We start from the raw sequence: 131,756 nt of genomic DNA, 5'->3' as shown, positions 1-131,756 counted from the left end.
GAAATCCACTATTAATAACTAGAAGACACAAGAAAATACCGGCGGCTGCCTAACTCTAAACTCCCCCTAGTGCCTAACCCTAGCCCCCTCTTACCGCTCCCTAAACCTAACCCTCCCGGGGGGGTGCCTAACCCTAATTTCTCCCTGGGGGTGCCGAACCCTAACCCTCCCCCATAGGGGTGCCTAACCCTAATCTCCCCCCCAAAACCTAAACCTAATCCTCCTGGGGGGGTGCCTAATCCTAATCTCTCCCTGGGGGTGCCGAACCCTAACCCTCCCCCGTAGGGGTGCCTAACCCTAATCTCCCCCCCCAAACCTAACCCCTAACCCTAATCATAACCCTTCCCCCCGTGGCTAACGATAGGGGCACCCTGGACTTACCTTCATTTGGGCTGGCGTCCTCGGCATTCCGTCGGTATTTGGGGGCCTATGTTAAATCCCTTGCTGGGATTCCGCTGTTGGGATTGAGACCGACACAAGTTTAAAAGCACATACTGTAGGATACTTGAAATCAGGATACAGTATATAAAATAATTGCAAAAAGCATTAAAATCAAACCAAAAGGGATTTTCAATGTACAGATCCAGAATATCTCTTCTTTCTGTCTGCAATGTTACTAGGTGATCACCACCTATATCTATTGGAATTAATTTTATAACTTAGAACTGTAATTGCAAGAGATCACCTGGATGTGAAACTCTAAAATACTTATATGCTATGTTTTCGTTTAATAAAGTGCTGGTACTCATAAATCTGTTATTTTAATGCTCTAATTGTTATAACAGCATGTTGTGTAGTTAACACATCCAGACAACCAAAGCCAAGAGATGTGATATTCTTTATTGGCACCATATACTAGATTTTTTACATGTATACCATTCATTTTGCATGCATTCATTTGGGCTTATTCTCTATCTGTGCAGTTAAACTAAGGTCCATATCTTCCAATTTTTGTAGCTATCTTTTGGTCTATTTTTCTATACTGTTTGCTGAAACTAGTAATATACTGCAATCCAGTTGTTTGCTTGTTTGTATTTCCTTGTTATCTATTTGGCATATCTCCATTTTTAGTAAAATTGAGAAAAATTAATTATACTTTTTTTTAATATAAAACAAATCTGACATCTAGTGCAATTCTGTCTATGGGGGATGAGTATGTAGTTTGCAAACTTAAAATCGCATCTAATATATGACTATAGGCAAAGCTCTATTCTGCATGACAATACCGCATGGTAAAACCGGATGAGAAACATTAAGCTTTTCCCCTCACATGCTGTAAGAGCCCAGCCTATGCAGCATTTGGCTCCACCCTATAGTAGGGAGACTGATAAAATGATCGGGCCCCTAGGCACTATATTATAGGGAGGGGGCTGATGAAGTGGTCACCCTCGGTCCCCCACACTGCTGCAAACAGTGCCCTCTGGCCGGCTCCTGACAGTGTCACAATGTATTACTTTGGCCCCTGGCAGCATTGCAATGTATTGCATCACGTTGCGAACATGATGTAATACACTGGCGTTAAGGGGCATAGCTGCAGCGGTGGGGAGCTGTCAATGTTATTCAAAGGGGGCCCCACAACTAAGTTCCCCTTCATGAATGCATGAATAAATGCATAACTACATTCCGATCACTCGTAGAAACTGTATTCATTATACTAAAGCCCAACAAAAGGGCAGTGGTGTGTCACGACTGCCACTTGAATGGTAGTTTCTATAGGAGTGAACCACCAGGTTCTGTAACTGACCCTCTGATAGAGTAACTATGTATAATTCAAGTGCACAGACTGGAACTTGACCCAAAGGGGGGTACTTGGCATATTCCCAGTGCTTTACAGAGAATATTTGGCCATTTACATCAATGCAGTTACAACCTATATTTCATATCACATAGACACATATACATATTAGAGCTCATTTTTGTTGTGTCACAATTCACATATCAGTATATTTTTGGATTGTGCGAGGAAACTGAGTACCCGGAGAAAGTGCACACAGACACGGGCAGAATATACAAACTCCACGCAGTTGGGGCAGTGGTGGGAATTGAATCCAAGACCTTAGTGCTATGAGGCAGTGATGCTAACCATTACACTATCCGTGCTGCCCCAATCTGAAGGAGAAATGTGAAAATGAAGACTACATAGCATTCCAAAGAAGTTTGAGATAAAGTAAAATGAATGCATACATGGTACATTTAATTAAAGGATACAAAACAATGATTGGTTGCTATTGTCAACTTCTCCACTTTATCTCTAGCTAAGGTTTGATACATATCAAAATGAATAGGATCAAGGAGAAACAAAAAATACAGACATGTAGTCCCCAGCAATGACAGTCTTATACACAATGGGGATACACATTTATTGTATTCAGAAGCAGAGACATCTTGACTATATATCATATCCTCTTAAAGAAATGAAAAACAGTCATTACAAGAAGGATGGATAAAATCTTGTTAAGTTCAAATTGAAGAAAACAATGCTCCATAAAGATGAATACTGGGTGATCAAAACCGCAGATGGCCATATGAAGAATAGCCAACAGTTGTATGGAAACTACCTTGTTTGTGTTCTCCACTTTGCATACCTAGAACATGAGTCTGGTCAATCATGTCTAGACTGAAATCTTTAACCATAATATGTGACCTTTTAATGACAAATCATTTATCTCCTGTGAGAGCTGGAATTGTTTTTGCCATATTTATAGCAGCTCATGTAATTGTGCAAACCACTGATTCCTTGTAGCAAGTGTTGCCAAAAGGCTGGGCAGCAGTTATTCTTTTGGTATCAAAATCAGGGCCTGACTAATGCTGGGTACAGTTTCAGAGGAGTAGCGTGGAACCATGGCGCCCGGAGAAATTGCATGCCATACCGCCCCCCTCCCTGTACTGAACTGTGCCAGTGGGGTATGGCCAGCCTGCGGGGAATTCTGAAGTGGAGAGAAAAAGAGCAAACAGTGGCAGTATAACACTTGGCATTGAGGTCCCATTGGGGGAATAGAATGCTTTCCCCAATGGGACCTGGATGGCGCCCTCTGTCCATTTTGGCTCCCGGAGCTCATGCTCCACCGGAACCACCCTCGCTACTCCCCTGTACAGATTGATATAATGGTTGCATGGTTGTTCAGAGCCATGCAGCTTGGCAGATGCGATATATCCTGCGCATCTGCTGGTGTGTACAGACGAACCACTGACTGACCCACTACATTGACCGCAGGAACCACTAACAATGATATCAGAACTGGGCATGCAATTTGAACCGCCTGCCAAGTTGTGATGTCTGACTGCACATATTGAGCAGCTGAATGGTAAGCGTGTATGTTTACCAAATCAGTTGCTTGGTCCATTGGTTGGTCAGTCGGCCGCAGGGTCACTTAAGTGTGGACCCTACATAAGGCTTCTGGGCGCCCTAGACTAATTCACTTGTAGCGCTCTCTGTAATGCTGCAAAACGCAGAGCATAGTTTTTTATGTGTGCCTAGGAAATAACCATTCATACTATGCAGGTAACAGAAGTTATACAACGGACTTGTTTGATCTTAACATCTAATGATCTAATGATATTTGTGGAGTGTTAAGGAGATTTTGGCTTCTGGGGAAAGCAAGGAAGACTCTAAAATAATCACATGCAGCTTGTCAGGTTAGCTAGATGGGGCTACAGTACCATGTACATAAAGTAAAGGTTTTAGCAGTAAGTTACATGGTCACATCACCACTGCCATCTGGTAGTCACTTTAAGAACTTCTCTGAACACTGCCTCTGGATGGCTGGAAAACTAACAAGCTTCCATGGAATTAATTAGGTCTTCATTTTATTCCCTGCCTGCTAACTTCTAACGGAATGCAGTCAATATCCCAACGGTCAGGATGCCGGCGCTCAGAATACCGGCGCAGGAATCCTGACCACTGGCATACCGACTGTAAATATTAGGGTTAGCGGAGGGTTAGGTTAGAATCCTGGCACCGGCATCCTGAAAGTAAGTAACGGGTTAGGAGGAGAGTTAGGGGTTAGGGTTAGGCACTATGGGGAGGGTTAGGGTTAGGCACAAAGGGGGAGGGCTAGGTTTAGGGTGCATGGAGGGGCAGGTTAGGTTTAGGGGAGAGGGGGATGGTTAGGATACCGACTGACAGATGGCGGTATCTTGACCCTGTCGGGATGTTGGTGTCTGGGATTTTGACCGCCAGGATCCAAAGTGCAGGACTGAATCCCGTACTTAACACCTTCTAACTGCACATCCTGCTTTCACTATTTTGGAAAGGTGGATTGTTGGCGAAACACAAAGTATTTGTTTGTGGTGTTTATAAGATTGGCAAAAAAATATTTGCTTTTGGTTCCCTTTCGTGAAATTGCAATAGAAAAAAAACAACAATTTTGGCCATTTGGGTTAAAAAAAATATTTTTTGCATGTTAAAATGAGCAAAACAATTAATGCTATTTTTTGAGAATACAAAGTAGTCTGAAAAAAAAAAAATTTATAATTTGTGTGGGTACCGCATAAAATAATCAATGATATTGGTGTTGGATCGCAAATGTGAAAAAATGCCCTCAGCAGTGAAGGGGTTAATAATACAGTGGTTTGAAAAGTTTTCTAAAAATACTTAAAAACTTCGCCCCCCAAACGCTGCAGCATGTGCAGAACCCTAAACATCTTTGAATCTGGCTCTCAGCTTTAAACACATCATCTACGTTACAACATTATGCCACAAATGTAATACAGTGCGAGATTTGCAAACTACTGAAATTTCGCCAAATTCTCAATAAGATATAAAGCGTACATATACAATCCAAATCCAACCTGGTTATGCACTGTAATAAATTGCAGCTTTAAATTTGAGTGTTAGAAAGAAATCTCTGCATTTTGCACATCTCACTCTATATTACATTCATGCCTATATTTTTATAGCCCAATGGTTCTAGAATCTGTGCCAACGTTTGATGAAAATAAATAGGTGAGCTATGAAACCCCTTAGGAAGCCCGGGGGAACAGTCATTGCTAGAAAGAAACCATTGGCAACATCTAGAAATTAATGGATATTTGCATCTTTTCTCATCTGGACCATTATCTTGGGGACTGTGGCAAAAAGGAGAACAGCTTGCAGGGTGCACTGGTTTACCAATCCAAGGGTCCAAAACTGGACTCTAGATACCATTGTGTTTCTTTACACTACAACTTCAGCTGTTGCAAGGTGAGTTACCTTTTATCATCACACTTTGGATTTAAAATTCAACAATCAATTCCCTCATGTAGAAGAAAGCTTATGGGCATTAATATTGACACAGATATAGAGGTAGATTACCACATACAGTTTACTATATAACTCATATTACCAAAATAATTTTTTCCACAACTGGAAAACTATTTTTCAGTTTATCTTGCCAATGTACACTATCTGAGAATGTAATCTGCTCCATGTCATGGTTTCCCTGTGACTAATAGCATACATTTGTGTCACTATTACTGAATAAACCTGGAAGCTTTTGTCATGCCAAAGAATAACATTCAAAATATTCACCATGAAAGCCATTAGTTATAAAATATCAGCCACTGTGATTGTCTTGTCAGTTTCAGAATTAACTCAGAAAGGGCAGCAAACACTCTTTCCAAACCTTTGAATCTGAAATTTACAGGAAGGCTCAATTTACCCTGTGCCTGAGATGCATCAAATCCCACAAGAGTGTTAGAAGGTTCTGTAGGTTTAGGTAGGTCCCTGGATGTAACTGACATACCTGCACCTGCATCAATGGTCATTATTCCTACTGATCACCCTCCAATCTCTCTGTGCTGTTCTGCCATCCTCACCTAGGGAAATAGTAGCATGGAGGGCTAGAGAACTCACAACATCAGTCCTCATATTCACCCTCATATGGGAGTTCCATCCTGTCGCCTTGACTGCATTGTGAAGTATTCCATAGCCTTATCATATGCCACTTTACAGGTCTCTATGGGTAATCTCCATTGCTGGGGCAGAAGGTGATAGATATTCTTGTATTACATAACACATACTCTGTGAGTTTCTTTAAACCATTAAATTGTTAATATTTTGTATTCATATCAGGCTATTTTACCATTACCCAAAATCCTTTCTTCCTCCTTTGAATTGTCTATGTGGCTAGACCTTTGGGCATTCTTTCTTTACATGCCCTACCTGGGTACTTAGACTTCCTGCATTTTGATAATGTCACATAATTTATTTTAAGAGTACAATGAGCCTGCTAGTGCATTGCATGGTCAGGCTCTCATTAATACTCATGAAAAGTCATAGCTATAGTCATACATTACATTCAGGCATGTAATAAAGGTACATACAGAAGTAACTATAATACCCAGTAAATATAAGATATGTCAGTTATATGTCTGTTTCACGGTTGTCTCATCAGAAATTTGTTAATGTATAATTTTATGCAGGTAATAGTTAGTCATAATAGTAATCAAGCATAATAGTAATCAAATGCCTTGCAAAATATATAGCAGATGTAGGAAATAACTGTGGCTATTATGCAGTGTCTGAACAACTTGTTTGCAAAAATTGTGGCTCACATAGCTTATGCCCTTGAGCTACAGTGTGCACTGCCATCAGTGGACATCCCCTCAGTGGCAAACGCAGGAATTCGAAAGGGGGGTTTCCAAATACTGTATATACCTCCAAAAAACAAACGACACTAGGACACTGGGGTAAAGCATAGGCAAACGCAGGGGGGGGTTCCGTCTACCTGGAAACCCCCCTCCACACACCATAACCACAATAGAAATAGTAATATAATAGATTATTAGCATGTTCTTCTCAGTATCACAAATGAAATGATTTGCACCATCTATGGATCTTTTAAAATGTGTCAGCCATTTTACCTGTGCACCAACTAGCACATGTGAAAAACATGCACTGTTAAGGGTGCACTGCTATAGACCATCAATAGGATTAATTATTAATACTGTATAATAATACACTATCCAGTACATAATGAGACCAATATGTACATATATATGTCCAGGGCTGTTCTAGGTTCTTTTGCCGCAACCCCAGACTTTCTCCAATGCTCTGGAATGGTGCCCACATCTGAAATAAAAACATTCTGCTCAGACAGGATGGACCTACTGCCGCATCTAATTATGCAACAAAATATACCTTGTATGTACCATATTATAGCTGGATAAGTGCTAATTCTGCCCTCTCCATGGACTGGCCACACTCACTCTAAAATCAAGCATTTGGAAACCTCCCTCTAGAAATCCTGCGTTTGCCACTGTAAAGAACAATAGCTTGTCGTCAGGACCATACAAACTGTTGATCTTTTTACAATAAAATCTATTTTTCTTTACACCAGTGTCTTAGTGCCGTTTGTTTTTTGGAGGTGTATGATATTGGATTCTGGCACAGGATCAAGTTTTAACAGCACTGTTCAGAGTGCCAGCAGAAGTGTGTGTGTGTATATATATATATATATATATATATAATTATATATATACATATATACATACATACACACACACACACTATATATATATATATACACACACACACACAGTATATATATATATATATATATATATATATATATACACACAGTATATATATATATACATATATATCTATATCTATATATACACACATATATATATATAAATATATACATATATACATACATACATACACAGTATATACATATATTTGGATGATGGACAGTCAGTTCGGCATCTCACACACAATGACACAGACACGCAAACAGACACACACACACTCTAACCTAGACAGACAATCATAAAGACTACACACAGACACACACACCAACGCAGACACTGACACACATACATACACACACACACATCTTTCACAAACGAACATAAGCGCAGGCAAAGAAGTGCAGCATCAGTTATTAAACACCCATACTGGCAACCTCCCCCCCCCCCCGTGCTGACAGTAAACCCCCGCCGGCGGCTCCTCTCCCACTGGGCACCCCCCACATAACTTCACCTTGGCTCCAGGTCCAGGAGAAAGCACCGGTAACGCAGTCACCCGGCGGCAGCTCACAGCCTGGCCCTCTTGCAGTCAATCCTTCCTAGGAGGAGCTGCGCGCTGCAGCAACAGCTCCCCCTACAGTCAGCCAGCCCAGCTCCAGCCGCAGGCACAGTTGCTCCTGCGGCTCCGGCAGCTCCTTTTAATAAAAAAAAATATATAAATGCTGTTTAGCTGCGCGGCGATGGAGCGGCGGCCACGGGGGGTTTCTAGGAACTCAGAAACCCCCCCTGCGTGCGCATATGCCCCTGGCTCTCATTACTTATGCTGGGCATACACTATACAATTATCTATCAGATATCTGTCCAATCTGGCTGGTTGGAAGGAAAACTTGGTAACGTGTGGGTGCAAATGACAGTCGATTATATGGTTTTAAACACTGGAAAATGGCCAAAAAAACAATTGTTCAAATTGGTTAAATTTGTGTGTTTTAATCAATTTGCCTGAACGATCTTTTTGTCTGTTTTCCAGTGTTTGTGAGCAAATGGTCGATTGTCATTTGTTCCTATACATTACAAGGTTTTCATTCCAACCAGCCAGGTTGGACAGATATCTGACAGAAAATTGTATAGTGTATGCCCAGCATTAGTGCACATGGGCTTTTTCTAAGATGCTCTTTGCATAATGCAGAGATAAGAGGGTCCCTATTCTAAAATACCACGGGAACACTGTATAGTGATACAATTGCTCAGAACTCTTATGATATTTAAGAATGTGTACTTCCACAATCTGGCGGCAGTTTTTCATCACATGCAGGAGCGGAGTGACAAATAACTGGAGGCTTAATAAGAATTAGCACCATTGCCCCAAAGTTATGCCCCTGATCCTGAGACTCTTTTATGCCTGCACCAGATTTACCATATGATTTATGAATGAAGCAGTATGGTAAAATGTGGTAAAAAATTTGGCATTTAGATAAATTATTTTGCAAACCAGTAGTTGCTCTTGAAAGCAGTGCATATGTTATTGTCTTATGTATTCTATCTGGACAGCAATGACCAAAATATATATTTTATAATATTTTAATATTTTGTTAAAAAAATGTATATTAGAATAAATTATAAAACCACCTTCAACATTTCTAGTTATGCTAAAATATTTGATTTAATAGATGGTACAAGGAGGGTGAGGTTACATAATGCTGCTAATGGTTATGGTAGAGATCATAGAAAGTGAAGAAAATGGATGCTCACTAAACAAGATTGTTATCAATATTTATATTTAAAATGCAAACTCCCCTGTGTAATAATTAGGGTTATTACTGTCTTCTGTGGCTTTTTCATATCATATGCAAACCATAAATGGGTCTTTTTTGTCTTTGAGTTCTATGTTTGTAAGGACCATCATTGATTATTCAAAGTCATTATATGTTATATTGGGTTCTATTTACTAAGCCTTGGATGGAGATAAAGTGAATGGAGATAAAGTCCTAACCAATCAGCTCCTGACTCATTTTTCAAACACAGCCTGTGACATGGCAGTTAGGAACTGATTGGTTGGGATTTTGTCTCCGATCACATTATCTCCATCCAAGGCTTAGTAAATAGACCCCTATGATACATTTTATTTTCGCTTGCTTATCTTTTGTATATTGTTCCCCATGTATTATGATTTGATAGTGTCGTTCAAATAACACTGTATGTGATTTGATGTAAACATATACATTTTAAGTATTTAACTATGTACACAAAGCAAAATACGAGAGTACAGCAGCCTTCCTTGTACCTGCAATACCATATGATTACTTACTGAGAATTTAAATGAAATAAAGACATTGCCAGCAACAAAATGTTGTACAAAATTACTATAATAACACAGATAGACTATAATTCATGTATTCCCTCTGTATGCTGCTAAAGAATCACATAATCATTAAAAAGTTATGCATGTGATGGTAATACACAAGCTCAAGCATAGCATATAAAGGGGCGTGATTTCCATAACCAATCACAGCTCCTCCAGGCTCCAATCAGACGTAGTGTTACTTCCCGGGCTCGTATGCAGTAGTATAGGTGGCAATGTCCCGCAGCCCAACATTGGTGGTGCCAGCAAGCAGCTCTCTACAAACATCTGACGAGCTCCCAGCCAGGTGACGCACACTGGGGCATCCATTCCTCATACACCTTCCTCCTGCTGCCAGCAGGAGCACAGAGAGAGATAGAGAGTGCATCCCATTCACACCCTGCTATATGCTGATGCACAATTGACGGGCGCTCCGCTTATTATCATCACTCATCAATCAGCAAAGCTCAGCAGGGCTTCAGCACCACAGCACTGGACAGCTCCAATTGTCTCCTTCGCTGGGCTCTGCCATCTGCCCATTGCGGGTAACACCGGTCTTAGTTCCATGCTCTGCTCCTTGGCACAGGAATAGCAGCTAGCCGCCGCATCCTCCTTGCTTAAGCAGCTGGCACATACAGCAGGGTTGGACAAGGACACTGGTCTTGCTGGCAAATGGCTCCTAAGTGTATGTTTTTCTTCTCAGCCCTCATTGGGTTTATGTGCTATGTGCAGGGGTTTCCCAAACCTAACACTACACCAGGTAAGATGACTATCTCCTACTCAATGTGTTCTGACTATTGTTAATTAACAGATACGTGAGCTGTGTTCTAAAAGCTTTTGTGTACCGGGGTGCACTGATGACAAATGTCATGTAACCACAGAACAGGTAAAGTGAAATGTTATATTAGGATACATTGTGCAATAATGTAGATGCAGTGGATAATGTTTTTGAATAGAGTGTAGCAAAGACGTTCCCTTTAATCCCCCGATTAAAGTAATCCGATTAAGCATGTATCAACTCTTATAGGAATAAACAATGTATAGAATTCTTAGAAACAGGTGTCCAATGGTTTACATAACACCAATATGTTGTCCACTGTTGTCTATTACAAGCACTGTATATTTAGGAAGTAGATATAAATCTATATTATTGAGTCTGTCTCTTTATCCTTTCTAGACAAGGCTCTGCATAATAGGGAACTAAGTGTAGAAAGACCATTGGAAGAGCAGGTAAGCTAAAACACTTCCTAACTTCATGGCACATAGCATTTGTTTGTCTTTTTAGTAGATTAATGGTGTAATTCATCTATACAATTTGCAGCAACAAATATTGAATGACATTATGTATAGCTAGTAATATATTGTATAGCTATTATATTAGTATATATATATTTTTTAATTTTTTTATTTAAAAAAAACATAATGCAAGTGTTTGCAAGTTTTGCTTGTAAGGCTGGCAAACATTTTTCTGTCACACACTACACATATTATTTAAAGGCTTGTGCAGATAGTTATGTTAAAGAAAGGTTTAAGCAACAATAGGATATATACATACGTGTGTGTGTGTGTGTGCGTGTAAAATAGAAATTGCTAGAATGTACTAATACTTTTTTCATTTGCTGGTTTCCTTTCCTCATTAGATTGCTGAGGCAGACACTGTGAGCAAGGCAACAAGCAAAGGTAAATGGCATTGGCCACAACATCATACATTGTTGCTCCTATGGATGAGGGAGAGCAGTAAATATCGTGTTTGTTACTTTGTCACCATGCAGAAAACAGAGATAAACTACAAAATGATTCCCTTGTGGATGACCTGAGCTTCTTGATGTCCGTAGCTGAGAAAGAGAACCATGTGAAGAGAAGTGGCCGAGCAAAGAACACAGTCACTGGCCACAGGACCACTCTGGATGATGCCGACTCGACAAAGAACACAAAGCCTGTGGAGTATTTTGACTCCACTAAAAGTGGAATGGATTATAAATTTGAAGGTATTTTAATAATGAACAGAGCTATTGGTACTGATGCAAAGTTGAATGCAAGTTAGTTTGGGTAGCGTATATTTTGGGTGTTGTGCTTTCGCACTGTGAATGCTGTGGAACCAAGTACATACAACTACAATTGATGCAGAGTCGTAAACAAACCAAATACATCTTTCACTTGCCACTAAAGGGTTGTAACAGGGCTTATAACTGGGTGATCATAATTACGCCTATCAGACCAAAACACAAACAATGCAGTCCAGCTGCAGAGATATGAGAGATATGTACACTTGTATGAGTGAATACACATTTAGTTCCATACAGACAATAAAGGAGCAATTAATACTGACTTGCATTCAACTCTGCATCATCCCAATTTTCTTTAGAACATTCTATAGTTTGTTTCAAACTTTTAGTTTTATATTCATCAACTGTATTTTTAATGCCTTATTTTTTTCTGTTTAGAGACTTTATCACCATTATGCTAAATAATATTTAATCACAATATTTAGGAAATTGATATCCCTATATAATTACAAATACTCCTGCCCGAAGATATAATTCAGCGGATCTTCCTTTGCTACAGTACATGCTATACTATTATCAGGGTATTTATTTCCGCATGGAAGTAAGTTAATGAGCAAATCCTGTCCACATCTATTGCTTTTCTCAAGAGCACAATTCAGACAAATCTCATAAAACATCTTGTAAAATAGAATTACATTTCTATTTAGATAACTTATTCTCCATTGCTGAAGAGCAACATACTGTATGATTCCTATTAAGCAACCGCACAACATGATAGTATAACTAATAGGAGCAGCGAGTTTATAGTATGCTCCTCTGCTTTTTCTTTTACAGCAAATTATCTTATATATTATGTACAAAGCTGAAGAAATGGGACATTTGTTTATTACCAGTTATTTATATAGCGCACACATATTCCGCAGTGCTTTAGAGAGAACTTTTGGCCATTCACATCAGTCCCTACCACAATGGAGCTTACAGTCTATATTCCCTACCACAAACTCACACACATGGGGTTCATTTTTTGTTGGAGCCAATTAACATACCAGTATATTTTTTGAAATGTGGGAGGAAACTGAAGTACCCAGAGGAAATTCACATAAGCACAGGTAGAATATACAAACTCCACACAGTTATGACTGTAGTGGGAATTGTACCCACAACCTCAGTGCTGTGAGGCAGTAATGCTAACCATTACATTAATCACCAAGCCAGTCTCCATCTGTGATACGGTTTATGGGAAGGTCAGAACAGCATTTACAGCTGATCAAAATATTTTTAGTGGCATATTTATAAAACTGTACTGACAATCACCAGTTTTTACTAGCCTATTATTGATGTAATATGAAATTATGAGCAAAAGGGATAAAGCTCAAGCTTGGCGTTTTGGATTGTGCAGAGGAACCAGTTCCCAGAGAAGTCCTTGGAGATGTCCAGGTTACAGACCGGGTGACTGCCTCTGCTTATTATTGTGCTGTTTACGCTAGCGGTGGCTCTGACCGCTTGTTCTGGTACGAGCATTGTCATTTTTAAAGATTGCAATAAAATATTGTTATACTTTTAAGCACGATGTGGCGCCCCCTTTCTATGTTTTCTTTCTAATAAATGGAATACTTAATACATTTTGGGTCCTCATATAGGATCCTTTCAACCCTAATCTATCCATGGCTATATACATATACAGGTTGAGTCTCCGATATCCAAAATGCTTGGGACCAAGGGTATTTTGGATAACGGAATATTCCGTATTTTGGCATATTTGCATATCATAATGAAATATCTTGGGAATGGACCAAAATATACACACAGAATGCATTTATGTGTTATATACACCTTATACACACAGCCTGCAGGTAATTTTATACAATATTTTCAATCATTTTGTGGCTCAAACAAAGTTTGTGTACATACATGAAATTCAGTTATGCTTCATATACACCTTATACACACGGCCTGAAGGTAATTTTATACAATATTTGTAATAATTTATGCCTTAGATAAAGTTTATGTACATTCAACCATCAAAAATCAAAGGTTTAATTTTCTCAGTCAAGCCAAAAAAATTCAGTATTTCGGAATATTCCGTATTTCGGAATATTTGGATATGGGAGACTCAACCTGCATAAAGTAACCAAAGTAGTCAGCATGGTTGTGTTTGCTTGAATTGTCCTGACCTTGCTCCATGTAAGGGACCAGTGCAACCAGCTAATCTATTCCAATACATATTGATTGGATTTCATTTGAAGTGCTGAAAAAGTTGTTTGGCTGTTCACCACACTTTGTAAGGTCAACATATTTGTCGCCATCTCTGAAATATAAACTCCAAATAATATGGTATATATGTTTACCATCTGTATAGATTCTGATTTTACGTGTATACTGTACCTTCCTAAATGTAAATCAGTACACAAGAGAATGATAGAGTTTTTCACAGAGCACTTATTTCAGATGTATTCCGTTTCTCTGTAATCTCTAATGACCAATTAAAGTGATCTCTCAGATTTTGCCGCTATGCGGACCTGTGTTTCAGGAATGGAAGTGAAAAACTAATTAAAGAATTGGGAGCTTTAAGTTTTAAAAATTCACCAGTAATGAGGATATTAGCATCACGTATGATACAAGTTCTATAAATAATTAGATGGTTGAAACTAGGACAAATTCAATTTAGATTTATTCTTTTAGATGATCCTGATGGTCTACACCAATTAGACGGAACACCTTTAACTGCAGAAGACATTGTTCAGAAGATTGCTATGAGAATTTACGAAGAGAATGACAGAGGAGTGTTTGACAAGATTGTTTCCAAGCTCCTAAACCTTGGTCTGGTAAGTGGAAAGTTATCATATCTGTAGTTTACTCTTCTCTACTGTCTAATTTTGTTTACTATCGTCTATCTGCAAACTCTGGAACTGCATTCTCAGACTTCTAGTGTTATAATTCAGCATATATGATTGCAGAAGTATTCTCTGTAAGCAGGCCACCATTAGCAGGGGACTGGAGGTACACTTGTGAGGAATTAGAGCAGTCAATGGGTGTCCTATCCGTACCACTTTGCACGAAAAGTAGCTCGGCACTACTGAGGCACTCCACAGCAGGCATGACTAGAAGGGACGTTTAACGCGCAATGGGGCTAGATATATGTCGAGACATCTGTATTTCTGGTACCCAGAAATTTGGCTGCCACTTGTGCTACCCACTCAGTAATAGAGACACACTGTAAGGTGGAAGTTAAATCACCTGACACTAATGTGCTCAACACTTTATTTAGACCTGCAGCAAAATGAACAAGCCTAAATTTCTACTTCTATGCCACTTACATGTACTTTACTGATAGAGCCAGGTTTCTGCATGCTGAATGCTGTTCTTAGTCTCCATTCTATATGTGTGTGTCTGTCTGTTTGTCTGTGTCAGTGTCTATGTCTGTTTGTTTATGGCATGAGAGGTTAATGGGGCCCTGCATGTTTCATTTATACTGGGCCCCATCACTTCCAATGGCAGCCATGGCTTTGGTTGTTGTTATCTGTTGCATTATTCTGGCAAAAATGGGTTTTGACATAGTGTGATGCATTAGGAAAGGGACTCTGACCCAAGCCTCTGACCCAAGATATTGCTGGGGCAACACGGGTCACAACCAGGGTTATTCCAAGGACCGACCAAGTAATACTGCTGTGTGAAAGGGGTGACCAGGGTTATTTTACCTGGGTTATGTTTACAATAGGGATGTGCAGGCTCGGATAGGTTCGAGTTTGCACGTTGAGTTCGGATTTTTCCCTCCAAAAAAACGGAACTCAGAAAGAGGCTAAACGTCATCTTACATGGACGAACATCATCATTCCTGGACAAAAGTTCAGGAATGATGATGTTCGTCCATGTAAGATGACGTTTAGCCTCTTTCTGAGTTCCGTTTTTTTGGAGGGAAAAATCCGAACTCAACGTGCAAACTCGAACCTATCCGAGCCTGCACATCCCTAGTTTACAAGCTGCTCATTGGCAGTTTGAAAGCACCCACTTGTCACGACTCATCTTTGTCAGCCTGTAACATACACTTTTAATGCCTCTATTAGTTTTGCACGGCAGAAACAGTTGCAGTGAGAAAGAGGACAACCCGGGTTCAACATGCTGTGTGAAAGGGGTTTGAGCAGCTGTGGCATGGCTTGAAACCGTGTTTTATTAACCCAGATCAGACACTGGATTTAGGTGGAAAGGAGTATTACTCATAGTTGCCTACTTTTGAAAAACACTTTCAGGGAGATTGCAGATGAGAGTAGAATGTGCCACGAGCAGCGCGGCGTGCCGTTGAGGGGGCGTGGCCCGCTCCACTAAAGGGGCGTGTCTAGCTCCACCTAGATGCCCTACACATACACACAGTCACATTTCCTAAGCCACAGAACACATCTCTGGTAGAAATAAACTAAATAGGAAGCAGAGAGATCCGACTGATAACACAGAGACATCTGGGGAGCCGAGCCTTCCTTCATCAGCTCCACCAGCTGGGAGTTGTAGTGTAGTAGCATATAATGATTTGTGTCCTAATAAACTACAGCAATGTAACAACACATCTAACCTACAAACAGGGACTATACTGTAGGTGTCAATACACACTATAACAACCTGAATGTCTGGCACTACTGTTACATGTAAATATATATATATATATATATATATATATACACATACATATCCCACTATGCAGTCAGCATCTGTACATGTCCTGCATGGCGGAGGTAGATAACAAATCCCATGCTGGGAGTGTGGTGAGATAGGGAGAGGGTCCTACCTTACAATGTGAGGGGTAGTTGGAGGTTCAGGTCAGTAGTTGCTGGGAGGTTTGGGTTGCTGGCTGTGAGCAGGCTGCCTCACTCTCCCTCCTATATACTGTATTATATATATATCTTGTCACAGGCATTAACTGCACTCTAAACGGGCACTCACTAACAGCCATCCATGATTAAATGGATGGCTGTCAATGAGTGTCCTTTCGGAGTGCAGTTAATGCCTGTGACACTCAGCACCACTAGCCACTATTCACTTCCATTTAATAATACTTGTACTTACGTTGAGCCAGGCCACCGTGGGAGGAGAAAGGGCCACCGCTGCTGCTGAACTGTGTACACGTGACCTGCGCCTCTGACCAGAGCTCCGCAGCGCCGTTGTTTACAGATCCCGACGATTTCACTGCTGTCTAGCCGGCAACCGCTACCTATAACCCCGCGGTGGCCGGTCATGAGGTCCTGTGCAGGCCCCGCCCCTGGCATTCCAGGACTCGCACATGCGCGGTCCGAAGACAAAAAAAATTATAACAAAATCCGGGAGTTGATGTATACTTTGCGGGGGGGCGGGAGGCTTCATTAAAAATTGGGAGCCTCCCGCTAAAATCGGGAGGGTAGGCAGGTATGGTATTACTATGATATACAGATGTGTCCACCCACATCTTACCTCCATGCGCTACAAATTGTGTTAAACATAACACATGACTGCATTGCAACCTGGTAGCACCGAGCGTTTTTTCGTGTGATTTTTACCTTCAAATGCATCTTCTTCACAAAGTGATGCGAATAGGATACACAAGCAGCATCTGATTAATATTATATGCGGCATGCCTGTATTCTGTGTGCAACTGCGGGTGTATCTGCAAGCAAAATATTGCATAACAGTGACAGAACATAGGCATGCCACATATCATTTTAATCAGCAGAAGCTGCTTGTGCATCACTTTATGATTAAAACGCATTTGAAGGTAAAAAGTCGCACAAAAAACCACTTGGAACTACCTAGTCACACCATGGCATGGCGCAACTAGAAGGGGTGTTTAACGAGCAAGGAAGTAAGGGGACGGACTGGGGTTGCTCACGGGGACACGCAGCAAGTCACGGGGGCGCGGCCTCACTGCACGCCGCCGTCTTTCAGTGTCCTGGCCGCGCAGAGCGCCGGGAGGCAGAGCTGCTCAGCCGGGGTTTGCAGACGGACCGGCCCATCTGGCCATCGGCCCTTCTAGTATTTGCCAGAAGTGCCACATGGCCAGTCCGGCCCTGCTGTGAACACATCTGTATGTATTTGAAAAAATAAACTAACACAGAATACAGTTGTTTTTTTAAATTGTAATAAAAAAAGGAATCAAACTTCCATTATCGTTAGATGATGACTGATTCCAAGAGGAAGACGGTGATTATGTAAAAAACCTCTCAGCAATTATTATGGTTCCTCTGGCTGTATCCGTGGACAGGAAATCTTAATTGTTTCAGAAGTAAACAGAAAAAAACAGACATTTCTTACTTAGAATTCATGTTACATTCATGTTACATTTTCCAGTAATGAGTCAATGACCTGATTTCAGAGGTGACAGAAAAAAGGAAATGTAATAGTGTATCACTTTCAGGACTGTACAAATACAGTTTAAGTTACAGTCAATGGGAGAAACTAGCAGCAAGAGGAAAGAGATACAAAGCCGATGATACAGCACGTCTCCGATAGGTCTGCAGACAATAAATGAAGATATTAGACGCCAGCAGGCTTAATAAATCAATTCTACCAGCTAGAGGGAGATTATAAAGTCAATGATGATCTTGACATTCAGAACATGAGCTGGGTGACTGACACAGAGACGGGGAAAACATACGCAGCAGTTTTGTTAATGACTAGTACAATTATCAGTAAAACACATTAGCAGGTTGGTAGATTACACATGTTATAATGTGCACCAATAACATTTTCCAGGTCTAGCATTATCATTGTTTATAGATGAGAAATTATAGCAACATTTTACCCATTACATGTCTGTATTTTTAAAAGTTGTAGAAGGGCCTATATGATTTGCCTGGGTGCAGAGGGGTACAAGGGTGCAAATTATATTTTGTACCAATGGGGCTTATTTAACATCTGAGAGATGGCTTAGAATGAACTCTACATGCAAAAACTCTACCATGCAAATATTTGTTTTATATATGTTATTTGATGTGGGTACATTTTGTGATTCAATGTGGTCAATAAAAAAATAATAATAATAAACCTTATATGTACATTACTGTGTTTCTCGTGACTGCAACAACAGGGACTAACATTCAATTGACGTAAGCTACCTTAGACATACAGCATAATTGGATGCCCATTGCTGAACAAGGCACGTGCAGCTGCCCTTCACTATCATTGAATATTATGGAAGTGCGCAGGGCTAATACAGAAGTGATTTCAGCACTTTTGTCATTTAAATGAGTGTTTGAGTTTCTGCACTTACGGCAAATGCGCCAAACTTGGATTCATGCGGAACCTATAACCAATAAGGTAAATCATATAACTAAGGGCCTGATTCAGTGGTGCATGCAAATCCTGTCGCGACTGCAATTGCATATGCAGCGGTTCTGTGAAAATATGCTAATGATTTAACTGATGTCTTGTGCACAGAGACACCCACCTCCAATGTCTCACATCCGCCACTTGCATGCAAAAGACAAAACAACCGTCGCACAACAAACATCTAAGCAACCCTATGCTGTCTCAGATTGGGCGTCTCACCTGAGATGCTGGGGCGTCTGCAGGTGCATACGAATTCATGGAGGATCACTAGGTCATGCTCAGAAATGGCCCCTACACGCCTGCATTTTTGTTACCTCCCCCAAACGCTGGCTACATGTCACTCACTTTGCAAAAAAATTCTCAGTGTGACTGCCCTCTCAAACACATTGCTGTGCATATGCATTGTGGCTTTGGCGCATGCGCAGTAACCAAAAATCACTTCACTGTGTCCGACATCGGCACTGCGTCCACCCCTGAATCAGGCCCTAACTCACCATGATACATGTAAAATATAATTGAACTAACTGTTGGATCTGGCATGCTGGGTACATATTTAGACAATGGATCGGTCAGCAGACAGATCCCCAGTCAGAGTGGCCGATTGGTAAGCTATACACACTTCCAATCGGCCGCTCGATATGTCTGGGCTAACATCACAACTGGGCAGGCATTTAAATTTGCCCGCCCAGTTGAGATGTCAATGTCGGCAGGTTGCTGATACACACATGCAGATATTCTGCAAGGCTAATCTGATATGTCTGTGAACAGCGTCATTCACAGACATATCAGGTGTACATACCCCCCAATGCACTCACGATATATATCGCTCGTTGATAGAATGAGCGATATATTGCCAAGTGTGTACGAAGCACAAGAATTAAAGAAATATGCAACATTGAATCTCACTGAGCAGCAATTAAAGCTAAGCACTGAACAACAAACCTCTCTAATTGGTAAAATATTGTTTTAAATAAAGAATTAAAATCATAAAAAAATGGTCAAAGGGTAATAATATATCAAGCTTCCTAAAAATATCAAATTGTGCAGTAGAGTAAATGACGTAGTGTTTTATATGGTGCTGGATCTGAATATAAACCTAGAGATGTAATTTTGGCTCAGTTCTTTTGCTGGCTGTTGGTTTGGCAGAGCTGTGTTACAGGCCAGGTAATGCATTGGCTGTGTTTAACAGGATACTAAAATGAATGGACCATTTGGCTTGACCTACAATTGGCAAAACTCCCGATGAAATCAGCGTTGAATTGATTGTACAATATGATGTAATGAACTAAGTATAGTTTAATGAACATTCTATTCTGTACCAGATTACTGAAAGCCAGGCATATACATTAGAAGATGAAGTGGCCGTTGTGTTACAGCATATAATTGCTAATGAGGCTAAAAATCGGGAAAAGGAATCAGAAGATCTGGATTATCCTGCAGTCACAGCGGATGTCAATGCAGAGGAAAAGCAAAGGGGAAGAATGGTAATTTCTCTGTACACATCCTGAACGGTGAATGTGGAGACTGAGGAGTCTTTAGCCCCAGGAAATAATTACTTTCATGTAGCACACTATGCAAGATGATGCTTAATATAAGGGTTTGTGATATTTGCCAGGAATTCAATTAAGGGACAGAAACTAAACTAGACAACAGCTCTAATAATAACAACTCATATTTTATTTCTCCAAAGCCTAATGATACAGTCTGTGAAAAGAAACAGTTGATTATTTCAATTTCTTTATTTCATTCTATGCACTTGTTCATTTCCAAAGGATATTTAGCAATTCATTCAACTAATAGGGATGATTTTTAAAAGGAGAGTCAGGCCCCCACTGTGTTATATCCCCACTGGGCATAATGTGGCATTCAGAGCAAACGATAATCATCCAGAAGCTCACATTGTACAGTAAGTCTGCCTATTGTAGTGTAGATGCACAGAGTACCCCATTATGCAGAATGCAGATCCTCTCTTCACTTTTTATGCAGACTCCATTCTCCGTGGCAGCGCTACAAGGCTACTGTTTAGAACACACTTTGTCTTTCTTATTGACACTCAACTGACAACCACTCCCAGGGTGCAGAGACAAGTACATGGTCACACCCACAAACACAGTTGTATGCTCAGTATAGTTCTTATGGTTCTATTGAACAAAAATACATTTTATGTTGCTGCATATCACAGTGATAGTACATTTATTGCAGTGATAGTACATTTATTGCAGCTATTTATTATTATTAAAAGGTTACCGCTGAGACTCAGCAATGTTCAGCTGCCAAAATATGCTGGCCAATCAGCACTAAGCACCTCTTCACTGCCCAGTTGGGGTTCTTCTGTGTACACGTGACCCAGCTCATACACGTGTGCACTGCACTGGAAGCCCGATCTCCCAGATTTTTTGTTAAAATAAGTAAATGATAAACAGAAAAAAATATGTTTACAATTAAAATGAAAAAAAAATTTTTTTACATTTAGATGGAATTTTTTATTTATTTAATTAAATAAAGCATATATTTGTCTATCAGCATCCTAAGGTGACAGGTACCTGTTTTTTGCCGGATTTAGGGAGCTTCCTCGTATAAGAATTGTTACTATTCTATATGCTCTATGAGTTAATATTTATAGAAGGGGCATAACTATAAAATAATATTTTTATTGTTATGAGATACCTGTGTTGTAAAAGAACTGTTCAGGAGATGCATTATCCACCCCCTCACCACACCATTGTTTGTATACAGAACCATTACTGCTACTAACGTAATTACTTATTTAAGGGTAAATGACGCAGGCTATGTGATTTGAACCATGACTTTAATCATTTTCATGAGGTTGAACATTTAATTTCAGTCCACTGCTAGTACAGGCATAAGCACCATATGCTACTCCAGGTGGTGTTATAGCCTTAAACTAGGACCTGTAACTCAATAACAGCTGGAGCAACAGCTAACCTATCCATGCACTAACCACATTTAAATGGGTGGCTGGTAATAATTATAAGCATGTCTATCATAACAACATGAACCACCCTGGGGTCTACCTAACACATGTCAAGGAACAAAATATAAAGACATTCAAATTTGTATTTCAATTATCTCTGACCCTACATAACAGTTGCTGGGAGCAGCATTATTCATGTCCTGTGTCGGACAACTTTGCATAAATTATGTGGAAGTAATCATGGGTAGAATTCTAGGAATTCTTCTGGTTTTAAGAGTTACTTATATTTGTATTCATAATTTGTTATTAAATAAGTGTAATTATTTTACTATAGGTAACTAAAGATAAAGAAGTTAAAGAAGTACCTGAAGGGAACAACAATATAGCAGAATCTGACTTGATCCCTACAGCTAATTTGGAACGGAGGAATGAGATGTCAGCAGAAGAAAATTTTGAAGATCTCCAGTATTTCCCAAACTTCTACCATCTGATAAAAAGCCTAAACTCAGGTATTAATAGAATAAAATAATGCCCCTCTTTCCTGAAACATTTGTAAACCTTCTAAAAAGAGTAAATTAAAGCTATCATGGAATGAAATCTGTGACATTGCTTGTTCTCAGGGATTTCTTAAAAACAGTGTGGGCCCTGGGCAAGGCAATGCACTGGGGCCCCTTATACAGAGCCCCCAGTAGTGGTCCTCCCTGTGCAGTGCCCCTTATATAGTGCCCCCAGTAGTAGTCCCCCCCATGCAGTGCTCCCAATAGTGGTACCCCTTATACAGTGCTCTTTAAATAGTGGCACCAGTTGTAGTTCCCTCCTATGCAGTACCCCCAGTATTGCCCTTTATATAGAGCCCCCAATAGTGGTCCCCCGATACAGTGCCCCCAGTGGTAGTCCCCCCCATGCAGTGCCCCTAGTAGTAGTTCCCTCTCCTTGTAGTGCCCCTAGTAGTAGTACCTACCCCTTGTAGTGCACCTATAGTAGTAGTCCCCCCCTTGTAGTGCCCCTAGTAGTTGTCCCCCCTTGTAATGCCCCCAGTTGAGGTACCCCCCTATGTAATGCCCCCAGTTGAGGTCCCCCCTATGTAGTGCCCCCAGTAGTGGTCCCCCGATGCAGTGCCCCTAGTAGTAGTCCCCCCTTGTAGTGCCCCCAGTAGTAGTCCCCCCTTGTAGTGCCCCTAGTAGTAGTCCCCCCCACCTTGTAGGGTCCCAGTAGTGGTCCACCCCCAGAAGTGCCCCCCCCCCTTTAGTAGACACACTCATAATGAAAATAATAAATAAAACATTTACCTGAATCCCCGCTCCTGCTCCCGCCGCCACCATCCGCTCCTCCGTCCATCCTCCCAGGCCGGCCTGCTCTGCATTATGTGAGAGACGTCTCTCCCATTACCCACTGCGGGAGCCGGAAGATGGAGCTCATGAGTGAGCTCCAGCCCGGCTCCGGCAGTGGGCGCAGCAGCCAATGAGAGTCTGACAGACTCTCATTGGCTGCTAATTACAACAAATACACAGCTGCCGGTGTCGGCGGCTGTGTGTTTGTCGCTGTGTAGAGCTGACTGAACTCCGTCCGGTCAGCACTACACGCACAGTGCAGCTGTGTCACAGAAACACAGACTGCCCGCGGCCCGCATGGTCGCAGTTAGGGCGGCGGTGCCCTCCACTATGCAGTGCTTTAAACAAAAAAAACATTTACTCACTGGAGGGCCCCTTGAAGCTTCGGGCCCTTGGGCAACTGCCCTAAAAACCTAATGGAAGAGACGGCCCTGGTTGTTCTGCACGTATATATTTATTTCTGAATATGTCATGTTGCAATAAATTAGTTGCTGTTTCTTATTACTTATAAGCTTTATATATTTAAATATGTACTATTAATAGATATGTGTCCCCCTCTTTTTCATTTTCTAGAAAATGATGCTAAAGAGAAGGAAACATTGATAACCATAATGAAAACTCTTATTGACTTTGTAAAAATGATGGTAAAATATGGAACAATTACACCAGAAGAAGGAGTCAATTATTTGGGTAAGCAGTACATAGTTTTGTTTCTTATTTTGTAATATGGACTTTCTGTTCTGACTGTCTTTCTTGGGTCCCTGTAAAATGAAGAGGAACAAATTTCCTAAAAGATAAAAAAAAAAAAGAAGTTGATTGTAAAATGTAATAAAAATTAAATATTACATGTTTCAGTTTGCAAAACTAAATAAAAGGAAAAATAAATTCCAGCCACTTCCTTGGTAAAAAAAAAAAAAAAGAAGAAGCAAACCTTTTTGCACTGACATGCAAATTTTTGTAATAGTTCAATGTAGCCCATAAACATCAATTACCATTTTCTTTTACAATATTATCTTTTCCTTTCCTCCTATAAATGAAGAATATTATTGCTATTTTTTATTTGGAAGATGCCAAAATATTCCTCAACCCTGCACCCAATTTTGTTATGCGTAATATTGCATAACGACCGTGATTTATTTAGGCAGTGATATCAGATTTCACATCGTCCAATCAGATTCTTTGTATTTCTGTTTCAGATTTTACTACTTGTTATGATTGGCATACTGGGTGCCAGACAGCGAAGATTTTAAATACTGGAAAATAGATTAAATAAGGGTTAAATAAAAGCCACTGTCTGGACTAGGTCACTCTGAAATCTGGGACAGCTTAGTAGATAAAGATTTTAAAGGCTTTTAGAGTGAACAGTTCTAACGATTAATTTAAGTGAAGCTGTGATGATGTGTTTTGTGGCAGCACGCCCCTGTACCTCCCATCTGACCCACCCTTCTGGGAACTCTCAGAGGGCAAATTTTCAGCATGTATGGTCTACAGCATGCAGATGTGTCCTCATACACTATTGCCACAGTCACCAAACAGCCCTCATCGGAGCAACAGGCCTGCGCCAAGTGACTTTTTTAAAATGTGTATCGTAGTCGCAATGCAATATCACAAAACCGCTTCACGAGACTGCACTGATTTATTTGATATGTGACACTTCTATATCAGTGTGTTGTGTAGTCTGATTCTTTATACAAAGTGCTACGACGCAGCGGCCATGTTCCGCTGTACAGATTCAGACTCAGGGGGAGATGTACTAAGCCTTGGAGAGATAAATTGGATGGAGATAAAGTACCAACCAATCAGCTCCTAACTGTCACTTTACATGCTGTGTTTGAAAAATGACAGTAAAGAGCTGATTGGTTGGTACTTTATCTCTCTCCACTTTATCTCTCTCCAAGGCTTAGTACATCTCCCCCTAGGTCCATTTCTAAACCAAACTGTAGTCATTCAGTATAATCACGATTCAATTGTTAATAGAGTCTGTTGTGATTTGCAGTAAAATGAGTAAGAAAATATGAGTGAGTTCTATATGAAACATAGGGCCTGATCCAGAGTTATAGGCAAACCCAATGGTTTATGTATAACTCTGATGTTTTGCAAACTGCATATGCACAAGATCTGTACTGCGCATGTGCAGATCGGTGTCTACGACAACAGTTACAATGTCCCCTAAGCTGCAGCATGATTGACATGCTGCGACCGTTTTGGGGCAGGGAGGGAGCAGAAACGGGCTGTGTTCTTCATAACAGGAACGTGATGGCCCCGTTTTCAAGACAAGCAGAGTCCTGCGGGCCTGATTCAGAGCCGGACGCTCTGACAGAGCGCCTCGCTCAGAATCAGGGCCGGCCTTCTGTTTTTCTTAGAGCGGCCTCCTGGCCGTTCGCATAGCTGTGGGTGAACACCCACAGCTATAGCAAGCGGCTAGGAAGATGGTCGCGATGGTCAAGACCATGGCGACCATCGGGCTTGCGACGAGACCCTTGTGGTAGGGTCTCGTTGCCGCAAGCCCTAGAGTGCTTTCGGCTCTAACAGAGCTGAAAGCACTCCCACTGACATCACTTGTGACGTCAGTGGGTCCGGCCCCAGACAGTAGGCGTTCCCATGGGAACGTCTCCGTCTGGGCAGTCACGCCCCCGGCCCGCCCACCAAATGGGGCGTGCTGTCACTCAACATCGACAGCACGCCCCCTTTGGTACGAGACCCGGAACGACGGATTGCCCGTCGCTATCCGGGTCTCGCGCATGCGCACTGGGCCACCATCTACCCGCTTGCGAGCGCATAGCCCTGAGTCAGGCCCTGAGTCTTTGTCTTCCAACGCAAATTTCCTGGCCTCTGCTGTATGATTACACTGGACATCTTCAGTAGCTGAGGGGTAATCAGATGTCCAGTGGTCAAGTGGAAGCCGGCAGGAGGCGTCTGTTTACACAAGCAGCCTCCTGTGGATTTTCCACATTGTAGCACAGGCACTGCATACTAAGGGTATCGGTATGTAATGCCGGCTGCTGCTTAGCCGCCATATCATATACCGAAAGCGGGAGGCCGACGGGTTGTAATCCCGACAACATGAGGTAACTACTCTAACCCAACCCTCTTCCCCTCCTAACCCTCCCTCAGGGGTGCCTAATCCTATCCTCCCCCCATTAGTGCCTAAACCTAACCCCCCCTCCCAGCACCCTAACCCTTCCGGGGGGGGGGGCTAACCCTGACCCCCTGCTAGTGGTGTCTAACCCTAACCCCCCTTTCCCTACCCTAAACCTAACCATCCCGGGGGGGAAGGGGGCCTAATCCTAAATCCCCCCGGGGGTCCCTAACGCTAGAGCGGCTACACGCTAAAACACACGGCTTACCTTAGTTTGGTATGCCGGGTGTCGGGATTTAGTAGTGTGGCTAATGATAGGCGTCAGGATTTCGAAGCCTATCTTTAGTCCTATGTCGGGATGTGGCTGTCGGGATAGGGCCTTCCGGTATCCTAACTACATCCCGTACTAAGACATAGTGGATGTGCCACAGCGTACGTCTCTGAATCAGGACTAGTAGTTCACACATCCAATTTTTTGTTCCTTGTGATGTTTTTGAGTTTGTTCTTTTCTAATTCCTATATGACAACCAAATACTGTTACTTTTGCTATCTTCTTATTCTGCCTGAATGAAGGAAATAACACTAAATAAAAAATAAAAAAGACTAGACCCATATAAGTAAATGATGTTACAAAGGCCAGCATCGGAGGATTATTGGTTTCTTCAATCCTAGAAAATAGCAGATAGATGTAATTTGATGCCATGCACATAATGGAAAATATTCTGCATAGAGTAACGGTAATATGGATATGAATATCAATAAGAAACCGCCTTCATCTTTCTGACTGCACAGCAATATTTTTATGACCTGCTCAAGGTCTCTCAACTCCGTTTGTCAATTTATTTATAACAGAAAATTGCAATCTGAACAATAAATACCAGCTGTGCTGCCTGAATGACGGCGTATAGAACGTCCTTGTAATCTCCTTAGCCTTTGTATAACTTTGGTTTCTTTTATTCCATAAAACCACACCGCCGACTTGAAAAATATCTATGCTTCAATAAGTTATAAATCTCTATTTAAAAAAAAACAACACAACAATATTATGCTTGTTATATAGAGAGTGGATTTACTCATACTTGTTATTGAATTTGAGTTTTGTTTTTCAAAGATCTCTCTGCGGCCCCCATTTAGCAACGAAAAATTAACTGTTATTTACCAATACTTATCCCTCTGGCAAGGTCCCGCGAAGTCTTTGTCCTCGGCGAGGTCCTCTGCTGGCCTGCTGGCAGCTGCCAGCGACGGGGCTCCGGTGTTATGCGCATACACGACGGTCCATCTGCGCATGTGGATGACATGGGGACCCAGCAGTGCCTGGAAGGCTTCGCTGACGCCAGAAAGGCACCGCCGGGTCTCCATTGCCGGCAATAGGGAGTGCATCGCGCTCGCCATCTAAAAGATGGAGAGAGTGATGCTTGACAAACAGCGGTAATCTTACATTACCACTGTTTGTTAGATCCAGAAAGGGTGGCATAACCCCTTTAGCGAGCGCTAAAGGGGTTATGCTTCGTTGTTAAATGAGGACCTGAGATTGTTCACTGATGTTGGCATACTCTCCAATATTAACTAGAGGCACAGAGTCAATAACAGTGCTATTATCATTAGGGAAGGTGCTTTGAAAGTTAGAAGCACCAAACAATCATCTACTGTCACTTTACAGGCTGTTTTAAAAAAATTACAGTTAAGAGCTGATTGGTTGGTACTTTAACTCCGTCCACTTTATATCTCTACAATGCTTAGTACATAGACCCAAATCTGTTATATGTATTTAAGGATTTGTGTATTTGTCATTTACCAGAAAGAGAATTGGGCATTTCACATAAAAAATACAAAACTAATGTCACCCTTTTTACTAGAATACTGAATAATTTTCTTGCTTACCATTGGCACTCTTTAAAGTTATCTGACTTGAGGAACAATACCAAATGAAAGAAACATTAGAACCGAGTCACTGGCAGTTTCACTGTACTTCTCCTTGCTGAGTGCCTTCATCTTCAGTCAATTAGCTGTCCACTGGCCCTAAGGGTGATATACAGCACGTTCCTTTGCTGTTTAAAACATACTTGCTTTTATTGCAAGAGTGGTTCATTGTGCCAGGGTCACCTTAAGACATTAATTTGCCCTGTTCAAAGTCACCATTAACATGTAGCCCAAAACTAAAAAGACTTCACTACAAAAATAGTTTTAATTATGCTGTGCAAGTATTTTATTTTATTTTGCATTGTGACTTGGATTTGGACTGATGACGTTTAGACTGTTATTATGTAAAATGTTACATATAGTTTGGGTTAGATTTCGGTTATAAGCTGGTAATTGAGTTAAGGATAGGAACACAATTATGACTGAGGGCTAATAGTGGAACTAACAAAAAAATATATATACAGGATTTATAGGATTAGCTGTAGAAGATATTTTTTTACATATCTATGACTACAGATCTATGATTCTACAGATCTATGAACCAAACAATAAATCTGACCCTAATTTTCTAAGGTGTGATACAAAAGGTTGACAATAAAAAGGTTGACACTAATTTGCTCGATACCAGGTCGACATGACAAAAGTTAGACAATACAGAAAGTCGACAGGTACAAAAAGTTCAAAGGTTCAAAAGGTCGACATGGAAATTGTCAACACGTGTTTTTTGTTTATTAATCATCATCCTAACCCTAACCCTCCCCTTGGTGCCTAACCCTAACCGTCCCTCTTAATGCCTAACCCTAACCGTCCCTCCTAATGCCTAACCCTAACCGTCCCTCCTAGTGCCTAACCCTAACCGTCCCTCCTAGTGCCTAACCCTAAACCTCTGGTAAGTGCCTACCCCTAACCCTAAAAAGAAAATATGTGGCGACAATTTTCGTGTTGACCATTTCCATGTCAACCGTTTGTACGGTCGACCTTTTGTCATGTTGGCCTTCTTCCATGTCGACATTCTGGTGTCGACCAAATCATTATTGACCTTTTGTATGGAAGCCCTTTTATAGAGGAAACCCTTCTTTAATTATTGACCAGTTTTCCACCCAGTCCCACAGCAATTGTTCTTTCTCAGATCTAATTGATGACAGTTGTAGGTTCCTGAGCAATGCTGTAATAGTGGAGAAGGGAATGGGGGAGCTGGGTACACTGTTTACAAATTACCTTGATAAAGGTCACCTAAAATTCTTGCTCCAGGGAACAAATGTGTAATATTTCATGCATACAAAGGAAAAAGTAATTATTATTTATAACTGATCCATTGAGAAATACTGATTAACAAAATATGAATTGGTGCTACCAATAAATCTTCCGGTAATGACAAGATGTGGAACGCCCTAGTTTGGCTGCCACCCCAGCATTATTTGCTATGAGGTCTCATGACTGTTCCCATACTGTGGAAATAGTTTACATTTACATTTACGGTGAAACATTTTACTGACACATTACTGTGTTATTTTAAAATTCCCCTGAAAGTGAATGTAGAGGAAACAAAATGGGGCTAAAGAATTTTGAGTAAAGGATTTATGACACAATCCCAAAATACATTTGTTACACTTACAGATGTATTAGGGGTCTATTCAACATCATTAGGGGTCTATTTTATGGAGCAGTGAAAATCCCTTTATTGGTGATAACAGAGCTTTTCACTGCTTCATCCTAGTCACAGAAGGGGTTACCGTGGAGAAATCTAAGATTTGTCAAGCAGCACCCCAGCTCTGTGTCAAGATTGCTTCCCCATACTGTAGTATGGGCAGAGGCGCCGAGGGGGGGGAGCAGGTACTAATTACTCGGGCTTGCTGGAGGGGCCCGACGCCGCCCCCCCTCCCTCTTACATCAAAGCAGCCCAGCACATGCTCGGGAGACTGCTCACGGCTGCTGAGTAACAGCCACAGCAGTCTCCTATGCCTGTGGGGAGAGCAATCACACTGATCGCGCCCCCCACTGGGTATGCGCTGGGCTGAGAGGCTCACAGCGACCCTCTCCCCAGCGCAAAAATGTTTTGTTTTTGTCTAAGGGGGTGTGGCCACACCTCCCATGCTTAGGCCACGCCCCCTTCTTCCCCTGGGCCAGACGCGGCTGTCGGCGCCCCTGAGTATGGGGAGAGCGATTCATAGAAGCACGGAAAGCTCAGCTTTCCGTTTCGCTTCTAAACATTTTTTCTCCATCTCAGGATGGAGTAATGTGCCACCTGAGGGGAGAAGAGCAGGGAAGACAGCTGTCTCCCTGCCTTCTCCCCACCCCCTTCCTTGACACCGGCCAATCAACTGTGCCCAAGGAGAAAGTGGGAGGGAGACAAACTCTCCTGCTGCTCTCTTTTTGTTACCAGCCTGGAGACATCAGAGTTTCCTGGAGAGTGTATAATAGTGAAGTGACCCTACATATGCCGGGCCACCTTACTCTGTCCCCATTATGTATTAGTGAGGTGACCCGACATATGCCGGGTCACCTCGCCTCTGCTTACAGGCCGCTGCCATTTCTGCCCCCTCCCCCCACTATATATTAGTAAGGTGATCGACATATGCATATACCGGTCACCGCTGAATGCTTGACTCGCTCTGCTTCGAACGGAGCAGTGAAGCCGCTTCGGGGAGACAGATGATTTTCGGATTAGCTGTCTCCGCACCAGAGCAATGATGAATTACTCCAGTGCTTGCAGCGAGTTAGTATGTTAATTATTGGGGTCCGATAATTAACATAATGAATAGACCCCTTAATGTGATGAAAGACTGGGGACTTATTTTTTTACCAATTATTGTCCTTTACTTACTGATGGGTGGGTGAAATTATTACCATTGTTTTTAGTAAATACAGTGCAAAAAGACATAAGGTGCGCCTCTCAACCAATCAATATAAATCTTCCTAACTGACAGCTCCAAACAAGCAGGATCTGCTACCTGCTATAAAAAGGATTAGGAATGTACAGTCAGGTCCATAAATATTGGGACATTGACAGAATTTTCATATTTTGGCCTCTATTCACCACCACAATGGCTTTGAAATGAAACAAACAAGATGTGATTTAACTGCAGACTTTCAGATTTAATTTGAGGGTAATTACATCCAAATCAGGTGAACGGTGTAGAATTTACAACGGTTTCTATATCTGCCTCCCACTTTTTAGGGGGCAAAAGTAATGGGACAAACTAAACAATCCTAAATCTAACTTTCACTTTTTAATACTTTGTTGCAAATTCTTTGTAGGCAATTACAGCCTGAAGTCTGGAACGCATAGACATCACCAGACGCTGGGGTTCATCCCTGGTGATGCTCTGCCAGGCCTCTACTGCAAATGTCTTCAGTTCCTGCTTGTTCTTGGGGCATTTTCCCTTCAGTTTTGTCTTCATCAAGTGAAATGCATGCTCAATCGGATTCAGGTCAGGGGATTGACTTGGCCATTGCATAACATTCCACTTTTTAGTCTTAAAAAACTCTTTGTTTGCTTTTGCAGCATGCTTCGGGTCATTGTCCATCTACACTGTGAAGCGCCGTCCAATGAGTTCTGAAGCATTTGACTGAATATGAGCATATAATATTGCCCGAAACACTTCAGAATTCATTCTGCTGCTTTTGTCAGCAGTCACATCATCAATAAATACAAGGGAACCAGTTCCATTGGCAGCCATACATGCCCACGCCATGACACTACCATCACCATGCTTCACTGATGAGGTGGTATGTTTTGGATCATGAGCAGTTCCTTTCCTTCTCTTCTCTTCCCATCACTCTGGTACAAGTTGATCTTTGTCTCATCTGTCCATAGGATGTTGTTCCAGAACTGTAATGGCTTTTTTAGATGTTGTTTGGCAAACTGTAATCTGGTCTTCCTGTTTTTGTGGCTCACCAATGGTTTGCATCTTGTGGTGAACCCTCTATATTCACTCTTGTGAAGTCTTCTTTTGATTATTGACTTTGACACACATACACCTACCTCCTGGAGAGTGTTCTTGATTTGGCCAACTGTTGTGAAGGGGTTTTTCTTCACCAAGGAAATAATTCTTCTGTCATCCACCACAGTTGTTTTCCGTGGTCTTCCGGGTCTTTTGGTGTTGCTGAGCTCTCCGGTGTGTTCTTTCTTTTTAAGAATGTTCCAAACAGTTGATTTGGCCACACCTAATGTTTTTGCTATTTTTCTGATGGGTTTGTTTTGATTTTTCAGCCTAATGATGGCTTGCTTCACTGACAGCTCTTTGGATCTCATATTGAGAGTTGATAGCAACCGATTCCAAATGCAAATGTCACACCTAGAATCAACTCCAGACCTTTTACCTGCTTAATTGATAATGAAATAACGAGGGAATAGCTCACACCTGTCCATGAAATGCTTTTGAGTTGATAGTCCCATTACTTTTGGTCCCTTAAAAAGTGGGAGGCACATATTGAAACTGTTGTAATTCCTACACCGTTCACCCGATTTGGATGTAATTACCCTCAAATTAAATCTGAAAGTCTGCAGTTAAAGCACATCTTGTTTGTTTAATTTCAAAGCCATTGTGGTGGTGAATAGAGGACAAAATCTGAAAATTCTGTCAATGTCCCAATATTTATGTACCTGACTGTATATAAGTAGGAAAGCTTATTTGTGAAGAGAAACACAATTAATGATATAAAAATATATTTAATGTCAATCAATACAAAATAGCAACATATTAATTATAGACAATGTTTAAATAAACATTTCAGCTCTATAGATCAATACCAGATAATTCCTATGCACTAGGATTTCCAAAACATTTTTTTTGGTGTCTGTGTCATAAACAGATATTCCAAATAAATGGAGAATGTCCTGCTATTTTTAAATGCAGGAAAACAAATAACAAATGTATCCTCTTTATTATGAGATGATTGCTGAATTTGCTACAATAGTTAATATGTAACCACTGCAGGGAGCCGTTTTGTATATATTGTAACATCTGTTATTGATCTATAGTGCTGAAAAGTTTATTTAAACATTGTCTATAATTAATATGTTGCTATTTTGTATTGATTGACATTAAATATATTTTTGTCAATAATTGTGTTTTCTCTTCACAAACAAGTGCTCCTTATATACATTAGTAAATACAGTGTTGGAAATCCTGGAGCCCATTTACTGCAACAAATAAATTCTTAAGCTGGGTTCACACTATATGATGTGTGACCCAGCCAACATTACGATGTAATCTGGTGTACGATGGCGCAATGTGCATGTAACAGTAGCTCGTTGTTCATTGCATTTCCCCATCTGCTATGCAGCACAGCAGATGGGAAAATTCAATGAACGACTGTCGTTAATTATATGATGTGCACGATCTATCGTTCTGATCCACATTGGAATGATATAACGTACGATCAGGGGCGTATTTATAATGGGTGCAGGGTGTGCAGTGCACACGGGCCCCTAGATCCAGGGGGACCCACACCGCACACCTTGCACCCATATTATACTTACCTCTCCGGAGTCTTACGTCGGCGCCGGTGTCAGCACTGTAAAACGCCTGGAAAATGGCCGCGAAGCCATGTTTCAGTCATTTTGTGCATGCGCTGTACAGGGATAATGGCCGCCGCGGCCACTTTCTCGGTGACCTGCGCATGCGCTATAGAACCTGTGCACACTATAGTGCCCAGAGTCCATCAGTGCGGCACTGGCCAAGCTGCGCTCAGTGCGCTACCGGCCACCGGACTGAGAGTAGGGGGCTCGTGACGGAGACTGCACATGGGACCCCTCCTCTCTTGAAACGCCCCTGTGTACGATATATTGTATAGTGTGTACACAGCTTAACATTTACCAACCATACATGCATTTTGAAATTGCTGCAATTGTAGCACACCCCCCCCCCCCCCCCAATCCTATATTTTTTGGGATTGTCACAGTATTCTCTACTGAAAAGGTACATGGCCTCAAATGTAACAATTTTCCATTTGGGATTTACCACTGCTGTGATAAGAGACAAAATTGAAGAATGTTGTAATTGATTTAATTATGTAAATAAGGCACAGATTAGGTCCCATATTCAATAGAATCTTTTGTGAAATTACTTAGCTCAGAGGTTACAAAACTCTCTTGAATTAAATAAAGTAAATTGTGTTCATTTGTCATCCTTAGGGTCAGTTATGGTGGACAGGGTTGCGCATCTGTTAGTCCACATATTGTATGATTGACAGCAACCAGCACTGGTTTTGCCTATCACATTTACCATAAATAATTTGATTTGGTCCTGGACCACCAACCCGTGGTACCCAAGGTTGATACGGGCACCCAATTTGTGAACCACTGGCTTAGCAAATTGTGAATGCAGTGCATTACCTCTCATTCTTCTCCCTAAGTACCCCTAGCTGGATATAATTGTGGATTTCCTGACATAACCACTCATCAAGTAAATCTTATTGACTTAAGTTAATAGTCATTGATTCCCAAGATGAATAAATTGTTCCTAAATATTGACTATAAAATGTAAAATAAAGAATAATTGGAGTGAGAAACAGTGAACCCTCCCCCCATCTCCCCTAACCCTACCTACTTGTAGCCTAACCCTTCCCACCCCGCACCCTAACTTCCCTGTTAGTACCTAAACCTAACCCTCCCCCCCTTAGTGCCTAGCCGTAACCCCCCCCAGTGGTGCCTAACCCTGACTCTCCACCCTAGTTAACCTCCACCCAAAAAAACCCCTAACCTTATCCCAACTATGCTCCCTAAACCTAACTCACCGACACACATGGCTAACGGTAAGTGCGCCCCAGATTTACCTCGTTTCGGCTGGGTCCTTCAGCATTCCGACGTCGGGATTCAGATAGGCGTCATTATTTTGACACCTATCTTAAGTCTCTTGTTGGGATTTCCCTTTTGGTATTGAGACCGGTGGCATCGCGGCCACTGGTCTCATAACTATATCCCATGCATACAACACACATGGCCTGATTCTGAGATTTACGCAATGCCGATACGTGCGAATGTGCAGCGAGTAGTTTGAGATACTGCTCGCACAGAGGATTCACTTGCAAAGTGAGTGACAGGTATTCAGCATTTGTAGGAGGTAATGGGGGGTGGTTGGGCAAACACAGTTGTGTCGGGACCATTTAAACGCTATTTCATGGGCGTGCATAAATTAGTCATTGCAATATCCTTCACAGCATGAGAGCTCTCAGCGTGTCAGGAGAGTCGCAGTGTTTGAGGCTGGTCAAACTTCACTCAGAAGCTGCGTGACTGCCCGATCTGCAGTGTTAGTGATGGTTACGCTGTTGTACATCCTTGGACAGATATGAGTAAGCAGCAGTGGGCTTCTCTATGCTCAGGTAAGTTTTGGAAGGAATTAGCATATTTTAGCAATTGCGATCTGTAAGAGATCGCAGTTCCGATTGCATTATCATACATCTCGGAATCAGGCCCTATGTTTATTAGGATGTATATGGATTTTACGTTCTCTCTCAAACTACACCATCCAGATATCTTTGGAACACATTCATCCTACATGTGGTACTATAACCGGGTTATGTATGGGATGCCGGCAGTCAGAATCCCGATGCCAGCATCCCAACAGGGTTAGGATACCAACACCTGTCGGTAAGTATCCTCACCCGACCCCTACGCCTAACCCTACCTCCTCGCACTCTAAACCCTAGTGCCTACACCTAACCCTCCCTCCTAGTGCCTAACCCTCCCCCTAATGCCTAACCATAACCCCTAACCCTCCCCCTACTTACCTGCAGGATGCCGGAGCTGGGATTCTGACTGGTGCCGGCATTCTGGCGCCATCATTCTGAAAGCCGGCATCCCAACAGCCAGGATTTCAACTACATTCCATATAACCTGAGAGATCATTTTCTGTAACTATCTTCAGCTACAGCAATTTATTATGTAAGGATGAAAATCCAACCAGATAAAGTCAGTGTATTAAACAATATCAACAATTATCAAGTTTCATATCCATTACCAGTACACATAAAGCATGACTTAATTGGAAGAGAGCAAATAGTTAAACCATTACTGGAAATGCTTTCTGTAAAATAAATTTACTCTTGTACTTTTTAAAAGTATGACCGAGCGCTTTGTGTTAGATAATTACTACTCAAAGGGTCCTCCTGTTCCATTTTCTGCCATACACTCATAATGAAAGGCGCAGCAATGCTGTGATTAAATTAGATATATTCATATAACAATTTTATTAATAATGAAAATCCTCTGCAACTGGCAGTAGAATGCATTACTAATAAAAGCACAATAAAATGATATATAGCACATTTGGAGAAAACCCGAAAGTGTGTTAAATTACCTTTCAGTAAGGCAAACATTGAAAAATATATCTGATGATGTAAGAAAAATATAAATATGTGAGAGGTCTATACCTGTATTATTTGTATTTCTAAACATATAAATTATGTTGGTGCAGCACAAATACTGTTTATTTTTCTTTTATGATATCATATTGTTACGGTTCTAGCATGGTTGTGTTAGACCTCTAGAACCAACGAGAGGATCTTCCACCAATAACAGCCCCCCGTTGTTTCCTTAGTGATTTATACTCACACCAGTACTTAGGTGGCCGTCTGGATTTAAGTCTCCAGTAGCAGAGGCTTATACAACAGATGAGAAACTGCAGGACTGCTGACTACTAACAAGGCAGAGCTGAGGGGTGGCAGTCCTTCCACTACTGGAACTAGTTGGAATGAGGTTGCAGTCGGATGGTTATTTGTACAGATGTGAAGGACAAGGTTCACTAGCAGCGGCAGAAGATGAAGGTCTCAGGTACGTCTTGGGACTCTGGTGCAGCTAGGTCGTCAGGCAAGAAGCGGCTAGACAATGAATACCAGGAGTGACCAGGACACTGATACTGCAGGATAACCGACAAGATAACCGATGTGGCAAGGCCACGTTACAGTCAACGACAGGACACACAAGAAATGCACTATAATGTGGCTGGGCCACTGGCTAAAGTAACCGACTAGGTTCAAGGTGCAGCCTTGCGGGCCAAGGTGTGACAAGAACAACACGGAGCGGCCTTGAGGGCTGAGGTGCGGCCTTGAGGGCTGATGTGGGGCAAGAACAATGCGGTGCAACCTTGAGGGCCGAGGTGCGACAGAAACATCACAGTGTGGCCTTGAGTGCCAAGGTATCACAAGAACAACACAGTGCGGCCTTGAGGGCCGAGGTGCGACCTTGAGTGCTGAGGTGCGACAGGAACAACGGTGCAGCCTTGAGGGCTAAAGTATGACAAGAACAGCACAGGGCGGCCTTGAGGGCTGAGGTGCGACAGGAACAACACGGTGCGGCCTTGAGGGCTGAAGTACGACAAGCCACTGACTGAGTAGACAGATGAACACAGGCGCAGATGGAACACAGGCTGGAGGCAGCGAGGTAGAGAACACTGCTGGCTTAAGTCAGCTGGACACAGACAGACGTGGTTAGACTGGACTGCGGCATGGAAATTCTGCGGGCTGCGGAGAGGTAGGCCGCAGCTGCAGAAGTCACTGCTCCAGGAAATCCCACCAGCAAGGACGAGGGCAGCAAGGATGTGAGCAGATGGAACCACAGCAGATGACTCAACTTCTGATCAGTCAGACAGGCACAGGACACAGGAGAAATACTCTCAGCACACAGGAACTGCAGAATAAGGTGAGACCGGCTATAAATCAGGCTTCTGAGCATGGGACAAACACATACTCTGGAAGTCAGACTATATCACCTGCAGGAAGTGTAGGGCTGGATGTAATTTATCAGAAGCAGGAACCAATCAGCGCAATCCCTGCAGAAAACCTCCCTAATCACAGGATAGTTTGCAGCTGATCTCTGCACATAAACTCACAGGCAGGAATGCCACAATGAGCTGCACACAGACACAGAGTTCCAGCTACCTGCAAGAGCCGGAATTGGAATCAAGGCATGATGCAGTGTCCCAGTCACCTAATACGGCTGGGATCTGCCACCAAGATTATCCTCTGCAGCGGATCATAACACATATGCCTATTTCTGAGCATTTTCATCTGGGTACAGAGCCGGCCCTAGGCATAGGCATAATAAGCTAATGCCTAGGGGCGACTGAAATGCCATGGGGCATCCGACGGCTCTGCTGCTGCCGTGGCCTCCCTGGCGCTGCCGCAATCGGAGCTCAGCTCCGGTAGGCAGCTCAGCGCGTGGCCAGGTCAGGTCAGCTGCGGGTACCAGCCGGGACCTGGCCGCGCTGTCCATATACAGTTAGGGGTGGGCACTAGACAGCTGAGATGAGTCAGCTGTCAGCCCATACACCCGATCGGCCAGAGAAGAAAGTGGACTGACATGGGATTTGTAGTTTTTTTTTTTACTGCTCAGACTCTTAGCAGTAAAAGAGAAACTACAAATTCCATGAGTCATTGCGTCCTTTTCAAATATGGCCACGGCCGGAGCAGCCCAGCATGTAAATTGTGAACAGGGGGAATAAAGTAAGAGAGGAACACATGAAGACAGAACTTGAAGAGAGAGAACCCTCTGCCACCAGGTAGGACCACCCAGTGATTCTAGGGGGGGTAAGGGGAGGAGAGGTCCCATTCAAGTCTGTAGACAGACAATGGACACTGCCTGGGGGTATATATATATATATATATATATATATATACAGTCAGGTGCATAAATATTGGGACATTGACAGAATTTTCATATTTTGGCCTCTATTCACCACCACAATGGCTTTGAAATGAAACAAACAAGATGTGCTTTAACTGCAGACTTTCAGATTTAATTTGAGGGTAATTACATCCATATCAGGTGAACAGTGTAGGAATTACAACAGTTTCTATATGTGCCTCCCACTTTTAAAGGGGCCAAAAGTAATGGGACTATCAACTCAAAAGCTATTTCATGGACAGGTGTGGGCTATTCCCTCTTTATTTCATTATCAATTAAGCAGGTAAAAGGTCTGGAGTTGATTCTATGTGTGACATTTGCATTTGGAATCAGTTGCTGTCGACTCTCAATATGAGATCCAAAGAGCTGTCACTATCAGTGAAGCAAGCCATCATTAGGCTGGAAAATCAAAACAAACCCATCAGAGAGATAGCAAAAACATTAGGTGTGGCCAAATCAACTGTTTGGAACATTCTTAAAAAGAAAGAATGCACTGGAGAGCTTAGCAACACCAAAAGACCAGGAAGACCACGGAAAACAACTGTGGTGGATGACAGAAGAATTATTTCCCTGGTGAAGAAAAACCCCTTCACAACAGTTGGCCAAATCAAGAAAACTCTCCAGAAGGTAGGTGTATATGTGTCAAAGTCAACAATCAAGAGAAGACTTCACAAGAGTGAATATAGAGGGTTCACCACAAGATGTAAACCATTAGTGAGCCACAAAAACAGGAAGACCAGATTAGAGTTTGCCAAACAACATCTAAAAAAGCCATTAAAGTTCTGGAACAACATCCTATGGACAGATGAGACAAAGATCAACTTGTACCAGAGTGATGGGAAGAGAAGAGTATGGAGAAGGAAAGGAACTGCTCATGATCCAAAACATACCACCTCATCAGTGAAGCATGGTGGTGGAAGTGTCATGGCATGGGGATGTATGGCTGACAATGGAACTGGTTCCCTTGTATTTATTGATGATGTGACTGCTGACAAAAGCAGCAGAATGAATTCTGAAGTGTTTCGGGCAATATTATATTCTCATATTCAGTCAAATGCTTCAGAACTCATTGTACGGCGCTTCACAGTGCAGATGGACAATGACCCAAAGCATACTGCAAAAGCAACCAAAGAGTTTTTTAAGGCTAAAAAGTGGAATGTTATGCAATGGCCAAGTCAATTCCCTGACCTGAATCCGATTGAGCATGCATTTCACTTTGAAGACAAAACTGAAGGGAAAATGCCCCAAGAACAAGCAGGAACTGAAGACATTTGCAGTAGAGGCCTAGCAGAGCATCACCAGGGATGAAACCCAACGTCTGGTGACGTCTATGCGTTCCAGACTTCAGGCTGTAATTGCCTACAAAGGATTTGCAACAAAGTATTAAAAAGTGAAAGTTAGATTTAGGATTGTTTAGTTAGTCCCATTACTTTTGGCCCCTTAAAAAGTGGGAGGCACATATAGAAACCGTTGTAATTCCTACACTGTTCACCTGTTTTGGATGTAATTATCCTCAAATTAAATCTGAAAGTCTGCAGTTAAAGCACATCTTGTTTGTTTAATTTCAAAGCCACTGTGGTGGTGGTGTATATATATATATATATATATAATGTGTGTAGGGGGCACCAGTCAAAATTTTGCCTAGGGCACCAAATTGGCTAGGGCCGGCTCTGTCTGGGTACATGCATGAGGTACAGTAGTTGGGCTCATTTACTAACACATAGCAACCAATCAAACTCTAGCTTTCATTGTACAGTATTTCTTGCACTAGATAGGAAAAAGCTAATTGCTGATCGGTTATTGTGGTTTTGTAAATTTAACACAGATGGTGTCTATTGAAGATGAACAAAAAATGTTGTTGCTTGTAAAAGAACACATGCAGGACAGCTGTAACATTTTGTGAGTCTGGGTGTTAAGCTGGGTATACACTTAACGATGTGGACGACCGCACGAGTGACCGGCTGACATATTAGGCAGGCGGTACACATTACACAATCTGGTGCCCGCCCGCCCGATACGTTGGCACCAGCATGGGGTCATCAGCCGGAATGTCAGATTCAGCTGCATGTAGGGCCGACCTGATGATGCAACTGACGACCAAATGGGAGTGTGAATGGGCCAACACAGTGTGTACACACTAGCTGATTTTGACGATATGTTGGCCCGATCGTCTAATTTGTATCCAGCTTTAGAGTGGCCTGGCCAAACATGGGGTGGGGTTGTGCCCACTTGGAGAAATATTTACTACGTAAGCTATGCGAGCTGCCTAAGAGGGGGTGGCACCCTTCCCCTTCACCCATCTTAACGCACCTAAATGCAGGCAATGTACAATAATGGATCTGACTGTGACTAAATGAAAAACAAGACAAGGTATTCCTATAAATTTTGGATATTTACTTCACATTTAGGTAATTAGTATGTTTTTGCTGAGCCCTTTTGTACATGCAGTTGATATTGATTTTGTAAATTTTTTAAGGTATTGGTGATCAGATACCAGCCATTGCCCTAGGGTAGGTATCATTTGGGATAGTAGGCTGTAAACAGAGGGGATAATAGGCAGTTGGGATTAGTAGGCTGTGGGGATAATAGGTATTAGGATTAGTAGGCAGTGTGGATAGTAGGCATTGGGATTATTAGGCAGTGTGGATAGTAGGTATTAGGATTAGTAGGCAGTGTGGGTAGTAGGTATTAGGATTAGTAGGCAGTGTGGATCGTAGGTATTAAGATTAGTAGGCAGTGTGGATAGAAGGTATTAGGATTAGTAGGCAGCGTGGATAGTAGGATTAGTATGCAGTGTGCATAGTAGGTATTGGAATTAGTATGCAGTGTGGATAGTAGGTATTAGGATTAGTGAACAGTGTGGATATTAGGATTAGTAGGCAGTGTGGATAGTAGGTATTAGGATTAGTAGGCAGTGTGAATATTAGGATTATAGGCAGTGTGGATAGTAGGTATTATGATTAGTAGGCAGTGTGGAAGGGTAGGTATTAGGATTAGTAGGCAGTGTGGATAGTAGGTATTAGGATTAGTAGGCAGTGTGGATAGTATGTATTAGGATTAGTATACAGTGTGGATATTAAGATTAGTAGGCAGTGTGGATAGTAGGATTAGTAGGCAGTGTGGATAGTAGGTATTAGGATTAGTAGGCAGTGTAGATAGTAGGTATTAGGATTAGAAGTCAGTGTGGAAGAGTAGGTATTAGGATTAGTAGGCAGTGTGGATAGTAGGTATTAGGATTAGTAGGCAGTGTGGATAGTAGGTATTAGGATTAGTAGGCAGTGTGGATAATAGGATTAGTAGGCAGTGTGGATAGTAGGCATTAGGATTAGTAGGCAGTGTGGATAATAGGCATTGGGATTAGTAGGCAGTGTGGATAGTAGGTATTAGGATTAGTAGGCAGTGTGGATAGTAGGCATTAGGATTAGTAAACATTGTGCATAGTAGGCATTGGGATTAGTAGGCAGTATGGATAGTAGGTATTAGGATTAGTAGGCAGTGTGGATAGTAGGTACTTGGATTAGAAGGCAGTGTGTATAGTAGGCATTGGAATTAGTATGCAGTGTGGATAGTAGGTATTAGGATTAGTGAACAGTGTGGATATTAGGATTAGTAGGCAGTGTGGATAGTAGGTATTAGGATTAGTAGGCAGTGTGAATATTAGGATTATAGGCAGTGTGGATAGTAGGTATTATGATTAGTAGGCAGTGTGGAAGGGTAGGTATTAGGATTAGTAGGCAGTGTGGATAGTAGGTATTAGGATTAGTAGGCAGTGTGGATAGTATGTATTAGGATTAGTATACAGTGTGGATATTAAGATTAGTAGGCAGTGTGGATAGTAGGATTAGTAGGCAGTGTGGATAGTAGGTATTAGGATTAGTAGGCAGTGTAGATAGTAGGTATTAGGATTAGAAGTCAGTGTGGAAGAGTAGGTATTAGGATTAGTAGGCAGTGTGGATAGTAGGTATTAGGATTAGTAGGCAGTGTGGATAGTAGGTATTAGGATTAGTAGGCAGTGTGGATAATAGGATTAGTAGGCAGTGTGGATAGTAGGCATTAGGATTAGTAGGCAGTGTGGATAATAGGCATTGGGATTAGTAGGCAGTGTGGATAGTAGGTATTAGGATTAGTAGGCAGTGTGGATAGTAGGCATTAGGATTAGTAAACATTGTGCATAGTAGGCATTGGGATTAGTAGGCAGTATGGATAGTAGGTATTAGGATTAGTAGGCAGTGTGGATAGTAGGTACTTGGATTAGAAGGCAGTGTGTATAGTAGGCATTGGGATTAGTAGGCAGTGTGGATAGTAGGTATTGGGATTAGTAGGCAGTGTGAATGAGTATGTATTAGGATTAGTAGGCAGTAGGCAGTGTGGATAGTAGGCATTAGGATTAGTAGGCAGTGTGGATAGTAAGCATTGGGATTAGTAGGCAGTATGGATAGTAAGTATTAGGATTAGTAGGCAGTGTGGATAGTAGGTATTTGGATTAGAAGGCAGTGTGGATAGTAGGTATTAGGATTAGTAGGCAGTGTGGATAGTAGGCATTGGGATTATTAGGCAGTGTGGATAGTAGGTATTAGGATTAGTAGGGAGTGTGGAAGGGTAGGTATTAGGATTAGTAGGCAGTGTGGATAGTAGGTACTAGGATTAGTAGGCAGTGTGGATAGTATGTATTAGGATTAGTATACAGTGTGGATATTAGGATTAGTAGGCAGTGTGGATAGTAGGTATTAGGATTAGTAGGCAGTGTGGATAGTAGGTATTAGGATTAGTAGGCAGTGTGGATAGTAGGTATTAGGATTAGAAGTCAGTGTGGAAGAGTAGGTATTAGGATTAGTAGGCAGTGTGGATAGTAGGCATTAGGATTAGTAGGCAGTGTGGATAGTACGTATTAGGATTAGTAGGCAGTGTGGATAGTAGGTATTAGGATTAGTAGGCAGTGTGGATAATAGGATTAGTAGGCAGTGTGGATAGTAGGCATTAGGATTAGTAGGCAGTGTGGATAATAGGCATTGGGATTAGTAGGCAGTGTGGATAGTAGGTATTAGGATTAGTAGGCAGTGTGGATAGTAGGTATTAGGATTAGTAGGCATTAGGATTAGTAGGCAGTGTGGATAATAGGCATTGGGATTAGTAGGCAGTGTGTATAGTAGGCATTGGGATTAGTAGGCAGTGTGGTTAGTAGATATTGGGATTAGTAGGCAGTGTGGAATAGTAGGTATTAGGATTAGTAGGCAGTAGGCATTGTGGATAGTAGGCACTAGGATTAGTAGGCATTGTGGATAGTAGGCATTGGGATTAGTAGGCAGTATGGATAGTAAGTATTAGGATTAGTAGGCAGTGTGGATAGTAGGTATTTGGATTAGAAGGCAGTGTGGATAGTAGGTATTAGGATTAGTAGGCAGTGTGGATAGTAGGCATTGGGATTATTAGGCAGTGTGGATAGTAGGTATTAGGATTAGTAGGCAGTGTGGATAGTAGGTATTAGAATTAGTAGGCAGTGTGGATAGTAGGTATTAGGATTAGTAGGCAGTGTGGGTAGTAGGCATTAAGATTAGTAGGCAGTGTGGATAATAGGTATTGGGATTAGTAGGTAGTGTGGAAGAGTAGGTATTAGGATTAGTAGGCAGTGTGGATAGTAGGTATTAGAATTAGTAGGCAGAGTGGATAGTAGGCATTGGGATTATTAGGCAGTGTGGGTAGTAGGTATTAGGATTAGTAGGCAGTGTGGATAATTGGATTAGTAGACAGTGTGTATAGTAGGCATTAGGATTAGTAGGCAGTGTGGATAGTAGTCATTGGGATTAGTAGGCTGTGTGGATAGTAGGTATTAGGATTAGTAGACAGTAGGCAGTGGTGATAGTAGGCATTTGGATTAGTAGGCAGTGTGGATAGTAGGCATTGGGATTAGTAGGCAGTGTGGAAGGGTAGGTATTAGGATTAGTAGGCAGTGTGGATAGTAGGTATTAGGATTAGTAGGCAGTAGGCAGTGGTGATAGTAGGCATTTGGATTAGTAGGCAGTGTGGATAGTAGGTATTATGATTAGTAGGCAGTGTGGAAGGGTATGTATTAGGATTAGTAGGCAGTGTGGATAGTAGGTATTAGGATTAGTAGGCAGTAGGCAGTGGTGATAGTAGGCATTTGGATTAGTAGGCAGTGTGGATAGTAGGTATTATGATTAGTAGGCAGTGTGGAAGAGTAGGTATTAGCATTAATAGGCAGTGTGGATAGTAGGTATTTGGATTAGAAGGCAGTGTGGATAGTAGGTATTAGGATTAGTAGGCAGTGTGGATAGTAGGTATTTGGATTAAAAGGCAGTGTGGATAGTAGGCATTGGAATTAGTAGGCAGTGTGGATAGTAGGCATTGAAATTAGTAGGCAGTATGGATAGTAGGCATTAGGATTAGTAGGCAGTGTGGATAGTATGTATTAGGATTAGTAGTCAGAGGGGCAGGGGCAGAACTATGGGAGACAATGGAGGCGCCTACCACCAGGCTCCAGCTCTGAAGGGGCACCTCCTCCATAGGCAGTGTGGATAGTAGGTATTTGGATTAGAAGGCAGTGTGGATAGTAGGTATTGGGATTAGTAGGCAGTGTGGATAGTAGGTATTTGGATTAAAAGGCAGTGTGGATAGTAGGTATTAGGATTTGTAGGCAGTGTGGATAGTAGGTATTTGGATTAGTAGGCAGTGTGGATAGTAGGTATTTGGATTAGTAGGCAGTGTGGATAGTAGGTATTAGGATTAGTAAACAGTGTGGATATTAGGATTAGTAGGCAGTGTGGATAGTAGGCATTGGGATTAGTAGGCAGTGTGGATAGTAGACATTGGGATAATAGGCAGTATGGATAGTAGGTATTACGATTAGTAAACAGTGTGGATATTAGGATTAGTAGGCAGTGTGGATAGTAGGCATTGGGATTAGTAGGCAGTGTGGATAGTAGACATTGGGATTAGTAGGCAGTATGGATAGTAGGTATTTGGATTAGTAGGCAGTGTGGATAGTAATATTGGGATAAGTAGGCAGTGTGGATAGTAGGTATTAGGATTAGTAAGCAGTGTGGATAGTATGTATTAGGATTAGTAGTCAGAGGGGCAGGGGCAGAACTATGGGAGACAATGGAGGCACCTGCCACCGGGCTCCAGCTCTGAAGGGGCACCTCCTCCATTGTCCACAACATATTCACCCCACTTAGGGTTTTAACTATCTACTTGGAGTGTACCGTCAACGCCACCCAATACATGGCACCCCTTCCCGGCACCTGAGAAGCCACCATACACTAGTGGAGAGCTCCATGTCAGACCATCAGCTGCTGCCTTCATCCATCTATAGCCTGTCTGCATGCAAATTGCTATATTACAGTGTCAGCGGTTGTGACGGGGGGGGTCATCAAATTATAACTTGCCTCCGGGCATCTGGGATGAATTTACGCCACTGCAGAGGGGATAGTAGGCAGTTGTGATAGTGGACAGTGGGGATATAAGGCAATGTAGTAGGAGGCAGTGAAGTTAGAGGACATTGGGCTTGGGAAGCAGTGGGAATAGTAGGCAGTAGGATTAGTATTGTTGGAAATGATGTGTGTACTGTTATTGTAGAACTATATAGGTATATACCAGCAGATGACTCGAACTGAGAACAGTTACTTCACCAGTGGTGTTGGTTGATTTAGCTCAGCCAGACAAAATGTAGCTCAAATATAAAAAATAAATGTAATTTTAATTAAGAGCAATTATTCCATTAAAAATGATGAAATATGCATATACAATGTACACATATATAGACATATTCCAATTAAGTACATATAGAATAAAGTGCAGAATCGGGGTTTTGGGGTGCAAAATTGTTTCAACCCCCTAAACCCTTTTTACACCCCCCTTGACGCTAATTGCATCAAAAAACAATCACAAAAGACACCCCAAAAAAAGCACTTTTAAAAAATGGATGAAAAAAATCAAAGTGGAGGTACAAATTCAAAAACTAGTGAAATAGCTTTTGGGGGGATCTGCAAGTATGGGAGAGGTGATTTTTGGATTGCAGGTGCTTGCTGAAGGTGCATTTTTTGGCGCTTTTTAATGCTTTACTTTAGCAACTTTAAAATATGCTTGCACCCATTTTCATGTACCCCAAATTTGATGGGACTACTTATTTTCCCAAAAATAAATTGCTAATTGCTATTCTTCACCCCTGTCCCAAAGACGCTAAATAGCGCCTATTGAGACCATTCAAAGACCCCAAATAGCTTTAGCAGGGCTTATCAGGGGTACCCATAGTGAATCCCCATGTCAGAGCATCTTTTGGGGGATGTCAGGCTGATTTCCCCAAAAATGACAGGACTTTTCCCCTATTTGCGTTTCGCCGAGTCACATTTTCGCCAATTTGCAATTGAATACGGGGATATGCAGGGACTTAAGTTTTCACCGGCAAAACCTCCAATGACAGCGAAAAGTCCGGCAACTGACTTTTCGCTTCTAATTGAATACGGGCCTAAAGGCCTGATTCAGAGCCGCTCGCTAGATGCGATCGCTCGCACGATATGTATGCAAATTGTGCTATCGCACAGCAATGCATTAGCACGCCCAGTATTTCTTAGAAAGCGATCACATAGTGTATGCAGACACCCACCAGCCTGTTTTAAGACGCCCACTAGTGCATGTCATGTCCAGGAAGTGTATGCAACCATCGGTACATTGGATGCTATTGCAGCGCTTGAGGTTGACTATACCCTACCGTAAGCACTGTGAGCACTTCAGAGTAAAAACAAGCCAGGTGACGTGTATTATGATGCTGTCTTTTGGTTATGCACACCTCTAAGACACTGTTGAGATGCTCAGGCACGCCTGCGTTTGCACTCCCACTCCCCCGTCTTTAGTGGCCAGACCCTGTTACCACCTACAAACGGCTTCCCCTGTCACTCACTCTGCTGGGCTGTCTATGCGCAGTGAGCGAGTGCATTGTGAACTTTCGCTAAGATATGCGCATGCGCACAATGCATACACACTGCAAACCATTGATAGCAGCGAGAGTATGCATCTTAGTGAGCGGGTCTGAATCAGGGCCTAAGTCAGGCTTGCCTACCCTCCCGATTTGGCCAGGAGCCTCCCGAATATCGGGTGCCCCTCCCGGCCCCCCCAGAAAGGCAGGCAAGCCTCCCGGCGGCCGCTGTCCCTCCTGACCCCCCCCCCCAGAGTAAATTGAGAAACCCCCGCAGCGGGGGGCATGGTGACGCGTCATCATGCCCCCGCCCCCTGCTTTACAATGCTGTTTATTCCGGCATCGTCACTAACGTTCGGCCACGCCCCCTGCTGTAAGCTGACATTCAGCTCCCTCCAGGAAGGAGGGAGCTAAATGTCAGCAAGTATGGCCTAAAGGCCTGATTCAGACCCACTCGCGAACGCATAGCGCCCTCAAGCAGGTTGATGGTCTGCCAATGCGTACGTGCGAGCCCCGGAGTGAGTGAGAACTTCACTCGCTCCGGGGCTCGCTACAAAACGGGGCGGCTGTCGATGTTGATTGACAGCTCGCCCCGTTTTGTAGATGGGGAGGGCGGGGTGGCTGGACAAACGGAGGCGTTCCCGATGGAACGCCTGCCGTTTGTGGGCGGCCCTACTGACATCATTCGTGATGTCAGTAGAGAACTTCCTGCCCTATTAGAGCAGGAAGTTCACTCTGGCTTGCGGGAACCGAGACCCTACCACAAGGTTCTCGTCGCAAGCCCGTTGGTCGCAATAATCACGACCATTGCCAGGCTGCTCGCAAAAGCTGTGGCTGGTCACCCACAGCTATGCGAGCGGCATGGAGGCAGATTTTTAATTTTTTTTAAAATCTGCCCTGATTCAGAGCGAGCACTCGCAAATAGCGAGCACTTTTGAATCAGGCCCTAAGTCTCTACAGCACATCCTGAGTGCAGGATTAAAAACATGCAGGTGAAAGTCCCACGGAAACTGGCTCAGCAGAAATGATAGCAAAAGCACTTAATCATGAGTAATCACTATTGTGTGAAACACAGATAGCAGTAATGCTTACATTCAGGCTAACATGAAAATGATGCTTTATAAACGTATAAAGGTTTCTTTATTTCCACTGCTGCTTAGACCAATGTTAGTTTTTGCTCCAGGGAAATTGGAGCAAAAACTAAAGGTGCCCACACACATAGCGATATTTTACACGATCTGGCCGATTTCGACGAATCGTGACGACAGATCGTGTAAAATATGGCCAAATCGTGAGGAAATCGTGAGTCCTAACTCACGAACACGATGCGATGCGCGTCCCCGCTGGTCGCACATCGCATCGTCAGATCTGCCATGCAGTAGGGCAGATCTGACAATCTGGGACAAAATACACTGGGAAAAAGAAAAAAAGTTAAGATGCACGATAGATCTTATGCTTTTTACTCCAAATCGTGTGTAGGAGCTGCCGGGGGAGAGTTCAGGGGAAATCGCACACATCGTGGGATCGTGTGCAGATCGGTATGTGTGTGGGCACCTTTACATTGGTCTGAGCAGCAGCAATTTCAGGTTGCCTTTTATTCAATTCTGAAAACGAAATTACATTCTCGTTTTCTCTTTGCTGGGTCAACATGCTGTCTCACAACAGAAGGATCTTGATTTTATATACATAAAAGCAGCGGTAACTACAGCTTTACTATGGGGAGAGACGCCTGGGCTTGCAGTGTAATGCCTCAGCGTGCACTCCCTATCCAATGTGCATGCGCAAGAAGGCAAAATAAAAACTGGCGCATGCACAGATAAACGGCATCGGCTGCAGCCCCTAGAAGCCGAATAAGGCTGCCATAATAAAAGCAAGAAACACCTTCCCCAGGGACTGCCTGTCTGACGTGTGAATAGCAGAAAGTGTAATAGCTTCCTCTGTTTGTGCATTGTCAATGATCTATTTTTGCTCTGACTGCTCCTGGTGACGTCAAGCAGTACATTGGCTCAGACAACACTACAAATAGCAGCAGAAGAGGAAGCTAATGTAATATCTTGACCTTCCTTCGTTAATGTCACTTTAACCATGATGTTTTGAAGGAGCAGTGTTTGTTCCAATTGCCAGCCGCCTCCTCAGTGGTTTCCTTTCTCATTATGTGCAGAATTCATCTTGGTTAGTTTATGACCTTCTGAATTCATAATGAGCTTTAATATTTACGTTGGTAGAATGGTAACACCATGCACAAGATAAGGATTTATCAATAAACGTACAGGAGAGCATATTATACAGATGCAAAATGCATATTATAGGCTAATACCTTTATAATATAATGTAACTATTTACATAATGTGAAAGAACAGAATAGCTAGCTTATGGCAGGACACAGGATGGGCATTAGTACAGGGCCACTGTCGCTAGGGTCTGATTTGTCCCAGGTTTCAGTAAGTAACACATTTTTATTACTGTATTGCAGAGGTTCCCAAACGCAGTCCGCAAGGCTCCCCAACAGTTCAGGGTTTAGAGATATTCATGTTTGAGCACAGGTGACTGATTTAGTACCTCAGTCAGTTTGATTTAACCACCAGTGCTCAACCATGGATATCTCTAAAACCTGACATGTTGGGGAGCCTTGAGGACAGCGTTTGGGAACCTATACTGTATTGGGTTATTTCAGATATTGCAATTGTTTTTGGTTATTCCCTTGTTATCAGCTCTGACCCTAGCCCTGTACAATATAAACTGTGGGATAGGCATTTCTCTAATATATAATTGCCTTGCAGATATTGGGTTTGTTAGAACCAAGTGGTGCAGTCTCTTCTAAAGCTGGATAGTACTCTGTGTGGGTCATTCGGACCCACTCGCGAGCGCAGGACGCTCGCAAGCGGGTCGATGTTACCCCAATGCGCATGCGCACGATGGAGGGAGCTCCGTCGTGCGCATGTGTGAGACCCGGACAGCGACAGCCAAGCTGTCGCTCCGGGTCTCGCACCAAAGGGGGCGTGCTGTCGATGGTGACTGACAGCACGCCCCCTTTGGTGGGCGTGCCGGGGGAGTGGCTGCCAGACGGAGGCGTTCCCATGGGAACGCCTACCGTCTGGGTCCGGCCCCACTGACATCACTAGTGATGTCAGTGGGAGTGATTTTGGCTCTGATAGAGCCAAAATCACTCCAGGGCTTGCGGTCACCAAGACCCTACCGCAGGGTCTCGTCGCAAGCCCATCTTTTTGGCCGCTCGCATATGCTGTGGGTGGTCACCCACAGCTATGCGAGCGGCCAGGAGGCCGCTCCATTTTTAGGTAGGAGGGCACTGATTCAGAGCGAGCGCTCTGGTCAGAGCGTCCGGCTCTGAATCAGGCCCTGTGTGCTGCCAGATTTCTTTAGTTGGTCAGTTAATAAAAATGCATTTAACTTATTGTGTGCAGAGAATAACCTCCTCTGCATATTTCGATTGGTAATTAGAAATGTTGGTGACAGATACTGATTAAGGGGGAGATTTAGCAAACCTCCTAGAGGACAAGTAGAGATGTTACCCATTGCAACCAATCAGGTTCCAGCTATCATTTTATAGAATTTGCTACATAAATGATAGTTAGAATTTGATTGAGGCGTAGCTACAGTAGGTGCAGGGGGTGCGGCCACCTCCAGGGCCCAGCCACCCCATGAACCTAGCAGGCTCAGGGCCTGATTCAGAGCCGGACGCTATTTGCGCTCGCTCGTTCAGAAAAAGGGGCCGGCTATTTAAATTGAGCGCTCGCTCTTTGCGGTCTGTTGACGCCTCTATGTCTGAGCGAGCGAATGAAACATGTGCTCGCTATTTTGTAAAGACGCCCCCTGGACGCTCGCATCATACGTCATCTCCGCTATTTATTAGATTAATCGAGTACAACGAAAGGCGTCTGAACTGCTCGCAGTGCTTGGTTGGATTTTCCTACCGCAATCATGCGAACAGTTCAGGCTAAGAAACAACCAAGTGACATTGTCCGCCTGTTTTGACCGTTTGGCACGCCTGCGTTCGGATCTCCACTCCCCGTTTTCAAGCACCTTCCCCTGTTACCACCCACAAACGCCTCATCCTGTCACTCAAATTAGCAGGCACTCGCAATTTTGCGAACACACGTTTTCCGACCGCACTGACTGGTTGGCACATGCGCATTACGACCCATACACATGCGCAGATGTGCGAACATCGCTCGGAGCAAACGAGCGGCTGCTTACGAGCGGCTCTGAATCAGGCCCTCAGCATGACCACGCCTCCACCCAGCATCAGTGAGGAGAGACGGAACCATCTGGGACAGCAAATGTGCCTACAGCAGCACACTGCTAAGAAAGGAGATGCTGTCCAAGGGATTCAGGAGGCGAGCGCCTGACCCGCTCTGATTAGGCACGGCAGGGGAGGCCTGTGAAAATTTTAATATGGGGCCCCCATAAGTCTAGTTATGCCCCTGAGCTGACTACTTGCGACGGGCAACACCTCCACTTATCTTCTTTAGAAGTTTTGATAGATTTCTCCCAAAATATCTTAGTGGGAACCTCACTACTGTATTTGTTGATGCCAAAGTGGAATCTCTTTCACACATCCCTTATACCCCTTTCACACCGCATTGCCGGGTCGCACCAGGGATTTTGTATCCCAGGTACGACTCGGCTGAGACCCCTGTCAGACTCGCTGCTGGTTCTTCCTATGCTGTGACCAGGTCCCGGTTCTTATTGACCCGGGTTACTCTTTCACACTGCACCACGACCCGAGTTCAACCCTGCTCATTACCCGGGTTGAAATGCTATTATTAATGTTATTTCAACTGCTCCCTTTCACACTGAGCAATATCCTGGGTTGCTGCGTGTTCACACGAAATAACCTGGGTTATTGCTGGCAGTGTGAAAAGGGTTTTACTTTCTTGCTTATTAGCAATACTCTCATCTGTATAGGCTTTGATTTGTCTAGTGCTGAATTTCCCAAACTCCTCTATTATACCCCTTTTCCACCTAAATTCCGGGTCTGACCCGGAGTTAGAACAAAGTTCCTATCCGGATCAGACCCGGAATTTTGCCGGCGCTGACTCCGGATATTCCCGAGTCAGCGCCGCTCACACCGCAGTCGGGTCTGCATAGACCCGGCTTTTGCGGAGTGAAAGTGGACGCTCCAACCCATGTTCCCATAGCAGGGTTTCACGGGCTGCGCCCGTGTTAAACCCTGCTAGTTACCTGGGTTGGATTGCCGGGTCACTCGACCCGGTGATCCAACCCTCTGCCCTTTTACACCAGGGAGCTGCCCGGGTTAACCCCAAAAACCCGGGTTTTAGCTCCGGTGTAAAAGGGGTATTACATTCCAGGTTTTAAGGATATCCATACTTGAGCACAAGTATAAGTGTTCTACTCTTATGGGAATTGTACAAGAGGTCCCTTTCCGAAATGTCTAATGTCACAAAAAGTTTCATATCGTTTAAGCTGGCCATACACGCTACAATTATCGGGGCGATCCACCCGTTATCCGCGGATCGCCCCGATAATTGTAGCGTGTGTGCGGGCAAGCGATTGTTAAATATTGCTCATAGGGCATGCCGGATTGTCCAGCATGCCCGTCAGATGCGATATTTAGGGGGTAAACTGTCGGCCGCATCGGGCAGTGTATGCCCAGCCGCGGCCGACAGACCGACATTACCTGTGTTCCTTCCCATGGAAGGAACAGGGAAATGTCTCCTCCCCGGGGGCAGAGCGCAGATTTCGGGCTGATACACTGTGAGAAATCTCACAGTGTATGCCGCAGACATCTGTGGCTGGCATGCTGCCAGATAAAATGTCTGTGTATGCCCAGCTCAAGTTATAAACCGTGTCAATATGTTTTTCTTTTATGGAGCCACATAATTATCCATTCTATCTGGGCTACACAGCTTTTCAATTTCTGCTGAGGATATTATATTGAGAAAATATATCATGAAAGCCTTTACATGTTCTTTTGTTAGTTATAACAAAAAATGTTTCTGTCCATTTATAGTACATTTGTCATTACTCTTTCTGTTCTGCTTCAATATAAGCCAGAGGTTCCCAAACTCGGCCATTACAGTCCACGTATCCATGCTTGAGCACAGGTGACTTAATTAGTACCTGTATCAATTTTATTTAACCATCTGGACTCAAGCATGGATATCCTTAAAACCTGGACTGTAATGGTGGAGTTTGGGAAACTCTGGTCTAATGCATTGTAGTCCAATGAGAGCTTATTGGTTGCTGCACCATGCAAGCTTAGTTCCTACAGTATGTTATACCCCTTTTACACCGGAGCTAAAACCCGGGTTTTTGAAGGGTTAACCCGGGCAGCTCCCTGGTATAAAAGGGCAGAGAGTTGGATCGCCGGGTCGAGTGACCCGGCAATCCAACCCAGGTAACTAGCAGGGTTTAACACAGGCGTAGCCCGTGAAACCCTGCTGTGAGAACAGCGCACTCCAGGTCACGATGACCTGGAGTGCGCTGCTAGCCGGCCAATTGGTCCGGCTTCAGTGGCGCTTGGAGATGACGTCATCTCCAAGCGACCACTTTCACTCCGCAAAAGCCGGGTCTATGCAGACCCGACTGCAGTGTGAGCGGCGCTGACTCGGGAATATCCCGAGTTGGCGCCGGCAAAATTCCGGGTCTGATCCGGATAGGAACTTTGTTCCAACTCCGGGTCAGACCCGGAATTTTGGTGGAAAAGGGGTATTAGTAATTAGCTCCCATTATTCCTTAGAACAATTTAAAAATCAATGCACCAAATACAGGACTGAAGCATTAAAGCTTTAGCCTCATAATGAATACGGTTATCAGTGAGTCAGAGGGTAAAAAAAATAGATGTATCTGGAATTCTTTATACTCCATAGAATTAAAAAAAAAAGTTAAATAGAATGTCAGAATGATAAGATCCTGCAAAGCCATTAGGACAATCAGTTGCTTGGAAACGAGCCACAAGCTGGAGCCTGGGATGAGTCACCTCCAGCTATGCCTTAATGTTCCTCAAAGCAAACACTGTCCACCTGTGTAAAGATGGCTGTGATCCTATTATGTGTCCATGGTAGAGACAAATGAGGTATATTTGTACTCTGTGTTAGGAAAATCAGGCAGCTGTGTTTTCATTCTTAATGCTTTCAATTACAGTGGAAAAACAGAAATACACTGCATTATTAGGCCAAAGATCAGCACTGAAAATTGGTTTAGTGCTTCTCGTCACACAATTATAATTATGCTTATTACTTCACCCATCAACTCAACCCTAACGTATACATTCATTTCCCCAGTGTAGAATAAAAAGGACATCCAATTTTATTTTAATAAATACATTGGGGATAATTTAGGACACGTAAATGAAGAGCAGGACAATGTAGAAGCTGTGTATGAACATTCATAATGTCAATGTGGTTGCTTGGGCAATGGCTTTGTTTGCCATGTTGAGGACAATGTATGCCATGTTTTGTGGGTATGCACAGAATTCGGGTGCATTGGGTGCATCAGTAAGCATGACCAGGTGGCAACCAAGGAATTATACAGAAGAGCACAGATTATTACGCAGATTAAATGATCACATTACCATATTGTAGTAAGCAGGCAGCCACAGGAGAGCAGCAAGACAATATTTTTTGTTTATTCAATGATAGTCCTGTGCGCCCCACCACGGACAGCTGCGCAGTGCTACTCTAACAGTACACCAGTCTTTGGTAGCCATCTATTCCTACTAACTGTAACATTTTAAACTTTCCAGTTGTATACACTGATTTTTGGGACAACAGGTCCTGTGCACTGGAGTGAACCACTAGGGGTGGGCAAAATACGGCCCATGAGCCTATCCTGGCCAACCCGCTGTCTCCCACCACCACTCAGTGACAGCCGCTTGTCATTACACTATGGATGAACCACTTGTCATTACGCTGTAGACGTGCTGCGGCCACCGGTGAGAGCTCCCAACAGCAGCCGTGTGCTCACAGCTCCCACCTATTACACAGGCTGTAAACTGATTTTCTGTAAAATCTGTAAATCTGTAAAAACTGACTTTGCTGCGTGATGCGTTCATGCTTTTGAATGAACCTTTGTTGCCACTTCTGTTGTTTTTTTAAGCATCTGTATGTATTATATTATATTACCTTACCCATTATCATTTATTTGTGCATAATTCAGTAACTATATAATGAATATAATGGAGAAAAAAAACGTATAAGGATGGGATTGGGTGAGAGGAGAGGGGTGTGGGTTATGGGAGAGGGATGTTTGGGGTTAGAGCAGAAATATACTATTATATAACTATATAGGGGCTGATACTGAGTCAGACACATACGTGACAGCTTTCCAGTCTGGCTGTGGCTGCCTGCTTACTACAATATGGTAATGTGATACTGTAATCTGCGTAATAATCTGCACGAGGAAGCCTGTCCCGCTCACTGCTTTTATGCCGCAGCTGTCATCACTGGTATTGGGGACTTGCACCAGCCCCATGAGGGTGCAAAAGATCGAGTGTGGCCCTCAAATGTTCACTGAAAAGTGTTAATTGGCCCCTCAGCTGAAATAAGTGCCACCTCCTGACTTATACTGCTTTTAGACCTAAATCCTGGGTCTGACCTGCGTTTTGGAACGGGTCAGACCCAGTACGTACCTTTTCTGCAGCGGCGCCATATCGGTGCCGTTCACACTACACATCTACAGGTGCCGAGAAGCCCGAAAGTCCCCATGCTGTAAACGGGAGCCGGGTCGAATGACCCGGGGAACCCGTTTACACGGCAGGTTTTCATGGGTTGTTCCCGTGTTAAACCCTGCAAGTTACCGGAGTTGGATTGCCGGGTCACTTGACCCGGGAATCCAACCCTGGCCCCTTTACACCAAGGAGCTACCCGGGTTAACCCTGCAATAACCCGGGTTTTAGCTCTGGTGTAAAAGGGGTATACAAATGCATATCATAGAAATTTCAATAATTATGCATTCATTTACAAACAAGGTGGCCGTTTTGGCACACTGTCCGTAATACCTACTTCAGCAGAAACCACAGGTTCTAAATATTTGTTGAAAACCATCTAAGGTCAGATTCAGCTAGAACCTTTAGTGCGAATACTCAGTAGCGGCTCCAGGCACGGGCAAGCCATGGGATCCGGCAGGCGTGGGAAAAGCCCTCCCTCCCACCAGGCGCTATTTTTATGATAACAGCTCAGGGAGAGGGAGCAGAGGAGGGAAGAGGCGGCAACACAGGACGGCGCTGGGCGCAGCAAAGCCTAGCGCCGGCCCTGCTTAATACTACATGGGTTATCCAGGCAGGAAACCTGCACTTGTTATTGCTTGCAATACATACAGATGCAAGAAAACATACAAACAAGGTCTTCCTCGCCTAGTTGGACGCTATGGGCAGGTGCATATCACCCGAGGGCAGCTGGCCCCCTCCTCCTCCTCCCCCCCCCCCCCCAGCCCTGCATTCTACCTTGCTCCAGCTCCGTCCTCCTCCCAGTGATATTCAGGAAGATGGCACATGCGCACTAGAAAGCAAAAGTTCTCGCATAGTGCCAGAGTGCTGGAGCAAGGTAAGTATACTTGGGTGCAGGGTGTGCGGTGTGGCCCCTGCCCCTCTGGACCATTATAAATTTGCCTATGGGGCCTATTTAGAAAAAAAAACACAATTGCGAGACATTGGGCCTGATTCAGAGTTGGGAATAGAGTGAGATTTAGCACTTAACTGTGTACCTGGACAAACCAATTTGCAATGCAAGAGGTGTAAATACATATTTTTGTTTTTGCATGTAGGGTAAATACTGGCTACTTTTACATGTAGCCCACAAATACTGCACAGCTTTATTATTACTCTACAATTTAGATGTCAGTTTGGACACAAAATCTAAATCTCTCTGCACATTATAAATCTGCCCCACCTGCAGTGCAGCATGGTTTCACCAAGATGATCAGTTGAGAGAGAGATCTCTCTATTCCCAACTCTGAATCAGGCCCATACTCCATAACTGATCCTGAAATATCCAGCTACACCCAAACTGATATGAGTGTAATAATTAGCATAAAGTAAAGAAATTAAGTTTAAAAATAATTGTTACAAAGATGCCTGTCACATTATAAATCATTCAATTTCAGTTTTTTGAATGTTTTAAATCTGTATGTAAATAACAGGTATATATTATTAACATCAACACTTCATTGCTATAAGTTACTGAAGCCCAAGATGCCAGGTCAAACATTCTTACCACTATCATATTGTGTAGCAGAAATCAGAATCTCAGACCCAAATCTATTTAGTTTGCCACATGGAATATACATTTGCTTTTATGCAACTATTAGTATAAAAAGCATTCAACTGTAATAATAAAATGTATTCTTATATACCTTTACAAAACAATTATATTTGCAGAGAACCTGGACAATATGATAGCCGTACAGGCAAAGAACAAGCTTGGGAAGAACGCTGTCTATCAGAGTAACAAGGTCTCAGCAGGTATTTTAACTTTCAGTATTTACTGTGTGTCAAAATTGTCATCTTACTGTTGCAATGGAAAATACAGGACATCTGTCATAGCGATATTTAGTAGAAGTGCACATGTACCAGGCAATATTGTAACGGGTAATCCCGATTCCTCTGGCAGGCAGACTGTTCATGTTTCCCTATTATTAAATGTGGCTAATATCTAGGCCCATACAAAGGACCTGATTCAGCAGCTTCATCTATTGGCGGTCACCAGTCTGCGACTTACGCAAATACTGACGATACTATGATGCTGCATCTTTGTACGCAGTCATTTGGATCTGCAAAGCCACCAGTGAGTGTCTCAGATATGCATCATTGGCATATTTATGCACAGACGCTAAGTACAAATTTGTAACAGCAGTGTCATTACTGTACATCTCTGAATCAGGCCCTCTGTACAGAAACAGTCCAGACACTTGCGCAGTAGCAAAAGCACTCCACTAGTCCGACATCTGCAATGCGTAGACCTCTGAATCGGGGAGCAAATCATGCTGGGGGTGCAAGGCCAGGGAGGACAGAAACCTCCCGTGGAGCAGAAGGGCACCTCCCGTGGAGCAGAAGTGTTGCTACCCCTGGGGCGCAGTTGGGTTGCTTCCCTGTGAGCACTTGTCTCCAGGTTGGGGGACAGGATCCTGACGGTTACAACGCCGACAATCAGATTACTGACAGCGGCATCCTGACGGTCAAAATCCCGACGGATTTTGGTAAGTATTCTAACCGTAATCCTAACCCACCCCTACTGCAGTCTAACCCTAACCTCCCCCTCCCACAGCCTAACCCCCTCCCTAGTACTCACTGTCGGTATTGTGATTGCTGGGATCCTGACCATCCTCTGTCTCCAGCTTGTGGGGTGCCTGGAGGAATGCCATACAGTACTGGAGACATCGCATAACTGTCTGAGCAGGACAATGACAACAATGCATTTGAATTCTTTCCATACTTTAGTCAATCAGCTACCTGCTTCATTTGCACATACATACATCATAAATATATGAAATAATGCACCTATTACAGTGAAATGTTATGCAGGGCATACACTGTCAGATAAAGTGTCTGTCAGACCGACGGGCATTTTATCTGACAGCCAGAAACCCAGTTGATATTATGGTTCTACACTGCGAGATATGTCACATTGTATGGCCCAAGATTCTGTGCTTCTCCCCTGGGGTTGAAACATTTCCTCGTTCATCTCCTGTAAAGGAATAGGGGAAATGTCGGGCAGCCGGCCATGGCAGTGCATACCCTGACAGATGCTGCCAACCAATGATAGGATCAGTCGGGCATGTTGGAAGATTTCACATACCTGACTGTTCGATCATCACTGATCGGTTGTGGAAAAACACTATGCAGATATCTGCCCGATCTGTCGATAATCGTCGGATCGGGCCTGTAATTGCATAATGCCCAGGTTCTCAAACTCATCCAACAGTGCATGTTTTCCAGGTCTCCTCACAGAATCTAAAGTGATATAATTTGCTCCACCTGCTTAAAATGTGTCAGTGAGTAATGAATATACCTGTGCACCTCCTAGGTGACCTGGAAAACGTGACCTGTTTGGTTTCCTGAGGACAGAGGGCCTGATTCAGACCCGCTCGCAAGCGCTATGCACTCGCGAGCGGGTCGATGTTAGGCCACTGCGCATGCGCACACCAGAGACAGCTCCGATGTGCGCATGCACGAGAAACGGCTAGCGACGGGCGCTCCGCCGCTCCGGGTCTTGTACCAAAATGGGGAGGCTGTCGATTTTGATCGACAGCTCGCACTGTTTTGGAGGCGTGGCGTAGGGGTGGCTTCACAAACGGAGGCGTTCCCATGCGAACACCTGCCGTTTGTGGGCGGCCCCACTGACATCACCAGTGATGTCAGTGGGAGAGCTTCCGGCACTATTAGAGCCAGAAGCTCTCTGGGGCTTGCGGCCACGAGACCCTACCACAAGGGTCTCGTCGCAAGCCCGATGGTTGCGATGGTCTTGACTATCGCGACCATCATCCTGGCCGCTCGCAATGGCTGTGGGTGGTCACCTACAGCTATGTGAGCGGCCAGGAGGCAGCTCCAAAATAAAAAAAAACGCCCTGATTCAGAGCGAGCGCTCTTTCAGAGTGTCCGGCTCTGAATCAGGGCCAGAGTTTGAGAACCACTGGCATAATGTATGCCCGGCTTAAGCATGTGCAGAGAGAAATAGATGTTTACACACACACTAATCAAATAGATAACTTTTCTTTCTGACCACAAGTGAATCATAAACAGCCAGCAGTTTGCTTCCCTGTAAACAACTGAGTGAAGCATAATGTGGAGAAGTTTTATCACACACCATTTCTTATTCTCATTCTCACATGCACTGATCACTCTTCCCTTGTCATACACCATCTCAGTCCTCAATACTAATTACTCGTCCCTTAATAATCACGGTGCACATCAATTCTTATACCTGCATTTCACACACTTGATGATGTGTGCAATAATAATTATGATATATGACTGTGGTAAATAATGATGTCCTATTAAGGGAATTATAAACGTGTATTTTAGGTTTTTTCTTTCATTAGGGACAATACATGAACAGTACAAGCCGCCTCACACAAAAGGGTACTAGAGACATTCACATGCATAAAGGTTTCAGGACTGAAGATATCTGAGATAACACTGTGTACATGGGAGCAGTTGTTTGACACTGCAGTCTGACGGAAACTAGGTTACATAGAGTAAAAACTAGGTTACATAGAGTATTAGATTACTATATTCTCTGGCACCAAATGAAATATCCTAAGATGAAGGTTAAGTGTGTGTGTACTTTCCCAAGAACTGAATTATTTAGTCAACAACAGGCCTTCAAGATAAGCTGTCGTTTATCTATATAGGTGATAAAACAGATGAAGACTCTGATAGCACCAAGGAAGCTGCAGCCAATATGGAAAAGGAATCCGAAAAAATAAAGGATTCTACAAAACTACAGGAACCAAATGAAGCTGTGAACAGTGAGAAGCCCAAAGGTGGGAGCGCGCTCATCCCACCACGAATGATTACCATTATTTTTTAACCCAAGTCAATTTTATTTAGTTTATCTCAGGGTAGACAGAGCTTTTTGTCGTGGCATATATCTTTATGTGGAAGAATTGACCACGTTAGAGAAATACACCTTTGCACGCTGTTAGTGCAACTCCTTTAATGCACTTACCTTGTAATCAGCTAGGTCTTAAAACTGAATAAGCACCATAAGTGTACTTCCCTTAAAATGTAAAGGGATAATAGGGTTATAAACAGGGCTGTAGTAATGCCCGATGGGACCCGTGTGCAGTGTGCTCTCCCCAGCTGCGCATTGTACCTAGTGGTGGCAAGTGGGTTCTTCCTCCTCCGCGGAGCCATCTTCCCAATGATATTCGGGAAGATGGCGCATGCGCACAAGAGACCAAATACTCTGCCACAGTGCCATTGTCTTTGGTTTCACTGCGCCGCAACATTTTCCTGAAGATGTCACTGAGAATATGGTGCCGCGGAGGAGGAATGACCCGCTTGTCGGCACAAGGTGTGAAGTGACCCGCTTGCCGGCACAGGGTATGCAGTGCAGGACTCCCCTGCACCCAATATAAATATGCCTATGGCTGTAAATGCAGGCTGCATATTTTTACTTTTGTTTTTTTAGTTATTCTCATTTTTACTATTGGGAGACAATAACTTCAGTGGGTCTCCTTTTTGTCTGATTCAGTGAAAACTGGATTTAATAGAGGTGCCAGTTTACATGGATCAGATAGACATTATACAGTTTCCTCCAAACCCGGTGCAAGCTTCCCCCAATATCCACTTCCCAGCACCTCACACTCCCAGCTCTTACATGCTCCTGGCTGGCTGGCACGGCTGCAGTTCAGATACGTGGATGACTGATGCAGAAAGCTGTCCAGGCTCCATTGCTGCCGCAGAATTTTTAAATGAGGGGGTCGAAATGTAAGTCTTCAGAACAAAGCGATGTCCAGCTCCCCAGCGATACTGGTCAGTAACAGTAAGCACAGACTTCCTGCATAGATCACCCTAGAAGGTCCCATCTGCGCATGCATGTCCCGGCATTGCCAGGCCACACAGATGCACTGCAAGCTAAGCATTTTTCCCTACATTACTCCTCATTATCACAATCCTCATATGGTGATAGTGATTGGAAGAGAGCAGCGGCACACTATGGAGAATCAATTGGCAAGGCAGAGTGGGCTATTACCTGTGGTACTCAGCGATAGCTGATGCCAGCAGTAGCCCTTAAGAAATAGCTAAAAGGTAATAAAGAGAACATAAGTATGTAGGGGACCCTTATATCAAGATATGATATTTTATAGTAAAAAATTAATAGTATGCTGTACTTATCAATAGTAATACATTTCATTTTTGTGCTAGACAGCTTCAGCAGTGCTCCCAGGTACCAGCACTCTACGTAATGGCAGAGCCTGCCCTGGTGCTCTCTTGCATTGCATTGAGGCCAACTTCTGCAAGGAGAACTCTTCTACATAGGAGGAAATTGCAATCTACTTGGGGACAGGAGTGGGTTTATTTTTATTTTTGTAATAATGACCTAGCAATGTGTGGACAATCTATAATAACATTAAATTGGAATATGATAGTGACAAAGGCTAGCTTTGCTATAGAACTGAGAGGAGGTGTGCATATGTTATTATATTTTTCTTCTATCTGGAAATGCTTACAAATAAGTAAAAGAATACCTGACAATGGATATTATTTAATTCCATCTTTAATTGGCTGCTGTGTATTGAACACAATGTAATGACAAACCCCAGTGACCCACGGTATACGTTCAGGAAGCCGGTGGACGCAATGCCGACCGCCGGCTTCCCAACTGCTTAATCCCAGCGAGGGTTAAATGACAGGCGTCTAAATCTAGGCACCCCCCGGAGGACTTAGATTTAATCGGCAGGGAAGGGGGGGTTAGGTTGAGGCACAGACGGGGGATTAGGGTTAGGCACAGGGGGGGTAAGGGTTAGGGGGTAGAATTAGGTTAGTTTATACTTACCTTTAGGATTTCCTCCTCTGTCGGGCTGCCGCTGCCGGGTAAATCATACCGAATGCGTAACCCACATAACAAAACTTATCTACTTTACAGTTTGATTCTTTCAGCTATAAATTCACAGAGGAGAATGACCGCGGGCACTTGTGCTTTCTATAAAAGGATTATCTGTTCATGCCGCGCTGGACAGAGCTATAACAGAGTTAATTAAAATTTGAGGTCTTGTATCTGTTTAGTAAATGCGACACTGGGTTATTAATCCTTAAAAAGTTTTTTTTGCTTCTGCCAAGCAAGAGCCATTAGCTTATGTTTCTACATAGCTCTGATAGCAAATTATTACCAGAATGTGGCTGCAATATCCCCAAATATGATAACATCACACTTATTGTGTACAAGATATAAATCACAGCAAACAACGTGTAAATGAAAGTTCTTAAAATGATGTTATGTTGTAAAGATGAGGAAGAACATTACTTCTGTTAAATGCATACTGAAAATAGTATAACCGCTGCAAACGCTTCTTATCCCAGACATCACTTATTAATGATTACTCTTTTCTTCTCCAGGGAAAGCTGAAGCATATCTTGAAGCAATCAGAAAGAATATTGAGTGGCTGAGAACACATAACAAACAGGGAAATAAAGAAGGTAACACAAACTTTACATCATTAAGTGAAAATCTAAAATTGTACTGTAAGCCATTACTCTGATATACGGCAGTTTCCTTAACATGATTTGCAATTGTGGACACAATTGACCTTTATATTACTTACTAATGAAAGGAGTTGCGTTGTTTTTGTTATATTTATTGTTTTATGATGACTGCTGCTTAGGGGGGAATTCAGTGATACCCCTAAAACCCGCAGCTAAAACCCGGGTTTTTGAAGTGTTAACCCGGGCAGCTCCCTGGTGTAAAAGGGAAGAGGGTTGGATCGCCGGGTCGAGTGACTCGGCAATCCAACCCAGGTAACTAGCAGGGTTTAACATGGGCGTAGCCCGTGAAACCCTGCTGTGAGAACAGCGCACTCCGGGTCACGATGACCTGGAGTGCGCTGCTAGCCGGCCGATTGGTCCGGCTTCAGTGGCGCTTGGAGATGACGTCATCTCCAAGCGACCACTTTCACTCCGGAAAAGCCGGGTCTATGCAGACCCGACTCCGGTATTCCCGAGTCGGCGCCGGCAAAATTCCGGGTCTGATCCGTATAGGAACTTTGTTCCAACTCCGGGTCAGACCCGGAATTTAGGTGGAAAAGGGGTATTAGACGCAATAATGCGAAAACTGTTAGTGTGCTAAGTTTTTGCAAATGTCGCTTATTGCGTCAATGCGCACTCCCAAATTTGGTGCGATTCAATTTCAAAAGGGATTTTCCCTAACTTTTCACCTGCTCAGGAGGTGGTGAAAACTAATTCACGCAAAATGCATGTCAAAATTTGCACTCGCGAAAACCGTGGCTAATAGGATATTGCGATAAGTATAAATTTGATAGATAAGCCATTTTCTAGCGATTTATCGCGGCTAAATGAATTACCCCCATAGTCTGTCTAGACTATCGCACGTGTTCTCTACTCCTATCCTCAAGTACCACCAGCAGGTCATGTTTTCAGGATTTTTTAATCATGCACAGCTCAGTTAAGCAGGCTATACACTGAACAATAATCATTCCGATCCGGCCTAGGCATGACAGTTCTGAACGATTATCGTTCAGTGTATGAACATGAACACTAGTCGTCCAATGCTGAAAAGGTTAGAAGAAACGGCTGTGACCGTTTGACTTTCATACATGTTCGCTCGTCCAGACTGTCATTCTGGTGATTTCATACAGTGTAAGTAACATTGTGCCCATAGATCGTTTAGTGAATGGGGCACTGCTAAAATAGTTTAAATCAATCAGCCTGCCATACCCATTGGTCAAATTGTGTGCTATTCCATTCTTTGTATGGCAATCTATTTATACCCCTTTCACACATAGCCTAAATACCCGGGTTTTTGCCGGTACACGCAGATATGTGTGAATGGGGCCGACCTGGGTCGGAGTCCTGGGTCCGCAACCCTGCTTGGTAACAGGGTTTCCCGGGTGGCCTCTAGTCTGAATGGCATAACCCTCGTCACGATGACCCAGGGCATGCCTAAAAGGCTCCGATTGGTCGGCTCAGTGGTGCTTGGAGATGACATCATCTCCAAGTGTCCACTGCTGCCTGATGGAAGACCCGGACCTGGTGAAAAGGTTGAACGAGGGTACAGAAAACGCCGGCTTCAACCTGTGCTCAATGTCCCAGGTCTGAGCCAAGGTTTGTATGAAAGGGGTTTACAGATGTGTCCACATACATCTTACTTCCTTGCGCGTTAAACAGCCCTTCTAGTCACGCCACGCAGTGGAGTGACTCGGTAGCGCTGAGTGTCTTTTTGTGCGATGCGAATATGGGGTATGGATCAAAAGGTCTACGGTAAAAAGGTAGACAGTGTTTAGGTAGACACCACAAGTTAGACAGGCAATAGGTCGACAGGGACACAATGTTGACAGGGTCAATAGGTCGACACACTAAAGGTTGACATGTAAGAAGGTCGACAGGTGCAAATGGTCGCCATGGTCAAAAGTTCGCCACACAAATGGTCGACAGAAAAAAAATTGGTCGCCACGTTTTTTTTCTTCTAACCCTAATCTTCACCCTAACCCTCCCACCTGGTGCCTAACCCTAACCACCAGGATAGGTGCCTGACCCTAACCATCCTTTCTAGTGCCTAACCCTCCCTCCTGGAGCATTACCTTAATCGTCGGGGTCAATGCTTAACCCTAACCCTCCGGTAAGTGCCTAAACCTTAAAAAAAAAAGTGTTGACCATTTTTATGGCGACCTTTTGACCATTTCGATCATTTGTAGATGTCGACCTTCTAACATTTTGACCTTTAGTGTGTCGACCTGTTGAGCCTGTCGACCTTGTGTCCCTGTCAAACTATTGCCTGTCTAACTTGTGGTGTCTACCTAAACATTGTCTACCTTTAAGTTGTAGATCTAAAGACCGGATACCACGAATATGATAGGACACACAAGCAGCTTCTGCTGATTAAAATGATATGTGGCCTGCCTATATTCTGTGTGTGACTGTGGGGGTATCTGCATGCGAAATGCTACGTTACAGTGTCACAGCTGCTGTGTAATGTAGCATTTTGCATGCTTGTGCATCCTATTCATATCGCTGTGCGAATAAGACACATTTGAAGGTAAAAAATTGCACGTAAAGACGCTCTGAGCTACCGAGTTGCACGGCGCTCATGGATTATGTTTAACATGACTTGTAGCGCACAGAGGTAGGATTTATTTGGACACAGGACACATCTGTAAGTTGGGTCAAAAGTATCCCACCTGATTCCACAGTCAGAAATCTTAAAGACCTGATCTGTTGATGGTACTTAAAGATTGGAGATGAGAACTCCTGACCTATCGTTGTCTCTTTTATTACTATTATGAATAGGTTTAACCTCTGCCTAAAAGATTTTCAGTTAACAAAATTGTAGAAATAGATTAAAGAAAAAAAAACAACACAAATCAAGAAGTGTTATAAGATGTTCTATTACATTAATGTTTCTTTCAAGCAAAGGCTCCTTGGCTGTTAAATTCTCAAAATAGCATTACTTACACCCACCATGTATTGACTACTTTTACAATATAAAAGTATATGCAGAATTAACATATTGTAAATCTAATCAACATTTAGGCTAACAATTCTACACAGGCTAAATCCACTAGTGCTCAGCATGTTTATGTGCAGTTAAGTAGTTTCAGTCATTTTATCGATGATCAGAATGTTGGAAAAAAATTGGACTTGGTCAGTAAATGGAAAGATGGTTGGTAACCATTGACCTTTGACATGTGATTCATCTAGTGATTACTAAATAATATGTGGCCTTGTATTATCCCCAACCTGACTCAAGCAAGTTGTATATATGAAAGAACTTGCTTACCATATGCTTCATGACCCATTTCCCAAGTGATGTGTTTTCATTCACCTAGGATCACCAGTAAGGTCATTTGTAATCATTAACCCTTATCTTTCCAGAGTATGATCTTTCAAAACTGAGAGACTTCATTGAAAAGCAGGCAGATGAATATGCAGAAAAGGGAATCCTCGACAAGGAAGAAGCCAATGTAATAAAGCGGATCTACAGCAGCCTGTGAGGAAGAAATGCTCTTTACTACCATTGGAAATAATCTTTAGATTTAGAAACTAAATTCCATAATCTGGAACCCTCTCTTTTCCAATGTATCATTAGAAAACAACTGCAGGTTAATTTACTAAAGGCGTAAACTTGTTCACAATGGCAGCGTAGGGTTTGGTTCTTTTGGACTATTTCAGTTGCACTAGTTTTCCCCCTAACCTGATTGTTGGGACAGAGGGGAAAGTGGCTTCCACTCGCTGGAAGAAAGTTTATGCATTTAAAGTGCACCTGTTACCTCCACACATGGAGACAGCTGTTATATTGACTGAGTATGAGAACGCTGTCCATCACTAAACTAGGAACCAGCACCATATTATTACATGGCCATGACCTGGCTCATATTAATCATTTATTGAAGGTACCACTAAGCTCTGCAGTGACAGAGAGTTGGTATAAAAAAAATCATACGTAAAATCTGAACACGTCCATAGGAGGGGTACAGAAAAGGCGCAGATGTGAGGGCCCTGCTCATGGAAGCTTACAGTCTAGTGAGAATCAGAGTGGTGTTTTGTAGAGTAGCTGATAGTACACCCAGAGGGAGTAGTATGAGGTATTTGTAGGATAGGTTATAGTGTAGAGACGGGAGTTTGAGAGAGCATTTGACAGTGTAAAGATTGTTGGTAAAGTCTGCTTACGATGGGTAAGGTCTTCCATTAATGGGGATCAACACATAAGAAGTATTGCAGTGCAAATAATCAGACATGAGGCAAACACATAAATATGAGGCAGGTGTGTGGGAAAGTATCTTGTGTGACAAGGTCAGTGGTGTATGGGGAGAGGGACCTAGTGACAGCATTGAAGTATGTAGTAACTTGGATTGGATTCTGGAGAGTCTGTGGAGGAATTTGCCAAGCAGTGTAGCAGATGTGAAGTGCTGAGAGTTAGATCGGTCCCATGGTGGCACTTATGATGAATCGTAATGGGGACAGACAGTTGAGGGAACGTACAGATAGGAGGACGTTCCAGTAGTAAAGGCAGCGATGTGACTACAAGCATCCCTCTAAACATTGATGACAGTATGACATGACAAGATGACTGTCTCTATTATGCGCAGGTGACTAGTGCACTTCAGTAAATAAACCTGTTATATCCCATTGCATAAGTCTAATTTGTAGGTGCAACAGTCCATTTGATAGATCAGTACTTTTTTATGACCATTCCATGTGTTTGTGTTTACATCGATAGAACAGGACATGATTTCCTCACATAAAGCCATTTACAGAACAGATGTAGACTGCATTTCCTTTAGCATAGTGGATGTAAAGCCAGAACACCTCACTCGTATTATTCTAAGCTTCAGTTTACTTATATGGAAGCAGAACTTAAAGAGTGATGACAAATGTCTTCAAAATGGACAGGACAACATTTTGTTATGACAAATATGCATTCATGGTATCTATTCTATAATACCCGAGTATCCTACAGCAGAAACTGAAAATCTGTGTAGCCCAGATAGAATGGATAATCATGTGGTGCCATAAAGGAAAAACATATTGACACGGTCTATAACTAATGCTATATGAAGCTTTTTGTGATAGTATCACATTTTGGAAGAGACATCTTGTACTGTACAATTCCCTTAGATTGGTGGTGGAGGAGATACACCACTTATACTGCAGTGTGAGGTTTATCACCTATAAAGTGTACTTGGTACTCACAGCTGTGTGGCTGCAGCCATTTCCTGAGGTAATCCAGCAATGCCACTGTGGTATCACTAGTTCTAGTGAATTAATAGCTCAAGTTCTAGTGTGATAAAAATGGCTTCCACCATTCTAAGTAGGTGCTTGGTACATTGGAAGGTCTAAAAATGCACCCATGATAATTGTGATTACATTATTGGTGGAAAATACAGTCCTATGCTACTAAATTACACATCATTTTATATTCTACACTCAAAATGGAGCTTTACAAATAATGATGCTATTATATCATTTATTAGCTGCTTTCACATTGCGTCTCGTTATTATCGTTTCTGTGCCATGCAGTAGGACACTGATTTAGATCTATGCATAAGTAGATTGCTTTGTTTAAATCTAGAAGAATAGAATGGTAGTTTGCAATAAAATAAAAGCCAAACAATTGTTCATCATACATTGTATTGAAAACTGCACTTTTCAAGAAAGATTCTTCTGTAAAACATTAAGCTCTAGATCTACTCAAATTTTAATTCTAGTTGTGTTGTTTGATGCTATCCTTTGCATTCTTGTAATTTATATATAAAAAAAGTAAAATAAGCAGTGTGGAATTGTTTATGTAATATACATATAAGGTGTATAATATATACATCAACACCAGGTAGAGTAAGTGGAATGTAGTCAGCATCCCAGCACATTCAAGATCCCAACAGTCAGAATACCTGCTCCAGGATTCCCAACTACAGTATAAGCATTGGGGTTGGGCTGGGGAGGGTTAGGGTTAGAATACTCACCAACATGCATCAGCATGTTCATTGTTGGAATTCCGGAGCCAGCATTTTGACTGCCGGGATCGTGTACTCAACCCCAGCAAATATCAGCCTAAACTACGCATTGGATAATTTTGTAATGATTTATATTATATAGAATTTATAGCAAGCAACAGAAATTTTCATTTAAAACAATACCTCTTTGTAGTGGTTTTTTTTTATTGTTGAAGGTATAACACAGGGAAGATTTTGTTTTAGGTTTAGTACGTAAATGCGGTTCTTATTTGCCCATGGAAAGTAGCAGACCCTGAACACAGTATGCTCTATTTTGGATGAATGGAAAAATATATATTGTGATTTCCACAGTGATCGAAAAATATAGTTTTGGACAGTTCACTCGGAATACATTAAATTCAAGGAAAAACTTCCTATTTATATATATATTTAGTCTTTGTTTTCCAAATGTAAAAGAACTTCTATGCATCATATTTTTTCCTTTTACAAATGTAATGTCAGATAAATTGGAGAATGATTATTATTGTGTAACTCCTGAAGCAAGGATTCCTGGTTTGGGTTTCGGACTATAGATAGACAGTAAAAAGGTCAGCAATGTCTAGATAGACACCAGATTTTAGACAGTAGGTCGACTGGAACAAAGTGTTGACACACTAAAGGTCAACATGTAAGACAGTCGATGGGTACAAATGGTTGGTAGAGAAAAAAATTGACAAAAAAATGGTCGACACATTAATTTTTTGTGTTTCTTAGGTTTAGGGTTAGGCACTTACCCTAACCGTTAGGCTTAGACATTTACCACGACGGTTAGGCACCAGGAGGGAGGGGTTAGGCACTTACTTACCGAAGGGTTAGAGTTAGGCACTAGAAGGGACGGTTAGGGTCAGTCACCTACCCCGACGGTTAGGGTTAGGCACCGAGAGAGAGAGTTAGGCATCAAGGGGAGGGTTAAGCTGAGTACACATGGGACGACTTGCTCGATCATCAATATTGTTGAACGATTTTTTTTCTATTTAAAATTTAACTATATTGTTGAACGATTTCATCAATGATCATGAACGATTTTATGAACGATTAACGATTTCTGACAGTATTTAAATGATGAAGAATTCATAGATATCAAGCAAGTTAGCCAGCCTGTATGGTCGACCTCAGATATCGTTATCGTTCATATGGCCACACGCATCGTTGGTCGTTCAGTGCAAAAAAAGTCAACGGTATGAACGATCTAATTATATACAATATAGTTATTCATATTGTTGACAAAAATCGTTCCGTGTGTACGCAGCATTAGGGTGAAGATTAGGGCTAGAAAACAAAAAAATAAATAAAGTCAACCATTTTTACCTGTCGACCTTTAGTTTGTCAACCTTTTATCCCTGTTGACTGTCTAAAATCTGGTGTGTATCTAGACTCTGTCGATGTATACATATATACAGTGATGTTTACAAATATTGACAAGTGCATTCATTCTGTTTGTTAAACATGCACTCATGAAAAACACTGAATTTACCGTGTTCAAAGCAAGCACATATGTAATCACGTATTAACCATATCTGTGTGAGTTTACAATGCACTCCAATGTAGATGGATTTAAAATGAATTGTTGTTAATATTATATATATAAAAAAGTACAGCAACAATGCATGTTACAAGCATGTAAGAACACATATTGGTACAGACTTAGGACTATTCATAAAACAGCGAAAAGCCCTTTTTCATTTGTGACCTGTGAAAAAAGAGCTTTTCACAGCTTCGGACAATTCATGTACTGGGTTACCGCAGAGCAATCTCAGATTTCTTCTGCGGTTCCCTATTTTCAGCAAATTTCGCTTACCCATACACAAGTATGGGGAAAGCGATCTGTCTGCAATTAGAAAAACAGTGGTTAACTCAGTTTACTGTTCTCTTTGAAAAATAATAACGCCATCCTGAGATGGCATAATACAGTGCATAGAAGAGAAAAAGCGGAGAAGAGACATTTCTTCCTGCTTCCTCCCCTTCAGTGATAGCAGTCAATGGCTGTATTCTGCTATCCCTCCTTCTGATCCATGCTGCTGGGGTGACTTGCCGGGATGACTAAGTAAATTTTTAATACAACAATAAATGTAAATATATTTAAGTTTATTTTTGTGAGCATCTCCAGCGGGTTGTGGGGTAGGCTCCCTGCGGGAACGGAGCACTTGCCCGCTGGCCATCCACATTCAAATCCCACTGCTGGATCTTGCATCCACAACCCAGCCAGTGATACTGTAGTGCAGCAGCAACAGCGGGACGGGACCCATTCTGCAGAAGTTGGCTAGGGGAAAGCAAGCGGCGCTGGGGCACGGGACGCACCGGCTACAACGTCCAAGTACAGAAGGGCAGAGAGCTGCTTTAAACGGCAGACAGCTTGCCGGGCAAAATGATATAGGGGACCGGGCCAGCAGCGACAGATTTCTGCTGCGCTGGATAACAGGACACACCAACTGCACCCGCAAACCAGAGGAGCCCCCCTTCAGCTCTGCTTTATGCAAGCGGCAGCAGAGGACAATCCACAAGGCAGAGACACAAGGCACTTTTATGTTCCTCTTATCTTGCAATTAGGTTGGCCCGGTTTTACGTTTCATTCTGCAGGAGGAGTAAGGGCCTGATTCAGAGCCACTCGTAAGCGGCCGCTCGCTCGCTCCGAGCGATGTTTGCCCAACTGCGCATTGGTACGGATCGTTATACACATGCGCGAACCAGTCAGTGCGGTCGAAATTCATGTGTTCGCAAAATAGTGAATGCCTGATAATTTGAGTGACAGAAAGAGGCGTATGTGGGTGGTAACGGGGGAAGGTGCTTGAAAACGGGGAGTGGAGATCCGAACACAGGCGTGCTTAAAGGTCAAAACGGGCGTTTTAAGGGTGTGCATAATTAAAACAGCAGCGTCATTGACCACTTCACTGGGTTATTTTATAGTCAGTACTGCTCGCAAAATTGTGGTAGGAAAAACCAACCCCAAGAATAGCGAGCAGTTCATACCCTGGTCGATGTACTCGATTAATCTAATAAATAGCGGACATGACGTAGGATGCGAGCGGCCAGGGGGCGTATTTTTTCAAAAAACGACCGCAAGTTTGGTTCGCTCGTTCAGACCTAGAGGCGTGAACAGACCGCAAAGAGCGAACGGTTCATTTGAATAGCCACCCCTATTTTCTGGACGAGCGAGCGCTAATTGCGTCCGGCTCTGAATCAGGCCCTAAGTGTACATGAATTGTTACTAAGCAAACTGATGCAATCTATAGTGAAAAGTAGCAATGTAGTACTGCAAATCTACATGAATAGACCCCTTATTTGGTACAGTGATTTTTCATTTCAGGTGTATGTATCTTGCATTCTAAACACATTTTAATGGCGAATTTTAAGTAAGTACACAGTATTTGTCATTGCCTCTGCATACACTTACTATTGCTGTAGAAAAGTCTAGGATAGCACTTTGCTACGATTGGCAACTGTGAGACTAAAATAAGAGGATTATGGACCTCATTCAGAGGCGGTCGCTCGGGAGCGATCGGTCGCACCCAAAGTGATCGAAAATATGCAAAATGAGCGCTCAATCGTAACGCACATCGTAAGTGCGGAAACACCCACAACAATGAAAACACACCTATCTCTATGGGCTAATTCAGAGTCGGTCGCAGGCGGCAACCTACGTCAGCACGATTAACACCTGTTACATTGTTAATTGCCTACAGACATCGGTTGAGGCCCAAACCATCGCCTGCACTCGCACTGCTTAAGATAGACCCTGGGCTACCTTTAGCACTGCGAGCAGTAGCATCGTTATTGCAACGAGATGACGTGTGTGATGACTCGCTTAGTAATATATGCACACCCTTAAAACGCCCTTTTTAAGGTCAACCACGCCTGTGTTCGCGCCACAACACCCCCGTTCACAAGCACCTTCCCCTGTAACCACCCACAAACGGCACGAGATGTCAATCACAGCTACGACCTCGTAGTGACTAGCGAGCAAGAGGATTACGGTCGGAAAGACAGGCTTGGGCACGCGCACTGCCATGTGTACGCATGCGCAGTTGAACAAAACATCGCTCGCTACGTCCAATCGCTCCGTGCGACCGCCTCTGAATGAGGTCCTATGTCTCAGTTGGTAAAGTTATCTGGAATACTAGGAAGACATTAGCTGCAATGCTATAATGTCTTTTTCCTTTAATAAACAAAAAAAGTAATAGAACCATAGGAATTTCTACTCATGAATATCCTTATTAATTGAAATTGTTAAAAGTTTATAACCAAGTCCTGGAGAAGGGGGATGAGCTCCCAGAACATTGTGCACCTTGAAACCGCCCTTGTTGAGGTAAAATAAACTAATGCTGCATACACACGGAACAGCTTGAACAACCATAGATATCGTTGATAGATTTCCCTCTAACTCTCTGTAGTGCAGGTCAAACGATTTTGGTTGTACGCACTGATAGATATCTATGATAGATATTTCAGTGAAGCTGTCTTTTTACAGGCAAATCTTTACAAAATTGTCCAAGTTGGCCTGCATGCATGAAAGACCATAGATATCGTTATCGTTCATTCGGGAACGCACATCGTTGGTCGTTGTCAGGTTGATGACTGCAAAAAAATGAACGATATAGTTCAAATTGCTCATAAAAGTCGTACCGTGTGTACGCACCATAACTCTGCTGAGCATATGATAATTTACTTGTCATCTTGTGGTTTGTTCTCTAAACCAGTGGTTCAAGTAGAAAAAAATTGTTAGTGGTACTGCAAACAAAATTGGGCATGGCCACTCGAAATGGTGGCATGTCAGCATGACACGCCACACATTTCTTGTCACCCTATATGGTGGTTTCTCTGCAACGGGGAGCCTCTGAGGAAATGGATCCTCCCTGGGCAGTGTCTTTAGTCAGTATTCACTATTCATTTAGGTGATCACATGGTCCAGAAGATGCCTGTTTGTGTAGGAATATAAGCAATGTAATCATCATACAACAGAGGTTCAACCAGACCTGTGCCCCGTGTCACTTCCTTCCCCCTTTACAGCCTCCTGTCCCATCTTTAGAACTTGCTGTAGGAGACAGCATCCTGCACCATCACTTCAGTCCCCTATCTTTACAGCCTCCTGTCCTGTGTCTCTCAGCCTCAACCCCCTCTCGTGTCATTCAGCCTCCCTCTCACCATGTCAATCAGCCTCCCCTTGTGTCTCTCAGATGGGCTCCATCATCCTCTATTTAACCAGCACGTGTCTTCATCTGCAGCCGCCCCCCAACCCTGATCTGTCTCTCCTCAGCCCAGCCCACACTTTACTTCCTCTTGCTGCTCCATCTTCTCAGGCAACTCGGCTCCTCTCTTCAGTGTCCAGCTGTACAACGTCATGATGTCATGCCACTGTGTCTATAGACAAAAATAAAACTTTATTGTGCTGTCCACTGGTGGCTGCAGCTTTCTTGGCTCTGCCTCCTCTCTGCAATTTGTCCCATTTTCATGTCAGACACAAATATGCCCTACTGCCATACTTGCACTGCTGGTCTAAACAGAGAAAGTGTGTCTGTAATATAAATATATGAGCTACCTCTATCTTCTGGATCATTTGGGGCCTATTAAGGGATCCACTGGCTGTCATCACTTAATAATGATACTGCTATAGTGTGCACCTTGCAGCCTTCTTTCTTTTATTGGATGAGGTGAGCACCCAATCATGCTATCAGTTGAAGCCATCTGACTAAACAACAGGCCCGAAAAAAACTCACAGTTAATAGGTTTGCCTCGTAGAAACAACTGTGGCTCATACAGGGCTATTAAAAGTAAAGTATCTCTACTTAGATACGAGCAAGTTCTAAGGCTTGTAAAGATGTGAATTTGAATCCACTAGCCATTTATTGTAATATATATATATATCTATGCTACAAATGTTGTCATCAGGTGGAGATACAAATCTCTTGTAGAGCACTGGAGTTACCAAGGTAACGCTTTCTTGAAAAACAGGTCATGAACCACTACTATCAGACATCTTGGGCCACCTTTATCACCGGGTCTTACTCTGCGACTTTTGGCTGTGGGATTTTTTTTGTAGAACCAGCTGTATTTGGAAGGATGTCATACTTAATCAGATCCGAAAGACAGCATTAAATATCACATGCTGACTATTCCATTTGACATATGTTCTGCTATAGAGAGAGCTGTTCTTTGAATGTAAACTGTTGACCACAATGGAGGACACATTAACCAATTGTTGTACTCTTGATGTGACTTAAATTGCAACATCACCACCTAGTTACAAAATTTGTAACTAATTTTTTTCCCCATAATAAATGGCTACATCCCCTAAAGTATCTGTTATCCAAATGTCTCTTCATTACGAGCCTTAAGGTGGGTACACACTGTGCAGATATATCTGCAGATGATGGTCATTTATACACACTGAACGACCATCATCTGCTTCTGTCCGCAGGTTCCGCTGGCCGGGGGAGCTTGTCCTGTCTCCCTCCCTGTGGCTTCTGCTGCCGACCGACCCGTACACATTGCCTTATGGACAGATATATCCCAGCTTTAGAACTCACTGCATAGTGCTCTAAGTAGAGATACATTTTATTTTAACAGTCTTAATTTTTGGGTCACCCCTCTAGGATGTAATGGAGGAATTAAAAATAAGATTATTATCATCATCATTATTAGCTTTTATTAATAAGGTGCCACAAATTTTCACTGTACCATTGAGGCCCAAAGAACTTACATTCTAAAATGGAAAGGAAGAGAGTAGGGGTGGGGTACTAATGAGATACACAAGGGTGAGCGATGTGGGAGGGAAGGCAAAATTAGGCATACATCTGTTATACAAGGGTGCACCCCCTAATTGCCAAAATAAAGCAGCCTATACGAAGATATAACAACAGTATCACCTAAACTCTAAAAGACTGAAATGTAACATGAAAAGGTACTGGCGCTAACAATATATTGTTCAGTACATTGGCTCCTGTGTACAGCCATGGCCAAAAGTTTTGAGAATGACATAAGTATTGGTTTTCAAAAACTTTGCTGCTTCAGTGTTTTTAGACCTGTCAGATGTTACTATGGTATACTGAAGTAAAATTACCAGCATTGCATAAGTGTCAAAGGCTTTTATTGACAATTACATTACGTTTATGTAAAGAGTCAATATTGCAGTGTTGACCCTTCTTTTTTAAGACTTCTGCAATTTGCCCTGGCATGCTGTCAATCAACTTCTGGGCCAGATACTGACTGATGGCCGCCCATTCTTGCCTAATCAATGCTTGGAGTTTGTCAGAATTTGTGGGTTTTTGTTTGTTCGTCCGCCTCTTTAGGATTGATCACAAGTTCTCAATGGGATTAAGGTCTGGGGAGTTTCCTGGCCATGGACCCAAAATTTTGATGTTTCCCCCGAGCCACTTAGTTATCACTTTTGCCTTATAGCTAGGTGCTCCATCATGCTGAAAAAGGCATTGTTCATCACCAAACTGTTCTTGGATAGTTGGGAGAAGTTGCTCTTGGAGGATGCTTTGGTACCATTCTTTAGTCATGGCTGTGTTCTTAGGCAAAATTGTGAGTGAGCCCACTCCCTTGGTTGAGAAGCAACCCCACACATGAATGGTCTCAGGATGCTTTACTGTTGGCATGACATAGGACTGATGGTAGCCTTCAGCTTTCCTTCTCCAGACAAGCGTTTTTTTCAGATGCCCCAAACAATCTGAAAGGGGATTCATCATAGAAAATAACTTTACCCCAGTCCTCAGCAGTCCAATCCCTGTACCTTTTGCAGAATATCAGTCTGTCCCTGATGTTTTTCCTGGAGAGAAGAGGCTTCTTTGCTGCCCTTCTTGACACCAGGCCATCCTCCAAAAGTCTTTGCCTCATTGTGTGTGAAGATGCACTGACACCTGCCTGCTGTCATTCCTGAGCAAGCTCTGCACTGGTGATGCCTCGATCCCGCAGCTGAATCAACTTTAGGAGACAGTCGTGGCACGTGCTGGATGCTCTTGGGCGCCCTGAAGCCTTCTTCACAACTATTGAACCTCTCTCCTTGAAGTTCTTGATGATCCGATAAATGGTTGATTTAGGTACAATCTTACTAGCAGCAATATCCTTGCCTGTGAAGCCCTTTTTGTGCAAAGCAATGATGACTGCACGTTTCCTTGCAAGTAACCATGGTTAACAGAGGAAAAACAATGATTACAAGCTCCACCCTCCTCTTAAAGCTTTCAGTCTGTTATTCTAACTCAATCAGCATGACAGTGATCTCCAGCCTTGTCCTCATCAACACTCTCACCTGTGTTAACACGAGGGCAGAGCTGAAATGCAGTGGAAATGTTGTTTTTGGGATTAAGGGCCTGATTCAGACCCACTCGCGAGCGGCTGTCCGCTCGCAAGTGGGTCGATGTTATGGACTGAGCATGCGCACGACGGAGGGAGCTCCGTCGTGCGCATGCGCCAGATGCGACGAGCGAAGGAAAGTCCTTCGCTCGTTGTGTCCGATCAAAGGGGGCGTGCTGTCAATGTTGATTGACAGCACGCCCCCTTTGGTGGGCGTGCCTCCCTGACGGGGGCGTTCCCACGGGAACGCCTCCCGTCAGAAGCCGGCCCACTGACATCACTAGTGATGTCAGTGGGAGTGATTTTGGCTCTGATAGAGCCAAAATCACTCCGGAGCTTGCGGTTGAAAACCTCAACCGCAGGCTCCGACTCGCAAATTCGATGGTCGCGATGGTCGAGACCATCGCGACCATCACAATGCACGCTCGTATAGCCTGTGGGTGGTGACCCACAGCTATACGAGCGTCCAGGAGGACGCTCCATGAAAATGGAGCCCGGCCCTCATTCAGAGCGTGCGCTCTGCTCAGAGCGTACGGCTCTGAATGAGGGCCCAAGTTCATTGTCATGGCAAAGAGGGACTTTGCAATTAATCTGGTCACTCTTTATGACATTCTGGAGTATATGCAAATTGCCATCATAAATAAGGTAGGTACACACCTGACAGATATATCTGCAGATGATGGTCATTCCTACATAGTGAACGACCATCATCTGCATGTTGCAGCGGGTCAGGCTGGACTGGGGACGGGTAGGGGCGTGGCCTAATCGCGGAAGGCAACCATTTGTGGCGCTGCACGCTGGGGACAGGGGCGCTGTGTGCACCTCAGCCCGGCGCACAGCCAATGGAGGGCGCGATCAGCGTGATCACTTCCCTCCTTTGGCATAGGAGACTGCTCGGGATGCTGCTTTAGCAGCCTCGGACAGTCTCCCAGTGCAGCCCAGCACACAGCAGCGTGTGCTGGGCTGCTGTGGGTGGGGAGCTGTGCCGAACCCGGGTAAGTAGTACCCGCTCGCGGCCCCCCCCCCCCCTCGGCCCCCCTGTATACGGGCGATCGGCAGATCACCCGTACACACTTGCCGATGAACAGATAAGTCTGCAGACATATATGTTCATTGGCTGTGCAGCACAGCCAATGCAATAAGTCTGTGAACAACATTGTTCACAGATATATCGTCTGTACACACTGGCCGACGGGGTCACGATATATTGACCGATCAATTGATCGGTCAATATATCGTCCAGTGTGTACCCAGCAAAACTGAAGCAGCAGACTTTGTGAAAACCAATACTTGTGCCATTCTCAAAACTTTTGGCCATGGCTGTACACGCGATATATCTTTGAACAACGTCTTTCGCAGATATATATCGCATTGCCCGTGCAGCACAGCAGATGAGATATATCTGAAAAATATATCATTCACATCTGCTTGTGCATACAGACGACCGACCTATATGCTGACCACAGTAACCGGCAACAATGACTCAAATAGGCAGGCATATTTAAATCCCTGTCCAGATGTGATGTCTGACCAGCAGAGCCGTAACTAGACTTTTTGGTGCCCTGTGCCAGAATGAGCATTGGTGCCCCCCTCATTTTTCAAAGGGACAAAATGCACCCAAAAAAGGGCCATGCCTTCATGGGGAAGGGCCAGGGAAGAGATAGGAGAGGCCAGGAGATGCTGGGGATGAAATAAGAGGAAGCTACAAGCAAGAATAATAATAAACAGAAGTTTGACAGGCCCAAACAGCGCCCCCTGACCTTTGGTGCCCTGTTCGATGGCACCAGCCGCACTACCCTAGCTACGGCCCTGCTGACCAGGCATATTGGGCCTGATTCAGATATGTATGCTAATGCAATTGCAGCTGCGATCCTGCACACAGTTGCTGTGTAAATATATGCTAATGCATGCAGTCCAGTTATAAGCAGCAACAATAATGAGAGGTAAATGATATAGAAGACAACCAAAGTAGAATCCGGGACCATGGTCTTTCCAAGGATAACTGTCCAGTATAGATAATAGAAAGTATATTATCTCAACTTAGTTTAATCAGAGCTGGAGATGCTCAGTATAGTGTCTTTGTTGGTAAATAACTATAGTTGCTCTGTAGGCACACATATGGATGCCACTGGTTTTCTGCAGTTTGATACCGCTCAAAGACAGAAATTACTTCTTAAACTACCAATTGTGATTTCAATTAAAATATTGTTTCATGTACTGCATTTTATTAAATATCTTTCCGAAAAGTTTTATTGTCTTAATTTGTTATTTTTGCAAAAATATTCAATACATGGCTAAAAAAAAAAAAAAAAATTTTTATCAGTAGGCCTATTTGACAGGTAATAAACATAACTGAAAAAATAAAATTAGGCTCAGACAAAGTAAATTATAATTTTTAATTAAGTGGGCATATACACACACACACTAATGTAACAGTATCTTCTCAGAAACTTTAAGAGTAAAAATAATAAAACTAAAAGTAATGAATTAAATTAACAAACTGTCGTTAAAATGAGCAACAAACAAACAATAACATCATATAGCAAATTAAACACTGCCTGCTCAGCAGCCACGCGGCAGAGACAGTCTTAAGGATTCACGTGTCAGAAATGTCCCTGTTTTTTTCTTTTAAATACAGCAACTCAAAACACACTAGGATGAATCTTGCAGATAATCTGCTACAAGATATGTCTGAAATAAAAAAATACCATTTATATGGATTTAAAGGCTGACATTTGTTTGTGAACGCAAAATAATAAGGACACTGAACAGTTGTAAATAAAACAGATAATTAAATTTCAGTGCAATTATAGTAATAAAATATCAGCTATGAGTTTGTTGAATAAGTAGTTAGTCTCTTAGATCTTCTATTTGGTGTGTCCTCAATTTGCTTCCATTTTTCTGTTTTATTTAAGGACACAGAATAATCTTATTCTTATCCTTCAATGCTGATAGGAAGAAGTTGCATAGGAGTTCTCCTCTTCTTGTCTAAAACGAAATAAACCAAAAATACATTTATTAAAGAAAAAGGAGATTGGGTTGGGGAGACACACAAAAACAAAAGTGAATTAGGATACAAAATAATGCACTGTCTGATACCGGTGGCAGGCATTGCTTTGCTCTGCCATGTAATCACTTTAATTGCCTCCAAGGAATGCCTGGATAAAGGAAGAAAAATTCCCATAATGTACGCCGGCCGCTGCTGCTCACCTCTCCCCTGCAATTTATATATTACAGTACCTCCTTTTTGCCTCATATACAAGTGGCGGGTAGAGGAGCAGTGTGCGATACCAGGGACCTCCCCCTCTGCACCTGTAGCGAGTGAGGTAAGAGGCAGCGAGGGAAGTGGAGAAATGAATTACAAGAGATAGCTGTGGGGGAGAAATGAATAATAGAGGAGAACGTGGTGGTAAAGAATTACATTACATGGGAGGGAGGGAGGATGGAAATAAGTGACAGAAGGCAAACTGGTAGATGGAAAATGAATCACAAAAGGAGGGGAACAGACTCCTCAGACCTAAATGTAGTTTTAAGTGGAGCAGCGCACTGACAAGTCCTAGTTAATGAGAACATTAGTAGTATTTCAGACTAATAAGGATTTATTCAAAAATTTAAATGATAAAATCCATTCATAAGTTGACATTGTATTGAAATGATCAACCTCTTATGAAAACAACATTAAAATGTCCCTGTGTACATAATGTAAATGCTTCATTACAGGATTCAAACTGTTGCTTCCATAGAACATCCATTATCTATACACAGCAGAGGCAACTTTTTGTGACCAGTTCACACCGACTTTACAGGTTGCATAAAAATTCCCTCAGTCAATATAATTAATCAACTGAAAAAAGAAAAATAAGCACCTTCCATTTTTCTCCTAAAGCTTCAACTAATATCAAAAGTGGGAAGTCTTGCTCATTGTCATGTTATTACTGAAGGGCGTTAAAGGAATATGGCAGCAAAACCATTGGCTCCACGTTAAGGAAACTAGGAGGTCAATTCAATTAGCCGCTGGGGGGGGTTGGGGTTCTGAGTTGCCGTTGTAACGGTGCGGAAACTCCACAAACGGCCAGATTTGAACAAGCAGTAATTAAGATATAAAAATAATTGTAAAGGGCAATAACCATTCCAGTTACACTATAATTCAGATCCAACTGGAGAGAAGAAAGAGCACTTCGGAATAAGAGCTGGCAGAAAGCAGAGTAGCAGCACACAATGCCAGTGAGCAGCTGTAGAAGTGACTACTACCCTGGGATAGCAAATTATTACTATATACGGTGCTATAGTGTAGACCACATCTAGAACCTGGTGAAGAGCATCTCACTGTAATGCTGGGCATACACTGTTAGATATTTTATCTGACACCATGTAACTCACCAGATATCCATACACTGAGATACCTGCGTTCTTCTACTGTGAAGGAACAGGGGAAATGTCAGTCACTTGAGCCAGGGGCAGCACATACACTGCAAGATGGTGCAGATTAGCAGCTCACAAATTATTGGATCTTTAAAGACATGACAAATAATTTGAGGTTGGTTGAGCAAATACACTGTACAATTATCTGTACAATCCGCCAATATCTGACAGATGATTGGCCAGTTAATTGTATAACTTATGCCCAGCAGAACGGTATTAGCACAACTGCCTAATAAAGGGATACATGGTTTAAATGATAAAGAAAGATTACAAAAAGTCAGTTACTTACTTTGGGAGAAAAATAATACAGTATATTGCTTAGTGATCTAACCAATACAATTATAAAAATATTAAAGGAAATTACAGACTATATAATGCACTTTGTATAAAGGAGCATACCAGGGGTGGGGAATGGAAATACAAGTTCTAGCATGAACATAAGATATATTTGATTACTGTAAGAGCAGTGAACATTACCAAATGACGTGGGACGCATAATTCACTAACATCATTTAAAAATGGACTGGAAGCTTTAAAGAAATGGTATCTGTAATTCATGGAGGGCATTATGGGAGTGACTGATTCAGGCCAAATTTCAGATTCTCATTTCTCTAGCCTCAAGAAAGTCCCCCCATAACAGCAGTGACGGAAATGTGATCAATGCAGGTACAATTTCTGGAAACGTTCAGCTTTATGGACCTTTGTCTTTTTTTTTTTCAACCTTCCCAAATATGTAACATAACTTCTGACAAATGAAATATATGTGTTACTCATCACATAATCTATCTGTTTTTGAAACATGTTGGCAGGTTGGGTAGGGGGGGGGGGGGGGGAGCAGCGCTTCTGTAGTGATGACAACAGAACATTCCATTCTGAAGACACCACAGCATGACCCTGAGCAAGTCATCTGCTACTGACATCAAGGTAGTATTTGTAGGTTATAATTCACTGCGGATGTGTACTAGGTGCAAATCAAAAACATACACTTGATTAAATGTGGTCTAAAAACTGTGCATAATACTTTGCTACAGGTGTTGTACTATTTGCATCTGTCATATGAGGCTTTCCAGAAATACAGCAATAAATAGTGGTAATAGAGACAGAATTGACATTGCCCCAAGTGCCTGCAGGGAGTTAATAATTATGTAAATAGAAAACAATCACAGATTACAATGCAGCTGCTGCTCCAAAGTACATTGTCTGGTGTTGTAACCTGTTTGTATGGGCATACAGCATACAGCTGTACTCTTCTCTATGCCAATTAAAACAAGGCTTATTAGTAAACGTGTGTATAGTTTCTATAGTTATATAAAATGGCCTCACACAAATCTAATAAACTCATTCTGTATTTTACACATGACAATTTGAATGCATTCATTTAATTTCTTATGGGCAAAAGTGTGATAATTTATAATAATATTTTTAATTATATTTGTACCTATAGTCTGTTTTATTCTAATTCCATGATGTAGTCGGCATCCTGGCGGTCAGTAGGCCAGAGGTCAGAATACCGGAGCCTGAATCCCGGCTTCAGAAGCCTGACCGCTGACGTCCCAACAGTAAGTATTAGGGTTAGGGGGAAGGTTAGGCACTAAGGGAGGGTGTGGGATAGGCTGCTGGAGGGGAAGGTTAGGGTTAGGCTGTGGGAAAGCTGGGTTAGTGTAAGGCTACCTACCTAATCTTGTCAGGATTCTGACTGTCTTAATGCCGCGGTTGGTATTTTGACCGGTGTACCCAACCCTTAAGATGCGTATACATTACAAGATCCCGGGACGACGGCACGATTACGACATGATAATCGTGCCGTCGTCTCCCTAGGGGTGCAGTGCCTACACTGAACGATTGATCGTTCAGTGTAGGCGCATCAATCATCCCAGAACATGGGCAACCTGACAACGTCGTCAGATTGACCAGCATGATCGGGGGGCGACGACAGATGTCAAAAACGACCAGCGAGCGCATGCATCGCTGGGCGTTTTTGACATTTAAATGCCCAATTTGCGGCCGATTAATGAGCAATTGCACGATTAAGTAAGGCCGTGTAGTGGATACACACCTTTATATACATATATATGCTTGTGACATGACCAAAGGGAGAAGCACCTTTGCTTCCTGCGTCCTCCCGACTACCACACCTAGATCAGAGAGGGCTTCCGGAGCTTGCCTCCATGTAATTCCTGAGAAGGTGGCAATTTGAGAAGAGAGTGCTAAAATTAATCATTGCTTAAATTGGATTTGAAAAAACTAAATGAAAAAGGTTATGTATTAGGGCAGGCTGCATACACAGCTTTTTGCAATTGCATATGACAATGTTGTAAAGTATGAGCTCACAGGTAGACAGTAGTATGAAATGACTCTCGAGCATACAATACATGCACATACTACTGCATGTAATATTTATGCATAATACTGTGTAGTTAAACCCGAAGAGTTGGAGCTTCTAATAATGATAGCATTGGTAGAGGGGAAGAGTTAGGCTGTGGGAAAGCAGATAAAAGGAGAAGGCGGAATCAGGTCATAAGAGGCAGGTACAGAGGAGGGAGATGTGCTTGGTTTCTGCTGCAGGGTTAAGACTACTTAGACACCTGTGAAATGTATGCCCCAGAGGCATAGAGAGATTTCTAAAACAAGCATTAACAAATGAAACACTGGTAAATGTTATTCAGCCATTTGATCCTGCAATACCAACTGCATTTAAAATAAAAGCTTTGAAACTGACATTTACACATGGCTCATACTGTGTTTATTTCACAGGTCCTATACAAACTTTAATTACTCACTGTCAGTAAGCTTTACACTCTGGTTATAGCTTTAAAAATTAATTCAGTTGCCATTCCCTTCGTCTCTTGTGGGGACGTTTAATTTTGAATTTTGGAACATGGTCCGAATATACAGTATGTTTATTTTATTTGATTAAGTTTGCGATTTCTATTGTTCTTTTTGATTTGTGTTAAATGGAAAGTGTTTTCTTTAAATGTCAATGGTTTAAATTCCCCCAATAAACGTAGGTTAGATTTATACACGTTCCATAAACAGAAGGTGGATGTAGTTGCCTTAAAGGAAACACATTTTTCCTCCTTAGGCCCTCCAGATTTTAATAATCGTAGGTACCCCTTGGGTTACTTTGTTAATGGCCCTTTTAAACGTAATAGGGTGGCCATTATTTTCAGTAGTTCTGTATCTTTTGTTTTACATTCCTAACTGGCTGATAAAAGTGGTCGTTACCTTATTTTCACTGGCCTTTTAGAAGGTAAATTGGTTACATTTGTCTCTTTTTATCCCCTTAATTCTAACCATGTTCAATTCCTTAGGAAAGTTTTTCTTAGCAATACAGAAATTTAGATGGGGATCGCTTATTCTTTTAGGCAATTTTATTCTTGTTCTAGATTCCAAATTGGATAAATCTCGCCAACCCTCCACCGCTTCTTCCCATTCTGGTCCGTCTCTTGCCATTTATAATCTTTTGGCAGAATTCAATTTGTATAATGCCTGGTGGGTACGGAATCCAGCTGGGTGGGATTATATTTATTTTTCACCAGTCCATAACTCCTACTCCCGCATAGATCTCCTCTTGGTTGATAAGTGGACCTTACAACATTCGGGTTCGTTAGATATTCTCCATATTACATGGTCCGACCATGCCCAGTTGTTGTGGTATTGGGACATCTCGTTCTCATTTACCCCCGCGCCCTTGGATACTACATTCCCACTTTCTGTCAGACCCTCTAACAAAACAATCCATAGCTGATGGTATTTCAACTTATTTAGCTACTAACGCCCCTACCGATACTTCTATTTTAACTTCTTGGTGTGCTTTTAAAGCTGTAGTTCGAGGTTGTAATTCAAGCGGGTGCTAGACTTAAAAGATAAAATATCAAGTTGCAACTGGATCTAGAGGTTAAACTTCAGGAATTGGAAGATCGTAATAAACTTTGTCCCTCTAAAGCCCTCCGTAAAGAGCTGTCCGCCATTAGAAATCAACTACAGAAACTTCTCATGGGCTGCACTAAATTTGCTCTTAATAGATTGCGCCAGAAATTTTATTTATTTGTCGGGTAACAGAGCTGGGAGATTATTGGCTCGCAAATTTCAGGCACAACAGGCTAGGAATAGAATTAAACACATTATTTCACCAGGGGGTTAAAAGGTTGTAAATCCTTCTGACATTACTAATCAGTATGCCAATTATTAGTCATCTTTATAACCTTTCTTCAGACTCCTCTACCCCTCAACCTTCTGTTTCCACTATCGACTCATTTCTGACAGGTATTTGTCTACCCTACCGGACTGAGGAACACTTCACTGTTCTGAACTCTCCCTGAACTTCATTAGAGATAGAGGCTGCTATTAGGTTCCTGCCCCGTGGAAAAGCTCCCGGTCTGGACGTTTTTTTAAATGATTTTTATATGACTTACCAGGACTAATTAGTCCCTACACTTACGTCCCTGTTTAATTAAGTTTCGGAATCCGGAACATTCCCTACTGAAATGTTAGAGGCTCATGTTGTGACCCTTCCTAAGCCGGGTAAGGATCCTGCTTACGGTCAACACTATCGCCCTATTGCTCTTCTTAACGAAGATGTAAAACTGTATACTAAGCTGATTGCTCAACACCTTAACCCTGTTCTCTCTTCCTTGGTGCATCCTGACCAGGTGGGGTTCGTGTCCGGCCTGACAGGCATCTGATAAAACTCCTGCAACCTCCTTGATTATGTTAATGCTTCTGGTTCTGGCCATATTAGGATTTCTCTTGATGCGGGAAGCTATTCGAATCGACTGAATTGGTTGTATATGCGTATGGTACCATCCCAATTTGGGTTTTCTGGTTGCATATGGTCTTCCATTTTAGCTCTGTATAGTAATCCCTCTGCAAAGGTGTTCAGTAATGGTTTTGTATCGGATGCGTTCCCTATTACAAACGGGACTTGTCAAGGATGTCCCCTCTCTACTTTGATATTGGTTTTGACCATTGAACCTTTGGCTGCTAAGCTACGGGCTGCTGTTAATTTTCCTGGTACTGTGATTGGGTCTACAAAACATAAACTTTGTCTTTTTGCGGATGACGTCCTCCTTTTTGTCACGGATCCTCTTACCTCATTGCCTCACTTACATGCTATTTAAGACGAGTATAGTGCAGCCTATTATAAGTTAAATACGACTGACGCTATGCCTGCTAATCTAGAAGACTCAGTTATTTCTTCTCTACATTCCAAATTTTCCATATAAAATTGGCGAACTACCACAATTCCTTACCTGGGGCTTCATATCCCTCCCAACTCATTCTCGGTATTTGACATTAACCTCTCACCTCTAATTGAAGGCCTGTCAAGTTTTACTGAGTCCTGGTTGGCTTATAACATTTCCTGGTTAGGGTCTTTAGCGGCATTTAAGAGGTCTCTGCTCCCTAAGCTCATGTACCTCTTTTGCACAATTCCTTTGAACTTTCCTATTAAATATTTAGATAAGTGTAGCTCTATTTTGTCTCTTTATCTCGTATGATTCTTACAAAGATTTATGGTGGCTTGGCCTTACCCGATTTGGCTCAGTACCAAGAGGAGCGTTTATTAGCTCAACTCCGGGAATGGTCTCAGCAACTTGTTGCCAACTGCTGGGTGCCCCTGGAACATGCTCGTTGCCCTGGCTTTCCCTTAAATGATTTACTATGGGTTCCTAAATGTCTGTGGCCTTCTACCTCCCATTAATCTCTTCTATGAAAGACTCGTTTCATATCTGGGATACGTTGATTTCTCGAATTCTGGTATTTTTTGTCCCAAACCCTGTAATTTCTCTTAAGGCTGAGTCTAAATTAATCCCTAATCTTAATATTCTCTCTTGGTATGCTCCCTGACACTTTGTGGGATCTCATGGATTGTAGCATTTTTCTCTCATTCTCCAAACTGCAAACCCATTACTCTATAACCTTTACGGAATTGTTTCAATATCTACAGATCTATCATAGGTTTCAAAGTGTGGTGCGGTCCTCTTTCCTTACAATCTCCTCCGAGTAATCTCATATCCCAGTTGACATCAGGTGGTAATAGGAGTAGTATTTCCTTTTGGTATAAGTACCTTTTAGAGCTACGCCCTGTTAAATCTCCTGCTCAACTTCGGTGGGCACTAGATCTGGGTCACCCTATTCCAGATTCCCAATGAGAGATGATTTACTCCATGTCTTTTGGTATGTCTCGATGTTTGAACCATATGGAAATGCATGTCAAATAATTAGACTGTACCTTACTCCTAAAAGACTTCATACTTTTTGGCCCTCATGCTCCAAATTTTGCTGGCTTCAATGTGGTGAGGTTGGCTAAGTATTTCATGTTTTTTTGGTCCGGTCCTCTTCTCTTATGTTATGGGTGTCTCTGTCCCCATCGCCTTCAGTGGCCTTATTACATATTTATCCTGTTGTAGTACGATATCATAGGTATGTACTCTGGCATATTTGCATTGCTGCTCGAGCTGCTATGGCCCAATGATGAAAATAACACCTAATGGAAACTGAATCCATGCCTTATTCCACCTCCGCGTCCTCTCCAATAATGAAATGGATGACTTGGCATAAATATGTGACTGATGGGGAGGGGTGCTCAATTGGTCTACAAACCATCTTTATCAGACCGCCCACGATATAGTTTAAATGAACCTAGTACGTCTAGTTAAGATTCCTGTCTACTTAAATGTAATTTGTGTATTTCTGAATGTTTCTATACTTTTGTTACTTTCCCATACAGTGTACGGCTAGTGTGCATTCGGGTATATACATTTTGTATCCCCGTTTTTTGTACCCCTTTTCCCTTCCCTTTTCTTTTTTCTGTACTGCTCCCTTGATAAAAATTAAATTAACCAGAATACATTCTATAACCTTCAATGAACGGTCAGATAGCTATTAAAAACACCAATCATTATAAAGTAAACTATAATATAGTTCATTCATATTTTCCATATCAGAGCTAAAAATACAAAATATCATGTGCTGCTGCTACAAGTAAAAGGTACTGCGCACGCTTGCACTATGCTGCCGCTACCAATAAAGGTACTGCACACACTGGCACTATGCTGCTGCTGCCAGTAAAGGTACTGCACATGCTGGCACTATGCTGCTGCTGCCAGTAAAGGTACTGCACATGCTGGCACTATGCTGCTGCTGCCAGTAAAGGTACTGCACACACTTTAACTATGCTGCTGCAGCTGCCAGTAAAGGTACTGCACATGCTGCACTATGCTGCTGATGCCAGAAAAGGTGCTGCACATGTTGGCACTATGCTGCTGCTGCTGCCAGTAAAGGTGCTGCACACACTTTAACTATGCTGCTGCAGCTGCCAGTAAAGGTACTGCACATGCTGCACTATGCTGCTGATGCCAGAAAAGGTGCTGCACATGCTGGCACTATGCTGCTGCTGCCAATAAAGGTACTGCACATGCTGGCACTATGCTGCTGATGCCAGAAAAGGTGCTGCACATGCTGGCACTATGCTGCTGCTGCCAGTAAAGGTACTGCACATGCTGGCACTATGCTGCTGCTGCCAGTAAAGGTACTGCACATTCTGGCACTATGCTGCCGCTACCAATAAAGGTACTGCACACACTGGCACTATGCTGCTGCAGCTGCCAGTAAAGGTACTGCACATGCTGCACTATGCTGCTGATGCCAGAAAAGGTGCTGCACATGCTGGCACTATGCTGCTGCTGCTGCCAATAAAGGTACTGCACATGCTGGCACTATGCTGCTGATGCCAGAAAAGGTGCTGCACATGTTGGCACTATGCTGCTGCTGCTGCCAGTAAAGGTACTGCACACACTTTAACTATGCTGCTGCAGCTGCCAGTAAAGGTACTGCACATGCTGCACTATGCTGCTGATGCCAGAAAAGGTGCTGCACATGCTGGCACTATGCTGCTGCTGCCAATAAAGGTACTGCACATGCTGGCACTATGCTGCTGATGCCAGAAAAGGTGCTGCACATGTTGGCACTATGCTGCTGCTGCCAATAAAGGTACTGCACATGCTGGCACTATGCTGCTGCTGCCAGTAAAGGTACTGCACATGCTGGCACTATGCTGCTGCTGCCAGTAAAGGTACTGCACATGCTGCTGATGCCAGAAAAGGTGCTGCACATGCTGGCACTATGCTGCTGCTGCCAGTAAAGGTACTGCACATGCTGGCACTATGCTGCTGCTGCCAGTAAAGGTACTGCACATGCTGGCACTATGCTGCTGCTGCCAGTAAAGGTACTGCACACGCTGGCACTATGCTGCTGCTGCCAGTAAAGGTACTGCACACGCTGGCACTATGCTTTTGCTGCCAGTAAAGGTACTGCACCCGCTGGCACTATGCTTCTGCTAGTAAAGGTACTGCATATGCTGGCACTATGCTGCTGCTGCCAGTAAAGGTACTGCATATGCTGGCACTATGCTGCTGCTGCCAGTAAAGGTACTGCACATGCTGGCACTATGCTTCTGCTAATAAAGGTTAGGGGAGAAATACTCACTGGATCTCAGCTCTGACCCGGAAGTCACAGTCACATGACCGCCGGGACTCAGAAGTCGCACTGGACTTGCTGCAGATGTCGAGGGCAATGTAAGTCACGGCTGAGCCACCAGGGACGATATCTCGATATTCTAACATGTCAACATTTTATCACTGTCTCCATTATGACTGTTGACATTTTATACCACACCCCTTATTATATAATATACCAGTTCCCTTATGCCACAGGAGTTCGGTAAGATGCCATGCACTTTTCAGTAGGGATGGTCAATCTGTGGCTCTGTATTGATCTTTCGGATCGATACTGGAATGTCAGGTCTGTATTTTATGCAGACAAGAACAGGGAAATTACATCGGTCTTTTCCAAGGTCAATGGTATTTTTCCGCTTGCACAGTTAGGGAACTCCTTTAACTGTGTATGCGCAATTTTACAAAGTAAAAGCCAATGCATGTCTAGTAGAGCAGGAGACATTGGGGAACAGGTCAGTATACGGTTGTTGCAGTATCATGATTTTTGGATCGATTGTATTAATAAATCAGGTCTCCAGAATCGATCCATAAATCACGACGTGCATGAAAGATCAGATTGGATGCATCCCTACTTTCAGCACAGCAATTGTGGCCTCTTGGTGCGGGAGGCAATCGGGAAGCCGACTGCCTAAATACCGGCAGACGGCTTCCCGACTGTCTTATCCCGGCAAGGGTGAAATGCCGGGCGTCTAGATGTAGACGCCCGCATTTCCCCGACGCCGGGAGACCGGCGCCCGGCATCACGATCGTAGTGATGCCGGGCGCCGCGAGCGGACAGCCGCGGGGGGGGGGAGGGTTAGGTTTAGGGCTCCCGGGGGGGGACTTAGGGTTAGGCACCCCCCTGGGAGGGCTAGGGTTAAGCTATGGGAAGGGGGTGGTTAGGGTTAGGCACTTGGGGGGGAAGTTAGGGTTAGGCACCCCTAAGGAGGGTTAGGGGGGTTAGGTTAGTGGATACTTACCTATCCACGATCGGGATTTCCAGCGCTGTCGGGCTTCCGCTGCGTTGCACTCTGCTCCTGTCTGGCTGCCGCTGACGGGAATCGAACCGCCGGCCATGCGGCCGGCGGTATTTCATACCAATTCCCTTGGTGCACATCTCTTTGGTCTCATAAAACGTATAGAAGACCATCTCTCTGCCAGGCCCAAATAGTGATGAGATAAACATTATAGGCAATTCAAATTAAGTACAGATAACAGCATAGGGAATATGCCAAGCTAAAGCAGCTTTTAGTCACTAACAGGACATAAATGCTGTACTCAGCAAACTTATGTACATTCTAAACATATTGTAGCCGAGTTGTGCTAGCTGCTAAGAATAGAGTTGAAAAGTATAGCTTTTCTGATGACTTATTAAAAAAGCCTGAGCATCTCTCAATCTCTTACTGCTGAGCCAATGTTTACATAAATCCTAAAACCCAGAGCTTCTGCACCAGACAGGAATATGTAAACATTCTGCAATAATGGCTGGGTTCCACCACTCTTGGAGCCTGGCTGTGTCTGAGATTCAGTATGTCCAAAATGCTTTTGGAGGACTTCGAAATTAAAAAAAAAAGGCAATCCTTGGCACACCGGATAAATACTGTACAATTAAGAAATTTGCTCTGATAATTAAAGTGTAGGTCATTAAAACCCAAATAGCATGCATTAACTGCTTTGCTAGAGCATAATTTGGCACTAGTCGGGCTTGGTCACATGCGAACATCAATAATTGTTCATGCAGTACCTGCACAAATTATACCTTTATTTTCAAAAGACTTAGGAGTATATTTACTAAAGTGAGAGTTAGTGGAGCTGTTGCCCATAGCAACCAATCAGATTTTAGCTATTATCTTCTAGAAGGTGCTAGTTTAATGTTATGTAGAATCTGAATGGTTGCTATGGGCAACATCTTCACTTCTAAAAACTTTACATATACCCCCTAGTTTCCAGAAAAGAGCATTATATTGCTGATTTCTCCTCATATGGCAAAAACAAACTACCCAGATTGGTCATTTATTATTGAAATTGCAAAAAAAATTAACTAATAGCTGTTCTTTTTAAAAAGAAAAACACATTTGCTAAGAAATATTTTATGGTTCTTGCTTCAACATTAATCCACCATTCCAAAACTGCAAAAACAGGATTCTAAACTTAGGTTTTTAAAATAAATTCTGATGGGGGAGATGAAGCATGGTAAGTGTCAGTATAAATGTATATTATCTAGTTATCACCAGGCAATAACTATTAAAGGGGACAAATCATTTGAAAGAGGGGATTCCCGTTTTAAAATGTGGGTGCCCTTGAATTATACTTGATAATGGTTACCCCAGTGCAGAAGTGTTCTCAAACATGATGACCAAAGAATACCTTTTTTCAAGGGTCACGATTTGAAAGAGGGGATTCCCCTTTTTAAAATGAGGATACCTCTCAATCTGTGGATGCCAGGATGGGGGAGACAGCATTAAAGGTGCTCTCGCCTATAATCTCGCTGTTCCCGTAGTGCAGTGGCTGTAGGGGTGGAGCTCAATGACATCATTGTCCTTAGCAGTGACGGGGATGAGGAGTTGAAGGTCTGCATATTGAGCAGGTATCGTAAATCTATCCAACTTGGCTTTGGAAAGTGGCAGATTGGAAATTCCTTTACTTGAAGAAAGAAAATTTATTTTGTTCCAGCTTAATCACCAAAACAGTTAGAAAGTCGCATTTGTATGCGCTGTGATATTTCATATGTAAAATATGTACAAATTAACAGATAGCTGGTTGTATTAGTGTATAAAAGAAACAATGAATTTGTGGAAAAGACACATTTTTTATAGAATTAACAAAAAAAAATATATGGGGCACTATCCTGGCAGCTGTAAGGATAGATTTCACATAGCACAAAATATACATCAGAACAAAACAGATGGAGACTGAGCGCCCAATTCACAATGGAGAGAAACCAACAGATGAGTGTGTCTTGGCCTGTCAGATAGAGGAAACATGAGGGCTCTTGGCAGGGGCCCGAACATTATTATGGGATTTCATATAGGAAACTCAAGAAATGCCTAGAGCCGACTGTCTTTATATAGCATTGTACTCATCTGCCCTTTCTGTATAAAGTGATTTAAATCAACCTAATCAGAATATCTATAGACAGTAACTGTAAATGTATAACTAGAAGTATGTGCTCTGTCTGCGTCACTTCGCTCCGTCTGCGTCACTTCGCTCCAAGGTACAGCTGCAAAACTACTAGTACAGCAGGGGGTGCAGCCACTACAGGGCCCAGAGGTGAGGGATCTGTACAATGACAGACCACCCCAACAAGGACCTTCATCATCTTTTTATGGGGTTTGTAATGTGTTTTTCCCCTGCCGAGGTGGTAACCACTTCAAAATGGAATGATGAAGGGCTCTATATTTCATATTTTATATTTCAGTATTTCATGTTTTATAGTTAAAAGTTTAATTTCTACGCTAATCAAAGCGAATGAGCAGAGGAGTACTTAGTAAGCTACCTGTATAGCACAGGTAATATGAGCCTTCTGCACTCATCAATAAATTCAGGAAAACTGGTTTTATTGGCTTTAACTATAGGTCAGACTGACCCTTCTGCTCAGGCCAGGATATGAAGGCGGTAGATAAAAAGAAATTAATAGGTATCTGCCATCCTCCTAAAATATTTACCTAGTAACATAACTGGTTTAGTGAGCAAGTTTATACAATGGAAAATTAATTTTAGTGGTAGATGCTGTATCTGTGTGTCACCCTTTAAGACTTTTGTTATACTCTGGAATACATTTCTAAAAGATGTGTACTGCATGCTGCCATATTTCTGTGTAGGCCATATATAACATCACAGAGAAAAAAAAAAAAAAAGAATATATATATTATATATATATTAAACAGCACTGCTAGAAGAAATGTATGCTACTGCAGCCTTTTGTTCTGTAACACCTACAGTACATTGAGGCAGACAATGAAATCATACTTGAGACACTTTCAAAAACATGTGCACAGATGAGGTTTGAAACTTAGCATTTCAATTCACTTGTGCTTAGTTCCAGTTTTTAGTGGAAGCAAAGTTTCACTACAATTTTCCTAAGGTTAAATAAATTATGTATGTTTAACTGATTGTTGTACAGTAGAAGTTTTCACTTGCTCCATTCTTTCAACTCTTCTGGGAACAAATGACTAATTCCCCCTTAAGTGGCATATCAGAGGAGCATTATGTGTGCGTGTATATAAACACTAAACAACACAAAAAGCGCTGATAGTGTAGTATGTTAGTAAACTCTGGAAATTAATCCTCAGTATACTTTTAAAACATTCCTAAGAGCTTATCTGATGGCTTTAAGGAAATCTTCGTCTATTTCTCAATGTATTGGAGACGTTCTGAAAGATACCACCGGCTACAGATATTCTCTGAAGTTACTGCCCAATTTGGGATTAATTTCCAGTGTTTACTAACATTCTACATTATTAGCGCTGTTGTAATTTATTTATTCTTAGGTCCATGCTGATTGGGAGCATGCTATTATTAGAGAGTACCATTTTATAAGCATGCTCAAATTTTATCACATTGAAGGATTGTTTAATGTAATATAAATACACTCATACAAGTGCACACACACACACACACACACACACACACACACACACATTCTTATGGTAGTGTGCTTTGTGCTTACCTGAGGTATTCTTCTTCTTTTAGTCTTTTGGCTGCCTGTGTAGACCTCTTTATCTGTAAGTCCAGTCTATGAAGGAAGTCTTTGGCAGATAGCTCTTCATCTTGTCCTACCAAAGGTTGGTTTATTTCCGGAGAGCTGGTTTGAGAGACATTATTTACAGGAGCAGATGCAGTTTCTTCACTCGGAGTATTGCTATCATCTTGATATTCATTTTCAGGAGAGTCCAATAAGCTAAGTCCATTAAATAAGGAGGTTTTCTCCAACATAACTGGAATATTTAGTGACTTCTTCAAGAAGATACAATCAGTAGAAAACAGTTTGTTGGCCCTCTTAATCTGCTCCATCTAAAAGGCAAAGATGAGAACAATATAACAGGTTTACCATACTAATATACACATATACACACACACACACACACACACACACACACACACACAGTAGAAGGTGCGGCACTCCTGAAATTGAAATGAACACTCAGATCGATTTTCAGTTTTTTGTAAGCTCAACTACAAACTGAAATCATCACACTGTGTGGGCTTGTCTCACAAATAATACATTTAGATTCCGACGTTTCGGATTTATTAGACCAGTTATCAAGGACCACAAATGATTAAACCCGAAACATTGGCATCTATTTGTGTGCCCGTGTATTATTTGAGAGACAAGCCCGGAGAGTTCCATCTGTTTTGCATATGCATAATAAATAAATAATATAAATAAAATATATATATATATATATTTATATTTATTACACACACATACATACACAGTATATATCTATATATACATATAATTAGAAGCAGGATTGAAAAGTAACTATCAATATTTAGACATAAGTAGTAATGCATGTATTGCATTTTCCGATTCTGTGATGTACATTTGGATCAAGCCCTCATAACGTATATTACTTTGTTCTAAGAAGGACAGCACATTAACAGGGGAGTTCAAAGAAAACCTTAGTTATTGCCATAAACAAAAAAAAAGTCAACATTAACACTTCAAAGCTGTAAATATTATTAATGTCAGAGGCAGATTCAATAGCACAAGAAGCAAGCTTTCGCCCTTACAATCTATTTTAAGATAAGTGCCTGGACTGATTTTCATTGCAAAATATTATTCTACTGCTGTTCCGCTCTGTCAGACCCTACATAGGTCACTGTATTTTACCAAGACAATAAAACTGCACCAATATACATCTCTTCACTCATCTGAAAATCTTTCCAAACTCAACCCGTCTGCTCTGCACAAGATCTGCATCTCTAATCCACACTCATTACATGCTCTCATTTCTGAACTTTTTTCGGGCTGCACCCACTCACTCTGTGGTATATTTCATTGTTTATTTCCTCTTAACATTAGGACTTCAACATGATTCATGGCTTATAATGGATCCGGTGGTACTCTTTCCGTCTAGCAGAGACTATATTACTTTTGTTTGCATACCGCATGCTTTTCTGCCCAGAACTCAAAGAAAGGACAAAAAAAAGGGAAATAATTGGATTTGTGCAATGTCTCATCTGAAAGATGCTTCATAGCCCAGAGTTATGTTTGCCTCATCTCTCCTCTCACACAATCAATAAGCTTTTTCTGGGACAAATGGTAAACAGAGGCTAGTGTGTCATTTCACTCGGAACTTACAAGAGAAGGTGATTGGGCCAGGGATTTTTAGAATACGCTTACTCATGTGCGTTTTATATTTTATTTTTCTCAGAAGATGGGTCATTGGGGTTTTAAACAATATTATTTTTTTCCCCACATAAATTTAACTTGAATAATCATGCAGGTATTAAAAAGATATTAAAATATACAAACAATTACCAGAAACTGTGTAACAGGAAGTCTCCTAAGTCTTATATTTGCTTCATGTCTATAGCAGAAATATCGACTTCCCTGCAGCTATTTCCTGAGAGTAAATTAAATCATTGTAGACCATTACATGGCTCTTTACAGTAAATAAGGGCCAATGGCAATCCTAAAATGGACACTGCACAAAACACGTTTCCATTGAATTAGTTATTTGCCGAAAACTGGCAAGATCATTTACACGGAGCACAGGCACCTGACATCTCAATAGATGCTGAAGCACAACCAACGTCATGATTTTATACTAAGACACAAGTAGAGAAAAACAGGAACAGTGCTGGCTGGAAATATTGAGTAGTTGTTTATCAAGTGTCTACTGGCAGAGAAAAGTAAAGGCCCTTATACACTAAACAATATTTTGAATGATATGCCCGATTCCAATGCATCGGAACGACAAATTGTTCAGATTGTCAAATGTGTACGCACTACGCGGCGGCATCTGTCGCATTTTTAGATCTTCTCTACATGCAGGTACATCTGTCAATCTCATTAAGGATTCCCTTCAGATCGTGCAGTGTGTATGTTCGACCAAACGATATGGTTACATTATATAGTTAACGATCTAACCACCAAATGATGCAAGATATATTGTTTGGTCATTTGTTAGATTGCACAGTGTGTATGCCCTAGATCATTTGTCCGGGAGTTCAATGGAAATCGTTGACGACATTGCAACGTTTGCAAGTCGTTTAGTCTGTACCTAGCATGAGACTTAAATAAAAGTGGATGTTGCTATGTCATACCTACCAATTGTCTCAATTTTCATGGGGCAGTCCTGACTGGCAGGCCAGAAAAGGGCAGGGTTTTGACTATAAGGGGGTACTTTTCTGGGCAGATTGGGGTGGAGTTTTGGCAGATCAAGGATATTTTCTCCCGATTTGGCATGTGTAAATATTGGGATTTATGCTAAACTTCAAATACAATAAAAAAATTGGAAGGGCTTCTGCAAAGAGAACATTTTTATCTTATGTATTTATTTTTAAAAAGGAAGACTAAGGGGCATACCCATTTGGCTGTGAGGTTTTCCCAGCAAAAATGAATACGTGGATCATGTCCAATTTTCTGTTACCGTGGATATGCATGGTATTCAATAGAAGAAAATCTAGCAAATTTTGTTTTCGCCCAAAACCCTGCAGGAAAAGTAAATAAATGGTAACAGTCTGTAGTGTTCATTCTAGCACCCTGCACCTGTCACAACCCAAGCAGTTCCTTTTTCCTGCCTGGAGTGTCTCTCTTTGCTCTGGTACTTCTAGCACACACTGTTGATGCACTGCTCAGATACAGACCAGAATGTGCTAGAAGCACCAGAGCAGAGAGCAACACCTAGGTAGGAAAGAGGAACTGCATGGGTTGTGACTGGTGCAGGGTTCTAGAATGAATACTGAGCCTGTACCCTAAAAAAAATTTAAATGTTGGGTAACAGTAATAATGGTTATTACTGCCCAAAAAAAATTGTTTGTTTTTTTTTAATGCATGAAATGGCTGATTTGTGGTTTCTTTTTTTTATTTACAGTACAAAAACTAAACAAAAAAAACTTTAATTATATTACAAAAAAAAATGTTTTTTTTTTAGAATTGGGATAATTTTAGGCCAATAAAAATAATTAAAAAAGATAATAAAGCAATTTTTTTTATGTTTAAATAAATGCTTTAAGTAAAATCTAAGGTACAAAAATTATCAAAAAAAATAAAAAATTGGGATAATATGAGGCAGTTACTGGTTTTAACGACCAATACTGAGACTTCCACTTGCTTAATTGGTCATTATTGGGGGTTTGTGCAGTTCTGGAACAAGTCCAGATAAAATTTCCTTTAAAAAAGAACAAGATTTTAGGAAAAATTGGACTTTTTTGCTCTGAAACTGCGTGCAAAAAGCCATGTTAATTTCTATAGAGGGAATTGCATAGGAAAAAAACCTTGTAGCTGTGGGAAAACCCCAGCACCACAAGGTTTGTTTTTTTAAATTTCGCCTGCAATTAGATATTTCAAACACTACTTTACTTTTTTTTGTTATTTTATCTTTAGGCTATAGCATCATTGCAGGTCATGAACCATATTAATACTTGTGCTATCATGGCAGCTTTCAATTAAGGCTATAAAAGGCCTAGTTGGTTGTGGCTCACAGCCAGCCCTTGTATAGATGTGTCCCTCTGTATCAGGAAGGTGAGTACATTTAACTGCAATGTAATGGTGTGCTGGGCATATAGGCTAATGTAGGGACCTGCAAAAAATGAAAGGGTCCCTTGACGCTGGGCTGCAGGCTTATGTGCTTTGATCAAATCATGACAAAATCCACTTGGTTTTATTTGCTGCACACACGAAGATTTGCAGTAAATTATTGTTAGCGCTGATAGCAAACGCTTTTCTGTTTTGTATACATTTATGGCATTAATATTGCCACGCTGCTGGTACCATGTACGATATGGGTAAAACCGAGCGAGGGCTTATTTCTTTTCTGTTTTGTTTCAAATTAATACTTCATCGTTGAATAGTACGTCTACTTGATCAAGAGTCGTAGGCAAAATACTAGCATTAATCAAGGCTACTGCAAACTGATAGCCGTTACACCAGAACTAAAACCCAGGTAGCTGCTTGATGTAAAAGGGGAAAGGGTTGGATTGCCGGGTCAAGTGACCCGGCAATCCAAGCCAGGTAACTTGCAGGGTTTAACACGGGAATAACCCGTGCAACCCTGCAGTGTAAACAGCGCGATCTGGGTCACGGTGACCTGGATCGTGCCGCATGGAGATGACGTAATCTCAGTGGTGCTTGGAGATGACGTAATCTCCAAGCGTCCACTTCAACACCGGGTCCTGGACTTGGGAATGATGATGTTCGTCCATGTAAGATGACGTTTTGCCTCTTTCTGAGTTCCGTTTTTTTGGAGGGAAAAATCCGAACTCCACGTGCAAACTCGAACCTATCCGAGCCTGCACATCCCTAATTATAACATGTCAAAAATTGTACTTGAAATTCATAAATATTAAAATGAATTCTCTTTAAAACCCATTTGTTTTTTTTAAACACATCTGATTGCTGACAAAGTCAAATTAACTGAACAAAAGGAATCCACTGAAATGTATCTATATAGTGATATCAGAATCATCTCAGGATAGCCGTGGGCCTTAGGCCCTGATTCAGAGCCGTTCGCTATTTGCGGTCGTTCGTTCAAAAACAAGGGGTGGCTATTCAAATGAACCGTTCGCAAATTGCAGTCTGTTCACACCTCTAAGTCTGAACGAGCGAGCAAAACATACGCTCGTTTATTTGTTAAAAACGCCCCCTGGCCGCTCGCACCATACGTCATGTCCGCTATTTATTAGATTAATCGAGTACATCGACCAGCGTATGAACTGCTCGCTATTCTTGTGGTTGGTGTTTGCTACCACAAATTTGCGAGCAGTTCTGGCTATAAAATAACCCAGTGACGTGGTCAATGACGCTGCTGTATTAATTATGCACACCCATAATACGCCCGTTTTGACCTTTAAGCACGCCTGCGTTCGGATCTCCACTCCCCATTTTCAAGCACCTTCCCCTGTTACCACCCACATACGCCTCATTCTGTCACTCAAAATAGCAGGCACTCGCTATATAGCGTACAAACGATTTTTGGCCGCACTGACTGGTTCGCGCATGCGTACTAAAAACCGTACGCATGCGCAGATGTGCAAACATCGCTCGGAACGAGCGTACTGCCGCTAACGAGCGGCTCTGAATGAGGACCTTAGTTCCTATTTAATCATATAGTTCATTCAATTTCCTTGGAGCTCAGTTGCAAATGCAGGATTTTGAAAGGGTTTTTTTCCAGATCCTTGGTTACAGAAACAATGAAAAAACATCTAGCCACAAATAAATAAATGTTATATATATATATGAGAGAGAGAATACAGCTTACACAGGATTTAGGACCACTACAGTAAAATATACCACTCAGCCTATGACGGGGTACACACACACACTGACTGACACAGACACACACAGACACCTCTATCCCTAAAAAACATGAATGCAGCAGGCAAATTAATACAGCCAGCATGATTTATTAAAGACCCCCCCTTCCCCCTTATACAGTGCCCCCTATGTAGCGCCCCATATAGAGTGACCCCTATGTAGTGTTCCCCCATGCAGTGCCCTCAGTAGTGTCCCAAGTAGTAGTCCCCCCACCCCTATGCAGTGCACCTTACATATATAGGACAAAGACACAAAAAGAAAAAAAAACTTACCTGAATCCCTGCGCCTGCCGCTGTCCGCTCCTCCACCCTCCCGGCCCACTCTGCACCATGAGAGAGACGTCTTGACGTCTCTACCATCACCCACTGCGGGAGCCAAAAGACGGAGCTCATGAGTGAGCTCCAGGCCGGCTCCGGCAGTTGGCGCAGCAGCCAATGAGAGTCTGTCTGACTCTCATTGGCTGCTAAAACAAACACACCGAAGCCTGGTAGTACGAGTGTACTACGTGTCGCCGGCGTTGGTGGCTTGTTACTGTGAAGTGCGGACCGCACTCACTGCGGTCCGCACTACACTTACTGATCGGCGGGCAGGGGTGGTTTCTGGGTACTTAGAAACCTCCCCTGCGTGCGCGTATGCATCTGCTATGCTTTGCCTAAAGCTGGGTAAACACTAACAGATATATTGGGGAATTAATTGATCGGCCAATATATCTTCTGCCCGTCGGCCAGAGTGTACCAGCAATATGTCTGTGAATGACGTTGTTCAGACATATCGCGTCTGCTGTGCTGTAGATACGATGGCAGATATATCTCCAGATTTATCTGGCCATCGGCCAGTGTATACTGGCGGTCTGCCGACTGCCTATACACATGCAGCAGAGGCCGCTGGGTGGGGGGCAGACATGCCCCCGCCCCACGGCCTCCGGGACCCGCGGCCAGAAGCAGATGATGGCCGTTCAGTGTGTATGAATGACCATCATCTGCAGATCACTCGATCTGCAGATGTATCTGTATAGTAAGTTTAAAGAATGGTAAATAATGGTAACTGAGGTGATCATTTTGGCATGGAAACTTAGAAGTAATTTACTATGTTCTCAATCCACAGGCTCTGCATAAAGCAGAGTTTCCCAAACGCGGTCCTCAAGGCTCCCCAACAGTTCAGGCTTTAGAGATATCCATGGTTGAGCACAGGTGTTAAACAAATTGACTGGGGTACTAATTAATTCACCTGTGCTCAACCATGGATCTCTCTAAAACCTGAACTGTTGGGGATCCTTGAGGACTGCGTTTGGGAACCTCTGGCATAAAGTTCAGTATTTGATAGACCCATTAAAAACCATTAGACCCATAAAAGGAACCTTGTGTCCAGAAGGTTAATGTAAGTATGGTCAGGATATACGGTATGATATATATAGTAAATTGTAACTCAGGTTAATGCAGAATTTAAGAACCAATGGAAACGAGAATTTTATATATATATATCTATCTTACACATACATACCCACCACTATTGTCCATTCCCATTTAATCATGAGTCAAAGGGTATTAAATATTTCTCAAACATTGCAGAAATCAAGTAATGGTGCGTACACACGATCAGATTTTTCCTTCAGATATGAACGATAACGATTTAAAAATCGTTCAGTCGTTCATATCTGAAGGAAAATCGTTCATATCTGACATGCCTGAACGATGGACGATCAACGATGCGCGTTCCCGTTTGTCAGATAACGATATCTGACATCTGATGGGTTTGCAGTCAGACTTGGACGATTCCATTCATTTTAATGCAGTCAAAAATCGTTCAATCGTTCAAAACTTTGGTAAAATCGTTCAAATCGCTTAATCGTTCATCTGACAAATCTGACCGTGTGTACGCTCCATTAGAATGATTTAGTATTTATATTCATAGGGTCATGGGATTTTTAGAGAGGATAACTAAGAAATGAATACTCCAGGGGAAACGGGGTTATTATGGTACTGTGGTAAAAATCAGATTGATAGGATGTCCCTTCGTCAACAAACCTGCTATACCAGTAGCAATAACCCTTTCATCAAAATATTCCTCAATGCTGTAAATTTTCCATTGAGCACAAAAAATGGATTGCTTGGCAAAATTATGAAAGTGACAGTCGTATAATTACCGCTTGTATTCTTCAAAGCAATAAGACTGTCCATGATCACAAGCCAGGCACATTTATCAGATGGTTTTAAAATTATTTATTTCTAATATGATTAATATTGTAAAGTGTGCAGAGGACATGTACTGGTATTCATCTCATAACTAAGCTAACATCAACACATTTTCTTTAATATCCTTCTGAGCAAATATTTCCACAGGATGAAACGGATACTTTAATATTAAACTGTATTGCTTAGACTTATTATCAGGAATAAAATGGAGATTCTTTGACACTGCAGATAGATCATTGTCGGGATTTGTTAATCTGCTCATGTATATTATAGATGCACACCACCATCCTTTGAAAGGAAAGAGGGACAAGGGTTTTTTTTCCCCCAAACTATCCTTCTTTTGAGACCATAGAATAGTGTGTTTGCTGATAACTATATTGTCTGATAAGACGTGAGCCTGCATGCTCCTGTGGATGAAGACTTTCTTTTTAGTACAGTGAAGCCTCCCTTGTTGTCTATTTCAGATGCTGGGATGATCAGTAACAAGCCCATGCTCTTATTTTTATCTAGCACCAAAGGGAAACAGATTTACGGCAGTCAAGATGAAATGTGACTATTTCTACACCCGGGTGCACAATGAAATGAACAGCAGGTCTGACACAGAAAGGACAGCACTCGTCTCGCTGTACAGTGTTCTGGCACATATTGGATTGCTCATAGAAAATGAACAGTAGCCTGCAACTTATTATACGGTCTGATTTTCAGTATAGGCGGAGTTATCCACACTTTTATAGATGGCTAATAAACACAAGTATACACTCCACCCAGCTCTAGGTTGTGTCAGCTAAAGGGATATAATAGCTGAAACTGGATACTAATAGCCTTGCTCATGTGCTGTTGCATCTGTAGTACACCCACAAGATCAATTCAAAGAAACTAAACAAAAAGCATTAGAGAAAATAAGACTCATTCACTGTACACCCTCCCCCTCTCCCTACGCCTCCATCCCTGATGCCTAAACCTAACCTCCCACCTAGTGCCTAACCCCAGAACTTACCTCCGAGATGCTGGCACCGGCATTCTAATCGTCGGCATTGCGACTGTCAGTATATTGACCGGATGGATCCCCATAATGAGAGTTAAGCTTAAAAAGCAAGTAAACCGCTGCTGCAAAGTGATATATACAAAGTCCACATAATATTATTGAACAACATTAGGTATATGAAATAAATTACCTACTTTACTTAAAGAAATCTGTCCAGAGTGTTGTAACATGAAAGTCTGTGGTGCAGGGACTTGGATTAGTAGCAAAATAGAGAGAGATGTTTTTTTTGGGGGGGAATCCCCTTACACTCCATTCTTGCAAGATGTCACAAATCCCTTGGGATCAGCCTATCCAAATTTTGAGCCCAAATTCTCATTCCAACCTGACTCAGGTTAAAGCTCGGTACCATCCCTTACTGCAGGGTTGTCTGGGCTGAACCTACCTACTACGCAAGATGCTTACTTCAATACACCTCCCAGAGTTTTCTTCAGATTGCCATTAAGTTCCACTGGTATTCTGATCACTTATGGGCATCAGTATTTGATCCTCGACCAAGCTCTACGTTGTTACATTCTTCAGCGCTGCCACTAACAGCTCCCTTGCATTCTCTCTTAGTGCATCTGTGTTACTGCCAACACCACCTGCATCGGGTCATTCCACACCTCAACCATCATTATGAACCATCCTAGCAAATTGTACATTAACCAGTGCCTTCCCACTTGTGGCCTGCACGATTAACTTGCCTTTTAGTGGCTGTGGCCGGAGACTGGCCACACGTGGGTAAAATGGCCGCAGCGGCACTTAAGGGGTTTACCCGTGCTGTGAATCCATCTTTAAAAAGTTATAGGCGCTAGGTGAAATATTTTGCAATATGTTACCGGCGCTAGGCGCCAGGTGTGTAAGATTGCAATTTTAAATGTATTGTCTTCCGCGGCATGGACCTCCTCCGGTGGCTGCGGCAATGGTGCTAACACCTGGTGCACTACACCAGGGGACAGGATGTAAGGAGCCACTGAGTGGTCCACGCTGGGGACTGGGAGCCTGCAGCGGAGACTCTTGTCTGGAAATGCAGGGCTGAGTGGCCACCCGCTGGAGACAGGGACAACCAGCTCCCAGTGTAGCATGGCAGAAGGGGGTTGGGGGAGGTAGCTGCCGGTGCCCCAGGTAGACTGGCCGCACGCACGGGGGCAGGGAGAGCCAGCTCCCTGTACCCCCAGTGTTAAGGAGGGCTAGATGCAGCCCAGACTAGCTCTGGCAGCTGCGGGCACTTAGTGGTTTAACTCCCGATACACTGCAAAGCTAGAACTCTGATGTAGAAGCCCGTAGTGCTGGGGGACCAGGAAGACCAGCTCCTGGTATGTCCCAGTGCTGAGAGGGTCGGGGGTGGGTGGGGAGAGCCCCAGCACTAACCAGACGGAAGTGCTGAGTACCTCACACTGGGGACTGGGAGCTTGGCTCCCAGTGTCCCACCACTGCAGGGCTAGGGAAGCCCAGCGCACAGAGTGTATAAAAGCACCAGCATATTTAAAAATACAGTGATCAATAAGATATATAAATGTGTTTAAAAAAAGCTATGTGCCGCACTGTGACGGGACACCAGCTCCCGAACTGCAGCATGTAAACCCTGTTGCAGGGCACAGGCTCATTGTATATATTTGTACAATGTAAAGTGTTTTAAATATATTTAGAGGTAAAATGCGCTTACCTTTTTCCCTGGAGGTCCAGGGGGATCTGGAGCTCTCGTTGGGCTGCTGGGTCACGCAGCCTCTCTCCTATGGGAATTAAAAGCCTTGCTCTTTAGCCTCATGCCTGAAAGTGGCATGAGAAGGTAGAGGAAAGGCTGCATAATGCAGCCAGCTAATTGTTTTGAGGGAGCTCCAAAGAGCTTCCCCTCCGTGACCAGGAAACCCTCCCTGAGGGCCTTGGGTGCCCACCTCTGCAGCTCAGATTCAGGTTAGAGGTGGCAGGCTTGGTCCCTTAGCAGATTCCTGGAAGTTAAGTTTTGGAGGGAAGATTTTTTTTAATTCCAGACCTGATGGAGCCTGGGCGTCGCTGAGCTCTGCGGGTGGGCTCAGGCACAGAGGAATGACCACTCCCCACTGTCCATAGGGGACAATGTTAAAGGTGAGCATGCCTTGGGCATGCAAGGCACATGCACTTAATTTGATTGGGTAAAAATCACAGGGCGGACTTACCCCCTGTGGTAATGTGTATTGGAGTGACATAAAAGAAGGCCTGCAAGCCTGGTTTGGGTATGAAACATCTGTATGCTGACCCTCCTTAAGCTGAGGGGAAGAGCTTTTTTTTAAGACTATTTGAGCAATAAAAATCTTGCCTTTACAAACAACTACATCTGAATCCTGCGACAACAGAATTGCGCCAAACGTTACTCCGTTCTCCGGCTGTTCTGCATTGACCCCAGTGTCTCCAAGCTCAAGCCCTCTTACAGCTACCGTGCCTGGTCCATTGTGAGGGATCAGCCAACACCAATCAGGTGGTGTGGCCACAGCTCGTCGACGCATACGCAGAAGCGGTTCCAGGTGCCAGCGGTAGGAACCTGGGTGTACGTAAGTGTTTCCAAATGCCGATGGTAGAAGTTTGGTGGTGGCAGTAATGTTACACGCCCACTGCAGAGTGGGCAGAGTCAATAACAGGTGATTACTAACGGCAAGAGGAAATCCCTGATGCCCCAAGATCCAGTGGGGATCGAAACTAATCAGTGATCAGGTTGCGAGTGAGGTCATCTGGTCACATTGGCACTAAGGTGGTGTCTCCTGAGTCAATTACTGTACGAAATGTTGCGCAGTCCATACAGTAACTCCTCCCAGAGGACATCCACCTTATACAAATATATTGTGTTTGCAAAACAACTAGTAAGTATCTCCTATTGGAACAAATCTCTCTTATTGGAAGTACCAAGAAAACTAGTATTTGTAGCTTATATACTACTGTAGTTTAGGATAAGGCAAACAAATTTCAACCTTAGCTGCGCCAATTAGTCCAAGAATTCCATCCGGAAATTGCCCACATCAGTATTAGGACGGTATAGCGGGGGCCATGGCATTGCTAGTGACATCCTCAGGTATTTCTGTATGTACAAAAGATCTGAGGATGCAGCGGAACGACCCACGGGAGCGCAAATCGGCATTGTGATAGTGGGTACACACTACACGATTTGAATGATTGGTCGTTCGGAATCTGCCAAATCGCTCAAGATATCGTCTAGTGTGTACACACCTTAGGAGTGATTACACAACTCTACGACAGGCAGACTAGGTAAGATAACTACGGGATAAGGAACACAGCATAGCAGTATCTTTACTATCTGCTACTAACTGCTTAGAATATAAGACCAGTGTAAGAAATGGAAAAAAAAGTTACCTACAAAGCATCCTACAGGATCCTGGTGGTGATCATCCCGGCGGTCACAATACCGGCAGCAAACTCCAGACGGTCAAAATCCTGACGGTGAGTATTAGGGTTAGGCACAAAGAGAGGGGTTAGGGTTAGGCTGCTGTAAGGGGTGATTAGGGTTAGGCTGCCAAAGGGGGCAGTTAGGGTTAGAATACTCACTAAAATTAGTCTGCATTTTGACCGTTGGGATTCTGCTGTCAGTATTTTGACAATCGGGATGGTCACCGCGGGGACATCCTACTCAACCCGCAATAGTAATAGGCAGGATCACTGGCATAATCTTAATACAGGTTCATTTGTTTGTTTTTTTAAACTTTTTCTGTAGCCAAAACAAGTTATTATACTCAAGCTATAGCTTTGCCATAGAGCTTTACTGCAGAGATATGGGCCAAGGGCCTGATTCAGAGCCGCTCGCAAAAAGCGGCCTTTTTTTTTTTTTTTTTTTTTTTTAAACGGCCTCCTGGCCGCTCGCATAGCTGTGGGTGACCACCCACAGCTTTTGCGAGTGGCCAGGTGATGGTCGCGACCATCGGGCTTGCGACAAGACCCTTGTGGTAGGGTCTCGTTCCAGCAAGCCCCAGTGAGCTTCTGGCTCTAATAGAGCCTCTACCCCAAAGGGCAGGCGTTCCTTCGGGAATGCCTCCGTTTGACCAGCCATCCCCCCCCCGTCCCGCCTACCAAACAGGGCAAGCTGTCGATCAACATTGACAGCTGCTCCTTTTGGATGCGAGCGCCAGAGCGAGTGATTTCTCGCTCGCTTCGGGGCGCGTGCGCACTGCCCGGCCATCAACTCGCTTGCTAGCGGGTCTGAATCAGGCCCCATGTGAGGTCTCCAGGTCTGGGGGGTAAGGGCCATTTTGCTATAAATGGAGATAATATTATAATTAGGAGTAATGATGGGTACACACAATACAAACAATTGTACAATATATCGTTCTTACACGGATCCGAACAATATATTGTATGGATCGTGCCGTGTGTACACATGATTGCACATGCACGACAGTCGTTCATCGCATCGTCCCATCTGCCATGATGTACACCGGATTGTGCAGTGTGTACGGCACGCGCAATGTTTCGTTACTTCGCAACGTGTAATGGGTACCCTATTTGGGGGTTCTATGATCATATGGAGAGCGCTCAGTCACCAATTAATTTTTTTCAACAGCCGGCATGTCAGTTCCAGAGATCATGTGACAGATTCAGAAGCCATTAAATTGCATCATGTCATGCCTACCGTTAAAATGCTTTTCAAACGGTCTCCTCATTTGTATATAGCACCCTCTACCATCAACCGCTATAGGAAAAGATGGTAGATTTAAATTATATATATATATATATATATATATATATATATATATAGTAATCCCGACACTCACTCAGGTGATATAGATGAAAGCGTGGGTGCCCTCCATGAACCACCGGGTCCTGTACAGCAAGCAAAGAAGAATGGCGGCACTCCACGACTGGCAGTAAAGTCAAATATTTGAATAAGCGTTCCAACGTTTCGAGCCAATGCCCTTCGTCTGGGATACCGGTATCCCAGACGAAGGGCATTGACCCGAAACGTTGGAACGCTTATTAAAATATTTTTACTTTACTGCCGGTCGTGGAGTGCCGCCATTCTTCTTTGCTTGCTATATATATAAAATTTATGTTTTCTAGCACAACCAGAATGCATGCTATGTATCGTTGAAAACTGTGGCCCACTCCGATTTGTGAACTGAATATTAGTCTAGTCTAGCCGGGAAAAGGGTTTCTTACGGATACATGCGACCCGCCTTTTTGGTTCACAGGGAATGGATGTTATCTGTTGGCTGCATATATAAATTCGTTGTCGGCTGTCATTAGTTTTACACTTCAGATATAGTAGCTCCTAGGGCCTGATTCAGACCCACTCGCGAGCGGCTGTCCGCTCGCAAGTGGGTCGATGTTCTGGACTGAGCATGCGCACGACGGAGGGAGCTCCGTCGTGCGCATGCGCCAGACGCGACGAGCGAAGGAAAGTCCTTCGCTCGTTGTGTCCGATCAAAGGGGGCGTGCTGTCAATGTTGATTGACAGCACGCCCCCTTTGGTAGGCGTGCCGGGGGCGTGCCTCCCTGACGGGGGCGTTCCCACGGGAACGCCTCCTGTCAGAAGCCGGCCCACTGACATCACTAGTGATGTCAGTGGGAGTGATTTTGGCTCTGATAGAGCCAAAATCACTCCAGAGCTTGCGGTTGAAAACCTCAACCGCAGGCTCCGGCTCGCAAATTCGATGGTCGCGATGGTCTCGACCATCGCGGCCATCAAACTGCACGCTCGTATAGCCTGTGGGTGGTGACCCACAGCTATACGAGCGTCCAGAAGGACGCTCCATTTTCATAGAGGCCGGCCCTCATTCAGAGCGTGCGCTCTGCTCAGAGCGTACGGCTCTGAATGAGGGCCCTAGTTCCATATGGTCTTGGATTTATTTTTACAGTACTGGCAGTCTCTGGTTTCTTGTCAGGTTAGAGTGCAACAGGTTGGAGGGGGTGTAATATGAGAAGTTGACATTCAGAATGTCAAAACTAGAATACAGACAGGTTCTAAATGTCGACAAGGAATATGTCATTCACACGTCAACATGCTCATAATATAAACATTTAACATGTCCACACTAGAATGTATGGGTCAATACAATTAGGTGCAAATTGCACGCGCCAAAGAATTCTCCAATACAAATAAAAATGCCTACTTGTGGTACTCGCAGCAGAGGTTTGCGGATTGACTGCCAAATGTGATGTGAGACATGTGCATGAAAAAATGGGGAGACTTCCTGGACCCCCCAAAATGTATACTTTCTTTAGCAAGACCGTATAGAAAGCTGTTTGTGTGCATTAGGAAAGTACTGTCGGTTTTTAAATTGTGTCAAATTGCTGATTTGTGCTTTTTTATAATAAAAATGCAAAAAAAATAATAAAAAGCAAAACTTTTTAATTTAATCTCAAAAGAATTAAACGAAAAATGCAGAGGAAAAAAATTTGATTTTGGGTTGCTTTCAGAGCACTTTGAAATATGTAAAAAAATAAAATGATTAAAATCATTAAGCTCATTTGAAACTTCCAATTGCCTAATTAATCAGTAGGTGGGGTGTCCAAGGGGTTCAGCTCGGTGTCACGATATTTTAACCTTAAAATAAAGAGTTTCCTTTCCATCTCTCACCCTCAAGGAGGTGAGAATGGAAGATTGCGAATTGACTGACTGGTTCAGTGCGAGTTGCTAATTGGATTGCAAAATGAGTACGCTATATGAATTTGAAGAGAAAATAGCAACTTGCACATAACACCTAATTGGATTGACCCTATAGTTATTTTGCATATTTTAGGGTAACCCTAACAATAACACAAAAATTTGTTAAATGTTAACATTTTAGCCATGTTGACATTTTGCTTGTCGACCTTATGTCCATGCTGATATGATGAATGTTAACATTCTGACCTAATACCTTTGACAAAACCTTATTAAGATTCCATGAGGCAATGATGTATTTATAATGGGTGCACCCATATATAGCTATACTTAACTCTCCATAGTACTGCTCTGCAGCGCCGGGCAGTGCTGCAGAACAGCAGAAATCACAGAAAAAATGGCGGTGGCCCTTTTCCTGGTGACTTGCACATTAGACATGTCCCCAGCAATAAGGCGCGAGAGCCATTTTCCCGAAGTCCTGCGCATGTGCATGTAAATTCTGTCACCAAGCCAGAATCTACTACGCTGTCAGAGAGGAGGGGACTGCATGCGTGAGACCCGGATAGCGACGAGCAAACCGTCGCTCCAGGTCTCGCACCAAAGGGGGCGTGCTGTCGATGTTAAGTGACAGCATGCCCCCTTTGGTGGGTGGGCCGAGGGGGGGGGGGGGTGGCTGCCCAAACGGAGGCGTTCCCATGTGAACGCCTCCGTTTGGGGGCGGCCCCACTGACATCACGAGTGATGTCAGTGGGAGAGATTTCAGCTCCGTTAGAGCCGAAATCTCTCTGGGGCTTGCGGCCACGAGACCCTACCACAAGGGTCTCATCGCAAGCCCGATGGTCGCGATGGTCTTGACCATTGCGACCATCTTCCTGGCCGCTCGCTATAGCTGTGGGCGGTCACCCACAGCTATGCGAGCGGCCAGGGGGCCGTTCTAAAAAAAAAAAAAAAAAAAATGACCGGCCCTGATTCAGAGCGAGCGCTCTGTCAGAGCGTCCGGCTCTGAATCAGGCACTGAGCACTATACACAGGACTCAACTGATACATAGATCACACCTGTATCACGTACTGGTCACTATACACAGGTTACTCCGATATTACAGAAGGCCACTGATGGTTCTTCACCATCAATGGCAGCGAGGGAGCTATTTTTTTCGTTCCTACCCAGCGCAGGGGGGTTCAGAACTTAGGGCCTGATTCAGCAAGGAACGCAGTTGCTAATAGGCACGCAATCGGACGATTGTTGCATGCATCGCAGTGCGTGAACCAACCACTGCGATCGGGACTGCGATCGCAGTGACTACACAGACCCATCGCAGAGTGATTGACAGGGAGTGCCATTTGTGAGTGGCAAAGAGGTGGTGGTTATCAAAACGCAAGCGTGCCAGTGTGTTTGAACACTGTTGCAGGGGCATGCATAAATTATCCACTGCGATGCCCTGCGCAGCCTTACAGATGTATGTAAGGTAAGGTGGGCGTCCTTGTGTAGTGCTGGGGCAGCATAGCGATCGCAATGAATTAGCATACTATCACAGTTGAACTGCGTGCATAATCGCTACTGCATTCGCAGTTGCGTTCGGTAGTGAATCAGGCCCTTAACTCCGTCCCCTGACGCCGACTGCATTGCAGACTGCATTGCACCTGATTGGCCCATTGTCTGGGTGTCCCATCTCCTACTTATTTAGATCAACGTGCACACCAACCGATGTGAAACACCACTGGCACCATCGATAGTGGACCCATCAAAGGTTATCACACACCTGATGCAGCCTATGGATGGTGGGCCCTGTAGGACATAAAAGGGCCTAGGTTAGTAGGTTGCCTCCAACACCTAATGGCTAATTTGTCCTGGATGGATGGATAGATAGAGAGCATCCTTCTCTTCTGATCACTGCCAGTCAGACACCGCAGGATGCTGCCAGCCATGACGCCATATACAGTACACACATATTCCCAGGCTGCAGGATGGGAGCACCGCGCACACAGCCCCCAGAGATCCCTCTCTGCCTGATGCAGGCCCACGGCCCCGTATCTATTCTACAAAGGCCCAGCCTCTCCTTACCGTCACCCCGTATTTGAGAGCGATGCCCTGCAGAGTGTCGCAGGGGCTGACCGGGTGCTCAATTAACCTCTCAGCCCAGGGGGCGGTCACGCTGGCTGTGCTGCCGTACGAACGGGTCTTGGTCCGGGCCAGGCTCAGGGACAGCTCGGCGTCAGACTCGCACTCCCCGGGGAACATGGCGTAGCCGAGCCGGCTCCCCCCATCCCTGTGCGGCTGCAGCACCGGAGACAGTTCCGCCATCTTCTACGGAGTAGACGCACCGGCGGTAACGGGCACAACATGCACTGGCTCTCCCACTGACATCCCACACGAGCCGCTAGGTGGCGCCGGGGTGACCGGAGCGACGCGGTGAGGGGAGGGGAAGCTGGTCGGGTGTGTAGTCTGCAGCCTCCCCTGGCTGTCACCCATCCTGTCATGTCTCCTTTCCTATTTTATGTTATCTGATGTTTTTGTAAATAAACTTCTCCATCCGGGGACTCCGTGCATGCTACTCCTCTCTCCCTTCCTTGTATTTACTGTGCATCGTCTTATTGACCTCTAATGACCTTTCAATTTAGACAATGTTATTGAAATAAGATTAGTAGAAAATAACTGGGATGCCTATAGGAATATAAACATACAGTTCAGACCTGCTACACTTATTTTTCTTTAGGAGCCTAGTTATCATTAAATATTTGCAGCATATTACCTATAAAAACACCCGGTTTTGGGGAATTCCCTTTAGTATCCCCCAGATGCATTATAGAGGGATCACAGAAGATATCTCTGCTGCAGTCCCTCCATTTGCGACAGTAGCCACAACCCTGAGGCGTAACTAGGGTCTTTGGAGCCCAGGGCACGTTGAAGAATGGCGCGCCGCCAGTTTAAACAGCTTATTAGAGTCTTGTGGCAATAGATGATATTAGAATTGATAAATTATACAATTGCCCAAGACAAATATAAGGATTTCCTGCAGTAGGAATTTTAACAAGTGTCCCTCATGGCCATGTGGTATAAAAAAGGAAAAAATAAGTAAATAAATGTTCTTTTTACCGGGATGTTGAACCCGCAAGTGGTGATGATCTACCGGATAATGGTCTGCTACCAACACCTGTGACTCCGTCAGACGTCTTCAGGGGCTTTAAAGAATTTGATCCCTCTGAGTATGTAGTCAACAGGTGTAAAGCCGTCTCTGCCTACGTCACCTTACTGTCAGACGGTGTGCCCGCTTAAAGCGTTGTGGCTAAGGCAGTGGTCTCGTGTTGTAATCCCTTCTCTGTAATGGGAATGTTTGGAAACATGCCAGTTGCAATGTCTTTAGAGGAGCTAGGACCTTTTTGTGTTCATATCTATATTTGCCCGCCGATGGTGTGCAGCAAGAAATGGGCATGGCCACTGAAAATGGGGCATGCCAACATGACACGCCATCCATTTCTCATCACTTTAGGAAAATTCCTTTCTATTCCATATGCAACTTACCTATATGGTGGTTGCTCATAATGTGGAACCTCTGAAGAAATGTATCCTCCCTGGGAAGACAGCGTCTTCAGTCGGTATTCACTATTCAGGGTCACATCATCTAGAACAGGGGTGGGGAACCTTTTTTCTGCCAAGAGCCATTTTTATACATATAACATTATTCACGGGCCTGGTACAGACCACGCCTCCTCTCTGTATGATGTCACAATTGGTGGTGATGGTGTGCGTCATCTCTCAGCACACCATCACTTCCCCTGCTGTGTCATCAGTCATACCATCACCTCCCCCCCTGTGTCGTCTCAGCACACCATCACCTCCCCCCCTGCGTCATCTCTCGACACACCATCATCTCCCTTCCGAGTCGTCTCTCAGTCACACCATCACCTGCCCCCCCTGCGTCGTCTCTCAGCACACCATCACCTCCCTCCTGCATTGTCTCTCGGCACACCATTACCTCCCCACCATGTCGTCTCTCAGCACACCATTGCCTCCTCCCCACATCGTCTCTCGGCCACAACATCACCTTCCCCCCTGCGTTGTCTCTCAGCACACCATTACCTCCCCATCACGTCATCTCTCAGCACACCATTGCCTCCCCACGTCGTCTCTCAGCCACACCATTACCTCCCCACCATGTCGTCTCTCAGCACACCATTGCCTCCTCCCAACGTCATCTCTTGACTAACCCCAAAGCATTCAGCTAAAATGTTAGCATGCTATTAGCAATAAAAATATCAATATATCTGTATGTGAATAAAGTCATGTTTGCTGTAGCATAGAGGGGAATACGTAGCATACATGCTATAGTTGAAATGATCAGGAATAGACATCATCTGGTTTTAGTTAGGAAAGCTCAATGAAAAGGATATATGTTGAAATGTAAATATTTTTTGCATATATCCTATGATTCCTCCAGATAGTCTTTATGGCAATGTACAGCCTATATACTTCCATATAACCTCAAACTCAAATGCCACAACAAAGCTAGTACTGTATATAACTATATAGCCTCTCATAGTCAATATGCCCCCTTATCCCAAAATATAATTTCACATTACACTACATAGTACAGGCAGGGGCGCCTATGGGGGAGGGGGGGCGGGTACTAATTACCCGGGTTTGGGCTTGCTGGAGGTTGCCGGCGGGGGCCCGGGTCCGGCACTGCTCCCCCCTCCTCTTACATCACAGCAGCCCAGCACACGCTGCTGTGTGCTGGGCTGCACTGGGGGACTGCTCGTGGCTGCTAAGAAGCAGCCACAGCAGTTTCCTATACCTGTGGGGGGGGGCGATCAAGCTGATCGTGACCCCCACTGGTTATGTGTCGGGCTGAGGGGGCTCACTGCACCCCCCTCACCAGCGCGCAGTGCCGCAAAGCGGTGCTGCAAAACTTTTTTTTAAAATCCTAAGGGGACGTGGCCACACCTACCACAATGAGGCCTTGTCCCCTTTTTTACAGGAGCCCGGTGCTGCTCTTGGCGGGCCTGAGTACAGGGGTAGGCAAACCTTGGTACTATTGCTATAATGTGGCACTAATGGGTGTTTTGAGTGAAAGGCAAGCCCATTCCCTGCTCCCACCAATGCTTATTAAAAAGCAGAGCATGGTAACTAAGGAAAAACAGAAGGCTGGCATAACAGGAGGTAAAGTCTGATCATGGACCACATGACACACCTTGACCACCATGAGGCAAAGTCTGAAACCAGGGGCTGATAAGGGAATTAAAAGTAACCCTAGACACTTTTTCAATATATATTTTTTTTAAAGTGACCTCCTATATCTGGACAAAATTAACTGTAAATGGGGCCAAAACAAAAGTAGGCAGGATTAGCACACCATTAACCCTATGCAAAAAGTATTACAAGACAAAGCAGGTATCTTGCCTGGGGCAGAACTATGGGAGACAATGGAGGCGCCTGCCGCCAGGCTCCAGCTCTGAAGGGGGCACCTCTTCCATTGTCCACAACATTTACCCCACTTAGGGCTGTAACTATGTACCTTATAACATCATGGCCCTTCACGGCACCTGAGAAACCATCATACACTAGTGGAGAGCTCCATGTCAGACCATCAGCTGCTGTCTTCGTCTATCTATAGCCTGTCTTCATGCAAATTGCTACATTACAGTGTCCGCGGCTGTGACAGGGGGGGCACCAAATTATAACTTGCCTCCGGGCGTCTGGGATGAATTTACGCCACTGTATCTTGCTTGCATAAAGTTTGGCTAGTATTAGTTGTGGATATACAATACAGAGAGCATTCTAGGGACCACCGTACAAGACATAGATCATCCTAGTCACCTCCAAACAAGACATAGAATATCCTAGTGATACCATAAAGGATATAGCGCTTCCTAGTGACAGCAATACAATACATTGAGCATCCGTGTGACATACATACAAGGGCTGATTAAAAATTAATGAGATTTGTTTATTCAGAATCAGATGTGTCCACAAGATCTGAACATTTTTATTTTTCAAAGTACCGTCCCTCACCTTCAGTACATTTTTGGCAGCGTTTCAACAATGATTCAAAGGGGTAAATTTACTAAGCTCGACTGACATCGAATCGGGCAAATTCGTCCATTAAATGTATACTACAGGCTACTAAAGGCTAAACTCTGCCGACTTTGCTCCATTTGATGTCTAAAACTCTGCCGACAATACCTGTAACTCGGACAGTAACATGTTTTCGGACACGTAGACCATTGGTATAACTCAGCAGCCTTTTGCCATAGACATCAATAGGACCTGGAAATTTACTAAGGATTCGTATTTGTTTTAACGGCCGAAATATAGTGCAAATCGGCCGTAAAAGACACAGAAACTGAACCCAAATAGAAATCTGAAATAGAACACCATTTTACATTCGAGTTTCACATCTCAACCTACACAGATGCATGCACGGATCAGAGAGATCCGTGATATATGCATATGTGTGTAATTAAATAAACACAGAGAGATCTGTCTGTGCTTCTGTGTTTAAGAAAAAAATAAAACCAGTGTAAAAAATAAAAAGGGCGGTGTGTGCATGTATGTTTTATTACGATCACGGTGTGTGTGTTCTGTGGGTTTTTTTTCATATTTTTGCTGTGGAACTACAGGTACCAGTGGGCCTGTAATGCCCCGCATGCTGGTACTTGTAGTTCCACAGCAAAAGACAATATGATCTCATCTATTTTTTTACACCACACTACACTATCAACACAGCACCCACCGGCCAGGGGTGCCGGGGATAGGACCTAGGCCTGGGGTGCCCTGGTGAGGGGGGCCCCTTTATTAGGGGGGGGGGCAACAGCACGCCATTTACTTTTATTTTTTACACTGGTTTTAATTTTCTTTAAACACTGAAGCACAGACGGATCTCACTGATGCTGTCTGTACTTCTGTGTTTATTTATTTACACACAGATGCATGTATCACAGATCTCCCTGATCCGTGCATGCATCTGTGTTTATTTTAGACACAGATGCATGTATCATGGATCTCCCTGTTCCATCCATTCATCTGTTTGTTCGTGTTAGTCAAAACCGAATGCTAAATAGAAATGAATAATACAAATGACAACTAATGATTACACCATTGAACAACACGAATTACAGGAACTTGGCAGCTTAGTAAATTCAGTAACCTGTTACAAAAATGAAACACATGAATCCGGACGATGTCATCCGAGATTGACATGGAATAGAAATCGTCAGCTTAGTAAATTTACCCCAAAGACGTGCAGTAGACGGTTTTGTGACATCACTTTTTGTGTTGCAGCTGTGGTATTTTTCACTTCATCATCTGTTGAGAACTTCTTTCCGTGCAGTTGTTGTTCAGGGTTGGGAATGCCCAGAAATCACAGGGCGCTAAGTCCGGGCTATATGGAGAGTGTAACAGTATTGTCCCATTAATTTCAGTCAGTGCTTACAATGCAACAGCAGTTACATATGGTCAGGCTTTGTCTTGGAGCAAAAACCACTGTTTCAGCAAGTATGGTCTTTTCTTCCTCATGGCTCCATGCAAATGTGTTTTCAGGACGTTTGCATAGAAGTTACCATTAATTGTCTGTCCATGGGGAACCCAGTGCCGTAGGATCATACCGTGCACATCAAAGAACTGCAGAACCATGACATTACACACCGAAGGAATCACGCAGAATATTTTGGACGGAGGTGAATTTGCGTGTTTTCATACACTGGACTGTTGTTTGGATTCGGGATCATAATGACAAATCCACGATTCGTCACACGTCACAATTGATGTCAGGAAATCGAGTACATTCTCCGACATTCGAACTGTGGGGTAGATTGAGACCGGATGCTAAGCCACCATCGTTCGCATCCAAAAGGGGCTGGGTATGCAAATTCCGCGATCGCACTGTCTGGTGTAAGGATGCCCTCTATGTCTTAGAGAGCGACGGCAGAGTGAGCGCACGCCGGTATAAAGACACCCACTTTTCTTACTTAGCACACTTCATCTCCAGGAAGTGTATGATTAATCAGAACCATCGAGAACCATCAGAGCTGCATGCAGCGCTTGCGATAGACCCTACCCCACCGCAAGCACTGTGATCACTGCAGGCTGAAATACAACCAAGTGACGTGTACAATGACGCTTCCATGCTAATTATGCACACCCATAAAACTCAGTTTTAACGCCCAGACACGACTTCCTCGTTCAAAAGCACCTTCCCCTGTTACCACCCACAAACGGCACTATCTGTCGCTCATAGTAGCGCTCAGTCTTTGTGCTATGAGCGCACGGTTCCCGATTGCAGTGACTGGTTCGTGCACGCGCACTACGATGCATACGCATGCGCAGATGGGCGACAATCACCCATAGCGAGCGATCGTGGCTTAGCGTCCGGGTCTGAATCGGGCCCTGTGTTATTGCACAATTCAACTTGTCGTCGTATCTGCTCTTCTGTGAGATTTCTGAGTACCCACCTGGCACACACACGATACATCTCAGTTCCTTTGTCACAATATGCTAAACCTGTTCAAATGAGATGCCATGTGAAGCCAAAAATTTGCGTAAAAAAGATAGGGCCTGATTCAGACCCACTCGCGAGCGGCTGTCCGCTCGCAAGTGGGTCGATGTTCTTCACTGAGCATGCGCACGACGGAGGGTGCTCCGTCGTGCGCATGTGCCAGACGCGACGAGCGAAGGAAAGTCCTTCGCTCGTTGTGTCTGATCAAAGGGGGCGTGCTGTCGATGTTGATTGACAGCACGCCCCCTTTGGTGGGCGTGCCGGGGGCGTGCCTCCCTGACGGGGGCGTTCCTACGGGAACGCCTCCCGTCAGAAGCCGGCCCACTGACATCACTAGTGATGTCAGTGGGAGTGATTTTGGCTCTGATAGAGCCAAAATCACTCCGGAGCTTGCGGTTGAAAACCTCAACCGCAGGCTCCGGCTCGCAGTTTCGATGGTCGCGATGGTCAAGACCATCGTGGCCATCAAAATGCACGCTCGTATAGGCTGTGGGTGGTGACCCACAGCTATACGAGCGTCCAGAAGGACGCTCCATTTTCATGGAGGGCGGCCCTCATTCAGAGCGTGCGCTCTGCTCAGAGCGTACGGCTCTGAATGAGGGCCATAATCTGTAATTTTGCAACATCTCCGCAGGTTTGGCAATGTTGAGATCTTTAACCGCGGTGGATGGTCTCCCAGAACGTGCTTCATCAGTCACTCGCTTAATAGCATGCTGGAAGTGCTTCCACCACCGAAATACTGCAGCACGGGTAATTGTTTCTCCACCGTATGCTTGCCATAACATTTCATGAGTTTTATTTCCGCTTTTTCCAAGTTTAACACAAAATTCAATAACACAGCTCTGACGTAATCTCAGACACGTCTTCCTCATCTGTCATGACAAAACGTACGAAGATCTTCCACTTGCTGTGACCAAACAAAGAAGACTACGGCAGTCCAACCACAGGTTCAGACACATCGATGTATGAACTTCACAATAACCAGCATAGCGTTGCCACATCTACCTATGGGACAGAAAAACAGAGTCTGTCTCATTCCTTTTCAATCAGCCCTCGTACAATACAGAGAGCATTAAATTGACCACAATAAAACAAACATATTTGTAACTGCCACAATATCGTCCACTTCATCATTAATTAAAACAATTCCTTCAGATTCATTTATAACAACCCTTCAACACCTCTTTATAATCATTAACTGCTTCATCCTCATTAATTAACCACCATATCATAATTGAATTCCATTCATATTTACTGATCCGTTCCTTAACCCTGCGTCAGGCGCAGCTGGCCTGACGGGCGCCACAAAGCTGTTCTCGCTCACCTCTTCACCGCAAGGGTGAGCAGGGGCCTGCCCCTCCTAGTACCTTCCTATCTCTAGGTGCTGTATGAAACCCGCCAGTCAGTTTTCCCGCCGCCTGCGTGCCCTTGCGACCAGGTCTGAATCAGGCCCTCTGTGCTGTATTGCAGGACCCATTCTGCTCATGGGCAAAACAGGTTCTGCACAAGCGCAGAACACTTATCATCGGGGATGTGCGCTAACCATCAGGTTAGCATACATCTCTGAATCAGGCCCTAATTCTGCAGTCCCTATTGAGAATAATGGTGATGGCAGTATCCTGCATTATTTAGCTGGATGGGGGAGATATATGTCATATCTCCTGCGTTCAGATTTTGGTAAATAGCAGGAATACTTAAAATTGTGTAAAACATGCAGAAACAGCTATTAGACCACTTATGTTGAGTGGTGAGTTAAATAGGTTACATAATGAAATAACACTGTTAGTAACGATAGAAGCAGAAAGACTGGGGTATGTTTACTAAAGTGCAGGTTTTTAGAAGTGGAGATGTTGCCCATAGCAACCAATCAGATTCTACTTAACATTTATCTAGCACATTCTAGAAGACAATAGCTATAATGTGATTGGTTGCTATTTAGTAAATATACCCCACTACCTAAAATTTTTCATAGCTTTAAAAAAAAAAAAATTCCTTTAAAATAATCCATGCCAGGCTGATATACGAGTGTCATATTTATTTTTATTTATTTTTTATATCATTATTTTAGGTGCAAGGCTTTCTGAAAGAGGTTGCATCTTCCACTGACATGTTACAATTTTTAGGGCCATGTTATTGCACTCTGTATAGACACTAAAGACTATTCAGTGTAACACAGTATATGGCAACCACATAATGTAAAAGTAGGTTGGTGCTGGCCTTCAGGAACATTAATAAATACTGGTGCAACAACATTTATAGAGTCTAACATGGGGTCTGATAAGCTCACTTGCTCTGTTACAGTCAGCATCCTCACTTGGTAGCAGCAACAGTGTTATTGATGTAACCCTATTGAGGTAAAATATAAAATATATATTTATTGTATGTACAAGTTGTGAGGTAAAACTATATATACAGATATATGTTAATTTATTTATCTATATTGTTTATTGAGGTGACTTGTGTATAAATGAATGTACACTTATATAACTTGTGTATAATATGTATTAATACCTTCTTAAGCTCAAAATATGCTTCAGTGTATGGGATACACATGCACTGTACAAAAAGGGGCGGAGTGATATGTCTGGGAGTGGTTTGGTTCCTCTCAGGAAAAGGGGATCCTGTTGTAGTGAGGTATATAACAGCTGTCAGCAGCAGATAAGAGGTAGTTGCCAGGCACAGGGGAGTGGAGCATTAGAGGGAGAATGTCACAGCAGGAGTTGTGATGCTAGTGGCAGCAGCGCGACACCCATCAGAAGAGGCGGCTGATGGGGCTACTGTATGCCAGAGCTGGTGAATGGGAGTCAGAAGAGGGATGCCAGTGTGATGCTGTCAGTGGGTCTCCTTCAGCTGCCTGCAAGTTCCATTGAGCAGATGTAATATTGAACAGCTAGTCACAGACTACTGTCAGGCAGCTGATCAGCTGCTACAAGGAGGTGTACATCAGCTGTCCGAAGGGGAGACCAGAGTTCTCAGCCAGGTGAGGCAGAAGTGTAAACATGGGCAACCAGAGGAGTGACAGATATGCCATAGTAGAGCTGTCCCAGGATATAAGTTCAGGAAAGATAGCAGCATAGAAGGAAATTGTCAAGACAAAAGGTGGTCCTTGTCTTCATGTCATGGCAATTAGCAGAGCAAGGACAGCGGTGGTCTGGAGTTCATTGAGCAGCACTAAATTATAGAGGTTAGATGGACTGCAGCATACCAAGAACCCCACCACACAGCAGGCATTGAAAGAATCTCCATAAAAGGGGATATTGATTTATATATGCAGTAATTAAGAAAAGAGTTGGGGAAGTACAAGTATATTACAACAAGACTTTAGAGTGAAGAAGAAGCTAATAGCATAACGTGTCTTACTGAGAGCATATTTAGCAGTTGGGGAATCCAGAAACTATACTAATTTACATAAATCCATATTTTGCTTTCTTGTATAGTGGACCCCTCCAAATCGGCTATATATATATACACCAGACCTTGAGACTATTGATTGCATCTTATGTGTAGAGATATACTGGGTCTTTCCAAGAGTGGATTATATAGAAAAAAGTAGATGTCAATGTAATTTACTCCAGAAGGGAACAAATATATTTATGTAGGATAGCTGGAAAACACAGTCCACTATTATAACCTTGCCAGTGGATTAGCCTTTATATAAATATGAACCCTGAGAAATTGGTTTAAGTAACTCTTTACAGCAGGGACATAGAAACCACTGGATTTCTGTTATAAACACTTCTGGAGATAAGTGTGAACTGGACTCAAATTATACAAGGTTATTTAGGAAAATTAACCAAACATAGTAACGGTTAGCCTTCATGAAATAATATGTTGCAAAGATATGTTCAGAGTTAAAATAGTGTAATGATATTCATTTATGTGTGTACCAATGTATTGCACTAGTAATTGATTGTGTATATGCATGCAAATGTTGGTGAACTGACTTATAATTGAAAAAGACTTTACTGTCAATAGATGTCATTTATCCATGATAAAGATGTTATTTCCTGTAATTGATGGAGTGTACTTTCTTGGCGGAGTGACATGGAAGCAAAGGTGGTAAGGACCAGAAAATAACCTACATCAACACAATACACTAGGGTTTTCCCAAGTAGGCCCATGAATACTACTAATACTTGGATGGAGCCCCTGCTAACAAAAAAGAGGTACACTCCTTGACGAGAAGTTAAGGGCAGGTAAAAGAGATTACATGGAAGTTAGTAACCTAGTGTCCCTTATAGAGAGTAAAGGGGGTTTACATTTGGAGGCACTGCTGAGACTCGAACTCAGAATCTCCTGTTTCCTAGTGTCCCTTATAGAGAGTAAAGTGGGGTTACATTCACTTAGGGGTAAATTTACTAAAGTGAGAGTTTTTATAAGTGTGTTTTAGAAGAGATGTTGCCCATAGCAACCAATTAGATTCTACTTAACATTAAACTAGCACCTTCTAGAAGATAATAGCTAGAATCTGATTGCTTGCTATGGGCAACATCTCTTGTAAAACTCACTTTTAAAAACTCTCACTTTAGTAAATGTACCCCTTATAGTCTAGGAATTGCTTGAAAGGCAACAGTTAAGGTCCATATTCTTCTACTCTGAGTCAGTAAAAAAAAATTCAGCCTATTCAGGTGTGCTGCTCCATAATCATATTTGTATCATATTTGTTTCTAATGTTAGCTGTTAACCAAATTGTCTTTGAGGTAACCTAGAGCAGGGGTGGGTAATCCTACTCACTAGTAGTGACACAAGTTGCATTCAAGGATGTTTTGAGTGCCACACGCAGGCAGGGGTGTAGTGAGGGTGCTAGAGATCAGCCATCCGACGAAGGGCAGAGCATCTGCTGAGTGTGAAACATAAAGAGTTGGCTTTCTAGGAACAAAAATCTGGTAATGAAATTGAATGGGAGCAAATGACAATTGTCCGTATGCTCCCCAAACACCGGAAAACAGGTGAAAATGGTTGTTCAGACAAGTTTGTTAAATCTGATTGCTGTTTAGTAGAGAGATGCTGAGGGTAAACAGTGAAGCTGAGTAAAAGTCCTTGGCTTAATGCATTTCTGTTTGGTGCCCACACTTTCATCAGAGTCATACAAGGTACTGTAATTATATTGTGTCTCTTGTACACGGTTTTAATTGATTAAGTAACTGGTTGGTCTGGGACTGAATATTTGTAAGCATTCAGAATAGATCTATGTTTTATTTGAAAGCAATTTGAGAGCAAACATACACAGTCAAGTTCAGCTGGATTTTTAGTTGAAAGTAACTTGCAATAAAGGGTCCTTAGGGAGCTCGGAGGCAGGCTAGGTCAGTAAAGTAAGGGAGTGCTATTTTTAGTTGTGCATATCTTAATGTAAGTGCAATACAACAAAATCACAAGTTATGCCGCAATGCTTTGGCCTTAGGTTTATGCCTACATTTGAGCCGCAAAATCCAGTTCTGCTATAAATCAGGCCATGAAAGTCAACTCTATAAAGTATGTCTTAGATAAATAATAAAATTAAAATATTATATCAGGGTGTGTGAAGTTGAACTCATGCCTACTGGCATTCCTTCATGTCTGAATTGTTTTTTAGTTTATGGCTCTGACTGTGCATTTCAGTATTATATTTGTTTAAAAGCATCACTTGCTGGAGAGAGCCTTGAATATTTGGCACACTTCGCCATTTAGCTAGCAGACTGTTATGTAATACTCACCTAAGGGCAACAAAGTGTAGTATAAATCCTCTCTGGCAAATGCAACCTCTTATCTTTGTCCCCATACTCTGTAGCTTAACAGTTAAACAAAATAGACATTTTGTAATGGGAAATAGAATTCTTCTTGATCGCTTTAACATAATGAATGGATGCATTCCAGAATACTGGATATAATATAATGTAATAATCTATATGAAGCCTTTCCCAAAATCAGTGTTCATGTGCTGCCAATGGTATATTGCACTTTGAGAAACAGGAAAGAAATCCTGGGGGAAAAGTCTTATTACAAGACTGACTGAATGTATGAAGTGTTCAAAAATTAAAATACAACTTTAAGAACATATTCCCTGACCCTATATAACCTTTTCATATATTTTAGACTGCTTTATATACACCAGAGTCTGTCTCCCATTTGCCAACATTGTATATTAGTTTACTGGTGTATAACCTTATATAATTTTGAAAGTGAAATCTAAAATAAATCAGATGAAAGTAAATATAGTAATCAGAAGGAGAGGTTACAACTATTTGTGTAATATTCACTTCCTAGTAACAGCAAATAGAAATGAACTGTCTATAGTGTGACCAATGCACTTAGGGCCTGATCGCAGCTGCGATTTCGCATGGAACAAAGCTGCGAAAATATGCTAATGCTTGCCAAAGCACAGCCGGCATAAAGACGCCCACTTCTGCCTTCTCATATCCGTCCAACCTCGCTCTTCTGTGTAAACATCGGTACCATCGACGCACATCGACCAGTCACGTAGCATTTACACCAGGTCTGACCAGCCGCATCACACTGCAAGTCTCCTCACACGCAGAGGGCTCTCAAGCTGCATATGCAATCACAGTGGATAATTTATGCACATCCAAGCAATGGCGTACAAACGGTTAGGCACGTTGCGTTTTTCGGAACACTCCCCCGTCACCACCCTCAAACGCTCACAGCCTGTCACTCACTCTGCGATGGATCCTCTGTGCATGTGTGTTCGCAGTGTGAATGCAGCGCACGCGCAGTGTGGCTTATATGCATGCACAATGGCTAACAGTCGCTAAATCTGCGTACGTTGTTGCATTTGCGATCACTGCTGAATCAGGTCCTTAGTATGAAATATTACCTTGAACCACTGGCAGGGCCGTTGAGAGCCCTGCGGGGCCCCGGTAAAGAGGGGGCATGGCCTAATCGTGGGAGACTTGGCCACGCCCCCTCGAATAAAAAAGTACAAAGAAGTATACATTTGCAGCGCCGCGTGTGATCGCTCCCCCCCTCAGGCATAGGAGATTGCTCGCGGCTGCTAAGCAGACGCCACAGCAATCTCCCACTGCATCTCAGCACACGCTGTGTGCTGGGAGATAGTGAGGAGGGAGGGGGGGCGGCGCTGGACCCGGGCCCCCGCCGGGCCCCTCTGGAAGCCCGGGCCCGGGTAAATTGTACCCGCTCCCCCCCCCTCTCGGCGCCCCTGACCACTGGTACCCTGAAAGCACTACATTTATGACCTCCACAACCACCTGTCTATTCCAGTCTAGATAGCATCTAAACATATTACCTTGGGGAAACTGTGCATGATTCACTATCAAATCTTTTACTACACAAACTAGCACTTTTATTTACTAGTCTTTTTGCTATCAGCATACACTGGGAATCATGCATACACTGGGAATCATGCTTTGCAGATTAAAACTCTTGCACATGTCCCTCCAAGTCAGTAACATGGACCTGATTCAGGGATAGACGCTAATGCCGCTGCAGCTGCGAATTTGTATGCAGTGGTGTGCGAATATATGCAAATCTCGCAGTTGCAGGAAATAGTATTGAGATGCCCATAGGTGGCTTGACAAATCCAACTGACTGCGTACAAGGGGCCTGATTCAGACCCACTCGCAAGCGGCTGTCCGCTCGCAAGTGGGTCGATGTTGTGCACTGCGCATGCGCACGACGGCGGGAGCTCCGTTGTGCGCATGCGCCAGACGCGACGAGCGAAGGACTTTCCTTCGCTCGTTGTGTCTGATCAAAGGGGGCGTGCTGTCGATGTTGATTGACAGCACGCCCCCTTTGGTGGGCGTGCCGGGAGCGTGCCTCCCTGACGGGGGCGTTCCCAAGGGAACGCCTACCGTCAGAAGCCGGCCCACTGACATCACTAGTGATGTCATTGGGAGTGATTTTGGCTCTGATAGAGCCAAAATCACTCCGGGCCTTGCGGTTGAAAAACTCAACCACAGGCTCCGGCTCGCAGTGGCGATGGTCGCGATTGTCAAGACCATCGCGGCCATCAAACTGCACGCTCGTATAGGCTGTGGGTGGTGACCCACAGCTATACGAGCGTCCAGGAGGACGCTCCATAATTATGGTGGGCGGCCCTCATTCAGAGCGTGCGCTCTGCTCAGAGCGTACGGCTCTGAATGAGGGCCAAAGACACAGCTCGGTCACAGATCAGTCGATTGTCGGACTTCTGAGTAACCCTATGGTCGCACAAAATGCGCCACGGGAACTAATTGTGCATACATACGGTCAGACTTGCTAGATGAACGATGAATGATTTGACCAACGATTTCATGAACGATTAATGATTTCTGACAGTATTAATATGAATGAAATCTGTCTGCAAACACAGTCGATGTCAGATATTGTTATCTGACATGCTGGAACACGCATCGTTGGTCGATGCATGCCCTACATGTCAAAATTATGAACGATTGAATGGTTTTTACAATCGTTATCATTCATATCTGATAAGAAATCTGACTGTGTGTATGCCTCATAACAAACAAACAAAAATGGCAGCTGCTCAATCAATCTAGCAGTACTAATCAGGTGCATGAAAGGGAGGGGTCACACTAAGTAGAAAAAGAAGGAGGATTTAATTTATTCAGTGTGCTGAGGTACAATAGGGGGTTAAATCCTCCTTCTTTTTCTACTGTGTGTATGCCTCATAAGACGCTGGAGCCATATTGTCTACATAAGGAATCGCAGTCGCAGACTGAGACACTCTCCAAACACAGCTGCGACACACCTGCGTTTGAGTCGCCACCTCCCCATTGCCGCCCACAAGCGGTCTCTGCCCTTTCAATCACTTTGCCAATAAATCCTTACTGCGAGCAACATCGGTAATGTAACTTGATTCATGTGCCCCCCTGGGATGGCATAAGGCTGGCCTGGTGCGGCTGCTCCGCACCTATGAATGGATATCCGCAATAGATGGGTAGCAAGCATTGATGGTTTTGCCATCAATGGTCTAGGTCCGATGGTGACACAGCGATGAGTTTTTTTTGCATCGCACAGTGCTTAGCACCATCCATCATCATGATGCTTAGCCACACCCTCCTTCTCTGATTAGCCCACAACATTCACGTGTGCCCAGCTAGTGATGGCGTCTATGGTTAAACCATGAATGGTTTTACATTAATCTTTCTTGTCATCAATGTAAAGTATTGTTGACACCATCAATGGAGACTATCATTGGCCATCCATATCCACACTTCCTACTCGAGCTGTCCTACCTCTGTCCTCCCCAGCACTACCTGTGACTTACTGCAGCAGCCCTTCTTTGATTGCAGCTATTGGCTGTCAGATTGACACTTTACTCCACAGTGGCTGGGGGGCAACCTAACCATCTGCTCCTCCTACTCCCGGCCTTCCAAATTTTATATTGGCTGTCTGGAAATTTTAGAGACACATCTCGCCGGCAATTGGCTATTGGCTTGCACCCTCTTTTTCAGACTCAGCTAGTGCTTAAGTTTTCCTGGTGTGCTTGAACTATTTGAGTCAAATATTCCTATGCAGATCATCTTGGGGAAAAGAAAAGAGTGTAAAATATTGATTAGGAGTGCCATTATTAGCAAATGATGAGGACATGGAATGGTGGCCAAGGGAAAGAGGGATTAAAAAATAGAGCATCTTTAAATGACATTGTCAGAACTGGTAACTCTGGATTGCTCAAATGAGGACCCAATACCTGCTCTCTGGTGGTATGGGAGGTGTGCAATAAGAATGGTCTGATATAAGATCTCCTCATAAATGGTATACACCAAGATTGTAATGTCACGCAATGGCACAGGGACCAAGGCAAGATTATGGTAAACACTGGAATATGGATCAGACTTGGAGAATATATTGATGTAAGAATGGGTCAGACTTGGAGCATATATTGATACTGGAATGGAACTGACTTTGAGCATATATTGATACTGGAATGGAAGCATTTTTGGTGCATATACTGATGCTGGAATGGAACAGACGAGAAATACCCTGGAGCTGGACTGAGACTGGATTTGAAGAAATACACTGGAGCCGGACTGGGACCGGATTTGAAGAAATACACTGGACCCGGACTTGAAGAAATACACTGGAGCTGGATTTGTCAGAGACAAGCATAACCAGCATAGGAGCTGAAGTCAGGATCATGTATCATTGACGAAGATCAGGCACTGAATGACGGCAGGAGCGCAGCTTTATATTTTGTGACTCACAGGGATTGGCTGATGCCGTCAGGTGGCCACTGACCTGGTTACCCATTGGAGCCATGGCGGTCAGCTGACCAGGATCAACATGGCGGCTCTCCGGTGTTCAAGACCGGCAGGAACGCTATCGGAACCCCAAGCTCCCTGAGACCACAAGCACACTGAGGACCCTCCAGTGACACATCTAGCCGGACAGGAACTACCATGACAGTGCTCAGTGCCCGGAGCAGGCAGTATCACTGCCGGAGCTCCGGACCCCTGAGACCACCATCATGCTGAGGACCCACCAGCAGCACCCTCTGTGAGACCCCAGGCTGGGATTCCAGCCAGGACAGAGCTGCACGACCCTGAGGGAGAGGATGGTTCTTGACAGACATGCTGGAAAAGGTCTGTGATTCTAGTTGCTAATTAAGTATAAAAATGTAATTAATACCAGCATGAATAAGCTTAAAACTATGACCAGTCACAATCAGGCATGATATGGCTGGGGGGGACATCACGAGAGTGATTCCTGTATTGTGTGGTGGTCACTAGAATATTTACCATTTTATATGGCACAAGCATGCATTCGTTCGTCTCTACAGTCACTAGAATACTAAATATTGTCAAATGGGGATGTTAGATGTTATATTTGGTTATAGCTCTTTGATAAATATTTTATCAACTAAATATAGCCACACCCACATTAGGCAAACCGCGTTTGCATGGCTTTCATCACGCCCTTTTCTTGTGTTGTAGGTGCATTGGTAAAAGACATTAAATTGGAGAAATTAGAAAGAAGGACTTCTTTGTGTGGGCACTCACATAAATCTGTAGTGATTTCGGAAGTTAAAACTTGACTTTTAATTTTTACTATTTAATATCAATGTACATGAGACATATAATATAAATAACAAAAGTCCTGTTGTTCACAGGGTCAGTAAAACAATATTGCTTTTAAATAAAATCCTTAAATCAATATTACAAAAGTAAAGTAAAATAATAGTCTACAGCAGGGGCATATCTACCCATTGGCCAGGATGGCACTCGCCAGGGGCGCCAGCCAAGGGTGGGCGCCATCCGGGAGTGCCACCCATGGCCAGGGGGTAGAATGAAAACAGGGCTGCCAAGACTGCAGTCCCGGGTACGCCCCTGTGGCTCCTCAGTGCAGCAGCACCGATGAGACGCACATGACGTTATGACGTCAAGCGCACCTTATTAAAAAAAAATTACTTTATTTTTTCTATTGAACCAGGCAGCCACCGACAAGCAATGGCGGCTGCCTGGACCTTGACATCTAGGAAGTTCCTAGATGTCAAGGTCCGGGCAGCCGCCATCGCTTGCCGGCGGCTGCCTGGTACAGTCAGGGGTACAGGGAGGGCAAGCTCCAGTTGCGGTAAATGATAAAAGGCGTGCCGGAGCCCGACTCCACTTCAGCTATACTGCCTGGCCTTAGACAGGTCACAGCTGTCAGCCTGAGCCACGTCAGCTTCCCCCTCTGCGCTCCCAAAGCGCACATGACTTCAGACGGGCGGAGACTGCAATGCAGTGTACAGAATATTGGACTGGAGAGGGGAGGTTCCTGGG

General features: G+C 43.3%; 2 protein-coding genes across 3 annotated transcripts; one reads left to right on the top strand and one right to left on the bottom strand.

Annotated features, from left to right (window-relative positions):
• Positions 1 to 10,065: 10,065 nt before the first annotated feature.
• Positions 10,066 to 70,375, top strand: SCG3 (secretogranin III). The gene is made up of 12 exons (XM_088472967.1): positions 10,066 to 10,550; positions 10,968 to 11,020; positions 11,431 to 11,470; positions 11,563 to 11,778; positions 14,479 to 14,621; positions 20,409 to 20,570; positions 22,356 to 22,530; positions 23,926 to 24,042; positions 58,265 to 58,348; positions 61,237 to 61,368; positions 63,947 to 64,027; positions 67,436 to 70,375. Exons 1-12 carry the CDS (start codon positions 10,463 to 10,465, stop codon positions 67,552 to 67,554), a joined length of 1,410 nt encoding a protein of 469 aa, XP_088329093.1. The 5' UTR covers positions 10,066 to 10,462; the 3' UTR covers positions 67,555 to 70,375.
• A 10,344-nt stretch (positions 70,376 to 80,719) lies between these two features.
• Positions 80,720 to 114,032, bottom strand: LYSMD2 (LysM domain containing 2). Of its 2 annotated transcripts, XM_088472774.1 has the most exons (4): positions 113,610 to 114,032; positions 95,929 to 96,272; positions 82,723 to 82,758; positions 80,720 to 81,330 (listed from the first exon to the last, which is right to left on the bottom strand). In XM_088472774.1, coding segments are annotated over exons 1-4 (621 nt in total). In that variant the 5' UTR covers positions 113,850 to 114,032; the 3' UTR covers positions 80,720 to 81,329. The 2 variants fall into 2 exon arrangements, with proteins under 2 accessions (XP_088328900.1, XP_088328899.1); XM_088472773.1 differs by lacking the exon at positions 82,723 to 82,758 and having other exon boundaries at positions 113,610 to 114,030.
• Between the last annotated feature and the right edge of the window lie 17,724 nt (positions 114,033 to 131,756).

The sequence above is a fragment of the Taudactylus pleione genome, unplaced genomic scaffold, assembly GCF_031769625.1.
Source record: "Taudactylus pleione unplaced genomic scaffold, aTauple2 ptg000129l, whole genome shotgun sequence".
NCBI classification, from domain to species: Eukaryota; Metazoa; Chordata; class Amphibia; order Anura; family Myobatrachidae; genus Taudactylus; species Taudactylus pleione.
The sequence above is the reverse complement of the archived record's forward strand: the minus strand, read 5'-3'. Positions and strand labels throughout refer to the sequence as shown.

Excerpts from the sequence above, each read along its gene's own strand:
- SCG3 (XM_088472967.1), top strand. The coding sequence starts at position 10,463 with ATGGCTCCTAAGTGTATGTTTTTCTTCTCAGCCCTCATTGGGTTTATG. Across the intron at positions 10,551-10,967 it reads CAAACCTAACACTACACCAG|ACAAGGCTCTGCATAATAGG; the intron begins GTAAGATGACTA and ends TATCCTTTCTAG. Across the intron at positions 61,369-63,946 it reads GAACAGTGAGAAGCCCAAAG|GGAAAGCTGAAGCATATCTT; the intron begins GTGGGAGCGCGC and ends TTTCTTCTCCAG.
- LYSMD2 (XM_088472773.1), bottom strand. The coding sequence starts at position 113,849 with ATGGCGGAACTGTCTCCGGTGCTGCAGCCGCACAGGGATGGGGGGAGC. Across the intron at positions 96,273-113,609 it reads CTCTCAAATACGGGGTGACG|ATGGAGCAGATTAAGAGGGC; the intron begins GTAAGGAGAGGC and ends TTTGCCTTTTAG. Across the intron at positions 81,331-95,928 it reads AAAGAAGAAGAATACCTCAG|ACAAGAAGAGGAGAACTCCT; the intron begins GTAAGCACAAAG and ends ATTTCGTTTTAG.